Here is a 144,179-nt window from a genome sequence, read left to right as displayed (position 1 = left end):
CGTATTTCTCTCAAATGTTGTGCACAAATGTGTTTACATCCCTGTTAGTGAGCATTTATCCTTTGCCAAGATAATCCACCTGATAGGTGTGGCATATCAAGAAGCTGATTAAACAGAATGATCACTACACAGGTGCACCTTGTGCCTGGGACAACTAAAGGCCACTCTAAAATGTGCCGTTTTGTCATACAACACAATGCTACAAATGTCTCACATTTGAAGACACATGTAATTGGCATGCTGACTGCAGGAATGTCCACAAGAGCTGTTGCCAATGTTCAATGTTCAATTCATCCTTCAAATTGAAAAATGTATCATTCACTTATTTAGAAGGTAACCTATGGTCTAAATAAGTCGGTTTCACATTCCATCACACAGCACTGTTAGGTAGATGAATTACAAAAGGACCAAGACAAGTTCTCCATATTGACAAATTTGTATCAAACAGGAAGTGAAATGGTACTTTTGCAACTTTTGATCCAAAACATGTAGCATGTTTAGAAGAAGTTAGTATTGATAAAGGTTGTTCTTGTGGAAGTCCATCACCCATTTTGTATGATATGTTATGAATTACAATTTGAATTCATGTTACGAATTTGCAAAACGCATAATATGTTACAAATTTGCAAAAGATACCATATGTATTGCATTTGCAAAACGTACAATATGTTACGAACTTGATTATGCCATTCTTAGTGCAAATTTAGACAAAATAAAAAGACCTAGCTAGCTAAGACAAAGTCAAACAGTTCCTTTAAAAATTGTATGATATAGTACAAATTCTAAAGTCAGCTAAAATGCTAAAGTTGTCCGTGATGAGATTCGAACTCAAAAACTTTGAGCTGATAGATGTTAACGTTATACGCACACCCATCCACCCCGACGAACCACCTTACTTAAGTAACCATCTGTATTATGTAACCATTTCAAACATAACATATCATACTAATTTCAGTGTCCCGGATATACATTTACTATGTTATGTCTAGTCTATGAGACCAGGTTGCTGTGTGAGGTCCATTCTTGTCATGTCGAGCTGTAATCACCTCATTAAAACCTGCTGTTAGCACTTGCTAATTAACAACTCTCTTATATGTGAAACAGCCAAACTGTTTCTGGAGGTTCTTTCTTCATGAGCATAAAATGTCTGGAAGGTCTGATGAATTATTGTCCCGCTCACACTTCTGTTTCTGGATACACTTGATCAGCTAACCAGTTAGACTGTTAAACGCTGAGCAGTTGTTTAGGACACGGTTATGGGTCCGGTGAGTTTCTAACAAAAACATTTTTGCCAGAAAATAGAAAGTGGCATATCATTTGAAAGCTACAACCCTTGTCGATTTGGAAATTGAGCTCAAATCTTACTGCTGGCATTGTCATAAAAATTTATATTTGAGATTCTTCAAACAGCCACCCGTTGCCTCGATGACATCTTTACACACTCTTGGCATTCTCTCAACCAGCTTCATGAGGTAGACACCTGGAATGCATTTCAATTAACAGGTGTGACTTGTTAAAAGTTAGTTAGTGGAATTTCTTTCCATCTTAATGCATTTGGGCCAATCAGTTGTGTTGTGACAAGGTAGGGGTGGTATACAGAAGTATACCAAAAGTATAGCCCTATTTGGTAAATACCAAGTCCATATTATGGCAAGAACATCTCCAATAAGCAAAGAGAAACAACTGTCCATTACTTTAAAAAATGAAGGTCAGTCAATACGGAAAATTTCAAGAACTTTGAAAGTTTCTTCAAGTGCAGTCGCAAAACCATCACGCGTTATGATGAAATTGGCTCTCATGAGGACCGCCACAAGAATGGAAGACCCAGAGTTAACTCTGTTCATTAGAGTTACCAGCCTCAGAAATTGCAGCCCAAATAAATGCTTCACAGAGTTCAAGAGACACATCTCAACATCAACTGTTCAGAGGAGACTGTGTGAATCAGGCCTTCATGGTCGAATTGCTGCAAACAAACCACTACTATAGGACACCAATAAGAAGAAGAGACTTGCTTGGGCTAAGAAACATGAGCAATGGACATTAGACCGGTGGAAATTTGACCTTTGGTCTGGAGTCCAAATTTTAGATTTTTGGTTCCAACCGCTGTCTTTGTGAGACGTGGTTCAGGTGAGAGGTGCTGGATGATCGGCACATGTGCATTTCCCACCGTAAAGCATGGAGGAGGATGTGTTATGGTGCACACTTAACCAGCATGGCAACCACAGCATTCTGCAGCGATACGCCATCCCATCTGGTTTGGGTTCAGTGGGACTATCATTTGTTTTTCAACAGGAAAATGACTCACCACACCTCCAGGCTGTGTAAGGGCTATTTTACCAAGAAGAAGAGTGATGGAGTGCTGCATTAAATGGCCTGGCCTCCACAATCCCCCAACCTCAATCAAATTGAGATGGTTTGGGATGAGTCAGAAGGAAAGAAGGAAAAGGAAAAGCAGCCAGCAAGTGCTCAGCATAAGTGGGAACTCCTTCAAGACTGTAGGAAAAGCATTCCTGGTGAAGCTGGTTGAGAAAATGCCAAGAGTGTGCAAAGCTGTCATCAAGGCAAAGAGTGGCTATTTGAAGAATCTCATATGTAAAATGTATTTTGGTTTGTATAACACTTTTTTGTTTGATGTCTTCACTATTATTCTACAATGTAGAAAATAGTAAAAATAAAGAAAAACTCTTGAATGAGTAGGTTTTCTAAAACTTTTGACCGGTAGTGTATAATAAATTCATTTTTTAACAGATGGGTTTATTGGTGTTAAAATTCACCTGGTATTGAACATACAACCTTGCAGTCTCAGGGAAGACACTCTAACCACAAGGCCACTGAGTTGGTTCAGGAGGGAGTAGGATGGAGGCATTTTTAGATTTCCGGAAGGGTTGGAGAGGGAGGGCCTTATAGCCGTCCCAAAAAGGAGAGTAGGAAGGGTCAAGAAAGTTCGCTCCGCGAGTAGCAAAGGAGATGTGTTGATAGAATTTCAGGAGCTTTTTCCTAAGATTTTCTTTATTAAAATCCCCAGCTCCAATATCAGGATATGCGGTTTCCAGTTTTCTACAAAGTCCATGGTATGGTCCTTGAGAAGCGTTGCGAGTGTCAGCTTGTGGGGGAATGTACAACGACACAGGGTGAGACCCAGATGCAGACACAGGAGGCAGATGGTTTGAGTTTCTTATATTTATTGTACAACAAGGGGCAGGCAAGAGGCAGGTCGAGGACAGGCAAAAGTTCATAAACCAGGTCAGAATCCAAATGGTACAGGACGGTAGGCAGGCTCGAGGTCAGGGCAGGCTGAATGGTCAGGCAGGCGGGCTTAGTGTCAGGGCAGGCAAGAGGCCAAAACCGGGAGGACTAGATAAAACAGAGACTAGGAAAAACAGGAACTAGGAAAAACAGGAAATCGGAAAAACAGGAACTCGGAAAAACAGGAACTCGGAAAAACACGCTGGTAAGTTTGACAAGACAAGACGAACTGGCAACAGACAAACAGAGAACACAGGTATAAATACACTGGGGATAATGGGGAAGATAGGGTGACACCTGGAGGGATTGGAGACAAGCACAAAGACAGGTGAAACAGATCAGGGTGTGACAATGACAGTGACTATAACTGAAGAAAATTATCTTGGGAGGTAATGCGGTCGGCATTTGATGGTGAGGTATTTCTGATCGGGAGAACAAAAGGACTTGAGTTCCAGTACGTTACCACAATCACACCATGAGTTGTTAATCATGAGACATACCCATCCACCTCTGTGTTTCCCGGAGAGGTCTTTGATCCTGTCCGAATGATGAATGGAGAAACCCGCTGGTTGGACGGGGACAATAGGTCATCTTTATTTTTTCTTCAATTAAAAAAATAATTTTGGAACAATAATTGGTTACATATTTTATGTCAAACCTAAACTATCAAATATCTTATTCCCCAACACTTGTCAATTGGGGACCTGCTGTATCTCAAGCTGTAATAGATTTTGACACCTTTATCAGAATTCCACAGTTCATGCTTTTTTAACCTGTTGGGGCTAGGGGGCAGTATTTGCACGGCCAGATAAAAACGTACCCGATTTAAACTGGTTACTACTCTTGCCCAGAAACGAGAATATGCATATAATTAGTAGATTTGGATAGAAAACACGCTGAAGTTTCTAGAACTGTTTGAATGGTGTCTGTGAGTATAACAGAACTCATATGGCAGGCCAAAACCTGAGAAGATTCCATACAGGAAGTGCCCTGTCTGACAATTTGTTGTCCTTCTGTTGCATCTCTATCAAAAATACAGCATCTGTGCTGTAACGTGACACTTTCTAAGGCTCCCATTGGCTCTCTAAAGACGCCAGAAAGTGGAATGGGGTGTCTGCTGTCTCTGGGCGAAGAACAGCAGGAGAGTTTGTGAGTGGTCAAAGTTTGTGAGTGGCTCGCGCGTCACCCTTCAGATAGTGACCTGAACGCACAAACAAAACGGAGCTATTTGAATATAACTATGGATTATTTGGAACCAAAACAACATTTGTTGTTGAAGTAGAAGTCCTGGGAGTGCATTCTGACGAAGAACAGCGATCCAGCGAAAGCAAAACATTAGATTATGTCAGGAGAGTACCCTGCCAAAAATAATCACACAGACATTTTCAAAGCAAGCATATATGTCACAAAAACCAAAACCACAGCTAAATGCAGCACTAACCTTTGATGATCTTCATCAGATGACACTCCTAGGACATTATGTTATACAATACATGCATGTTTTGTTCAATCAAGTTCATATTTATATCAAAAACCAGCTTTTTACATTAGCATGTGATGTTCAGAACTAGCATACCCACCGCAAACTTCCGGTGAATTTACTAAATTACTCATGATTAACGTTCACAAAATACATAACAATTATTTTAAGAATTATAGATGCAGAACTCCTTTATGCAATCGCGGTGTCAGATTTTAAAATAGCTTTTCGGCGAAAGCACAATTTGCAATATTCTGAGTACATAGCCCGGCCATCACGGCTAGCTAATTTGACACCCACCAAGTTTGGCCCTCACCAAACTCAGATTTACTATAAGAAAAATTGGATTACCTTTGCTGTTCTTCATCAGAATGCACTCCCAGGACTTCTACTTCAACAACAAATGTTGTTTTGATTCCAAATAATCCATAGTTATATCCAAATAGCTCCGTTTTGTTCGTGCGTTCAAGTCACTATCCGAAGGGTGACGCGTGAGCGCATTTCGTGACAAAAAATTTCAAAATATTCCATTACCGTACTTCGAAGCATTCAAACGCTGTTTAAAATTAATTTTTATGCAATTTTTCTCGTAAAATAGCGATAATATTCCAACCGGGTGACGTTGTATTCATTCAAAGGCTGGAAGAAAACATTTTAGAATTCTCATGAACGCGCATCTCCAGTGTCACTGTTCCCAGCCTGACCACTCACAAAATCTCCTGCTGTTCTTCGCCCAGAGACAGGAGACACGTCATTCCACTTTCTGGCACCTTCTGAGAGCCAATGGAAGCCTTAGAAAATGTCACGTTACAGCAGAGATGCTGTATTTTCGATAGAGATGCAACAGAAGGATAACAAATTGTCAGACAGGGCACTTCCTGTATGGAATCTCCTCAGGTTTTGGCCTGCCATATGAGTTCTGTTATACTCACAGACACCATTCTCGTTTCTGGGCAAGAGTAGTAACCAGTTTAAATCGGGTACTTTTTTTTAATCGGGCCGTCTAAATACTGCCCCCTAGCCCCAATTAAACTCTGAGACTATCGATCCCTACAGAATAAGAGAAAATCTTAGATACTAATTATTAGTCTGCAGCTAGAAATTATGTCAACCTGGGATGCGATGACCGACAACCACCGAAACATCTTTTCTATGAGACCATTTCTGAATGGTACTCTGAAGTACACATTCTAACCACGAAAGATTCTGATCTTCAGGGAAGCAGAGAGAGAAAGACGCTCGGACGAACACCCCAACAGACAGACGGACGATTTCAACAGAGATCATGGCGACACACTGAGCGTTCATGTGCAAAAGATTAGCATTTAAATTAATATAATTATCAACTGTGTAGTGACTCCTTTTGTCTTTTCCGCCTTCTTCAGTCCACACCCACTTCCCTTTGTCCACCACGCCGTCATATCGGCTTAGCCCACTAGGGAACCTCCCCTATAATTTCCTTTTAACCATAACTGTTGTTTGTTTATGCATTTCTGTGATTATTTAGTTAGTAAATAAATGATTAAGACAATTGGTGAATGGATGATTCATAGTAAAGGCTGGGTTCGTGCAGATAACCAACAATTTACGACATTTGGAATGAGACTAACATGAGGTAAAGAATATTCCATTATTTAGAAGACTAATTGATCAGATATTAAAATATCTGAAGAGTTAAATTAGGAAAATTATAACCTTGTAATCTGAAGATTTTCCTTGGTGCCCCGACTTCCTAGTTAACTTCTTGCGGATCATTGGGACGCTAGCGTCCCATCTGACCAACATCCGGTGAAATTGCAGAGCGCGAAATTCAAATTAAATTACTATAAATATTTAACTTCCATGAAATCACAAGTGCAATATACATCACAATAAAGCTTAACTTGTTGTTAATCCAGCCACCATGTCAGATTTCAAAAAGGCTTTACAGCGAAAGCAAACTATGCGATTATCTGAGGACAGCGCCCAACACACAAATGCATAACAAATCATTTTCAACCAGGGAGTTGCGACACGAAAGTCAGAAATAGCGATATAATATATGCCTTACCTTTGAAGATTTTCTTCTGTTGGCACGCCAAAAGGTCCCAGTTACATTACAAATGGTCCTTTTGTTCGATAAAGTCCTTCTTTAAATCCATAAAAACTCAGTTTAGCTGGCACGCTTCAGTCAATATTCCACTCGTTTTCACTCCTTCAAAATGCATACAAAATGAATCCCAAACGTTACCAATAAACTTATGCAAACAAGTCAATCAACGTTTATAATCAATCCTTAGGTACCCTAATACGCAAATAAATGATACAATTTAAGACGGAGAATCGTTATTGTCTTTACCGGAGATAAACAAAAAGAACGCGCTCTCTCGGCCATGCGCTTGGAAACATTACAACCAAAATGGGAGCTACTTAGAAACACTACTTCTCCCTCATTTTTCCAAAAACCAGCCTGAAACTCTTTCTAAAGACTGTTGACATCTAGTGGAAGCCCTAGGAACTGCAATCGGGGATGATTTCGCCCTATTATAAAAGTGCCAGCCATTGAAATCATTTTTGTTTTTTTGATGGTTTGTCCTCGGGGTTTCGTCTGCCATTTCAGATCTGTTATACTCACAGACATTATTTTAACAGTTTTAGAAATTTTAGAGTGTTTTCTATCCAAATCCACCATGCATATCCCAGTTTATATGCATATCCCAGCTTCTGGGCCTGAGTAGCAGGCAGTTTACTTTGGGCATGCTTTTCATCTGGATGTCAAAATACCGCCCCCTATCTCAAAGAAGTTAATTACATTTACATGATTAGTTTAATCATGTTATAATAATTACAGAGAATTGATTTGATAAAATAACATTCTTCATTTTAATTATGCCGAAGACACAACCTATTATGGTGCCCCGTGTGAGGCATCTAAGATAGAATTGGACTTGCTGTTGAATTATAGTATATATATCAATTGTGCAAACAGAATTGTACAAACAGACTGCTTTGTATACAAATTGGTTGTGTGTGTATGTTTCCATTTGAACAAGGTATTTGGGAGCGCCTCCGGTCGTGTGTCGATAGACAGAGCAATGAGTTGTAAATTCCAGATTTAGTCCGTTAGGCCAAACGGTACGATTTCTGTCAGTCAAAATTAATTTCTGGAGCAAGGACATAGATCCAGTAAGGTTAGAAATTAAATAGATCTCGTCGGTGACCGAGCTGAAGTTCTGTCCACCTACCGCACTAAGCCAGTGTGGGTAGGCCACAGGCATATCTGTATTTATGTACCGTGTAGCTCCGGTCAACCTAATGCTAGCAAAGTATGCCGAATGGGTTAATGTGAGATATCACTAGTAAACCCCACTTTCCATGGTGAAGGGGATCCTATTTTGTGCTTGGAAGTGAGATTTCTGTACAAAGTAGGATTAGCTTGCACGAGATGCTAAGCTAACAAAGGGTAACAGTATTTACTTTTTCCTGTGTCATGTTGAAATTCCTCCGCCTTGCGCAACGGAAATCCTGCCCTTTGTACTTCGGTTTGATTTCAGCTTTCTGCGACCAGTGATCCCCCTTGTGGTGAAGAATCACCAGTACATTTCTTGAAAAAAAGAATTAGGTGACACCCAACCGTGGATCACGTTCAACAAGGTTTTCTTTTGATATCCAGCCAATCGCAATCGATTGGATATTGATGTCTCATTCAATTTAACTAACAGGTGAAATTGCCAGATTTACCTTTCAAGTGGATCTTTTAAATAATATCAATATTGATTGGGTTTCTACAATGAGACAATTTAAACTTTTTCCACATTAACCTAGATGAGGCAATGCTCTCAGGTAATTTAAAATTTAATTCCCAGATAGCCTATACAGGTTTGATTTATTGTTAACATAGATCAATCAGTACAATTTGCTTTTGCAAAGCACATTCAGTAAACCCCAGTAAATTAAATTGTCGAACATACCTTTCTAGGTTCTTCCAATTAAATGAGACATTTTAAACTTTGAAGTAGTAACCTGGATGTACCAACTTCCCAGGTTAAGTAAAGTTTAATTCCCAGATAGCCTATCCATGTATGATTAAACATTATCATTGATTAAATAATTAAATTTGCTTTTGAAAATTAATTCACGTCCAACTCTGATGGTTCATTAATGTCTATAAATAGATTAAAATCACCTTTGCAGCTCCCAACGTATTCCAAAACCAAACTTTTGGAAAATTAGGGGGAATTTTTTTTTCTTCAAATGTTCTAATAATGTGCAAGCTATCAGAGGGGGTAGTCCCCTCTCGCCCGCTAATTAGTGAACCTCCACCCATAAATGGATTGATCTCTGACCTCAGCAGTGATACCAACCCTAATTATGCCATTAGCAGAAAAACAGCAGATATTACGAACAAAGCTCTCCAAAATCAACCATTGGGCACAGGCCTCGTAAAGGTTCTCTCCAGTCTAGCCCTGATGTCTTGCCATTCGAGATTGGCATCGGTCCAATACCGCAGTGCACAGCTGAAGCACGAGCAGGTCACGGTAGACATAATGGTACCGGTGGAGAGAACCGGAAAACCAATGACAAATGTAGAAAAGGGAAACATTCTGCTATCTATGGAACTGCGTTTGAAAACTGAACAATTAAATGTAATTGCAAAAACTTATGACGATGAACAAACACAAACTCTTCAACAAAATCGTCTTCTACAGAAACAAAATCGGATGCTGCAGGGACAACTCAATTTATCCAAAACGAAATACGATGATGTCCACGCCAAACTAGATACATCTGACGAGTTATCTACAAACAGGCGTGCTCAACTTGAGCGCATGCAGTATTGTTGAACGTTACTCAAAGTAACAAGGTTCTACTCAAAATGCTGCAGACCAAAGACGATCAGTTAATGAACACAATGTATAAGTTAGATGACAAATCAGCAGAACTCATTGAAGTTGCTGACCAAATGAATGATGAAAGAACTCAGGTGATGAAGATGGAAATATTGATTTCTTAGCAAGAGGAGGAAATCTCATCACTGAATCTCTCGCTCCGTACTCAAGACCTCTATCTGCAAACAATGACAGATCAGTTTGAGACCAAAAGGAGCAAGTGCGACACTCACATGTCCAAAATCAGTACTCTAAGCGCTCAAGTGGACTCTGCAATTGCTTTGAAATTAGAATTCAGTGGTTCTGCGACTCGCAAACACGATAACTCACTGGCTAACACCGTCAAACAAGCTCGGAACGAACACCAACAAGCTTACTAGCATAGGCTTCGTTCAGCTTACTTTGGCCTACTCACTGAAACAGGAATGGAAGAGCTTTTACCATTCAAACAAATGTTTCTGTTGAACATGTATCCCACCTTCATTACCTACTTGGGCCCTGCAGCCCACGTTGGCTTGCTTATCTTACAACTCAGAGAGCTTGCAAGCACAGCTTTTGAGGCATCAACATTTCACAACGCTAGAGCCCTGACCACTCGGTTTTGAAGTTTGACCAGGAGCACTCACACCAGTTAGAGGGTGCATTATCAGGTATTGGAGCGTTGAGAGATGATGCACAACAACGGTTTCTACTACAAAACCACGATTCCAATATCCTCCGCGGTCAAAATAACTGTAAAGTACGTTGCCATCAAGACAACTACCGCTACAATCGACCTGTTCGCTACGTTCCTGCACCCTTCCAAAAAACAGTGTCAGAGCACAAGGGTAACAAAGGTTGAAGGACGATCAAAACGTAGACCAATGTTCTCCAGAAGTTTCACTACGTGAAGAACTAAAGCGAGAAAAGGACTAGACTGGGATTTACCGGACACCAGGTCTGCAGGAATTAACACCCATAGCAAGGATGTTAAAGTTCAAATTTCACCAGCTCTCACTCGAGACCTTATCCAGGGCCCGCTTGATCAAGAAACAAGCCCGTGGGCTTTGTCTGTAGACTCTGATACAAAGGTTGCGAAGAAAAAGGTCAAATGCTTTGTTAAAGCCAAGCCTACTCAAAATCTGAAAAGTCGATCAGCTTCCACCTTGAACAGAAATGGCACATCACGTTGTTGCGAACGACCACTCCACTTTGTGGGGAATATGTCCACTAAACATGAATCTAAATGCCTACACCTGGAAACAGTCCTGGAGGATTGCTTAACTTGTCATGCACTAATTGATTCGGGTGCGACAATATTGCTCATCTCTCAAACATTGTTCGATGATCTCAAAAGGGCTTTGAAACCAATTAAACGTTGGTTAAAAGTGGAACGATGCAATACTACACTTTGAGGGGTCACTCAGACTACCTCACCTCTTACATTGAGATTCATGCTGAAACTACACTTCCAGGACGTATCACTCGTTCACCCTGTGTATGTTACCAGCCTCGAATCGGAAACCCTGCTACTTGGAGCAGACTTGATGGATCGGTTACTCCCACTGATGGATTGGAAAACCAACCATGTATGGTCACAGGCCACAGTATCTTCTCCACTGACCACGCTGTCTTCCCCTAACGCTAGCTGAAACACAGTCATTCACGAGGGGTATCTGTCGAAAACACCCCTTGGGAAAAGACGATCCATGGAGATATTACGATATCTCGACACATTCCATCAGCCAACCTGATTGACCATTCTTTTCATGATTTTGAGCCAACAGTCTCTGTGAATGAGTAACTTCCCTCCTCCTTGCAGTCGTGCAATACAGTACTTGAGATGAACTTCTCTTGCCTTTTGGACACTTCCACAAGCACTGTGGCCGTCGCAGCAAGAAAAACATTGATGCACAGAGTGTACTCTGCTTCCGATGATACACCTTCCGCTTTGGGGGGACTATCGCCCCTTACAATGACACTAATGGCATCAGTCCAGCAACTCACCCAATGACTCCCACTGGTGAAACACTTTGCAATATCACAGACAGATATCCTCATCTCAGTTCACAGGTACTGAAGAGGTTGCCACACGCGGACGTGGTGGCGACTGACAGGCCTCTACAGCCACTGAGCGTTTTGAAGCACAAACACCAGGAGATTTGGTTGAAAGGTTACAACCATTCTCATAACAACGCGGCCCCTGACAACTCACACATTGGGTCTGACCTTTTCGTTTGTGCCTCGGATACCAACACCACCCGCTGGTGGGGAGGTCCCAAGACACAAAGGGGGGGAATAGTAGCCCAGACCCATGATGAGCCTCATCGAGGCCGGTGGGGGGTCGAGACTACGGGCAACACCGTACGAGGCCGCCAGAGCATAAAACAAATCTAGTTGTAAACTCCCCTATGAGATCAGTGAGGAGCAGATGGGCCCCTAGACGGGAATAATCTTAGAACACATCTAAGATATTACTGAGGTATACCACACTGTTCGTAGAAGACGTCCAGTGGACTTCCACCTCAAACAAATGGCAAAAAAATAGTCATGCCTGGCCATGTATAGGTTCAACTACAATAAAACTAGTAAAATGCTCTAATCATGTGTTCCGGTAGGATAATATTTCAGAATAAATCGGTAGGATAGCTGGTCCCCTTGAGTACCAGTACCAATGCCAGCAACAGTCAGTCCAGCTACAAACAGTAAGAAGGTCAGAGACCTAACAAATCAAATTACCCTTGACAACAGCAACAGAGTAGTTAGGAGTCACTCAGAGTGCAACACGGGGAAGGGAATCTCCAGAGCACTCTTTCGATGGTTAACACACATGCCACTAATAAATAGAACCCTCCATTCAGGAGGAAAGTTATTAGAAGTCATGAACCATGATCACACCACGTACCACTGGTCCAATACTAATAGAGTAGTTCCGTCATGAGGTTAACTCTTCCGTGGATAACATAGCTATGAAATAAACTTCTTCATACCTATCACCACTACAATAGTGGAAGACGCAGTGACTTGTAGTAAAACTACTACAGACTCCCTCGACACCAGTTCTGACTGACCTTCAGGCATTGACCTGAAAATTACCTGATTACGTCCAACACATTCTGAACAAGTTGTAATCTGCCAGGATACTTGATTTTCTTCCCTTGACATTTGCGCTTGTTTAAGCATAAACGCACATGCACAACGGAACATCCAATTAGGATTTATGCGAGGATCACTTAAGGGTTCGAGCAAAATACCAGCTTTAGTAAAGTTGAACATTTACTTTGAGGCCTTTGATTCTACAGCTACAGTACTCCCCAGTTACTTCACAGCGGTCCATAGGTCATCCCTGTAGACTGTCAACAACTAGTGCCTTATAGCTGTAGACTTATCATATAGTTATCGACTTAGGATAGTGCCTAAGCAACACACCAAGTAGGAAACCCTAGACATGACATTAGAGACAATGCCATGATAGAGTCATTTTACCAGGACATTGGGCATATAGAATACAGTCCAATTAGATGATTTTGGTGTGAGAACTATATTTTGTATATCTTTTGTTTATGCTTTCATTCCTTTTCGGTTCAGTTCCTTTGACACTTAGGAAGTGATAGAGCCATAAACAAAGTCCCCATACAACCATCACTTAGTGCCACAATGTCGCTCATTGGGGAATTAATGTAATTATATATATTTCATGAGTGTGTGTCCGTTGTTATCATCTGCCGAAGTTACTGCCCAGATGTTCCAGTCTGGACGACCAGACGACGGGTCTGGAACGGCGATCCCAAATCCGGACACCCACTGCCCGTCCTGGTGGCGGCCTGCCCCGCTGTCAGAGAGCATACCAAGGTAAACCACCAGAGGGGGGGGACCGCAACAACGATCACCAACCGGACATCCACTGCCCATTCTTGTTGTGGACTGCTCCGCTTCGAGGAAACCTACCAAGGTAAACCACTAGAGGGGAACCGCAACGGCGATCAACAACCGGACATCCACTGCCCATCCTTGTTCTAGGAACATTCTTTCAACATCAGGAGAATGTTTTATACAAACATTCTATAATCATCAGTAAGACTGGACAGTCTTTGTGTTATGAGAACATTTGCCACGACCTAACAAATGTTCTGGGAACTTTTCTTGAATCAATTTTGGTTTGCTGTGTTTTTCCGAGCAGTGTTGACATAATGTAGCCCAAGCGCTATGATGTAAGTTTCAAAGCACTCTAACCAGCGATGCCATGGGATCAGGGGGTTCACCAGGTAATGCGAGGAGGTGGTGGGAGAGCGAGTTCAGCCATCCTTGTCATTTACATTTGACATTTTAGTAATTTAGCAGACGCTGTTATCCAGAGCGACTTACAGTAGTGAATGCATACATTTCATACATTTTTTTTTCTCCGTACTGGTCCCCTTGGGAATCGAACCCACAATCCTGGCATTGCAAACACCATGCTCAACCAACTGAGCCAACAACATCAATGTTGTGTTTAGAATGATAACTCAGTGAAAGCGATGTCTAATCAACCATGTTGCCATTATCTCAAACTCATGTGACGGTTACAGAACAAAGCAATCAATGACGTATCACAATACATCAGGCATAACCTAACAACTGTGTGCTGGTGTAACTCAATGCAGGACTGTAAATGCAGTGTGCAGACATAACAGTACCACACGAAAGTAAGTAGAATCACAGTTAAACGTTGTAAATGCCCTCGGAATGCCTCAGTTTTATGACTCGTGAGTGGGTTAGTAACGCGACCAGCTTAGTAAGGGTTAAGGTTAGGGTTTAGGATAGGGTAAGGGATAGCTAAAACAACTGCAAAACCAGGAAGTAAAAGTTAAACCGAAACTTAGTCTCCCCAAGGGGCTCACTTTGGCTCTGCAGACCAGTGGTTTACACCAATGCATCTGCCCACCTGTCAACCTACTCTATAACCTTCAATATCACATGTAATCACCATCCGAAAGAAACATTTTATTTCATGTGACTGGTCTGCAAGCTTAATAGGCTGTGAAAAGTGTAGACAACCTTACAGAAGTGTGAGTTCAGCTCAACTCGACTCTGAGACTGGGTAGAAAATAAAGGTTGTACTGAACCTGAGTCTTGCAGGACTCTGCAAGTAAAAGCAATTTTGTTCACCAAATATGACATATCAAAATAATGTACAATTTCTCAGGATACATCAGCATGCTGGTGATGAATTCTGAGAAAGCCACATTTATTCTGCAAGATGATGTGATTAGCATCAATTAAAATAACATATTTAACACTGAGTACTACCACTGCCATTCCACTAATGTATCATTACAGCTACTGTTGAATTACAGTTTTCTGCTAATGGGGAGATAACTACACAGTACATTTGTTCAAGAGGCAGTAACATTAACATACATTTGGTTCTCTGTGGACTACATTCAGTGTGAACTGAAGGTTAACAGCAAAAGACGTAAGGCTAAATTCAATCCGTATCGAGAAAGTGCTGCGATATAACGCAATTTACATTTAAGGGTAATTTCCGATTGAGCCAACATATCAAATCAAATTGTATTGGTCACATACACGTGTTTAGCAGATGTTATTGTGGTTGTAGTCAAATGCTTGTGTTCCTAGCTCCGACAGCGCAGTAATATCTAACAAGTAATATCTAACAATTTCACAACATATAGCCAATACAAACAAATCTAAGTAAAGGAATGGAATTAAGAATTTATAAATATATGGACGAGCAATGTCAGAGCGCCATAGACTAAGATACTGTAGAATAGAATACAGTAGATACACATGATATGAGTAATGCAAAATATGTAAACATTATTAAAGTGACTAGTGTTCCATTAATTAAAGTGGGCAGGGATTTCAAGTCTATGTGTGTGTATATATATATATATATATATATATATATATATATATATATATATATATATATATATATATATATACGCACATAGACTTGAAATATATATATATATATATATATATATATATATATATATACAGTTGAAGTCATAAGTTTACATACACTTAGGTTGGAGTCATTAAAACTCGTCTTTCAATCACTCCACAAATTTCTTGTTAACAAACTATAGTTTTGGCAAGTTGGTTAGGACATCTACTTTGTGCATGACACAAGTCATTTTTCCAACAATTGTTTACAGACAGATTATTTCACTTATAATTCACTCTATCACAATTCCAGTGGGTCAGAAGTTTACATACACTAAGTTGGCTGTGCCTTTAAACAGCTTGGAAAATTCCAGAAAATGATGTTAAGCTTTAGAAGCTTTTGATAGGCTAATTGACATCACTTGAGTCAGTTGGAGGTGTACCTGTGGATTTATTTCAAGGCCTACCTTCAAACTCAGTGCTTATTTGCTTGACATCATGGGAAAATCATAAGAAATCAGCCAAGGCCTCAGAAAAAAATTGTAGACCTCCACAAGTCTGGTTCATCCTTGGGAGCAATTTCCAAACGCCTGAAGCTACCACGTTCATCTGTACAAACAATAGTACGCAAGTATAAACACCATGGGACCACGCAGCCATCATACCGCTCAGGAAGGAGATGCGTTCTGTCTCCTAGAGATGAATGTACTTTGGTGCGAAAACTGCAAATCAATCCCAGAACAACAGCAAAGGACCTTGTGAAGATGCTGGAGGAAACAGGTACAAAAGTATCTATAGTAAAACGAGTCCTATATTGACATAACCTGAAAGGCCGCTCAGCAAGATAGAAGCCACTGCTCCAAAACTGCCATAAAAAAGACAGACTACGGTTTGCAACTGCACATGGGGACAAATATCGTACTTTCTGAAGAAATGTCCTCTGGTCTGATGAAACAAAAATAGAACTGTGTGGCCATAATGACCATCGTTATATTTGGTGGAGAAAGGGGGAGGCTTGCAAGCCGAGAAACACCATCCCAACAGTGAAGTACGGGGGTGGCAGCATCATGTTGTGGGGGTGCTTTGCTGCAGGAGGGACTGGTGCACTTCACAAAATAAATGGGATAATGAGAAAGGAAAATGATGTGGATATATTGAAGCAACATCTCAAGACATCAGTCAGGAAGTTAAAGCTTGGTCACAAATGGGTCTTCCAAATGGACAATGACCCCAAGCATACTTCCAAAGTTGTGGCAAAATGGCTTAAGGACAACAAAGTCAAGGTATTGGAGTGGCCATCACAAAGCCCTGACCTCAATCTTATAGACAATTTGTTGGCAGAACTGAAAAAGCGTGTGCGAGCAAGGATCCTACAAACCTGACTCAGTTACACCAGCTCTGTGAGGAGGAATGGGCCAAAACTCACCCAACTTATTGTGGGAATCTTGTGGAAGGCTACCCGAAACATTTGACCCAAGTTAAACAATTTAAAGCCAGTGCTACCAAATACTAATTGAGTGTATGTAAACTTCTGACCCACTGGGAATGTGATGAAAGAAATAAAAGCTGAAATAAACAATTCTCTCTACTATTATTCTGACATTTCACATTCTTAAAATAAAGTGGTGATCCTAACTGACCTAAAACAGGGAATTCTTACTTGGATTAAATGTCAGGAATTGTGAAAAAGGAGTTTAAATGTATTTGTCGAAGGTGTATGTAAACTTCCGACTTCAACTGTAAATACCTAGGTGTCTGGTTAGACTGTAAACTCTCCTTCCAGACTCACATCAATCATCTCCAATCCAAAGTGAAATCTAGAATTGGCTTCCTATTTCGCAACAAAGCATCCTTCACTCATGCTGCCAAACATACCCTCGTAAAACTGACCATCCTACCAATCCTCGACTTCGGCGATGTCATTTACAAAATAGCCTCCAATACCCTACTCAACAAGCTGGATGCAGTCTATCACAGTGCCATCCGTTTTGTCACCAAAGCCCCATATACTACCCACCACTGCGACCTGTACGCTCTCGTTGGCTGGCCTTCGCTTCATAATCGTCGCCAAACACATTGGCTCCAGGTCATCTACAAGACCCTGCTAGGTAAAGTCCCCCCTTAACTCCGCTCACTGGTCACCATAGCAGCACCCACCTGTAGCACGCGCTCTAGCAGGTATATCTCTCTGGTCACCCCTAAAGCCAACTCCTCCTTTGGTCATCTCTCCTTCCAGTTCTCTGCTGCCAATGACTGGAACGAACTACAAAAATCTCTGAAACTGGAAACACTTATCTCCCTCACTAGCTTCAAGCACCAGCTGTCAGAGCAGCTCACAGATCACTGCACCTGTACATAGCCCATCTATAATTTAGCCCAAACTACTACCTTTTCACCTACTGTATTTATTTATTTTATTTATTTTTGCTCCTTTGCACCATATTATTTATATTTGAACTTTGAACTTTCTTCAAACTACAAATCTACCATTCCAGTGTTTTTCTTGCTATACTTTATTTACTTTGCCACCATGGCATTTTTTTGCCTTTACCTCCCTTATCTCACATCATTTGCTCACATTGTATATAGTCTTATTTTTTTCTACTGCATCATTGATTGTATGTTGTTTTACTCCATGTGTAACTCTGTGTTGTTGTATGTTGTCGAACTGCTTTGCTTTATCTTGGCCAGGTCGCAATTGTAAATGAGAACTTGTTCTCAACTTGCCTACCTGGTTAAATAAAGGTGAAATAAATTTAAAAAAAGATATATATATATGTATATATGTGTATATGTGCAGCATTTACCGTGAATACAGTCTCTGCGAATGTTGGAACATTGCCCTTAAATTAAATTGCACTAAAACACAGAACTTCAGCAATACGGATCGAATCTGGGCCTTAAAAGCCAGTGAAGGAGCTGATCTCCTTAAGGAGCTATCGCTTCAACCAATGTGAGTTGAGATGCAGCTGAAATTCAGTTGATATAGTCAACAATTATGGGACAGAATAAGTAAAGGACAGAGCTGAAATGTGAAGCACTGAGCAAGAATAGTAAAATACTTCCTTTCAATACTAAGGCTAAACACAGCCTTAGAGGGGAGAACATTCTAATCTACGCACTGACAACCAGGTCCACTTTTCATTAGTCTGAGCCACACACCCAGGGGGAGAGGGGTGTTGGGGATGGATAAAGAGATGTGACATTTCCCAGGCTGTGTTCTCCCAGAACAGGGCAGGAAGTCTAGGAGTAGAGAAGACAGGTGCTGTTATGTTCTCCCCCTCTGGCTTTAACTAGCGCTAATAATCAAATCAAATCAAATCAAATCAAATCAAATCAAATTTATTTATATAGCCCTTCGTACATCAGCTGAAATCTCAAAGTGCTGTACAGAAACCCAGCCTAAAACCCCAAACAGCAAGCAATGCATGTGAAAGAAGCACGGTGGCTGGGAAAAACTCCCTAGGAAAAACTCCTGAGAAAGGCCAAAAACCTAGGAAGAAACCTAGAGAGGAACCAGGCTATGAGGGGTGGCCAGTCCTCTTCTGGCTGTGCCGGGTGGATATTATAACAGAACATAGTCAAGATGTTAAAATGTTCGTAAATGACCAGCATGGTCAAATAATAATAATAATCATAGTAATTGTCGAGGGTGCAACAAGCACGTCCGGTGAACAGGTCAGGGTTCCGTAGCCGCAGGCAGAACAGTTGAAACTGGAGCAGCAGCATGGCCAGGTGGACTGGGGACAGCAAGGAGTCATCATGCCAGGTAGTCCTAGGGCTCAGGTCCTCCGAGAGAAAGAAAGAAAGAAAGAAAGAGAATTAGAGAGAGCATATTTACATTCACACAGGACACCGGATAAGACAAGAGAATACTCCAGATGTAACAGACTGACCCTAGCCCCCCGACACATAAACTACTGCAGCATAAATACTGGAGGCTGAGACAGGAGGGATCATAGACTATCACCTATCACCTATTCCTCCTCTGTTCTATACTTCCATCTCGCTATCCTCCTCTGCACCCATAATCTTTATCCTCTGGCCAACCTCTTCCACCTCCTCCTAATCCTATTCTCTCCTCCTCCTTCACCTCCAACCCTTAATCTCTCCTCTTATCCCCTCTTCCTCTTCTTCAGACAGGGGCAATTTCTCTTCAAAGGGCAGGAGAGGTGGTGGTAACATCGAATTCTTTGATGAAATAAAACTGACTGCCATTTAAACTGGCTGATAAGCTACCCAAAGCCCCATCAAAGTGACAAGAACAGCCTTACCTTATAGGATATACTGTAGCTAGCAGATCCTTAATATAAAGGCAGTGGGCTATATGAGAGAGATATGCAGGTACATTTTTTTATATAGACTATGGACCAGTAAAAACTCCAACATAAATCTTACCAGAGAGGAGAACTGAAAAGTGACATTTCAGAAATGACATAGAAATTGTGTGAGAAGCAACAAGCCTCAACATAGATTTGCAAATAAAGTAGAAGCTGCATGAGGCTCTCATAGAAACTCTTAATTAGGGGTATTGAGTCAATTGTGTTAGCTAAAACAGCTCTCCTGAGTTTGATCTCTTTACTTGAGCAATGTTGCGTTCTAAAATACTTTACACATTACCCTTAGGAGAACTTACACAGCTGGTTAGGAGAAGTAACGTAGCAGGTTAGGAGAATTAGGTTAAAGTTAGGAAAAGGGTTAGAGTTAGTTGAAATGCAAAATAATAATTTTTATGTCAATTTGACATCAGACATCAGCTGTATTCCGTCTAGCCCTTTATCCTCCCTCTACAGTCACTGAGCCAGAATTAGACACAAATGAGAGTAAACATCACTCACTCACATTACCTCACAAGAAGAGCTTTCTGTTTGTATCCAAGTGTATTCCTTCCTCTTTCTTTTCCAGTGACACGTCCACATGTCCATTTCCACATAACATACCAGACTATGATGAGATCACTTGTATGGTTGAATAAAGGACTTCTTCACACAAGTACACCATGTACACACGTACACCATGTACACTTTTTAGCTCCCTCTGCCTCTCCATTAAACAGGTTGGTAAATGCTGCACCCTCACACACACACACATACATCAGTCCATTAAAGCAGATGAGGAGATGTGAGCCTCCTCCATACAACTCCATTAGATCTTCACAGCTGAAAAGGTCAGTGAGGATTGGATGAGATGTGTCGTCCTTAAAGGTCACAAGTGTTATGACGGTATCATATAAGGAGGGACTGAAATGTCAGCGCTCCGTAGTTCCCCCAGGGAGACATACTTTGAGTTGAGTTGTCCACTGAATTTAGCCAATGGATGGTTGGTTGGATGGATGGATATACTGGATGGATGGATGAATGAATGGATGGGGGACAGGTACCACAGAAATCAAATCAGTCAGTGGCAGTTGCATATGCTGAGGCCCAACTCTCCCTCCATATTCTACTGTATCTATCTGCCTCAGTTTGGGTGGGTCCAGAGCTCATTCGCTTACACAACACAACACTTAATCTAAAGAGAGGAGAATGAGAAAAACGAGTTAGCTCCCCACAGCTCATCTCAGTATCCAACCCCTCTCTCCGCATTATCTCCTTGTCTGCAGTGGCAGGGCTCTAATGACGTTGTTTGTCACAATTAGCCCCATCTCTAGTCCCAGTCGCTCGGCTCCACTGAGCTCCATACTCAAGGTCTCGCCTGCCTTAGATACACAGCAACACAACGTACACAACTACACTACCTAAGATCACCATAGACTGGCTCTATCAGCTATACTCTGTGAGGCTAACCCTCTCCATCAGCTCTTACTACTTTGACCTGACCCACAAACTAACATCCAGGGATTTGGTCTGAGTGGTACCTTTCTTGTATTACTCTTTTTGATTGTAGTGTCCACCCTGAGATTGAAAGGTCCCCGGCCCGAGTCATACCAAAGACTGTAAAAATGGGACCTGATGCGTCTCTGCTTGGTACTCAGGATTAGGGAGATACTCTGTAGATTTGGAGTAAGGCCCTCTGATAGTGTCCTGCCCAAGGGGTGTACTTGTACATCAAGCTGCCTCACACTACAGAAACAGGACAATGGCTCCCCCTGTTCTGGCTCACACAAGGCAAGGCTAATTAAATGGATAGGTGTTACATTTAAATCCCCAAATCTGATAAAGAGCACATAACCTGCATGGATATCAAGTTCTCTAAAGGACTGTGATCACGTTCTTTGGATTGTGAGGGCTAATATCTGAGATGATATTTAAATCTGTTATCTGATGTGACTGTTTTTTAACAATGGCCAAACGCCATAATTACAACATAAGTAAATGAACTCGCATCATAAACATTTGTTCAGTCTGTATTGTTGATTAAAGCAGGCCAAATATGGAGTAAAACCTCAGCAGAATGCTTCACATCAGTTACAATATAAAGAGCAGATGAAAAATTGTGCTGTGTGTGTGTGTGTGTGTGTGTGTGTGTGTGTGTGTGTGTGTGTGTGTGTGTGTGTGTGTGTGTGTGCACGCACACATGCCTTTGTATCTGCACTGTGTGCAAAGCGGTAGAGCGGTGGCAGTCTTCTGAAGATAGTATGCTGCGCCTGACTGCGTTAATAACATGCCAGAACACAGCCAGCATGTAACAGTGATTACTGTACAGGCAACACACATAGCCAGAGATGGTAGTCTCACTTTATCATATGGCTTATCTCTCAACTGGGCCACAGTCTCATACCAACCATATATTGTATATTATAAGAGCAGCAGATTATGCACAAGTCAATCAAGTGTCATTTTTCCTCCAACTGCCGGCCTATAAGGCCCTGACATACATCTCCCTTCCCATCTGCCCCTCTGCCTGGGGGTGTGACCCTGTGATGGGCATCATGTGTAATTCATGCTGAAGTGGAGAACCAGGGGAGGGTTTAATTAGGACTGTTTTAGCCTTAGTCAGCAGACAATATGTCCCATTACAGTGCATCAGAAAGTATTCATATCCCTTGACTTTTTCCAGATTTTGTTGTGTTAAAGCCTGAATTCCAAATTGATTAAAAAAAAAATTCACCCATCTACACACAATACCAAATAATGTCAGTGAAAACATATTTTTATACATTTTAGCAAATTTATTGAAAATTAAATACAGAAATATCTCATTTGCATATGTATTCACACCCCTGAGTCAATACTTTGTAGAAGCATACATTGGCAGCGATTACAACTGCTTTCCACACCCGGATTGTGCAACATTTTCCCATTTTTCTTTAAACAATTCTTCAAGCTCTGCCAAATTGGTTGACAACCATTTTCAGGTCTTGCCATAGATTTTCAAATAGATTTAAGTCAAACTGTAACTAGGCCACTCAGGAACATTCACTGTCTTCTTGGTACAGTAAGTAACTCCAGTGTAGATTTGACCTTATATTTGAGGTTATTGCCCAACTGATGAATTCATCTCCCAGAGTCTTGTGGAAAGCAGACTGAACAAACCTTTTCTCTAGGATTTTGCCTGTGCTTACCTCCATTCTGTTTCTTTTTCATCCTGAAAAACTCCTCAGTCCTTAACGATTACATGATGCAGACACCACTATGGTTGAAATTATGGTGAGTGGTACTCAGTAATGTGTTGCATTGGAGTTGTCTCAAACAAAACACTTGATATTCAGGACAAATAGTTAATTGCTTAGCCAATTTTTTTGCAGTATTACTTTAGTGCCTTCTTGCAAACAGGATGCATGTTTTGGAATATTTTATTCTGTACAGGCTTCCTTCTTTTCACTCTGTCAATTAGATTAGTATTGTGGAGTAACTACAATGTTGTTGATCCATCCTCAGATTTCTCCCATCACAGCCATTAAACTCTGTAACTGTTTAAAGTCAACGTTGGCCTTATGGTGAAATCTCGGAGCTTTTTGCTTCCTATCCGGCAACTGAGTTAGGAAGGACGTCTGTGTCTAACTTCACCGTGCTCAAAGGGATATTCAACATCTGCTTTTTTCTATCCATCTACCAATAGGTGCCCTTCTTATCAAGGCATGGAAACCTCCCTGGTCTTTGTGGTTGAATCTGTGTTTGAAATTCACTGCTCGACTGAGGGACCTTTCAGATAATTGTATGTGTGGTATTGCTCAGAGTGAGTCCAGCACATTTTTACTCCTGAACTTATTTAGGATTGCCATAACAAAGGTGTTGAAGACATTTCATCTTTTCATTTTTAAATAATTTGTAAAAATGTCGAAAAATATAATTCCACTTTGACATTATGAGGTATTGTGTGTAGACCGGTGACACAACATCTACATTTAATCCATTTTAAATTCAGGCTGTAACACAACAAAATTGTGAATACTTTCTGAAGTCACAGTACATTTATCTTGACTGAGAAGATACTGAGGTATGTCTCCCATGTAACACATTCTAATTGTTATGAGTATTCATATTATGGGATTTTAGTTTTTGGACAAAATTATCCACACCATATTTTCTTGTAAATATCTACTCTATAATAGTTGAACATCTAGAGAACCAATCAAAATGACATAATGGGAAAACGCTTTGTAGATAAGTTATTTCCCTTGATGATTGAAAAGCCTCACCGGGCTTTACTTCTCTTTACTGAAGAGCGAGCTGATAGGATCATTTAGTGGAACTGTTCTACAGGAAGAAATCCATGATACAGTTTAAAGCATCAATCAGCAGTTGAAACAATAACAAAGCACCCTCCCCACCACTGTTTCACTATAAAGCTGAGGGATGGGGCTGGAGAAACCACTCTCAAATTGCCCGTCCTTGATATCAACATAATAGTTTTAACCATGTTTTGAGGATCTACAGTGTTTGTTTACATTTACTTTGTTTACAAACATTGGAGTAAATCAAGCTTATATTTTGGGTTCTGATAGAGAACAACAGATTAACTAAACTCATGACGCATTTCTAAGTTATATTCTTCAAGAATCAAGGGTGCATTATGTAAGGGATTTAATACAGATTACAAGCATACCCATAACATGATGCAGCCACCACTATGGTTGAAATTGTGGAGAGTGGTACTCAGTAATGTGTTGCTGTCACGTCCTGACCAGTAAAAGGGTCATTTGTCATTGTAGTATGGTCAGGGCGTGGCAGGGGGTGTTTGTTTTGTGTGTTTTGGGGTTTTTTGGTTCTAGGGGATTTTGGTTCTAGTTTTCTATTTCTATGTTTCTTTTTCCATGTTTGGCCGAGTATGGTTTCCAATCAGAGGCAGGTGTTTTTCGTTGTCTCTGATTGGAAGCCATACTTAGGCAGCCTGTTTTTTCCTTTGGGTTTGTGGGTGGTTGTTTTCCGTTATAGTCTTGTACCTTACGGAACTGTCGTTTTGTCGTTTGTTAGTATTTTTGTTTAAGTGTTCACTTTAATCAAAATAAATAAAGAAGATGAGCATGATACCCGCTGCGCCTTGGTCTGTCCCTTTCGACGCCTATGACAGTTGCATTGAAGTTGTCCCAAACATAACACTTGATATTCAGGACAAATAGTTAATTGCTTAGCTAATTTTTTTTGCAGAATTACTTTACTGCCTTTTTGCAAACAGGATGTATGTTTTGGAATATTTTTATTCTGTTCAGAATATACAGTGTTTTTCTTACATTTTGTTTACATTTACTTTGTTTACAAACAGTGGAGTAAATCAAGCTTATATCTTGGGTTCTGATAGAGAACAACAGTTGAACTCAGCTCATGAGGCATTTATAAGTTACATTCTTCAAGAATCAATGGTGCCTTATGTAAGGGGCTTAAGACAGTTGAAGCCTATGGAAATGAAGCAGAAAATTTGAATTGGACTTGGGTAGAAGAAGATAAACTAACAAAAAAGGCAGTAAACTGCTGTTACATTGTGCTGACAAGTAAACGGTACCTTTTGCGTTGGAGTTTATATTATAAGCGCGTAGAAAGAGTAAGAAATTGTTGTTCGTTTTTCTTCCTCTACCACAGTCCGCTTAAACTTTTCTTCTTCGTTTCCGATCTGCTTCACCCGAGTACCCCCTAGTGGCTGGAATACAACTGTATTAAGCCCCTTACACATGCAACTAATTTGTAAGTCCAAAAATTGTTGTTGCAAATGCAGATTACCCCTTTAACAAGCCATTCCATTTCATGCTGGGCCAGATGATTAGTTGCAAAAGGCACATACCGATGTATGGTTTCTATAGGTACTGTATTATATTGCTGTATGATGCTATACTGCTTTGGAGTGACTTGGATAGATGGGTCGTTCCACAAAAAGAGTGCCTTTTGCTTTTTATCACTTCCGGTTTGGAGCGAGCAGTCGCACTACGCTTCACTCCACAGGTAATATTACACTTCACTACATTACAACGGTTTGATTTGTTTGATCTGAGCAATTCTTTTCTTTTCTTAGCTAGCTACATAGCCGTCTTTGTATCAAAGATAATCGTGTAGCTTAGAGTAATTATCGAAGTTAGCTATCTTCGTCCTCCTAACGTAGTCACTGCTAGCTAGCTAGTCAACACTGCTAGCTAGCCAACCAGCCAACTTCCACCGACTAGCTGCACTATCTATTACATTACAACGGAACGACTTGACTAGTGTAGTGTTAGTGAGCCAGCTACTTAGTTGTCTTTGCATCTAAGATAATTGTGTAGTTTAGAGTAATTATTAGTAAGTAGCCAGCCGCGACGCCAGACGTAGTCAACACACCTAGTCATCATTAATCCACTGCTAGCTAGCTAGCCAACAGCTAGCCAACCGTTACCGACTAGCAGCGCTGTAGATACCAATACTTTACAACGGTACGATTTGACTAGTGCAGTGTTGGCTAGCTAGCTACATAGTTGTCTTTGTCATAGCTTGATAATTGTGTAGTTTAGTAATTACCGAGGTTAGCTAGCCAGCTATTGCCGTCCCCCGCGACGCCATTTCTCCTAACCCAGCCAACTAGTAACACTGTAGAAACTAAAATACATTACAAAGGAACGACTTGATTAGTGTTATGTTAGCTAGCTACAAAGTTGCTTTTGTATCATGACAAGGTGTAGTACTGAAACTATCGAGGTCACCTAGCCAGCTACACCTAGCCAGCTACACGGTCAAACAAAGTCAACAACGCAGCCACTGCTAGCTAGCCTACTCCACCAGCCAGCAGTACTGTATCATTTTCGTCATTTTAGTCAATAGATTTTCTGCAACGTAAGCTTAACTTTCTGAACATTCGAGACGTGTAGTCCACTTGTCATTCCAATCTCCTTTGCATTAGCGTAGCCTCTTCTGTAGCTTGTCAACTATGTGTCTGTCGATCCCGGTTCTCTCCACTCTGCACAGGCCATACAAACGCTTCACACCGCGTGTCCGCTGCCACTCTAACCTGGTGGTCCCAGCGCGCACGACCCACGTGGAGTTCCAGGTCTCCGGCAGCCTCTGGAACTGCCGGTCTGCGGCCAACAAGGCTGAGTTCATCTCAGCCTATGCTACCCTCCAGTCCCTAGACTTCCTGGCGCTGACGGAAACATGGATCACCACAGATAACACTGCTACTCCTACTGCTCTCTCCTCGTCTGGCCACGTGTTCTCGCATACCCCTAGAGCATCGAGCCAGCGGGGTGGTGGCACTGGAATCCTCATCTCTCCCAAGTGGACATTCTCTCTTTCTCCCCTGACCCATCTGTCTATCTCCTCATTTGAATTCCATGCTGTCACAGTTACCAGCCCTTTCAAGCTTAACATCCTCATCATTTATCGCCCTCCAGGTTCCCTTGGAGAGTTCATCAATGAGCTTGACGCCTTGATAAGTTCCTTCCCTGAGGATGGCTCACCTCTCACAGTTCTGGGTGACTTTAACCTCCCCACGTCTACCTTCGACTCATTCCTCTCTGCCTCCTTCTTTCCACTCCTCTCCTCTTTTGACCTCACCCTCTCACCTTCCCCCCCTACTCACAAGGCAGGCAATACGCTTGACCTCATCTTTACTAGATGCTGTTCTTCCACTAATCTCATTGCAACTCCTCTCCAAGTCTCCGACCACTACCTTGTATCCTTTTCCCTCTCGCTCTCATCAAAAACTTCTCACTCTGCCCCTACTCGGATGGTATTGCGCCGTCCCAACCTTCGCTCTCTCTCTCCTGCTACTCTCTCCTCTTCCATCCTATCATCTCTTCCCTCTGCTCAAACCTTCTCCAACCTATCTCCTGATTTTGCCTCCTCAACCCTCCTCTCCTCCCTCTCTGCATCCTTTGATTTTCTCTGTCCCCTATCCTCCAGGCCGGCTCGGTCCTCCCCTCCTGCTCCGTGGCTCGACGACTCACTGCGAGCTCACAGAACAGGGCTCCGGGCAGCCGAGCGGAAATGGAGGAAAACTCGCCTCCCTGCGGACCTCGCATCCTCTCACTCCCTCCTCTCTACATTTTCCTCTTCTGTCTCTGCTGCTAAAGCCACTTTCTACCACTCTAAATTCCAAGCATCTGCCTCTAACCCTAGGAAGCTTTTTGCTACCTTCTCCTCCCTCCTGAATCCTCCTCCCCCTCCCCCCCCCCCCCTCCTCCCTCACTGCGGATGACTTCGTCAACCATTTTGAAAAGAAGGTTGACGACATCCGATCCTCGTTTGCTAAGTCAAGCGACACCGCTGGTCCTGCTCACACTGCCCTACCCTGTTCTTTGACCTCTTTCTCCCCTCTCTCTCCAGATGAAATCTCGCGTCTTGTGACGGCCGGCCGCCCAACAACCTGCCCACTTGACCCTATCCCCTCCTCTCTTCTCCAGACCATTTCCGGAGACCTTCTCCCCTACCTCACCTCGCTCATCAACTCATCCTTGACCGCTGGCTACGTCCCTTCCGTCTTCAAGAGAGCGAGAGTTGCACCCCTTCTGAAAAAACCTACACTCGATCCCTCCGATGTCAACAACTACAGACCAGTATCCCTTCTTTCTTTTCTCTCCAAAACTCTTGAACGTGCCGTCCTTGGCCAGCTCTCCTGCTATCTCTCTCAGAACGACCTTCTTGATCCTAATCAGTCAGGTTTCAAGACTGGGCATTCAACTGAGACTGCTCTTCTCTGTGTCACGGAGGCTCTCCGCACTGCTAAAGCTAACTCTCTCTCCTCTGCTCTCATCCTTCTAGACCTATCTGCTGCCTTTGATACTGTGAACCATCAGATCCTCCTCTCCACCCTCTCCGAGCTGGGCATCTCCGGCGCGGCCCACGCTTGGATTGCGTCCTACCTGACAGGTCGCTCCTACCAGGTGGCGTGGCGAGAAGCTGTCTCCGCACCACGTGCTCTCACCACTGGTGTCCCCCAGGGCTCTGTTCTAGGCCCTCTCCTATTCTCGCTATACACCAAGTCACTTGGCTCTGTCATATCCTCACACGGTCTCTCCTATCATTGCTATGCAGACGACACACAATTAATCTTCTCCTTTCCCCCTTCTGACAACCAGGTGGCGAATCGCATCTCTGCATGTCTGGCAGACATATCAGTGTGGATGACGGATCACCACCTCAAGCTGAACCTCGGCAAGACGGAGCTGCTCTTCCTCCCGGGGAAGGACTGCCCGTTCCATGATCTCGCCATCACGGTTGACAACTCCCTTGTGTCCTCCTCCCAGAGTGCTAAGAACCTTGGCGTGATCCTGGACAACACCCTGTCGTTCTCCACTAACATCAAGGCGGTGACCCGATCCTGTAGGTTCATGCTCTACAACATTCGCAGAGTACGACCCTGCCTCACACAGGAAGCGGCGCAGGTCCTAATCCAGGCACTTGTCATCTCCCGTCTGGATTACTGCAACTCGCTGTTGGCTGGGCTCCCTGCCTGTGCCATCAAACCCCTACAACTCATCCAGAACGCCGCAGCCCGTCTGGTGTTCAACCTTCCCAAGTTCTCTCACGTCACCCCGCTCCTCCGCTCTCTCCACTGGCTTCCAGTTGAAGCTCGCATCCGCTACAAGACCATGGTGCTTGCCTACGGAGCTGTGAGGGGAACGGCACCTCCGTACCTTCAGGCTCTGATCAGGCCCTACACCCAAACAAGGGCACTGCGTTCATCCACCTCTGGCCTGCTCGCCTCCCTACCTCTGAGGAAGCACAGTTCCCGCTCAGCCCAGTCAAAACTGTTCGCCGCTCTGGCACCCCAATGGTGGAACAATCTCCCTCACGATGCCAGGACAGCGGAGTCAATCACCACCTTCCGGAGACACCTGAAACCCCACCTCTTTAAGGAATACCTGGGATAGGATAAAGTAATCCTTCTAACCCCCCCCCCCCCCCCCCTTTAAAGGATTTAGATGCACTATTGTAAAGTGTTTGTTCTACTGGATATTATAGGTGAATGCACCAATTTGTAAGTCGCTCTGGATAAGAGCGTCTGCTAAATGACTTAAATGTAAATGTAATGTAAATGCTTTGATATTTAAAGTATCAATTGTGCACCAATATCTAATTTAAAAGCCTGTTATATTAAATGAAGTGCCCTTTAATATAGACCAAATGGAGAATTCAGCATTTTGACATGTACCTCCGTGTACCCTCTGTGACTTCCAGGAAGATTTTAGCCCACTTAACCACAAACGTTCTCCATGTTTTCACCATCATTGTAAAACCCCAGTTATTTTGTTGCTTTGACAAAGTCATTTCTGAAGATTATTATTTATTTAATGTGATTTGTGAATCATTTACGTCTGTCCCTCATTTTAAGGTCAACCCTGTAATGTGAACTGAACTCTAATTTTAATATGGGGACTATTCCTTTTTAACTATCTAACATTTAAACATCTAATAGTCAAATCATAATGTGCGCTGTTTCAACATTTTCTGGTGGAACACTGAGCCGGTCGAGCATGACACGTCAACCCTGTCACCCATAGATAGACAGGCTGTGGGTGTGAAGCTTGCATTTCATTGAAATCAAGCTTTGGTGAAGCTTGCATTCAATTGCCACTCCCTGTTGCACACAACAAGCATTCATTCCCCACAAGGAGATTTCTGACTGATTTAAGATGAAATTGTCAACCCTGGTAAGGTCAATCCTGTTCTTTTATTAGGCACTTACTGTAGTCTTTTTTATTTAACCTGTTGAGATGGGAATCTGTGTTTTTATTAAGTTAAACATGTCCTCTTTATGACAGAATGTTAACATTACCAAGTTACACAAAAGGCACAGAAGGAATGGAACAACCCAGCTAGTGAACGCACTCTGCTATCCACACTCTGTTTGGCCCTGCTTCTGACCCGTCCTTCTGTCCAGTTAGTTTAACCCAGCGGGGAGTGTGTGAGAGAGAGAGTGTACGTGTGTGTGTGTGTGTGTGTGTGTGTGTGTGTGTGTGTGTGTGTGTGTGTGTGTAGGGGTAGTTGGTCCATAAGGAGAGGCTAACAGTAGGGAGGTCAGGATGCACCACTAGCCCTTGGATCTAGACCTAAAACTATTGGAGCATTTGGTGAAGCACTGTGACACATATGTCTCCCCAAGACTGTGTGTGGGTCAGTGGAGGCTCCTCAGAAGAGGAAGGGGAGGACCATCCTCCTCAGTTAATTTCATTTTTTAAATTTAAAACATTTATCCTTTTTAGATAAAACTATACTAAATGGAATCACGTCACCAAATAATTGATTAAAACACACTATTTTGCAAAGAAGGTCTACAGTAGCCTCAACAGCACTCTGTAGGGTAGCACCATGGTGTAGCCGGAGGACAGTTAGCTTCCGTCCTCCTCTGAGTACATTAATTCAATACAAAACTTAGGAGGCTCATGGTTCTCACCCCCTTCCATAGACATACACAGTAATTATGACAACTTCCGGAAGACGTCCTCCAACCTATCAGAGCTCTTGCAGCATGAACTGACATATTGTCCACCCAATCAAAGGATCAGAGAATTAATATAGTACTAAAAGCACAAGCTACGGCTAGCTAGCACTGCAGTGGATAGCATGTGGTGAGTAGTTGAAAGAGAGAGAAAGATAATAGTTGAACAGTTTTGAACAAATTAATTTCTTCCTAAATGAATGAGAAGCAAGACTCATTCACTTTCCGTTTCACTTAGCAAATGCAGCTAGCTAGTTTAGCCTACTGAAACATCCTGCTCAAACAGAGGGATGCTAGCTGGCTATGACTATCCAACACAAGACTGGAACTCTTTCAAGTCAAGGTAAGCTTTTGGTTTTACAAATGTATTGCCACCGGGACCCGCCAGTGTACACTGTAACGTTACTGCATGATTGTAGCGGGTTTACTAACGCATTAGTTCTATTAGCTATGCTGACTATGACATTACTTTAGCTAATATGGTGACAATGATGTAGGCTGTGTGTAGCGGTTTGGCTTGGAAAGGTTTTTTCGCCTGGTCACATACAGCTGATGTGTTGTGCATTGAAGTCCACAAGCGAAGGGTAGAGGAGAAAGGAGGAGAGCGCATAACGTAGATGCGAGAAGGAATACAACGTGGCTGCTATGAAACTGAACTATGTTTACATGATCATTATGCCGATTTTGTTGAAAAAGTTTCTTAAACAGAAGCAAACGGAACAAAACGAGGATAAACATACCTGAATTTGTCCAATCAAAACTCTCGTTTGCAACTGTTGGACTAATGATTACACCCACTATCCCGCTAGATGTAGGCAAGAGTGTGCAAGGCGGAATGTCACTGTCTGTCTCTCAACCTGTGTGCACCTGCGTTGTAAATTTTCATTCATAGGCTAGGTTGTAGCAACCTCATGATGGGTATAGGGAAAATTAAAGTATCATGTAGTAGCCTAAACCTATCACATTTAACTGTGTGAATGGAATATGAATGTCAGTCATCCAATATTTATTTTGAACCTTTAACTAACTACGCAAATCAGTTAAGAACAAATTCTTATTTACAATGACGGCCTACCCTGGCCAAACCTGAACGACACTGGGCCAATTGTGCGCTGCCCTATGGGACTCCCAATCACAGCTGGATGTGATTCAGCCTGGATTTGACCCAGGGACTGTAATGACACCTCTTGCACTGAGATGCAGTGCCTTAGACCACTGCGCCACTCGGTAGCCCTATTTTCTGTAATAGAAATAAGGCCATGCTCATCTGAAACGGCACTGACCGCTGCTGGTGTGGGTGTGGCCGGGTGCAGTGTGTAGTGGCCGGGTGAGGCAGGGTAGTTGAGGCCGGGTGAGGCAGGGTAGAGCCCAATGACAGTCTGGCACCAGAATAAGCATGACACACATGACTCACCAATGACAGTTACACAGCCGAATACACACAGTGAATAGGAAGTCACCTTCAATAACACATACTGTACAGTACACACACACACACAAATTGTGCACACACATCCTCAGTGTGATGGAGAGAGTGTATTAAAGTAATGTGTGTGGTTGACACTTGTGGTTGACACTGGGAGCCATTTTAATTTGCCCTCTGACGTTAATTTAGCAGCACAGCTGCTTCCACGTAATCATCAGCCTGGGATGCTGTGGCACTGAGGAGTGAGATGCTGCTCACTGGATGCACAGGGATGAATGAGAATTGTACCTACACCATGGAAGAAGCAAAAATAATCATAGTGTACTCAGTGGTAATCAGTGATTGGGTAAAATGTACCAAAAAAGCGAGTGCTTTCTGTTTCTCTCTCGTTTACTATTCAGTTCTCCATCTCTATCAAACACACACTTTCCTCTGCCTCTGTGTGTAAGCTGTCCTGCTGTGTGTACCCGGGGATACAGTTATGTTTAAGGGAGGCTTTGCTGAGCTCCTGTGGTGAAGATCATACAACCAGACAAACAGGGCTTTACCAGAGAGAAGGAGAGAGAGAGAGACACGCAAGCACTTACACACACACACACAGAGAAATTGAGATCGATGATATAATTGCCCAATGTTGACCATGTTAATATCACTGCATGGATAGCTCTGCGGTTCAACACAGCCCAAATGTCACATTCCAGAAATGAGTTTTTAATGGTCTGCAGTAGGACATTACCATGGCAAACGAGCGCTCTGTTGTGATGAGCAAAGCCCTCTCATCCATTACTCAGTGTGGAATAGGGCACCACGGGCCTGACAGGATGATGTATCAGTAATCTACAGACATAACAGAGCTGTCTAATTACAAAGACGGAGGCTCCTCCTCATTCACACACATCCACACACAAAATAGCCCCATTTATATCTGCTGCTAATATGTGTCCTTCGTTCTGATCTTGCCCATTTACACTTACAAGGTCTGATCAAAATCAGTTCACAGTGCCTCTTTTAAAATTTGGGCACAATCAAAATGTGGACATGTTCCGGACACAGGATGCATGTTAGCACCAGGTATAAACGGGGCTAGAGACTCGACCACTGGCCCTTGAGGGCAACCACACGTCCACTATATCAGTAGTCAGGGGAAGTAACAGAGTGGTTTACTTACAACTGGGGAGTCTTCCCATCTACACACAGTGGATGAGATCTGTCCACTGCCCCTGTTGCTCTCATAGACATCCTTGTAGCGTGCTGGCCCGTGATTGGTCTGTGTCAGCACGTGGTCCATGGATCACTATTAAATAAAATATCTCTATTTGTAGGAAATTTAAAATAATTCACTGTGGAGATTGAACTTGATGATAATAAACACATTTTCGAGGCCAAAACGGCCATCCAATTATTTGGGGGAGGGGCCGTTCTGACGATCTTCATTTACATAGGCTTTCCAGGGCAGACCAGGATTTTTAGCACCACTAGCTAGGTTGCTACGCAGTAGCTGACCAGCAGAGCTCATGCTCCAGACTGGACACTGGGGGCCTGATTGTTCTATGGGAGGCCTTCTGTGGTTCCAGAGTGGGTGTTTCCATGGTGACCTGGTCATAGCCATGATGTGATTGCATTACATAGAGGCATCTACCTTTGGATATGATGCCTTTAGGGAGGGAGAGAGAGAGAGAGAGAGAGAGAGAGAGAGAGAGAGAGAGAGAGAGAGAGAGAGAGATCTGCTATGTTTCAAAGTGTGGTGTTTTACCCTTTACACTGATCTTAGTGTACGCACACACTCTGACGCATTTACAAAAACTGGTGCTGTTTGTGCCAGGCACTGAGAGCAATGACAAACAGCATTGATTTTCCTCTCCCCCAAGATGAGGTTAAGCAATCACAGCTATATACGACCGTAAAGATTACCACTCCATTAAGGCTCAGAGATACTGGGAAGTAAATCCAGGAGACAAGAGGACACTTAGCAAGGCCTTAGAACTGTCATACAAGCATCTTTATACCACATACTGTGCTCTGAATGCAGATTTCACAGGTGACATGGATTCAGGGCTCGATTCAATCAGATTCGCGCTAGCCAACACCGGCAATGCTGGTGTTTTGATGGTGTTGGGGGTGGAACACCATTAGAGCTGTCAAATCCACCAGTGGCTCCTGTCATTATACCTATTGTGGACTTTGCCATTGGCTGCACGGAGTCGCATTAGTAGGAATCCCATGCACCCGTGTTTACAAGTTTGAACACTGGAATGGGTGATGTTTTGATCTGGGCATATGTGTAGGGCTATATATATATTCAAAAAGTATTTATTTTTTTACCTTTAACTAGGAAAGTCAGTTAAGAACAAATTCTTATTTACAATGACGGCTTACCCCGGTCTAACCCTAACCTGGACGACGCTGGGCCAATTGTGTGGCGACCCTATGGGACTCCCAATCAGGCCAGTTGTGATAAAGCCTGAAATCGAACCAGAGGCCTGTTGTGACGCCTCTAGCACTGAGATGCAGTGCATTGGACCGCTGCGCCACTCAGGAGCCCGTATTCAGATCCCTTGACCTCCCCTATTATGTTACAGCCATTCCATCTGGCTTGCTCTTAGTGGGACTATCATTTGTTTTTCAACAGGACAATGACCCAACACACCTCCAGGCTGTGTAAGGGCTATTTTACCAAGAAGGAGAGTGATGGAGTGCTGCATCAGATGACCTGGCCTCCACAATCACCTGACCTCAACCCAATTGAGATGGTTTGGGATGAGATGGACCGCAGAGTGGAGGAAAAGCAGCCAACAAGTGCTCAGCATATGTGGGAACTCCTTCAAGACTGTTGGAAAAGCATTCCAGGTGAAGCTGGTTGAGAGAATGCCAAGTGTGCAAAGCTGTCATAAAGGCAAAGGGTGGCTACTTTGAAGAATCTCAAATATAAAATATATTTGGATTTATTTAACACTTTTTTGGTTACTTCATGATTCCATGTGTGTTATTTCAAAGTGTTGATATCTTCACTATTATTCTACAATGTAGAAAATTGTACAAATAAAGAAAACCCTTGAATGAGTAGGCGTTCTAAAACTTTGGACTGGTACTGTATATGTGTGTACAGTAGGTACACCACTTTCCATTAGAGAGTCCCCTGCCCTACAAACCCCTCTCCCTTCTCTTGCGGAGAATTGTCAGAACAAAGTAATTTCCATCCATCTCCATGTGTCTATCAGAGGGCCTCCTGAGACTGACTCACCCATCAGTGGGTGGACGGACATGCAACATGAGAGAGAGAGAGAGAGAGAGAGAGAGAGAGAGAGAGAGAGAGAGAGAGAGAGAGAGAGAGAGAGAGAGAGAGAGGGTATATGATGCGGAGCTCTAAAACCTTTTCCATTAGGTATTAAGATGACGTCATGGGTTGAAAATCAGGGAGTCACACCGCTGAGATGAGAGAGAGATGTGGAGGAAGGGAGATGAGTTTTTAATAAAGGGTCTTACTGCCATCTTCTGGTCACAGAGTGGTAACACCATTTAGCTTTGCAGTATAATACCAGTGTACACTTTTCTCTTGGTTCAGAACAAAAATCAACAATATTCTTTTCCACAAACCCACAATGTGTTCATATTCCTTGGCCATCATAGTGAAGGAGTTTGGCAAATGTTTATGGCAGAAAAGATTGAACAGTGCCTATACCTAAAGATAGTGAAGACAGGGAAGATGAAAACAGCTCAGATAAGCAGAATATAACAGATACAAAATAAGACAAATCATCAAAAATAGAAGGGATTATTGAAAGAGGATAGAGGGAAAGGAAGCCATATCACATTGAGACTCACCCAGTCACTCTTCACACAGTGCCCTCTGGTGGTGAAAAAGTAGAGTGGCATGCTATACAGGCCTGACTGATCCCTGTCTCACATACGGATTTTCTTAGCTCAGTCAGATACTATGGTATTTAATCACTGTGTCATTGAAAGTGTGCCCACTTTGAACTTGTGGGGGCTTTGTCACAATGGTAAAATGTCTAATGCGAAAGTAAACAAACAAGCTAAAAGCTGCGATTCAGCACCACTCAAGCGGACAGCTCCGGAATCGGAATACCGAAGGTCAGCACGATATGAGCGTGGACAGCGACCATCTAGCTCACTGGAAGAATCCCTGGTTTAAGATACTATACATGGGAAGTTAGAAGCCTAGAGAAGGCTTCCCTAGGAATTGTTTGCTAGTCGGGAAAGTATTTTTTTTTAGGTTGAAGAGAGGTTCTGAGAACGTTTTACTCTGGTTCCTTTTTTCTGGGAGGTTTTATTAACGCTCTGAGAACGAAAATGATAGGTTATTTGGAGATTATTTAAGTACCTTCCTTATAACTTTCACAGTGTTTCAATAAGACTTTTAATCTTTCACACTCGTGGGGATTGGCCTGGATAGGGCTAAATTGAAATGTTTCTTACAGATGAAATATTAAATGCATAAACATGGCAGCAACTGAAAGGGAACAGTTTGGAGATTATGGAAACATTATTAGACCAAAGTTGAGGACACAACAGTTTACCTGACACAAGACTGAATCCAAACATTAAACATTACACATTTTGCATTTACTGTACTTTCTGCCACATTTGTTGATAAAGACATCAGAAAATACTTCTGATACATTCAGTAAGGTAATAATATACAGGAAAATGTTAGGTAGGTGCAACATAAGCCAAAAACATTGAAAGGGTTTGAGTGTGCACAACATAAGACAAAAACATTGAAAGGGTTTGAGTGTGCACAACATAAGACAAAAACATTGAAAGGGTTTGAGTGTGCACAATTCCTAAGACATTTCAATGCACTTTTATGGCTTCTAGTCATCAACTGTAAAGGGATTTTGTAGCTCTCCTAGCTGTGCCGCTGAGGAACTAGAGCAAGCACAGTTGTTTTATTTGGAACACAACCCTGCATCCCCCCATCACACAATTACTGTTGTTGTTTATGCAACCCAACATTTGGAAAGCTTGTTATATTGCCAACATGACAAGCTAAGTTCTAAAATAGGATCTTACAGTGATAGGCTTTTACAGGGAAATTCCGTGAAACAGATTGTCATTTTGGTGCACATAGAAAGGAGTCATGTATGCATTCAGGTGTGTGTTCCACAGCGAATAGACAATAGACCAACATTCTGTTCACAACAACCCAGGGTAAGACGGCATGTCATCAAGCAAAGTGATCATAAACATTGACAATGCCCTATATACAGTACCAGTCAAAAGTTTGGACACATCTACTCATTCAAGGGTTTTTCTTTATTTTTACTATTATCTGTCAAGATGTTTACACACTGCTTTACTAATCTCATATGTATATATTGTATTCTATTCTACTGTATTTTTTGTCAACGACATTGCTCTAATATTTAATATCTAATATTTATATATTTATTAATTCCATTCTTTTACTTTTAGATTTGTGTGTAATGTTGTGAATTGTTTTAAGATACTACTGCACTGTTGGAGCTAGGAACAAAAGTATTTTGCTACAATCGCAATAACATCCGCTAAATATGTGTATGTGACCAATAAAATGTGATTTGATTTGATGTCATACAAGCAAGCCAAACACCAGTGAGTCCAAATGTGCACTTCACGTTTCCATATAATAAAACGCATTGAGTCATCTTAATTTACAGCATTTTCCTCACTCAAACAACAAAACATTTGCTAAAGTTGCCCAATTAGCGGGAGAGAAGGCGGCAACCTTTTGTCACTCAAGGTGCTCAAGTTCAGAACAGCTGTCAGTCAAAACCCATACAGCGCTGTGAAGCGCTGAGCCGAAGCTCTGATGTAATTCATAGCATGTTACTGCCTAAGTGACTCTTATCAACTTATGCAAAGGGTTTGCTGTGTTTGTCTTGCCATCCCCCATTGTCTCACTGCTTTGAAGCAGAGGTGCAGTTGTCTTTACATCCTGTAGGTCTGATATCTGATTGGAGGTTAACTTTACAGTAATACTATTGGTCAACAACTCAGTTTCTGCTGCATCAGTTTGTATGATGGCAATTTGCATATACTCCAGAATGTTATGAAGAGTGATCAAATGAATTGCAATTAATTGCAAAGTCCCTCTTTGCCATGCAAATGAACTGAATCCCCCAAAAACATGTCCACTGCATTTCAGCCCTGCCACAAAAGGACCAGCTGACATCATGTCAGTGATTCTCTCGTTAACACAGGTGTGAGTGTTGACGTGGACAAGGCTGGAGATCACTCTGTCATGCTGATTGAGTTCAAATAACAGACTGGAAGCTTCAAAAGGAGGGTGGTGCTTGGAATCATTGTTCTTCCTCTGTCAACCATGGTTACCTGCAAGGAAACACGTGCCGTCATCATTGCTTTGCACAAAAAGGGCTTAACAGGCAAGGATATTTCTGCCAGTAAGATTGCACCTAAATCAACCATTTATCGGATCATCAAGAACTTCAAGGAGAGCAGTTCAATTGTTGTGAAGAAGGCTTCAGGGCGCCCAAGAAAGTCCAGCAAGCTCCAGGACCGTCTCCTAAAGTTGATTCAGCTGTGGGATCGGGGCACCACCAGTACAGAGCTTGCTCAGGAATGGCAGCAGGCAGGTGTGAGTGCATCTGCACCCACAGTGAGGCGAAGGCTTTTGGAGGATGGCCTGGTGTCAAGAAGGGCAGCAAAGAAGCCACTTCTCTCCAGGAAAAACATCAGGGACAGACTGATATTCTGCAAAAGGTACAGGGATTGGACTGCTGAGGACTGGGGTAAAGTCATTTTCTCTGATGAATCCCCTTTCCGATTGTTTGGGGCATCCTGAAAAAAGCTTGTCCGGAGAAGACAAGGTGAGCGCTACCATCAGTCCTGTGTCATGCCAACAGTAAAGCATCCTGAGACCATTCATGTGTGGGGTTGCTTCTCAGCCAAGGGAGTGGGCTCACTCACAATTTTACCTAAGAACACAGCCATGAATAAAGAATGGTAACAACACATCCTCTGAGAGCAACTTCTCCCAACCATCCTGGAACAGTTTGGTGACGAACAATGCCTTTTCCAGCATGATGGAGCACCTTGCCATAAGGCAAAGTGAACAAAACATCGATATTTTGTGTCCATGGCCAGGAAACTCCCCAGACCTTAATCCCATTGAGAACGTGTGGTCAATCCTCAAGAGGCGGGTGGACAAACAAAAACCCACAAATTCTGACAAACTCCAAGCATTGCTTATACAAAAATGGGCTGCCATCATTCAGGATGTGGCTCAGAAGTTAATTGATAGCATGCCAGGGCGGATTGCAGAGGTCTTGAAAAAGAAGGGTCAACACTGCAAATATAGACTCTTTGCATAAACTTATTGTAATTGTCAATAAAAGCCTTTGACAGTTATGAAATGCTTGTAATTATACTTCAGTATTCCATAGTAACATCTGACAAAAATATCTAACGACGCTGAAGCAGCAAACTTTGTGGAAATTAATATTTGTGTAATTCTCAAAACTTTTGGCCACGACTGTACAGTGCATTCGGAAAGTATTCAGACCCCTTTACTTTTTCTACATTTTGTTACGTAACTGTCACGTCCTGACCATAGAAAGCTTTTATTTTCTATGGTAGAGTAGGTCAGGGCATGACAGAGGGTTTTGTCTAGTTTATTTATGTCTATGTTGGTTCTAGTTTCTTTTTTCTATGTTGGGGGTTTTGTCTAGTTTATGTATTTCTATGTGTGGTTCTAGTTTTTGTATTTCTATGTTGTTTTTTGGGATGATCTCCAATTAGAGGCAGCTCGTCATCATTGTCTCTAATTGGGGATCATATTTAAGTTGTTGTTTTTCCCACCAGATTTTGTGGGAGATTATGTTGAGTAAGTGTATGCTGCACCTCTTCGTCACGGTTTGTTGTTTTGTTTATGAGTTTATTTGTATGTCTTGCATAGTTTCACAGTTAAAATGAAATGTGGAACAATACACACGCTGTGCCTTGGTCCCATTCTTCAGACAACCGTGACAGTAACATATTCTAAAATGGATAAAAACACCCCATAATGACAAAGCATTATAAAAAAAACTGAAATATTACATTTACATAAGTATTCAGACCCCTTACTCAGTACTTTGTTGAAGCACCTTCGGCAGCGATTAAAGCCTTGACTCTTCTTGTGTATGTCGCTACAAGCTTGGCACACCTGTATTTAACCAACAATGCAGTTCAAGAAATACAGTTAATAAAATATTTACTAAATTAACAAAAGCTTTAAAAAAATCTAATCAATCAATCAATAGGTAACACAAGAAATGTACATAACAATAACGAGGGTAAATACAGGTGGTACCGGTACCGAGTCAGTGTGCGGGGTTACAGATTAATCGAGGTAGTTTGTAAAGTGACTATGCATAGATAAACAGTGAGTAGCAGCAGTGTAAAAACAATGTCAATAGTCTGGGTGGCCAATTTATTCGTTTAGCTGTTCAGCAGTCTTATGGCTTGGGGTTAGAAGCTGTTAAGGACTCTTTTGGTCCAAGATTTGGCGCTCTGGTACTGTTTGCCGTGTGGTAGCAGAGAGAACAGGCTATGACTTGGGTGACTGGAGTCTTTGACAATTTTTTGGGGCCTTCCAATGACACCGCCTAGTATATAGGTCCTGGATGTCAGGAAGCTTGGCCCCAGTGATGGACTGGGCCGTACGCACGACCATCTGTAGCCCCTTCCGGTCAGATGCTGAGCAGTTGACACACCAGGCAGTGATGCAACCCGTCAGGATGCTCTTGATTGTGCAGATGTTTAACTTTTTGAGGATCTGGGGACCCATGCCAAGTCTTTTCATTCTCCTGAGGGAGAAAAGGTGTTGCCATGCCCTCTTCACAACTGTCTTGGTGTGTTTGGACCATGATAGTTTGTTGGTGATGTGGACACCAATGAACTTGAAACCTTCGACCCACTCCACTTCAGTTCCGTCGATTTTAATGGGGGCCTGTACGGCCCTCCTTTTCCTATTGTCAACGATCAGCTCCTCTGTCTTGCTCACATTGAGAGAGAGGTTTTTGTCCCCAGAGACCTGGCACTTTACTGACCTCCTTACTATAGCTGTCTCATCGTTGTCGGTGATCAGGCCAACCACTGCAGTGTCGTCAGCAAACTTAATGACGGTGTTGGAGTCGTGCTTGGTCACGCAGTCGTGGGTGAACAGGGAGTACAGGAGGGGATGAAGCATGCACCCCTGAGGGGCCCCAGTGTTGAGGATCAGCGTGACAGATGTATAGTTGCCTACCTTTACCACCTGAGGGCGGCCCGTCAGGAAGTCCAGGATCCAGTTGCAGAGGGAGATGTTAAGTCCTAGGGTCCCTACCTAAGTGATGAGCTTTGTGGGCACTATGGTGTTGAACTTTGAGCTGTAGTCAATGAACAGCATTATCACATAGGTGTTCATTTTATACGTGGGAATATATATGTGGGAAAAGGCAGTGTGGAGTGCGATTGAGATTGCATTCTGTGGATCTGTTGGGGCGGTATGCAAATTGGAGTGGGTCTAGGGTTTCTGGCATGTGGGGTTGATGTGATCCATGACCAGCCTTTCAAAGCACTTCATGGCTACCGACGTGAGCACTACGGGCGGTAATCATTTAGGCAGGTGACCTCCGCTATCTTGGCCACAGAGACTATGGTGGTCTGTTTGAAACATGTACAGTGAGGGAAAAAAGTATTTGATCCCCTGCTGATTTTGTACGTTTGCCCACTGACAAAGAAATGATCAGTCTGTAATTTTAATGGTAGGGTTATTTGAACAGTGAGAGACAGAATAACAACAAAAAAATCCAGAAAAACGCATGTCAAAAATGTTAGAAATTGATTTGCATTTTAATGAGGGAAATAAGTACTTGACCCCTCTGCAAAACATAGTACTTGGTGGCAAAGCCCTTGTTGGCAATCACAGAGGTCAGACGTTTCTTGTAGTTGGCCATCAGGTTTGCACACATCTCAGGAGGGGTTTTGTCCCACTCCTCTTTGCAGATCTTCTCCAAGTCATTAAGGTTTCGAGGCTGATGTTTGACAACTCGAACATTCAGCTCCCTCCACAGATTTTCTATGGGATTAAGGTCTGGAGACTGGCTAGGCCACTCCAGGAACTTAAATGTGCTGAGAATGTTTCAAAGAAAAGCAACTATCCTGCACCATTCCCAGAAAGTTGTGGGGAGGTTGTATGCAAAATAATCACCAGACAACATATGGTTCTCAGAACGTTATGTGCTAGCTAGGTTCCCTCTGCTCCCTTCTCTCTCTCCCCCACCCCTCTCCCCACCCCTGTCTCCTGTTGGGACTTTGATTGCCAGTCCTGTTGTGTGTCACTGACTATGGAAGGTAATTTATGTAGCCAATCTAGCGTTCATTTGTCAACCATCACTCTTAATTTGGGCGCCTGCAGGACACACATATGCAGGTCTCTGGGGCCTTGACATATGTTGTTTTGTTATTTTGATTGCAATTAGCGGATGTGTCTGCGTAATAAGAAATGGTGGAACAGGGCCATGGCAATATGGCCATCTAACCGAGAGACTGGAGGGTGACAGAAAGAAGAGAGAGAGAGAGAAAGACAGAGAGAGAGAGAGAGAGAGAGAGAAAGAAAGAAAGAAAGAAACAGAAAGAGAAACAGAAACAGAGAGACAGACACCCAGCTAACAATTCTAGGGAGAGAGAAAGTTTTTGTAATGTTACCCAAAATGTAGCCCAAATGTTTGTGTTTAGTTTTTCCATTAGTTAGGGGAACATTCTATCCTATGTTAGCAAAAACCTTCTGAGATTATTTTTAGCATGTTTTGGTGTTAGTTTGGAGAACCTTCCCTTAATGTTAAGCAGAACATATCTAGAACGTGGTAACAATGTATTAAATCAACGTCCCACCAAACATACACAGAACATGGTTGCCATGACCTCAGAATATAAGATATTCATGTTCTAGACACGTTTCATGGGAACATTGCAAGAACATTTCTGTGTATCAGTTGTCAGGATGTCGCCTGATGGTCCCAAAGAGAAAACGTTCTCCAAAATGGTTTTGTTTCATTACACATCACGCCTTGTTGCTGTTGCCAAGCCAATCAAGGCCATGATTAGTGAACCACTAATCCATTCACAGCTATTTTAATTTATACAGTAATTATTATTCAACATGTCCTCAACTGGGATTTGAAATCACAACCACTTGGTTCACGGAATTCAGATTTTCCTGCTACGGCACCATGTCTGTCAGTTATCAGTTAATTAGACTATTCTCTCATCATTGAGTTGATATACTTATTTAATCAATTTAAGGGCTTTCTGTAATAGTTGTCTAATGTTGGTGGGGCATATTAACTTGTTTTAAAATACTCCTGAATCACTATGAGCAATTCAATATTTTCTTGAGTGTACTTTTAACAGAGATGAGCTTAACTTCAAAGTACATACACCCTACTGCTAACAACTATCATTCTAGGTTTCTTCTTGAGGGGCCCTAACATACTGGCTCAATAAACACATGCCCTAGAAATATCTCTTATTGGGACAGTGGTTAGGGTGTTTACTGTTGACCTGTGTTTGAGACCCACTAGGTGAGTGTAACGTGTACGCCAAGAATTGGGAAGCAAGTACAGGGAGTGAATTTCATAAATAACGGCACATTGAACAAAATAAGAAACACGAGTAGCGTACAAACATAAAACACAGGAACAGAAACAATAATACTGAAGAAAGAAGCAAGGGGAATGACAGATATAGGGGAGGTAATCAGGAAGGTGATGGAGTCCAGGTGAGTGTCATGAGGCGCAGGTGCGCGTAACGATGGTGGCAGGTGTGCGTATGACGAGACGACATCTGGCAACGTCGAGCGCCGGAGAGGAGGAGCGGGGGTAAACATGACAGTACCCGCTCCCTGACGCGCAGCTCCAGCTGCCGGACGACGCTGACCAGAGGAACGGTCCCAAGGACCAGGAGGGGCCGGTCGCTTCTGCTGAGGTGCGGGAACCTGTAGAGCTGGCTGAGGCACGGGAGCCTGATGAGCCGGCTGAGGCACGGGAGCCTGACGAGCCGGCTGAGGCACGGGAGCCTGACGAGCCGGCTGAGGCACGGGAGCCTGACGAGCCGGCTGAGGCACGGGAGCCTGACGAGCCGGCTGAGGCACGGGAGCCTGACGAGCCGGCGGTGATGGGGGCTCCCACCTAAATGCCTTGGCTTCCTACTTCAGTGCTCCCTCTACTTTACGCATCAGATGGGAGCCCCCACCACCGAGAGGTCCAAGGTTGCCACGGTTATTTATCTGCTGCCTAGACGGTCGATGAGCAGGGATACATTCTACATCAACACCATGACCAGCTGGCACAACTGGGAACGGCTATGGAAGAGGTTCTTTGTAGTCTGCAACATCTCGAACATACCCGGGAGGCTTGGTCGTCAACTAGCGGAGGATACTCTACCACCAGTCAACCCAGCGAGCCAGCACAACAGCCTATCAGCAACCCGCTCAGGTCAGCGATGCCCGTTTGTCCCTCCTGGATACATATCTGGCAGCCCCTTAGGTTCTTTCCCCAGTCAGTATTGTTCCTGTGTTTATATGTAGATGCTACTGTTCTGATGTCTCGTTCCATGTTTGCTGTTTCATTACGTTTCACCTGCACCTGCTTCTCGACTCTCAGCGTCCCCGTGGCAGGGAGTCACCCTGCTCTCACATTCTTAACAATATGTGTTAATGTCATTATTTGGCAACAGTTACAACACACCTATCTGATCTAATTTAAATTAGTGTATCATTGAAAGATGGGATTCGGTAGAATTCTACACTGAACAAAAACGCAACATGCAATGATTTTACTGAGTTACAGTTCATATAAGGAAATCAGTCAATTTAAATTAATTAATTAGGCCCTAATCTATGGGTTTCACAGGACTGGGAATACAGATATACATCTGTTGGTCACATATAACTTTTTTTTTAAAGGTAGGGGTGTGGTACAGAAAACCTGTCAGTATCTGGTGTGCAGTGCTACACATCTCCTTTGCATAGAGTTGATCAGGCTGTTGATGGTGCTCTGTGGAATGTTGTCCCAACCCTCTACAATGGTTGTGCGAAGTTGTTGGATATTGGCGGGAACTGGAATACACTGTCGTACACGTCGATCCATAGCATCCCAAACATGCTTGATGGGTGACATGTATTCTGAGTATGCAGGCCATGGAAAAAATGGGACATTTTCAGCTTCCTGGAATTGTGTACAGATCCTTGCGACATGGGGCCATGTATTATCATGCTGAAACATGAGGTGATGGCGGCAGATGAATGGCACGACAATGGGCCTCAGGATCTTGTCACGGTATCTCTGTGCATTCAAATTACCATTGATAAATTACAATTGTGTTTGATGTCCATTTTTGTCTTCAAATATTGTAGTATTATTACAGTTACTTTTTTAAGTATCCGGTACATTACTTTCAGAAGCATATTTTGGTGTGTAATATATATATTTTAATGCATTAGGCTAACCCCATTTCCAATCGTAAGGCAAAAGAAATCAAAGAAAGATGGCAGCTGTGTTCTTACCCCGGTTAACCTCTTTTTCTTGTGGAAATGCTCTCATTATTTTGAGTTAATCGAGGAGAAAGAGAACAACATTTTAGTCAAATGCAAACTCTGCAAAGGCAGCATTGATTTCCTCATCCAGAAACACCACAAAGGCACAAAGCTGGCAGCCAAAGTTTCAGAAATGCTTGAAAGAGGAGAAGTCTATACACATTATGATAATATACAAAGATGCATAAATAATATTTCAAAGTGTAAAACGAAATGTCCATATAAACAATCAAAATGTCTGATAAATACAATTCAAAACGGCAATAATGACAAACTCTAAACCCTCCTCCCTAGGCACTTATAGACCTGAAACAACTTTATAGGTGTAAGCAATACTTTGAAGAAAATCTCAGGTCTGTTAGAAGTTTACTCAAGAAAATATTTTATTGATCATAGTGATTCAGGAGTTTCACTAAAACAGGTTGACCATTCCCCACCAACATTAGACAACTATACAGAAAGCCCTTCAATTGTCAAAATAAGTCAATCAAATCAATGATGAGAATAATCAGATTAGCTGATAGATGACATGGTGGCGTAGCAGGAAGATCAGAGTTCAAATCCCAGGTGCAGACAGGTTGAATAATAATTACTGTATAAATAAACAAGCACAATGTATTTTTTATATATGTCAAATATGTACGTTGGAAACACTATGTTAAAAGCACTGTGTGAGAGAATATTCCTAGCCTTACAACAGACTAAGAGCTATGATTGGATCACTGGTTCACCAATCAGAGCCTGTATTGGCACAGTAACAAGACATGATTTGTAATGAAAAAAAAAAATTCTCACATAAATGCTCTTGCAACGTTCCCATGAAACGTGTCTAGAACATGAATATCTTATGTTCTGAGAATATGGCAACCATGTTCTGTGTATGTTCGCTGGGACGTTGATGGAATATTCTCCTAATCAACCGAAAGCTGGACACAAATGTTTTTACGATGTTCTCATTTAACGTGTCTAGAACATTATATCTTAAGTTCTGAGAACATGGTAACCACGTTCTGGGTAAGATCTATTTGACATTACAGGAATGGTCTCTTGCAAACATTTCTTGCACATCACAGGAACATTCCTACATTCCTCTTAAGGGAACGTTCTCTAAAGTTGGGGGAATGTTTGTCGTTAGCTGTGTACCTGTTCTATAATAACACACCACCTACTCGCTCACACACACTCTAAACGCCATAACACACAGTCTCTGGACCCCACATATGTCCCTTACAGGAGAAGTTCGCTCTCCCTCCAGGTGTGTCCTCTTCCCATCATCCCCTCTGGTTCACCTGACCAGCTGCTGCCGGGCCGACCTAAAAAAGGAGTCCGGTGGGGAAAACCCCAACCTTCCTGGACAGACACACACACACGCACACACAACCTCCTTATTTCTCGCCCCAGATTGCCCATCCTCGGCCCAGACGCCTGTAACCTCTCTCTGCCCCTAAACACAGAATTATTGTGAATAGAGTGTTATTGACAGCGCTGGTTATTCATTCTAATCTTGGGCACATATGTGGGGTGGTGGGCAGAGGGCAGGCAGCTGTATGTGCCAAGCGGACGCTGCTCAGAGGCTAATTCACTCTGACAAGCTATCAGCGCACGGTCACATCCACTCCCCTGAAACTGGCAGTGCCTATTGGCAACACAAACTCTCTCATAGAGGAGAGGAGGAGAGGAGGAAATTGTTGTTTCAAATGGGCCTCAAATGCACAAATCAGTTATCACAGCACACACTCAGCACCCCTCTCTTAAAAAGGGAATGTGGAGTATGTTTAAAAGTCACTTTTTATCTCAAGATTAGTTTAACGGCCTTCCATTTACCTCCTGAGCATTTGTGAAGAGGTTTGAGTGGTTTTCATGCTGAGTGAAAGGCAAAATATAAGTTATAAAGGAATGAAAATGTAAATGTTTAAAAAGCAACTCACTCCTTCCAACTGAAGTTGCTTTTACTCGCACTTATTGAAGATGTCTGTGGTGTTAAAAGGCCAGAGGGACATTACGGAGGACACAAGTGGTTGTTGAGTTAAGGGGGTTATTTCAGAAAGGATTTGGGTACCGTACATTATTTATAATAAGGGTTACTCTGAGAAAATCTTCCTTCTCTGTAATTATAATGGATGATCCTCCCAAAAGTGACCTACCGTCTAACCAACAGAATGATAAAAACATACTGTAGATAGCAGAGAATATGCCTGCCGTTTACCCTCACTCTGATGAACTAAACTGGACTAAATAACTGGACAAATTTGTTGTTGTGGTTCCATTTTTATTTAGTTTTCACACAATATAAGAAAAACCCATCAACACACAACATAGGCATAACAAACCCAGTCAACCCCACACAGTGCCATGCATGCAGCTCCAGAACGGTTTTCACAAAAGAAAAATACACTTAAATGTACATATTGGTTAAGCCTCCCACCAACAGCCCGTAGCTATCTTCTCAAACAGCAAAGACTGTAAAAAAAAAGATACTCAAAGAGATGTAAGTTACGCCACCAGTTGGTCTCTTATGGCAGAGATGTTCCTGCTTTGACTACTTTTTACTGTGGAGTGTAGACTACTGAGACCCAGGACAGGTGTGGGTTTACAGTTCATTTCCTTTACCAATAGGGGGCACTGAAACACCATATCTTTATGGGCAGGTAAATGCAGATTATGGAGTGGCCTCAGGGTTTGGTATGTACTGTATACCTGTCCTGAATACAAATAGTGTGTGTGTGTGTGTGTCAAATTGTGCCACATCCAATGTTTTGTTGTGTCCATATGCTTTACTGTAAATGTAATTAAAACATCAGAGAGATGAACAACGATGAACTACTTCTCTGTCGTATGAAATCAATCACAAGCGCGCACACAGACATTCACACAGACACACAGACAGAAAGACAAAAGAGACAGACAGACTGACACACAAACACACACACACACAAGGACGGGTAAGGGTGTTAGTATAAAGGATCTGTCAGTGTGAGAGGGGGCTGTGAGCAGGCGATGGCTGCAGAGTGTCTCTGGTAATGGGCTAAAAAGACTAGGAGGCCTGGTGAAGCAACTCAATTCAATTTGTCAGCATGACGATTCATTGGGCCGGAGAGGTGGCGCACTGTAATTTCTCCATCTCGTCCCTTTGAGAGTGTGTGTGTGTGTGTGTGTGTGTGTGTCTTTGTTAGTATGTGTGTAAATGTGTGTGTGTGTGTGCATTTATCAACATCAACGAGAAAGAGAGAGAGAAATGTCACTGTGTGTCTATGGTTATATGCACTATGGCACTGCCTACTTCATTTGTTCATTTAGCGGCTCATGATCCAGTGCCTTTATCCCAGTCAACACACCTATATTTGAGCTTTTCATTAGCTTTATAAAACATTATCTTCTCTCAGCCTTATGGCAAATGGTGTAGAATAGCATGAGATTAGCTAGAAAACTGCACATTTTCATTTCTGCCCCATGGCAAAATGTGTAGAATTGCAGGAAATTAGCTTTAAAACAGGAACATTTTCTCTCAGTCTCATGGAAAAATGTGTAGAATAGCGTGAGATTAGCTATAAAACGAATAGTTTTGCCCACCAAACTTTCTGCAGGCCCACCAACCAGTATCTGGCTACGCTACTGCTGCCGCCTGAGCCTAAATGGAGTTCAAATTGCCTGAAATGAGCGAAGGAGGAAGGAGATGGAGAAAGGAGCGAGGAAAAGGAGAAAATGAAAATTTTTGAATTTCATCCCCAGAGGAAATTACTAATAGCCATTTCTGCTGAAACCCTGTGCAATCTTGTCAGACTATTCAAAAGAAGAGGGTGCCTAATTTGCCAGTGTATTTTTCTCCCCGTTGTGTGCTCCTCTCACGCTCTCTCTTTCTGAACACTGTTTCTTCCACCTCCTCCCCCCATATCTCCTTTTATTCTCCCCCATATCTTCCTCACCCCCTTCTTTCTCCATCTCACATCCTCTCCTTCCAGCTCTCTGTCTATCTCCATCTTTCACCACCTCTGTCTCTCTCTCTCTCATTGCAAAGATGGACACAAGGCAGAGAGGATTGTGGGCATAATCATCGGAAGAGGATCTACATATTCTGATTAAATCTTATATAAGCTGTTCACTGCCGATTCACTCCTCTAACTTCTGACCCCTCACTCTTCTGGAGAGAGGTCTCCCTCTCTGCAGACAAGGGCATCCTAATAGCCCCCCCCCCCGTGCCCCACCTACCCATCTATGCCTGCCCATCGCTTTTTCTCTCCAATATTTTCTCTGTCGCTCTCTCCCTGTAGTTCTCTGACACCTCTCCTTTCATTCTCCTATCATCTCTCCCTCTCGCTCTCTCTCTCTCTCCCACATTCTGCCCTTCCATTAAGTTTATTCTCTTATTTCCTTTTGCTCCCACAAAATCACAAGTACACTGCCTCTACTGGTGAATACATTGCAATGCATATTTAATGGTTCTGCAGGGGCTGTTTGAACTAGTGGTCTCTATTTTTGAAAAAAGGAAGGAGTTAATGATGATAGTCAAATAAGTGAATACTCTAGACTTATTCATACAGTAGGAGGTTATAGAGATAGAGAGAGGTGGGGGCAAGAGAGGGAGAAGAGAGAGAGAGTGTGAGAGCTGAGGTGTTGGAGTGGCTCTTGATCATAATTAATCCCGGAGGTGCATTATAGATCCTGGCCATAAATAGTGTTCTGAGGTGACGCGCTTAACAGCCCTCTCTGCCTTCATGTCAACATTTAACGACACCTGCAACCCAGGGTGACACCACTGCTCCCATCCGTTATTAAACACACAGCCCCGTATGCAAAAGGGAACACAAGCAGAAGCACACACATACACGCACACACACGCACACGCTCGCACTCAAAGCTTCGCCAGTACGGCCAGAGCAGCAGCCGCAACCCTCTACCTAATGATCCCTCGGGGCTTGGAGCGAAGGAGCGTTCCTCTCTTTCTCTCCCTGCCTTTCTCTCTCTCTGGATGTGTCATCCTGTGCTGACAGCAAAGCCCTGTCAGCCCTCACGTCAGAACAGGTGAGAAAGACTCTACAAAGACCCCCCCCCCCTCTCTCTCTCTCTCCTCTCTCTCTCTCTCTCTCTCTCTCTCTCTCTCTCTCTCTCTCTCTCTCTCTCTCTCTCTCTCTCTCTCTCTCTCTCTCTCTCTCTCTCTCTCTCTCTCTCTCTCTCTCTCTCTCTCTCTCTCTCTCTCTCTCTCTCTCTCTCTCTCTCTCTCTCTCTCTCTCTCTCTCTCTCTCTCTCTCTCTCTCTCTCTCTCTCTCTCTCTCTCTCTCTCTCTCTCTCTCTCTCTCCTGTCATTATTGCAATTATGTTTTTATGCAATTTCAGTGTCACAACCTTAAAAAAAACTAAAACATGAAATAAAGAAGAGCCAGGAGAGACAATGTCCAAGTGGCATGGCAGAGAGCAATCTTTCATTTATTCAATTAGTTAACGAGGCGACAAAGCCAGACACGAGCAACGGATTGATGGAGGAGAGCAACTACTGCCAGCAGGCAGTGCTTACTCAGGAGTTTCCATATTTTCTTTCCCTTTATCCAGGAGAAAGTTAGAGAGGTGAGAGAGAGAGAGAGAGAGAGAGCGAGGTGGAGAATGAAAAGTAGGAGTCCTAGGGTAACCTTGAGAGGAGAGTTGGATTGAGCAAGAATTTCATCAGCATTTACATTTCTGTTATTTTACCAGATTATCTGAATAAACTAAGAACGGCTTGTGCTATAGGGTACTATGTCCAAAAGGGTGACAAATGTCACTGCACATGCTAAATGACATAATGTCTGCCATAACACATGACACCATGACACTGACTGCCAGCTCCCCCACCATCAGCTAGCAGGAAATGACCTTTCTTGTTTGTGTATGTGTTTAGTTTCAGTGGTGATTGTGTATTTAATTTGTCTTGTTACCACATGGAAAAGAAAATGACAGTGTGCCTTTAACATTTTACGGGTGGGGGAAAAGCCAGAGTGTTGAGGAGGAGGAGAAAATGGGGGGTCATGTTATCAGGAACAGCAAAAAGTTAAAGTGAAACCAGTTACTGCCTTTTACCTTGGTTTCACTGAGCTTTGGGTTGCAGTATCTACGGTAAACCTTGGTATTATTTATTGTTCTTTGCTGATACAAGACTCAAACTATATGACACTGACAGCCACATACCAATAAATATAATAACACAAAATAAAACTGTCAAGTCAAAGTATTCCAGTGGGTGTACCAAGCAAGAAGGCAGTAACTGCCGTCTAGGGTTAAAGGTCAGAGGTCAGGGTCAATATGAATAAAAAATAACCTCATAGTAAGACAACAGAACCACATCTCCAACGATCGGCCTCCAAAAAAAATACTTTTGAAGTCATTTTTCTCAGTTTCACTCTATGAGCAGTTACTGCTCTTTTGCTTGGTAGGGCAGTATAGTATCCTTAACTAGCATTGAAAAAGTTAATCCATTCTTCTCTAACTAATTCAAAATCTCTCTACCTATCTCATGAATCACGCTTGTAATGTCAGTACAGTAGTAGCCTATGCTTTGGAGGGGGGAGGGGCAGGTAGCCTAAACAGGCACACACACTGACAAAGATTTTCAGCTTCCAGACAGACACTGGAATACGAGTGAGGGCTTTGCATAGGCACTTTGTTGTGTTTTTTTTTGTGGGACTAGCAAAAAATGCCTGGAATGTAGAAGAACGTTATTAACCGGTTCCCATATATTTTAAAATAAAGGTTCTGTTCTGGAACTTCATAGATCACTTTCGTTCCAGGTTTCGTTTCTGTTCCTTGAAAAATGTGGTTCTTTTAAAGTTTTCTGTTCTGTTCCCTGAACCGGTTCCAACCCCTGATCTGTACTTTACTTTACTATTTCTATTTTTTACAACTTTTACTATTACTTCACTACATTCCTAAAGAAAATAATGTACTTTTTACTCCATACCTTTTCCCTGACACCCAAAAGTACTTGTTACATTTTGAATACTTAGCAGGACAGGAAAATGGTACAATTCACACACTTATCAAGAGAACATCCCTGGTCATCCCTACTACCTATGATCTGGTGGACTCACTAAACACAAATGCTTAGTTTGTAAATTATGTCTGAGTGTTGGAGTGTGCCCCTGGCTATCTGTAAATTACACTGAACAAACATGTTTCATGAGCTGAAATAAAAGATCCCTGAAATGTTTCATATGCACAAAAAGCTTATTTCTCTAACATTTTCTCTGTTAGTGAGCATTTCGACTTTACCAAGATAACCCATTCACCTGACAGGTGTGGCATATCAACAAGCTGATTAAACAGCATGATCATTACACCGGCGCACCTTGTGCTGGGGACAATGAAAAGGCCACTCTAAAATGTACAGTTTTGTCACACAACACAACGCCACAGATGTCTCAAGTTTTGAGGGAGTGTGCAATTGGTATGCTGACTGCAGCGATATCCACCAAAGCTGTTGCCAGAAAATGTAATGTTTATTCCTCTACCATAAGCCGCCTCCAACGTCCTTTTAGAGCATTTGGCAGGACGTCCAACCGGTCTCACAACTACAGACCACGTGTAACCACGCCAGCCCAGGACCTCCACATCCGGCTTTTTTACCTCAGGGATCGTCTGAGACCAGCCATCCGGACAGCTGATGAAACTGTTGGTTTGCACAACCAAAGAATTTCTGCACAAACTGTTAGAGGAAGGTAGAGATATTTTATTTCAGCTCATGAAACATGGGACCAACACTTGACATGTTGCATTCATATTTTTGTTGAGTATAAAAAATGTTTGAGCCATCATGTTTACTTAACCTCTACGGGCCACGGGGGCAGTATTGAGAATTTTGAAAAAAACATGTGCCCATTTTTAACTGCCTCCTACACCAACTCAGAAGCTAGGATATGCATATTATTAACACATTCGGATAGAAAACACTCTGAATTTTCTAAAACAGTTTGAATGGTGTCTGTAAGTATAACAAAACTCATATTGCAGGCAAAAACCTGTGAAAAATAGATTTAAAAAAATGAGAATTTTGTGACTGTACTATTTAGTGTCATTGTTTTAAAGATACCACAGTGAGAAAGGATTCAGTTCGCAACTCCTACTGCTTCCACTAGATGTCAACGATCTTTAGAAAGTTGTTTGAAGCATCTGTCATGAATACAGACCGAATTAGAATGCTTACAAGTTGACACGTCATCACTTCATTTTTTGCGCCTGCGCATGAATCTGAGAAGAGTGTCTTTGTCATAATCGTTCATTCTAGACACTTGATAGGTTGTGTGAAAATATTACTGATGTTTCACGTTAAAAATGGACCAAAAGATTAATGCTAAACAACGTTTGACATGTTTGAACAAACATAAATAGATTATTTACTAGGTTTTTTTTAGCTTTTCGGCGTGACTTTACACTGCCCACCTCATTTTGTGGGAGCCTACTGAACGCTAACTATTTGGACATAAATTATGAACTTTATCAAAAGAAACCACATTTGTTCTGGACCTGGGATCGCTGGCAGCGCCTTCTGATGGAGATAATCAAAGGTAAGGGGATATTTAGAATGTTATTATCGATATTAGATGATGCTAATGCTAACGGTATAGCTTAGCTTAGCTTATAGCTTAGCTTATGTTGTTAGCATAGTACCCAGTTTATAGCAAAATGTGATTTCCCAGTAAAGTTATTTTGAGATCTGGCCATTCGGTAGCAATTACGAGATGATAATATATTATTCTTTGAATGACAATATTATAATTTACCAATGTTTTCGAATAGTAATTCCGTGATTTGTAATGCTGGATTCACTGGGAGCATTCGAGCCGAAAAAAATTCTGAATTTCACCGTGACTGTAAATGCTGTTTTTGGATATAAATATGAACTTGATGGAACTAAAAATGCATGTATTGTCTAACATAATGTCCTATGAGTGTCATCTGATGCAGATTGTCAAAGGTAAGTGCATAATTCTAGCTAGTTTTCTGTCTGTTGATGCCCTTCTTTGAATTGGCTAAACATTACACGCAGCTATTGTCAATGTACTCTCCTCACATAACCTAACTTTATGCATTCTCCGTAAAGCCTCTGAAAATCGGACAGCGTGGTTAGATTTAGGAGATATATCTTTCAAATGGAGGAAAATAGTTGATTATTTGATTATTTGAAATGATTACTCTTGCAGTTTTGAATTCCCCGCCATGGTCACATGACAATGAATCCCAATACCGGGATAAGATCCTGCCCCCTGGCCTCAACAGGTTTATAAGGAATTTGAAGTGATTTATACTTCTACTTTTGATACTTAATTAAGTATATTTGAGCAATTACATCTTTTGATACTTATGTATATTTAAAACCAAAGACTTTTACTCAATAAGTATTTTACTGGGTGACTTTCACTTTTACTTGAGTCACCTGAAGCACTCGCTCCAGCAGGTATATCTCTCTGGTCACCCCCAAAGCCAATTCCTCCATTGGCCGCCTCTCCTTCCAGTTCCCTGCTGCCAATGACTGGAACGAACTACAAAAATCTCTGAAACTGGAAACACATCTCCCTCACTAGCTTTAAGCACCAGCTGTCAGAGCAGCTCACAGATCACTGCACCTGTACATAGGCCATCTATAATTTAGCCCAAACAACTACCTCTTCCTCTACTGTATTTATTTATTTTGCTCCTTTGTACCCCATTATTTCTATTTCTACTTTCTTCCACTACAAATCTACCATTCCAGTGTTTTACTTGCTATATTGTATTTACTTTGCCACCATGGCCTTTTTTGTCTTTACCTCCCTTATCTCACCTCATTTGCTCTCATTGTATATAGACTTATTTTTCTACTATATTATTGACTGTATGTTTGCTTTACGCCATGTGTAACTCTGTGTTGTTGTATGTGTCAAACGGCTTGCTTTATCTTGGCCAGGTCGCAATTGTAAATGAGAACTTGTTCTCAACTTGCCTACCTGGTTAAATAAAGGTGAAAGAAAAAAGAAAAATACATTTTCTATTAAGGTATCTTTTATTCAAGTATGACAATTGGGTAATTTTTCCACCACTGTCAATTTAGTACAATAACAAAATGCGGAACTGAACAAATTCTGTTTGGTGTAAATGCATGTCATTTGGTGTCAACGTAGTTAGTACAAGTGTCTAGACAGGCCATATTGACATTTGAAGATTGACATTATCTATCACGCAGGTGTGCATTGATGTCTGTGGTATGTGTGTGGGAGAATGCTGTAGCAGGCATCACTCGCCATGCACTTACATTGGATTTTTTAATGCTGTATAATATACTTGTACACCTTTGACCGGTAGTGTATGTATATTGGTCCTGACAATCGATATTACAACAATTATTATTCATAAGACTTTATTTATGAGATGTGTAAAAAACAGTAACTGACACATGGGGTTGGCCGACTTACAAAATTTCTTCAGATTTGTCCATCAGTAAGCTCAGAGAACAAGTGCTGTAAGGGTCCTGTGTGTAGCTGGTGTAGAGAGTCAGGCGCAGGACAGCAGATATGAGTAATCAACGTTCTTTTACTCAAAAAGACAAATATACAAAGTAACATACCGAGCCCACAAAGACGGACCGAATTACAATAAACAATCACTCACAAACACAACATGGGAAACAGAGGGTTAAATAATAAACAGGTAATTGGTTGAGTGAAGCCAGGTGTGTAAGACAAAGACAGAACAAATGGAAAATGAAAAGTGGATCGGCGGTGGCTAGTAAGCCGGTGACGTCAACCGCTGAACGCTGGCCCGAACAAGGAGAGGGACCGACTTCAGCGGAAGTCGTGACAAGTGCACTAAAGGTCGACCCCTGACATTCATACTGACATTTAGGAGGAACCCTGTCACCGAAGACAGGGTTGTGAGCTTTGACCCTGAAGGCACAAGTGATTTAGAAGGGAAGTGCGGGTGTCTGTCATAGTCAGGTCACCTTGGTGCTCATGTTGAAGTGGGTCAGGATCAGAATACCTCTCTGCCCATCTGTGCCACTGGAATACCATCCAACCTCCTCAACTACAGAGGACACTAGGAGAGGAGAGGAGAGGTCAAAGGATTTTAGGAATTCAAGATTATGGCAAGAAAGAATTGCAGCCCTTGGTCCCTGAGGAGCAGCTGTCTGTGTGTATATGTATCTGGTGAATTTAAACCCATGAGCTCTCTCAACGTAGTTAGAAAAGCTATGTGCTCATAGACAGGTCCTTTCAACTGTAATGGATTACCTGGCCAGGTTCCTCTCCCAAACCATCCCTGTTTGGCTAGGGCCTGTACGCGCACACACACACACACACACACACACACACACACACACACACACACACACACACACACACACACACACACACACACACACACACACACACACACACACGAATAGATAGCAGGAGGCTGCCAAAGGCCTCCAGGACCGCTGGAAGGGCAAATTAATGTCCACACTGACTGATAATAAAACATCAAGAAACAATGTACACAAACATGCATACACACACACCGTCTGAAGCGCCAGTCGGCCAGCGGGGCCAAAGAGGACCTGCTGCCAAGTGACACACACATGTACCTGACCAACTGCCAACACACGCGCACACACACACACACACACACACACACACTGATCTCCAGCCAGAACACACACAAGTTTACTCTCAACAATGCAATCTGACCCTCAAGGCAGTGCACACTGACTGCAGTCATTTCTCCCTGTCACCACACAGCTGGTCACACCATCAGTCACACTGTATGATGTGTAGGCTATGGCTGAATTAATCATGTCTGCTGATACTATCATAATCATATGCCTTCAGAATATTTGAGATTATTCAAACAGACATGCACACTTGCCTGTCTAACATGGAATTATTTTTATAATAAGGTTGAGGAACAAAACAGTTTGACCAAAGGTCTGCATTGCTTGCCGACTAATTATGCGGTACCTTCTATCTCATATAGTCAACCAAAATGGCAGTGCCCCTCAAACGACCTGCCCTGTTCAGTCCAGCGGACTGTGAACTCCACCCCTGGCTCCACACCCTGTCCCTGTATTCACCTCCCACCACCATACCACCCCAACCCCTTCCCCCCTACAGGCCCATCCCACAGAGTTTCTCCTTATTTACCAGAGGAATGCGGCGGAGTGACAGTTTAGGCCTGATGGATGACTGTGCCAGCGGAGGGGAGATAAACAGGCAGATGATGGATCTGCTGCCGGCCCGGTGAAGACATCACGCCACACGCTCCAGCCTGCCGCCAGACAGCTTTGAGCCACGGGTGGCCGGATGGCGGCCATTTTGTGTCCACGTGGGCCAGAGCTGGGGCCTAATCGCTCCCCGCATCTCCAGTTAAAAAGGCCCCGACTAATGAGCCAGTTTCACAAGCCCAGAGTAGCTGATTGTGAGTGGAGAGGTCCTACTGAGCTGGTGCTGTTCCAAGTCCCCCTCTCTTACTCTCTCTCTCTCTACCCTCCCTTCCCGTTTTATGCTCAAATATAAATGTAGTTGCCTGTAATTGTCAGTAGAGGGCACTGTTAGGCTGCTGCCGAGGTCTGTCTGTACTGTATGTGTTCAAAGATCAGTGATTAGTACTGCGAGTGTTAGTAGTGACAAGTGAGTGCGTGAGTGAGTAAGTCAGAGAGAGATACAGAGAGAAGGATATTATCTTAAATTTGTAAAATGGAGGGTTGTTTTCTTTCATCTTGGGCTTGAATTAAGCTCATTAGTTTTGCAAGTCTCTCAGAAGTTTCTCGAATCTTGAGTAATTCTGTCATTTTAGCTTGATTGATCTTTGTTTGGCAGATAAAACATTTCACCATAAGAATGACAAATGAATCATTCAGTCAGCTTGCAAAATAACAGGTAATACATTCATATATTCCTTACCTGCCAAGGTACTAACCGTATGGATCACTTATGAGATTCAACTGTGCTTGTATTGTATGGTCTCAAATGTAGTTGACACATAAAAGAGACCAGACTTGTCTTTTTACTGTCATCATACTGTGTTATCAGATTTCCATAATAAACCCTGTTGTAAATGGAACACATTCACATCATCCCTTCTATATAAACGTGAAGTAAAGACATGACTGGATTTATTCGTTTATAGTTGCTAAGCATCAAACTAAAGACGACTACTCTCAGAATTTGTCACACGTGCACGTTGCATATTGATGGGCAGTACAAAGAACCGCACTGTCTGCATCCTTTATTGACAAAAACACTTCATCCCCATTGTCAAATGTTCACATTGAAAGAGTTAGAGTTAAAGTATCACGCAACATATTATTGACCTGTCTGGATTATTCACCTATATCACGATCAGTTTCACTTATTCACAAGCGTCAAGACTCACACAAGTCTCAGCCAACCAAACCCGTTACTAGACAGTGCCAAATAGCCACTGGATCCATGACTCACTGTAAAATATCATGTTTTTGTTACACTGCCATAGGCTATTTGAACACCTTCAACGTATATCATTTCATATTGAATGTTTTAAGATATCTACTTAACATCTAAACAAGTAGATACACTGGGAATGGCCTGAATCTGTTATCGCCATAAAAAAAACTATCTTCTCTCTCTTACTCTCCCCCTCTCTCACCCTATGTCTCCCTTTTCTCTCGCTCTCGACATCTCTCTCACCATCCCCCTCTCTCTCCCTTTCTCCATAAGGATGTGTGAAACCTGCACACGGTGACGCTGAGGGAACTTTTTCACAGGATGGCCGTGGCGCTAGGCGCTAGCTGTGAAGAGAGTCGCCTAATTAAAAAGTGCATGAATATGCATGAGACACTTGTACTGCTCGCACTAATTACATATTCGGCAAGGTTTGTCGGTGTCAGTGGCGGTGGCAGTGGCGGTGGCGTGAGTGGTCCTCATTGATGTCTAACTCAACCCTGCGTGCTGACAAGGAGACATGGGGAGTCAGGATATCTCAATAAAACCATAACACCGCCGTAGCAGGAAGCAGGTTCTACAAGGCTACAGAGGCTGTACCTTAGGACAATCCCGACATGGTGAAACAATGACAAGCTTTAAAAAAAGGAACATTGTGAACTATATGGCAGGTCAGATGCATGGCGAAAAGTAGCCTTGCTTATGTTTGATCAAGTTATCGAAGACATTACAGAAATGCAAGGGCAAAGTGTAATTACATAAGATATTCTACTCTAGTTAATTTACTGCAGTGATACCATTGTCTAGTATGGGCACTACGGTGTAATGTAAATTGGGACCCATTCTGTGAAATTCTAAAAAGAAGGAGAGAGAAAGAGAGGAAGAGTGGGAGATGGAATGAGAGAAAGATGGAAAGAGAAGAAGGGAAAGGGGAGTTATACGGTGGCAAATATGATGGTTAATCACCACTTTGCCAGGCTAATGTGGAGCCCCTGTGGCAACAGAACATGTTTTATTCAGAGACGTATTACATTCCAGTCCAGACTGATACTTAACACTACTAGAATTAGCTCACCCATAGGTAGTTAACATTATAGCATGCTAACCATCCTACTCTTAACAAAACAGACTACTAAAGGAGCATTTCAGTTAGACTTTAGTAGGCCTTTAGTAGCATCAGACAGACAGATCATTCTACTCCCTATGGCAGCACAAGCACTACAAGGAGAGGAGGAGCAATGTGGAGGGTGGCGAAAGGAAACTGAACAGAGCGCAGGAGGAGAGGTGAGAAGATATGACTGCAAGTAAGGTAGATTTTCTGTGTGCTTATGGTTAATGGTATGTGTGTGTATATGTGCAAGCGTGTGTGTGTCTGTGTGTGACTGTGTGTGTGTGTGTGTGTGCGCACGCGCGCGCATGTGTGTGTTGGGCGTTATGCGGGTACATGTGTGTGTGTGTGTGTGTGTGAGTGTACGCGTGCGCGCATGTATGTGCACGTGTGTGTTGGGCGTTATGCGGGGACATGCTGGCCATATGGAAAAGACAATGAAATAGAGTAATTAAAACAGAACAAAGAGAGAAGCGCAGCACCATAATTAGAACACTGATTAATCAGCTGATAATTTTATCTTGATTAATGTGACTGATTTTCTCTTCATATTGACCCCAGACAGTCGGGCCTGGTCCAATTAAATTTAAATTATGCGGTAGAAATCTGTCCAGTCCCCCCACCACACCATCTCCCCTCTATCCAACCCCCATCTCAAAATCACGTCACATGCTGAAATGTAATTGTTTTAGGATGAAAATAATGTGGGAGAAAGAGGTTTTTGATATACATTTTGCACTAAATTATTTACATACAAACAAATAAATGAAATGATTGGAAATTAATTCTAACACACCATATGCTGCATTCAAGCGTCTCTCATAGACAGTATTTGTCTGTCTCTCATAGATAGTATTTTTATGGAGGAAAGGGAAAGAGGGATACCTAGGTTTAGCCATGTTCATGACAGTATCTTTGTTTGCGCGCACAAGTCTTATTCTGAAAACCGAAAGCATCTATCTGTGAAGCCATTCTGAGATTTGATTTGATGAAGGGACAGGTACCAGTGCTGCACATTCATATCTCTGCAATGGGCTAATTATCTTTCATTTTGAAAAAAATGGCATAGTAGCATTGGCATGTTCTTCTCTCAACTCCTCAAAATGCCATTAAAACAAGTGAGTGACTTTAGCATGCCACCATCCCCTCGGTCCATCCCTCAAACCGTTTCCCCTCTGTCACCTCCTCCTCCACCAGAACTAATCTCTCTGATACTACACAATGGCAGGTGCATTTATTCTGTCAATTAAAATGCGAGGAGGGAAACAGTTGGAGGGCTAAATGAGAGAGCAGCTCTCTTCCCATCCTCCTTTCCCTCGCTCCCATCCCTCGCTCCTCTCTTCTTCTCTCTGGCTGTTTTTTGGCCCGGGCTCAGCTGACTGGGCGAGGGCCAGGTCCTGGAGAGTGACTTTGGGCCTAGCTGCCAACGCATGGTGCCCGTGCCAGCCCCTATTCCAGTCCCCAGCAGCCCTCTCTCTCCCCCTGGCCTTGCTGCCTGGCAGGTTGGATGCTCTGGCTACTGTTGTTGCTCTGTAGTGGAGGGCACCGCTGCTGTCACACAGGGTCCCCAGCGGGAGTGACCAGGGCCAGGGTGTTAATGCCTTCAGATCTGGTTAAGAGCACGGTGACAGCTCTGTTACCGATAGGGGGAGGAGGGGGAGGAGGAGAAGAGGGGAGGGGATAGAGAAGGGGAAGAAGGCAAGGGAAGCTGCTTCTTCTTGTGGGCAGGCTCTCACACATAAGGTACGAGCCCTGTAGACACATACTGTATGTACACAAGCACTCTTTGTGCACAGAAACATATGGCAAATCTCAAAGGATTGCACATGGACAGCCAGTGTTGGGGAGTAGTGAACTACATATAGTTCAATTAGTAATTTAACTACATTTTGCAGTAGCTTGGTGGTAAAGTAGTTGAACTAAATTCAATCCTAGGTAGTGTTTTAACTAGTTAATTACTTTTTTTGCCATGTATCGGTGTAGCTAACTGCTGGCACTACACACTACTTTCTTTGTAAAAAGAAAATGAAATATGGGTGAAGTAAGCAAGAATTTCCTGTCTTCTTCAGCATCAGACCTGCCTAATTCTCACTTCAAATATAGTTGTTATGTTTAATAGGCAAAATTTCACATTTTGTTAACATTTCCCACTGGGCACAAACATCAATTCAGCATCTATTTCATTGAAATGACGTGGAAACAGTGTTGATTCAACCAGTGTGTGCCCAGTGGGCTGACTTCAAAGTGAACTGTTTTTGCAATTTGTAGTCTATGACATTTCAGATTTAGATATGATAATTCATCACAAAGTAGTTTGGATGTAGTGAACTACTTTCTAAGTAACTTTAGTGTAGGGTAGCTTAACTTCTTCCAGTGTGAAGGCATTAGTAGCTTGGTAAAAACCACCTTCCTAATATTGAGTTGCACCCCCTTTTGCCCTCAGAACGTTGGTGCATGGACTCTACAAGGTGTCGAAAGTGTTCCACAGGGATGCTGGCCCATGTTGACTGTAATGCTTCCTATTGTTTTGTCAAGTTGGCTGGATGTCTTTTTGGGTTGTGGACCATTCTTGATACACACGGGAAACTGTTGAGTGTGAAAAACCCAGCAGTGTTGCAGTTCTTGACACAAACCAGTGTGCCTGGTACCTATTATTATACTGCGTTCAAAGACACTTAAATATTTTGTCTGGCCCATTCACCCCCTGAATGGCACACATACACAATCCACGTCTCAGTTGTCTCAAGGCTGACTCCTGTCTCCTCCCCTTCATCTACACTGATTGAAGTGGATTTAACAAGTGACATCAATAAGGGATCATAGCTTTCACCTGGACTTCCCTGGTCTGTATTTGACATGGAAAGAGCAGTTCCTAATGTTCTGTACACTCAGTATATATTTTCAGAGTAGCTTCCCAACATCGTGTACAGCAACAACTGCCTTTACAAGACACACTGACAGTCCGACACACACTGCTATGCAGGGCCGTGCACAGACCTATTGATTCCTATTGATTCACCTGATAGAATTAAGCAGTTTCACGCAACAGTCACAGTCTTCATCAGTGTATAGGTGATGTCGTCACCACAGTCACTATAACAACGTATCCAACCCAAAAACCATGGATTACAGGAAATATCCGCACTGGGCTAAAGGCTAGAGTTACCGTTTACAAGAAACGGGACACAGACATGGATGCAAACAAGACAGACTGCTACAACCTCCGACGAGACATCAAACATGCAAAAGGACAATATAGGAGGAAGGTGGAATCCTATTACACCGGCTCCGACGCTTGTCGTATGTGGCAGGGCTTGCAGACAATAACAGATTACAAAGGGAAACCAAGCCGTGAGATGCCCAGCGATGCAGAACTCCAAAACGAGCTAAATGCCTTTTATGCTCGCTTCGAGGAATAGAACACTGTGGCTTACGTGAAAGCTCCTGTTTTTCCGGATGACTGCGTGATCTGGCTCTCCGTGGCCAATGTGAGCAAAATGTTTAAACAGGTTAACAATCACAAGGCCGGATGGAATACCAGCGCGAGTTCGCAAAGACTTTCAATCTGTCCTTGTCCCAGTCTGTAATCCCAACATGTTTCAAGCGAACCACCATTGTCCCAAGAGCTCCAAGGTAACCTGCCTAAATGACTATCGCCCTGTAGCACTCACATCTGTAATTATGAAGGGCTTTGAAAGGCTGGTCATGACAAACATCGACACCATCATCCCAGACACCCTGGACCCACTCCAATTCACATACCGCCCCAACAGATCCACAGATGACGCAATCTCTATTGCACATCACAATGCCCTCTCCCACCTGGACAAGAGGGGAAATAACGATGTGAGAATGCTGTTCATAGACTACAGCTCAGCATTCAACACCATAGTCCCCTCAGCTGGGGACCCTGGGACTGAACACCTCTCTATGTAACTGGATCCTGGACTTCCTGATGGGCCGGCCCCAGGGGGTGAGGGTAGGCAACAACACCTCTGCCACGCTGACCCTCAACACAGGGCCCCCTCAATGCTGTGTGCTTAGTCCCCTCCTGTACTCCCTCTTCACCCATGACTGCATGGCCACACAAGACTCCAACACCATCAAGTTTGCTGACGACACGACGGTGGTAGGCCTGATCACCGACAGCAATGAGACAGCATACAGGGAGGTCAGAGATGCTGGAATGTTTTGGGGGCCCGCACTACAGACGGCTATATCGGCCAACTAATATAGGACCAGTAAAGGCCCAGTGCACTACTTTTGTGTATTTTTTATTTTTTATTCATATTTATTTTTTATTCTCATTCTTCAGGAGGTGCTGCAGCACCCTCAGCACCCCTAACTTCCGTGGCTATGCTGATGCGTAGTCACTTTACCCTGCCTTCATGTACATATCTCCACAAAATACCTCGTATCTCTGCACAGTGATCTGGTACTCCCTGTATATACCTACATTCTTGTGTATTTTATTTTATTCCTCTTGTGTTAATATTTCATAGTTGGAAAAGCCTCATAAGCAAGCATTTTATGTTAAAGTCTAAACAATTTATTTTTGGCGCATGTGACAAATAACATTTCACTTGATGTTCTGTCCACACCATGCCATCACTTTGGACGGAAGCCTACCTGCAGAGTTCTTCCTCACAAATATCGTAATAAGTTCACCATGCTACATCTTCATCCTTATAATATTGAAGGCAGTGTGATGTTACAGCTGCTTATCTTTAGAGACATAGCCAGTAGGCACCCAAACAAGGCCTATCTGAAATAGGAAAATATCAATCAAATCACCAGGTATTGTTATAGTGAAGATGCATCGGTAGTAGATTGCTAAACTGTATTTTATATGGCTGAAAAACATAGGCCTACTCTATTTTTGCCAGGCAAAACTGGACGAAATGAAATAAATTATTTCTGGTCACTAACCTGGATATGGGCGCTCGCCTTTGCGCCAATGTGGATGACTGTCATTGGTCAGCAATCAAGATGTGAAGAAGTGTACAGTGCTTTCAGAAAGTACTCATATCCCTTGACTTATCCCACATTTTGTTGTTTACAGACTGAATTTAATATGGATTAAATAGCGATGTTTTGGTAACTAGCCCTCACACAATACCCCTTTATTGTCAAAGTGGAATTCTGTTTTTTAAAATGTTTTATTTAACAAATGAATAAAAAATGAAAAGCTGAAATGTATTGAGTCAATTTGTATTTAACCACTCTGTATGCAATAATAGGGTTTAACATGATTATCAGTAAAGGTCCCTCAGTTGAGCAGTGAATTTCAAACACAGATTCAACCACAAATACCATGGAGGTTTTCTAATGTCTTGGAAATAAGGGTACCTATTGGTAGATGGGTATCAATAAAAAAATCTGATATTGAATATCCCTTTGAGCACGGTGAAGTTATTAATTACACTTTGGATGGTGTATCAAAAGATACAGGGGTCCATTCTAACTCAGTTGCCGGAGAGGAAGGAATCCGCTCAGGGATTTCACCATGAGTCCAATGGTGACTTTAAAACTGTTACAACGTTTAATGGCTGTGATAGGAGAAAACTGAGGATGGATCAACAACAGTGTTACTCTATAATAATAACCTAAAAAAAGGAAGCCTGTAGAGAATAAAAATATTCTAAAACATGCATCCTGTTTACAACAAGACACTGAAGTAACACTGCAAAAAAAAGTGCTAAAAAATTTTCACTTTTTGTCCTGAATATAAAGTGTTATGTTGGGGGCAAATCCAATATAACACATTACTGATTACCACTCTCCAAATTTTCAAGCATAGTGGTGGACTGGAGAATTTTTCAGGGGGGAAAATAAATTAAATGGAGCTAAGCACAGGCAAAGTCCTAGAGGAAAACCTGGTTTAGTCTGCTTTACACCAGACACTGCGAGATGAATTCACCTTTCAGCAGTACAATAACCTAAAACACAAGGTTAAAATCTACACTGGAGTTACTTACCAAGAAAACAGTGAATGCTCCTGAGTTGCCAAGTTACAGTTTTGACTTAAATCTACATAAAAATCTACGGCAAGACCTGAAAATCTAGCATTGATCAACAACCAATTTGTCAGAGTTTGAAAAAAAAATAAAAAAAATAATGGGCAAATGTTGTACAATCCAGGTGTGGAAAGCTGTATATAACACAGATGATCTGGTTTCAAACGAGACAGGTTAGGCTTGACTACTACATTTCAGTAAGTAAACCTCACTGGCTAGCAGTTCTTCAAAAGCTAGTAACGTCTGCCCAGCATCCACATACCTATGTCCTGAATGTCTCTTGCTGTGCCAGTCTGGTTAGTCAATAAATAAATGATGAAATGTGAAATGAATAAAAACATGAATGACTGTGGCGATGACACCCAGTGACAGCACTGAGATGGGAATTAGGCCAAAGCAGCTCTAAAGCTGGTTATTGGGCAGGGGCCCCACTAACGAGCCGTGAGATTGAGTTTGACACGTTAGAGAACAGGTGCTCCTTTATTTCATGAATAAAAGGACCCGGCAACGTACTGCCCGCTGCCATGCCAGCGCAAAAACACAACAATATATATATATTTTTTAATTCACGTTTTGTGAGAATTAAAGTGTGCTAATAAAGAAAGCATGCTTGTTTTGGGTTTATCCGTCTCCCTATCCTCACTTTTCATGCCGCCCTGGTTTGCTGTTATCCCGTTCGCGACGCTCTTCAGATATTCTAATATCCGCCGGCTCGTTTTGGGCGCAGGTGTGGTAATGTGGGCAATAACAAGCTCCTAGTAATTACCATAGCTATATCCATAACAGCCCTAAACCCCCAAAGTATCCTCTGTACCCCTTGCACCCCCTCCTCCTCCCTTCCTCCACCCCAGCCCCCCTTCACTCTCTCGCAAAATTACAGAACTGGGCTTCTGTCCAGGCCCGGCACTGCCCGGTTAGAAGGAAATAAAGCTGTGGATCCTCGTGGGGACGCGGTAATTTCTGCGTTAATTGTGAGTTATGGGTAAACATGGCAGGACTGCCGAGGTCAGGCCTGTCAGCAATCAGACTTTTCAGGAGGAATTTATGAGATGCTTCCTGTTTATCCCGCCGTGACAGGAAGGAGCGGGTGGAATTAGTGCCTGGGTCTGTTGTTGTCGTTTTTGTTTTTGCACTTGCTCACTTCTATCAATCGCGTCCTCCCTGGCTGTCCTCCAATGGTTGCAGTTAAAACAGAGTTTAGGCTCCTCCAGCGCCTTCATCCTAAATTTAACGACACCATTCAGTTCTGTAGCTTTGGGAAATACAGACATGCAGTACAATGGAATACAGCAGATGAGGATCATATTCATTCAAGGGCTATATCTCAACCCCTCTCACAGTCTCTGGCTCCAAGGTGAAATGATACCCATAACACCCATTAGAATGGGTGGTTATTCTCTCTGAACCATTGAACACTCAGAAACCAGGGTCCACGTCTCCATTCCCCATTAATATGTCCGGAACATGCCAGGTGCCATACAAGAGAATGTATCAGAGCATGTGCTGTGCCAGACTAGAATAATCTGGTCGAGATAGGAGGTCAAGCAAAGTGGAGAGAGAGAGAGAGAGAGACAGAGAGAGAGAGAGAAGGCAGACCTCAGGAGAGGTCGGGGTATTAACAGTTGTGAGCCACGCAGGTCCAGCAGCAGAAAGCAGGGTATGAGATAGCATTACTTTAACAGCTGTGCAAACAGCGCTGATGCCAGCTTCTGCTGGGCCCTGCGAGTCCACACACAGCTAATGATACCACACTTCTCTCTGTTTCTCCTAAAGCCCTGAGTTAAACAGAGATGCAGCCCCCCAAAAATGATGTCTTCCTCTGTTGTCATCCCAATGAGTCTTGAAATACCAGAATGAGCTGATGAAGATACACAGACGAGGGAGAGATGTTAGGAAAGTTAAACACACACAGGTTGTGATGCATTTTTAACAGCATGCTGAGACAATAATGAGTACGGGTTTATTAGAGCCACTGCTACTTCCCTCTTTATGAGTTACTATCTGAAGACGTCTAGTCCTAACCTGAACCATGTACAGTATTTAGAGAGTTAGGACAACTTTTAGAATTGTGAATATTGTTCTAGTTCTCGTCATTCAGTTACATCGGATAATAAAACTATTCCCCATGTAATGTTAATGGGGTTCTAACATGACTGCCATAATGTCACGTCAATGTATCATGATACAGAACCCTCAATGGCCGGACTCTCTAAATACATGGCTTCGATCCTAACCCCCCCCCCCCCCCCCCCCACGACCTACGTTAGAGTCCTCTCCGGGATCGCCTAGAATGCATCTGCTACAATTACCTGGCCTTTCCCCCTCCCACGACCTCTCAACCTGCCAGCGAACATGAAAGAGACCCTCGGTATTGTAAATACATAGAAATATGTAAACTACGCTAGTGAGTGACAAGGCATAAATCATAAATAATACACACAGGACATCACAGGCTAAGCAGGAGAGCGAGTGGCTTCCCTCCTCCTCCTCCTCCTCTGGAGATAAATAATGCATTCAAAAGAAGGAAAAGCTTGTTCATATGTGGCTTGTGTGATTCTTCACAAGCAAATTATTCCTTGGGATTGACTGATAGGTCAACAGACGGAAAGTGCTGAAGGTACAGTACATTTTTCTTACCGTGCTTGAAGCTGAATTGCTGTACTGGCTGTAGTGTCAGAAGGAGTTTTGAAGGGGTGTGAGTCTAATTAGATTAAACTAACTACGCCACCTCTTGGTAAATTGGAGGAGCCATGATGTTTTCTAGATGCTGCATGGTTGCTAGAGTATGAACATATTAATATCCTACAAGACCATTTGGATGTGTTACTTCTCCTGATGTGAAACCTCACTTTATTGATGGAGAGTTTCTTAACAATTTGAACACAGACTAGTTGACTCTCCTTGAATGTCACATCACGCGTCAGTCTGTGAGCTGTAAGAAAGCTTCCTGTGTTCTGATGAGCTGTCAGATCAATGGAATGCCTGTGTATGTGTGCATGTATCTGTGTGTGTAAGCATGTGTGTATGGCTTTAAAGGCTTGCTGATTCCAAGTGTTAAAAGTGTGAAAATTCACCTCACGAACAGGTCGGGCCATGTAGAGGTGTGATCCTCACCTCAGCAAGAGAAACAGTAGAGAGGTGAGAGGACAGCACAGAATTAGCTACAGCAATTAGAGCCACGGCAACACACAGGGATGCTTCTTGGTAAGGCGGAGGTGTGTTAGCCAGCAGGTTAAAACAGATACTGTGTTTAACAGGAAATCAAGGTCTTAGGTCTCACAGGGTTTAGTGTCAGAACGGAGATATCGCCAACCAAAATAGATTTTTTTTTTAAACAACAGCAACACTTGAAATTGGTGGATTTTATTTGATTCTTTGGTGGTGTGTAAAGCGTGCCAGTTGTGATGACAGGTCATGTGTGTGAGTGTGTTTACAGTATGTCTGTATGTGAAAGAATGAGAGAGAACATGCGTGTGTGAGTGAATGTGTGTGCTTGCATGTGTGTGTGTGTGTGTGTGTGTGTGTGTGTGTGTGTGTGTGTGTGTGTGTGTGTGTGTGTGTGTGTGTGTGTGTGTGTGTGTGTGTGTGTGTGCGTGTGCAAGGCTGGTCACAGGTGAGTGTCATGTGTGATTATTATTATTACTTTACACCTGCTCCGCTCCTGCAATTAACTTTGGATATGCAAATTAGGTGTATTGCATCATGAAGCCCTCTTTCCTCCTCTACAGACAAGAGGATGTTCATCTGCTGGATCTAATTAGGATAATGAGAGAGGGAGGGAGGGATGAGGAAAGAAGAGGAAGAAGGAGGTAAAGAGGGAAGGAGGATGACTTGGTTGAGAGGACGAGTGAGGGGTAGAAATTGAAATATTTTAGTGAATAAACAAAGGGGGTGAAGTTGTGAGGAAATATAAGCTCCTGTGTGTGTGTGTGTGTGTGTGTGTGTGTGTGTGTGTGTGTGTGTGTGTGTGTGTGTGTGTGTGTGTGTGTGATGACCTTTCCTCTGTCCTGTGCTTTCTCTGGTGGTCCCCTGAATGCCAGCTCTGATAAGAGGGGATTGATGAAGTGTCGGAAGGAGGGAGGAGAGGAGGAGGACGAGAGGAGAAGAGGGAAGGAAACAGCAGGTGTTCTGACAAGGACAACAGCTTTCACACCACCAAGCCAGTCCCACACACACACCTAAATGCTATACTGTCTCACTTCCCATCTGCAGAGTTAGTATCATCACCTGGATCTATCACACACTGGGTCAGACAAATATCCCCAAAAAACATGTTTTTCACAAAAGTCACATTTGAAAGTGACCTCACACCAGATTACTGACTCACACCTTAAAGACATGCTCTAGAACTTTACTAATTATTTTTAAAACCTCCCGCTTTGAGCTGTATGTGTCAATGTGTAGTTCATACATGCATAATCTATGAGCAGAATTACGGTTTTACCTCAATTAGCCATGAAATGCCTAGTTTGAAAGTGACTGTTTTTCTGGAAAGCTGTGCTACGCCATTTTCCCTACATTTTCCTCCACTTGGCCCAGCCCCCTAGCAATTTGAGTTTCAACCAATGAGCTATAGCTCCTCGTCATTTGAGTGACAGTTAGCTAAGAGGCACACACGGCAGAGCAAGAGAGAGCAATGACGTGGTGCACATATCTGCACATATTTAACGTAGTATGCAATTTTCGGGTACCACTTTTGTCTCGTGAGCGCTACTTTCAGAACTACTGGATAAAAAGTGTACAAAAGTACCGGAGAATATCTTTAACACTAATGACAAGTTACCCTCAAAAAGGTACAAAACTGCACAACTTGTTCTTATTCATTTGACTGAATAGACTAGTGTTCCAGTGGACATTGAATTGTATGACTTGTTTATTTGTGATCAATAATTTTTTTTGATTTCGAAAAAAACATGTTATATCTTGTTTTTTTGAACACACGTTCCTATTCCTTGACATTTCAGGAGAGCAGTACAGACACACTGGAACCTCTCCCTCTTCTTTTCCCCGTCTATCTCTTTCTCAAATACAATACAATGCAAATCCATCCATCTGTCCCTCTCTCCCCTCTCTCTCTATCAAATCAACCGCAGTTTCTCCCAGCAAACGGCTCCGCTCTCCTCTTTCCATTCTCCCTCCTGCTTTTAATCTCTGTGCTCGAGGTGACTGATTGGGGAGGGTGTGAGCTGCTTATTGGATGCAAGGGAAACAAATTGCAGTTTTAAGTGTGCTGCCATGCTACCAGACGAGAGTCAAGATGAAGCATCTCGCCAGCACTCTCCCCAGTGTGGGCAAAACACAAAACACAGCCTTCATTTGGACTGCTGCCAGCTCAATCGCTCTTATAAACACTGAATGAGCACACAAACACATACGCATACACATACACGAGCATACAAACCAATGTGGGTACACATGCACATACTCATAAAGACATGAACACATAACACATAAACACACACATCAGCACACACATAAAATGCATACTCAAATCCATACAGCGCATATATGTTTTCTTCTGTCTTTTGTGAACCTACAGCGATGACCCTCAAGTTTTGTATGCAAGGCACTTGAGCGTATCTGGTCTCTGACCTGGTAGAGACAGCACACAACAACAGTGCATGAAACCTGTCACTATAGCCATTCGACAGCGCTCACCTATAGAAAAACTGCTGTAAAGATACTATCTTACAATGAAACATATCACAGTGCTAGGATCAATTCCATTTAATTACATCAACGCAGAAGTGAATTTAAAGTCAAAAGTCGTCTTAGGAAACAAACGGCACTTGTACTACCGAGTAGAATTTTCGTTATTTGCCTAACATGACTGAATTGAAATGGAATTGACGCCAACCCTGCTCAATACCGAAGTTGTCTAGCTAGGATTCTATTGCAATATTATTTGCGACACTGACGTAATTAAGTGATCCGCATGTACAGTGCCTTTAGAAAGAATTGACACTCCTTTACATTTTTCCACATTTTGTTGTGTTACAACCTGAATGAAAAAATGTTTTTGTGTCACTGGCCTACACACAATAACCCATAATGTCAAAGTGGAATTTTGTTTTTCAAAAATTGTACAGATGTATTAAAAATGAAAAGCTGAAATGTCTTCAGTCAATAAATATTCAACCGCTTTTTTATGGCAAGCCTAAATAAGTTCAGGAGTAAAAATGTGCTTATTAACACGTCACATAATAAGTTGCATAGTGTTTAACATGAATATTTTATGACTACCTCATGTGTGTCCGTACCCCACCCATACAATTATCTGTAAGGTCCCTCAGTCAAGCAGTGGATTTCAAATACCAATTCAGCAACAAAGACCAGTGAGGTATTCCAATGCCTCGCAAAGGGCACCTATTGGTAAATCGGTTAAAAAAAAGCAGACCTTCAATATCCCTTTGAGCATGGTGAAGTTATTAATTACACTATGGATGGTTTAAGCTAGAGATATCTACCACATCTCCTTATGTCGGCCTTACGCTTCTGGTGGAACGTGGCCTAGCTACAGCAGTGTTTGTCAGACCATGAGACATCCCAAAAATTGATATTCTCATGAAAACGTCTGTAGCGTCTGAACGACCCCCACAAGCTCGACGGGACTCTGAAGTCGATACTGCTGGTGTGCCAACTTCTGTCTGTAGAGTCCGAACCGTTTGGGCTACAAACTAATATGAAGGAATAGATTCTCATGAATATGATGGTGTTTTCCATTTTACTCTACGGCCCCCACAAGTGTCACAGGACTCATCTGACGGTAACCCAGTACCGGTTTAAAAAATGAAGAAAGTATGGAGGTAGTTTTGTGCCGACAAAAAAGAGGGGTTAAATATATGTGTCCAAAAACCAAAAATATTTAATGCGCTTTCTTATATCTTAGAGATAAACGACACACTTCAAAATCTTATTCCTTAGGATACATTTTTTGAATGTCTGTTTTGCCATTTATGACTGTTATTTAATGCATTTCTATGGGTAGTAAAGGCCAAATTCTATATTTTATCAAACTATTTATTCATATATTTTTTGGTACCTACAAGGGTCATACAATTCTAAATCAAATAGCTAAATGATCCTTGGTATGACCATCTTAAAACAATTCCATATGTTAGCTTTCCATGGGAAACAATTCCATGGCTATGCTTGTAATCGTTAAGGACTGGGGAGGTTTTTTGGGGATAAAATATAAACGGAATGGCACAGGCAAAATCCCAGAGGACACTGGGATATGAATTCAGCCTTCAGCAAGACAATAACCTAAAACCCAAGGCCAAATCTACACTTGAGTTGCTTATTAAAAAGACAGTGAATATTCCTGAGTGGCCAAGTTACAGTGTTGACTTAAATGACAAGACCTGAAAATGGTTGTCTAATGTCTAGCATTATATTGTACAACGGGTGGGTCTAATCCCGATTGCTGATTGGTTAAAACCGCATTCCAGCCGGTACCATTCCACAAGTTACCACCGGCTAAATCTATGACGTTAAAATGCCTATTTACTCCGTTACATCTGACTGCGCAATCCACTGTCTCATCAGCCCAGCCAAGCAATTTATAAACTTGATCTCCACTATAAAAAGCATCTACACATTATCTCACATTTCTTTTAGACTAATATTTTGTTTTAAACAGCTGAGATTTGTATAAACCTTGCTGTTTGTCTCTCCGACATTTGCAACATTGTTTCAATATTCAAATCTCCAGCTGTCCCATAGTAATGAACGTGTCAGGAGTCTGGATGAGACAGACAGGCTGGTTTCTCAACCAGTCGAAATCATGAATCCTCTCATCATTTTTATGGATATATACAAAGAAATGTCAATTGAAAAAGGTCAAATGAAACAAAGTTCAGCTAGTTCCCAGTCTTTCCAGCTTCAGTTTGAAGTGATTGTGTTAGCTGTGTTGTTGGCTAGCTGCTCTGAACAACAGTGTCTTGAAGAGTGAGCACAGTTTCTATGCCAGGTGAAATCGCACCTCATTAGGTCATTGTTATGGATGTATCCAAATAAATGTCACTAGAAAACAGCTTAAACAAATGCAAATACAGCTACTTTACTGTTATTCTGGGTGCACTGTTTGACATGACTGAAAGTTAGCCATAGTTGGCTAGCTAGCAAGCAAGGAATAAGAGCGTTGCAAGCTGGTATGGCAATGGAACATTTAGAACGAATGACTAGGTCACATCCATAGATACAGAACAGAAAGACTGAACGACTGGGTCGTGTCTCTGGCAACCGAACCGATAGAACGAATGACCAGCCGGCTTGGGTAGCAAACCTAGATTTGCGTCGGGACTATATCTTGTGGAAGGATGAAATAGTATGAATAAATTCATTAAATTATCATTTTAATAAAAATATGTCAATCATCATTAGAATATGTTGGTAACCCGTTATAAAAGTGATAATGCCTTCGAAGCCGGTGTTTGGAGGATATATTGGCACAGTTTGCCCGGCCCTTGACTTCGTCTCGGGTCTAACAACACCCGTGCCAATATATCCTCCAAACACCAGCTTCTCAGGCATTATCACTTAAATGATCAACAACCAATTTGACAGAGCTTGAAGAAAAGAATAATGGGCAAATGTTGAACAATCCAGGTGTGGAAAGCTCTTAGAGACGTACCCAGAAAGACTCCGCTGTAATCGCTGCCAAAGTTGCTTCTACAAAGTTTTGACTCAGGGGTGTGAATACTTACGTAAATTAGATATTTCTGCATTTCATTTTCAATACATTTGCAAAAATGTATTAAAACATGTTTTAACTTCATTATTATGGGGTAATATGTGTAGATGGGTGAGATTTAAAAAATTATATATTTAATAAATTTTGAATTCAGACTGTAACACAACAAAGGTGGTTTAAGTCAAGGGGTATGAATACTTTCTAAAGGCACTGTACATGCCACATTATTTGTCAGGTGAGATGCCTAAAGCTGGTCCACACAGCTGCCATAAAGTCTTGTTAGAGTCCATTACCAAACAAACAAAACACACAACACTGTCTGCTCTCTGATTTATTAGAGAAACCCTACCTCCTCCTCTCTCTCCCTCTCTCTTTATTATCGCTTCTCTCCCTCCCTCTTTTTTGCGTTGTGAAGAACGTATGTGGCAGTTTTGTTGTGTCTGTGTGTGTGCCTGTGCGTTTGGCAAGTGACTTTCTTAATGACAATCTGTCTGCGCTCTCGCATTTCTTCCTTTAGCTCCACCACTTGATGAAGTGTGATGCCTTTCCTTTTGTTGCCCTTAATCGGGGCTTAACGTCTTTACTGGGAGATCAATATACTTTATTAATTATCTGGCCTGGGTCTATTTTTCCAGCCTCAGCTAGCTCATTAGCATGCTGCCTTTATTAGCTGGAGCAGCCGGTGTCTTTGACCCATCCTTTGTGTGTGTGTCTGTGTGTGTGCGTGTGTGCACGTATGTCTGAACTGGAGAATGTGGGTGCAGTGTGATTGCTAGAGGGCGACCATTGTGTCTGTGTGTGTGTGTGTGTGGTTCTTAGGTATCGTGACTATGACTCCCGCTGTAATTAATAAGCTGCTCCTCAGCTCTGATTAAACTCAGATACTTCATGATCACTCCACCAGTCTTCTTCAGGCATCCCCAGCCTAGTCATACTCACCAGGAACAACAACACAGGAACAGATCTAGGAAACTCAGGAAAACCAGGAAGTAGGAGATACTTTCAAGACCCCCACAAACCTCTGGGAGGTGTAAGCCCACTTAAACATACAGTATTAGCCCATATTGGTGCGTGGATAAGATAGAAATATGCAACTGCATATTCATGAACAAAATGACAGTGATATTTAAAGCCCCTTTATTACAGTGCTTGTGATTGCCCTTTATGAAATCAAGTCAATAAGATCTATTAGAAGCCTTTAATAAAGAGGTTTCTCAACTCAACGCTGAAGAGCTTCTTCTCAGTGTAATCTGTAATAATTGTAGCCGTAATAATCCTGCAAACAGAGGAAAAGGTCAGGGCTGTGAGGAGAAGATGGAGGGAGGTAAGAAGGAAAGAGAGAGAGAGAGAGAGAGAGAGAGAGAGAGAGAGAGAGAGAGAGAGAGAGAGAGAGAGAGAGAGAGAGAGAGAGAGAGAGAGAGAGAGAGAGAGAGAGAGAGAGAGAGAGAGAGAGAGAGAGAGAGAGAGAGAGAGAGAGAGAGAGAGGAGAGAGAGAGAGAGAGAGAGAGAGAGAGAGAGAGGAGAGAGAGAGAGAGAGAGAGAGAGAGAGAGAGAGAGAGAGAGAGAGAGAGAGAGAGAGAGAGAGAGAGAGAGAGAGAGAGAGAGAGAGAGAGAGAGGAGAGAGAGAGAGAGAGAGAGAGAGAGAGAGGAGAGAGAGAGAGAGAGAGAGAGAGAGAGGGGTAGAGAGAGGGGGGAAAACCGAAAGTTCCCCGCACATCTCCCACTCACCACATGTCTCTGCTGTTGCATCACTTTTGCCTCCCCTTCTATATACTGTAGCTTCAATGAAAATAACACTACACACCGAGTAACTATAGTCACTCACTCTACATCTGCTGTATTAGAAGGCTTTGCTCGTCAATGACTAAGCGTTTCACAATTTTGTACGGCACGTGCCACAAGCATCAGCTATTTCTAGCCTGGGTTCCAGACTGTTTGTTACAACACTCAAATCATCCAAATCATCCAAAGCTATAAGTCTAATTGTATTGTAAAAACAATATCATGGAAATGAAGTAAACTGAAGCAAATTAAGATACCTTTAGTCAGAGATATGTATTAAAGTCACACTCTAGCACAAGAAACTACTCGTTCCAGATTCTTGAAGCGAAACTTTGAAGCAGTTTAAAAAAGTCACAAGAGGCAAATATCACACAGTGCTGATTCCCGATGCGACCAAACACGGCATCCAAGTTGAAACTAATGAAGTCTTTCATTTGGTTATAGTATATTAATGTCAGAGACACTCTGCGATTAATCACGTTATAACACCCCTGTGAGTGTGTGTGACTGTGTGTGTCTGTGTGTGTGTGTGTGTGTGTGTGTGTGTGTGTGTGTGTGTGTGTGTGTGTGTGTGTGTGTGTGTGTGTGTGTGTGTGTCTGTGTGTGTGATGGCTGAGCCTCTGCTGGTAATAAGATCATTTTAAAGCGCTGCCATTATCGCCGTGGGTTACCCCGGCCCCCGTCAGAATCCCCCCAAACCATTTTTATTCCAAACTCATTAATATGCAAACTTATTCAAATGAGATTGTAATTAAGGATCTACTGAGTGGGAACCCTTTTCATGATAATTTATGATAAACTCACAGCACCTTTGATTGAGATAGATTTTTGGTGCAGGGAAACCGTCATGAATACAAAAGGCGCACCTGAAAGACCTGAAAAAAAACAAAACAAATTTATACACCTAACTTATTTCATGGATGATTGTGCCACAGTCATCTGAGAAGAAAAATAAACTAATAAAAATAGATGCTTCTGCATAATAAATTCTCATCTGAAAGAGAGTGTGCCTATCTAGCCTAGGCTTGACTCCCAGTAACTGTTTAAACAGGCACACATATTAACCTGCAATATAGCATGCTTATATATGTGTACAAACTTTAAAATAAGCATTTACTGTAAGGAAGAGATCTCTAAACATAAAACAACCCAACTGCTGTTAACTCACAATTTTTATTTTAGTACAAGGCAAAAGTGCATGTGCATGTGAGAGTTTTCTCGATTACAGTGTGCAGTGTGCAGTTCATGTACATTTTTCTCTCTCTGTACATGTACGTTTCATTGCTAGTTATGTGTGTTGGCCAAATAATGCATATGGGCGTGGACAGTACTGCAGGTTCTGAGAGTATGTGTGTGTATGTGTGTTCTGGTGTCTGTGAGTGTGTGTGTGTGTGTGTCCATGTTAGTGTGTGTGTGTGTGGAAGATTTATTTAGATGCTGATGATAATAGCCTTTGTAATTAACAATGCCAGAGTGGGAAACTCGATGATAAGAATATGAATCCATTGTTATTTAGGAACAACATGAAAGGGAAATGGAATCTTGAGCAAATGATAGGCCTGTAATTGCCATACCTGGGGGCATTGTGGAGATATTCTCTGAGCTAGTTAGAAGCCCCAGGTGAGACCAGAGAAGAGAACAGTGGGGTTGGCTCCCCTGCATCCCCCAGTCTCCCCTCACACCACATTAAACAAGCACAAGTACAGACAAACACACACACACACAAATTAAATGTAAACTTTCAAATCAGCATCTGAAGTGCTTCTGTATTTCAAAAGTCTCCGTTGTTTATCAAGGTCAGAGTGATTTGGAGAAGAATTTGGGCCGAAACGAAAAGCACCATGGTTATTGTGTTTGTAGCTTGTTCGTGTTCGACTTCACTTACACAGCCTTGTCAATCAACTCTAATCCAGTAAACTACTACTCAGCATCTGTATCCTCCACCCCTCCTCTCTGTTAAATCACTGTCTCCTCTCTCTTTCTCCCCTTATGTCCTCTACCTCTCTTTTCAACTTTAACTCTTGTTCTCTGAGCACTCTTCCTCCATCTATTTCATACTTACTGTCCGCTCTACCTATCTTATTTGCTGGCCCTCTCCACCCCTCTCTCTCGTCCTCTCCCTTCAGGAAGTGGCCTGTTGGAACAAACAGAGCCTCATGGAGAGCAGTAATCTACCAGGTGTTAGGAATGTTCCGCTGCTCAAATCTGACAACCAGGCCATCAATTCTTCTCTGCCTTTCACCCTCCTCCTCCTCTCGCTACCACCCCCTCTCTCTGCCATCTCTTCTCTGCTGTAGTCTGCACATGATCTCTGCAAGGTGAGACTACAGGTAGTTCCATATTTGCCAGAATAACTTCAAAAAGTACATTTCCCAGCCACTGTGCTGTACAAGCCTTAACACCTTGCAGGCCATAAGGAAAGCAGTCCATCCTTTACAGATACAGGGCGGACCGTTCACTTTCCTCATGTTTTGCTACAAAAGGTCAGGGTCAGACCTCTGAGGGTGTCCTGGCTTGTCTGTGTGTAGAGTTCTCTGATCAGGCCGTCCAGTCTTTTTCATTTTTAATTGACAATTTTTAGGGGGTAGATCGGTGTTAATATCGCAGATAGGTTGTAGGCTTCCATCAGTGTAATTGTGTGCATCATTTCCAATCCCCCATATATATATATATATATATATTTATTTTTTAAATATATTTTCCTTTATTATTTTCCTCTAACCCTACCACCCCTCCCCTAATTTGAGTAAACCTTCGGACAACAACACTTATGCTTCTACTTCCAGCTTATACATACAGTACTATATACATTTCAAGGACAGTGTATTTTACAAAAGTTGTCCTATGGGGCCAGGTGGTGTCAAATCAAATTGTATTTGAAACATGCGCCGAATACATCAGATGTAGACTTTACCATGAAATGCTTACTTTACGACCCCTTTCCTGCCACTATGTGTGTGTGCATATCTCCTCAGTGCATGTGTCTGAACACATGTGCATGTGCATGTTCAACCTGCCCCCCCCCCCCCCACACACACACACTGACCCTGGAATCAACAATGACAACAAGATGACATACATGTTTGTGTGTTTTCATTTAATTTCTAAGTTCAAGACTTCTGCTTTCTCCTTGAACCACAAGAACACATAATGGTGAACATCAAGAAAATTGAATTGAAAAGAAATGTTCAAGATTGAAAAAAAATGTATGGGATACGGTGACCACTGCAAAATACCAACGACATTTGGGGTGTGTTCGTAAATTCACTCTGGCACACTCAGACGAGAGTGCTCTGAAATGGGAGTAGATTGCCAGAGTGAATTTACGAACGTGCCATTGGTATTTTAGGACTTCAACCAAGGTCTCTTTTTCCCCCCCTCTTCTTTTCCATAGGGCTCTAGCCTCTCTCTGTGTGTGTTGTGGATGTGTTGCTTGTGTGTGTGGAGAGTCAGAGATACTCGAGGAAAGAGACAAACTTGATTTTCTCTTTGTCAAACTTCTCGAAAACATGTATTTCTTATGCTCTGTGCAACTTCTCAATCATTCATTTCCTCTTTGCTCATGCTGTTTGATTGAAAATATAATACGTTATTATATTGATCAGTGTTTGACAAAGGAAACTGACATTGAATGGTAGTTACTAAATACATAGAGGTACTTCATTTGATTTTATACACCATGGTCTGACAGTTAGCAACACTTTTTTTGTCCTCTCTTTCATTCTTATGAAAACGTCTATGCAGTCATTAACAGTACAGTAAGGTTGCACAATCATGCCTGTCAAATGATATGACATCACCTGAACATACATTCTCATAGGCCTAACTAACTAATTTCAGTCTCATAGTTCTCCTGGAGATAACCAATGAGCTGAGTGGCTCTTTATAACAAAGTAAATTACAGTCCAACAAATTAGAGTCCAACAACTCCAACAGCGTCGCCAATATCCACATGCAGGGCCACATCAACAGGGCAGACGTATAGGGCTAAATTATGTTTGGTTTGGGGTTTTACATTTCAATTTAGCCCCAGGCCTAAGAGCCATTATGGCCTAATCTGAATCCTGGTCAGTGCCTGCTCCCTGGAACAGAAAGCAGGCTTTATCAGCCTCACATCACACACATAGACCTGCACTCACACAGGGCCACTGTGTATTATGGAGACACTGCTTCACATTACTGGCCATTAGATGTATAATGTATGTTCATTTGAAATGGCAATCTCATATTCAAAAAAATTGAGAGAGCCACAAAGCAGAAAAGTTACATCTGATACATGATGGAATTCAAAAGAAAAATACAAAATACACATGCACACACACACAGTCTCAGAAACACATTCATGTTGATTAAATATTGTGAGACTTCTAGAGAGTTGAAGAGTTATAGGTAGATGACTACAATTCAGACCTCACTGTCACATGGTGGCAGCGATGCTCACTCTACAGTGCAGAATCATATCACGACAGACGAAGAAAAGGAACAGAAAACTCTCCAGCCAGACTGATGGCCGTGGTTCCATATTGAGTATCTCTTCCTGATGGACACAGCACATTAACTGGCTCATTATCTATTTCCCACCATATGGACTTGGGCTGGGGTGGGTCACCACAGCGCCACCCTGCTCTGCTCCACCTAATTATAACAATTATGCCATCTCCATCACGAGGGCCAGTTACACAAAATGGTGTCACGGCCTTCCCGAGATTGGTGTCACTGTGCCCAGACTATGAGAGCTGGGGAGAGGTGCCCGGTGGCACTCGGGAAGGCCTCTTGGAGCTCACAGAGCAATTACCCTGGGTGAAGGGAGAGGAGACGGAGAGAGGGCAGAGGAGGGAGACAGCTACACCAGGCTAGCCAGAGATTAGGGGATCCTCTGCGTTAATGTAGGTGACTTTTAGAGATGAATCGCCTTCTCTACATCTCTACAAAGTCAGAACCAAAGTAATGTTACTGTGAACTCCACCGTTCTGCCTGAATAAGGCGACCTAGATAGAATAACATTAGGGAAATGGCAGGCCATCAGAGATGAGAATGCAGATGCGTAGGCTGTGGATGTTTTCTGTAGTTTCATATTAGCGAATGTAGTAAAAACTTAACTTGCTTTGCAATAACACAACAGAGACTTACTTGGAATTGAAGATGGGTGAATGCAAAATATGTGAGAGATTATGGAACACCAAGGGCTCCATGCCAATTATATAGAACCTAATCATTAGCTGGTCATTCATATACAGAAGGCCTACACGCAATTAGACCAAATTCATTATGTTCTAGTTGGATATAAACCCCCTGTTATCCATTGATCTTTCATATGCAGCAGCACATGCATTGGTTAGACTTCCCTTTTTTCTCTAAATTAACATTCTTCCTATTTTTTCCTTCCCCTCTCCTTGTGCTCAGCCCTTAATGTACTTTAGCAGAGTCCCTGAGTCTTAAATTAGGCCCTACGGGTGCCCACCGATCGATAGCCTCGCTGCAGGTGCGTGCCGATGGGAAAAAACAGCTGTTTTGCTCTGCTCTAAATAAAACAACCTGGGCTGAGAGCAGAGAGCGCATTCGCCATCAGTTTGAACGCTCCGTTTGTTAAACCACTCTGGGTACATTATGGAAGGATAATATTGACCAATACATGCTGTAAAGCAACACTAGGATCAAGCTGTGATACATCTCAGAGACCACCAGACTGCTGTCCAAAAAACAACTGCCAATTGATCTGCGTGTGAACTAAACCAGCAAGAACTGGGAGGTTGTTATTCTGGGAAATAATTGTTGTTAGTGTCTCTCTGTTGTGGTTTCTTCAATCTCTTTATAAATAGACTGAAATGGAAGTTTCACTGTATCAAGAACGGCTATGATGATAATGTGCTGTGTTGGCTGTTACGCAAACCATGCTGGAGCAACATCAATGTCTCTAAGATAAAGCCAAGGGCATTATGGGATCCGACAGGTTTGGAGCAAGGTTAGAGCCAATGTCATGACATAAAGGTTTAAGCTGATAAAAAGTGATTGAGCTTATTTCCTTCCACTGGGTCATCTTGACTAGGACAGAGACAACTGGCAGCTCTACGTTTTACACATCCTTGTGCATCTTTTACGTGTCAAAAGTTTAACTTGTGTTCCCAGTCTCTATAGCCTAGGCCCATGAATAGACAATGCCATCGATCACGTGACACCATTCATTCCTATGTGAAGACTCAATAGCCCATTGAAGCCAAATTAAGTTGGTTAAGATGGCGTCTCATGGATACTTAACATGTGCAGTTTGAGCTACTTCAGGAAGCAACGTTGCAGGCAAGCTCAGTGCTGCCCCCTCTCAATGAGTAACTAAAGTTGATGGAATACCGGGGTACTGTAGGCTGCAATTAGCAACTAAATTATCCTTATAATGTCTTCGGTGTGCGATTTTTCAAACAATCGGTCCAAGGACATACATCTGGAGTATTAGAAGTAATTATTGGTACCATGAGTGTCTTGTAAACATATATATATATATATTTTTTTTTTACACAAAGATGCAACACAAAAATTGCCATTTTCCCATTCACTAAAATGGGGGATCCTGTTTTCTGCAAACAATGCCTGCAGTACCGTTGATTGGCCTCGAACACCGTGGCTTCAATGAGAGGGGGCAGTTGTTCTCCCCTGGCTGATGAGATCTTGGCAATAGTTTCAGTGCCTACTTCTACAATCATCCAAAAAGCTTTGGTTAGACAACTGAGATTACAGTGAGTTATTGTTATATTCTTATTGGCCCCCTCTCAGTCTGTGCCACCAGATGTGTCACTGTTGTGCTCACTCAAAATTCAGGAAGACTTTGTGGTTAGGCCTACTTGATGTAAGCTACATTAGGCTAGGTGTTCTTGCAGGTCTAGAGTGGCCCTTCCCAAAGCTTCCAAATAGCATGTACAGTATTGTAGTCCCAAATGTGACTATGCCTTCCATTGCCTGTATAGCATAGCCACGCATAATTACATATTATGCATAATTACATATTATGCGTGGGTATAATGTTTAATAGATTTATATTTGAACTTACTCTGCTGATTGTCCGTGGGGTTGGTACTTACTCGGGTCTAAATTTTAGACAAAATGTCTTCAGGAAAGTATTATTAAACCCATTTCAAAATGCGGGTCTCTGTGTGTGGCAATCAAGACTTGTTTGCGCATCACATAAGGCACGTACACAAGACGGAAGTACATGCACATGCATGCTAACTGAAGTCTTGCAGGTGTTTTCTTTACATGGTTTTGCGCATGTGCCAGGTGATTGAAGATTCAATGGCAGTACCGACACTAAAAAGTTGGGTAAACAATACATTCCTGTGGATATTTTGTCTCACATTTTGCCCGCGTGCAGAGTAAGTAAAAATGTAATTGTATTCAACATTTTGGCTTGTAAGGAAACTTTCTGGTATCATAGTCTGATTTATCAGCCTACCTGTATAGCTGCTTCATGTAACCTATTATTCAGGCTAAGTATATTAATAGTATTGTGGAGAATAGTGCTAATTCCACTGACTCTACACATTTGATTGTTCCATTAGCACTAGCCATGGCATAGGCCGGTGAACGCAATGCGGCAATGTTTTGTTTTTTGGTCAAAAGTTGAAAACATCATATCAGTAAATGAAATACACAGAGCTTGATCAACTATTGTCTAACATTAGCATTAACTTGAGTCTTGTCTTTGTTATTTTAGTTTCTCTCTCCAGGAGAGAGTGGTGGGGAGTAGCGAGCTGCAGGTAGTGTGCCCAAGAAAGATCGTACAGGCGCTGGGAGCGTTCAAAAGCACTTGAACACAATCATGTCGGACTTCCCAGTTGACCATTTCCCATGAGCATGTGAAGCCACTTTTACAGCCCGTGCTAATACAATGCGGCATCGTGCAGTGAAACATCGGAAGCCATTCAAATTCAAGCGGAGTGGGCAGGGACCGTTGAGCGAAAGGAGCATGGGCGAAGGAGCATTGGGGAAGGAGCATTGGGGAAAGCTGAACTTTATGCAAATCCTCTGCGATATTGCGAGGAAAGTGACCAATCGACCAGAGCTTGTCCAAGGTGGCCTGCATGGGGAAGCGTCAACCTTCTAGCCCGTAGAAAGCTAGGTCACACTTAGCCCAATATTGGACTAAAGGAGCCTACCGTTACTCCTTAGTCCAGGGCGGATTGGCTCTAGAAGCCAAAATAGTCAAATACTCCATCTTAATGTGAAATGTTTCTCAATTGCTGTACAGATCTAGAAACATAAATCCCTCTACTTTCATATCACCTCAAAATATATTTTTTCCGTGACAAACACATTTGTGGTGTCTGTCTCCCATTTACACACGTCACACATGTTCGGTGAGGAAGATAGGTAATTAGCACAGGCAGTCCACTGTCTTCCGTCTGTTTTCTGTAAACAAACGCTGCAACATGGAAATATGGCTGTGTGGGAACCCAAACCCTATAAAGGTGTGTATCAATTTAACCTTTCTCACTGATATGAAAGATACGGTCCTTATGCTTCCAAAACCATACCGCAAGCCATGCGTGTTACTGTTCAGACCGAGCTTCGCGGCTCTTATAAACAAAACTCTCCCTTACAAAAATTGCCTTTTCCAATGACTTATGTGTAATGTAATGGAACTGAGTCATGATCAAGGGCTGGGTCACACCATTTTTGTACAAAGTTTCTGCAAGATTTTTACCTTTTGAGCCCTCCAAGAAAAGCAAAACCCTAGACTTGGATTCCTGGTGCCACGACTCCCTCCTTCCACTCCATCAGTGCCATCAATCAGAAAGACAGACACTAATACTAAGGCAGTCCAATTCTGATAGTTGTTTTAACTAATTGGTATTTTGACCATTCAGATCAACCCTGAAAAAGATCTGGAAAAACATATCAAAATAGTGGAGGTGGATAAAGACGGCAGCCCCTTAGCCTTTGATCGTGATGACTCTTAGTTCCATTACACATAAGTCATTGGATGAAGGATCTTCCTTAGGGACGGAGTTTGGTGCTAGGGAGTTTTAAGATCCCCAATGTTCGGTCTGAACATTACTATGCATCACTTGCAGTATGGTTTTGGAAGCATTAGGACCTAATCTTTCATATCAGTGAGAAATAATTTTTCAAAAAACAATATGTTAAATTGATACTCAACTTCTATAAGGTTATGGTTAGTATTCCCAGATGGCCATATCTCCATGTTACAGCGCGTGCTTATGGAAGACCGAAGCACCACCTGTGCTAATTAGCATGATCCGAACACTTGTGCGTAACGGAAGGATGCCAGACACTTGTCACGGACAAATACTGTTGGCTGCAACTGTGATAAAGCCGGTTAAAATAGTGTATATTTTGATTAGTATAATTATTTTGTTGTGACATGAAAGTAAAGGGCTTTATGTTTTTAGAATCATATTGCAATTGACATTCGATTGGCGTTTAGATGGCGTATTTGGCTGTTTTGGCAGCCAGAGTCAGTCTACCTCTGAAAATAACATAAGATCCTTGGACCTTAAGGAGTGACGGTAGGCTCCTTAAGAGTACATCTTGGGCCAGCGGCCCCCATGCACTTACCACAAATTCCTCCTTTTACTAAATTCCCAATATATTGTACATTGCTCTCCATTACTCATTTTTTTGTCTGGTCATTTCATCTTCAAGATGCTGAGAATTTGAAAAACGGAAAAAGTAGATTGTGCTGATTTATTAGCACATTGAACCATATCGCAACCTGTAGTTTAAGAACTCAGTGGATAGTGCTAAAACATTGACGTCATATCTGCATTCTGCCATCTTTTTGCACGTTCGTCATTTGGCCGCCTGTCTAACGCAGCCTACGTGTCTTTCTTACAAATATATCAATCAAATTGGCCTAATCTAAATGACATAGCGTTTCTGTTCTATACAGTTTTACCAGAACGTTCTGTAACGTTGCACTCCACTGAATGTATCCCAGGTCAGACGTTTTAAAGGTGACAGACAGCACTGTGAACCTGTATGGCACATGCTGTGTCATCGTCCTGCCTCTAGATAGCAGTCATTGGCGGTTGAATATCCAGAGCCATCGCTTCCTAGATCTTTGGTACATTTCACGGAAAGTTATTCAAACTTTAATGGTAATGTATCGCCAGATGTTTCATTTTGATAGTAGCTATCAAGTTAGGTATCTTGCTAAGAACAAATTGACACTGAACTGTGCAGTACCACCGAGCCAAATGAATCGAATATATTGTTTTGCTAGCTAGCTAATTTAGTTCTATGTAGGGACAGCTAACTCGTTTATTCAATATAGTCTGTTAGTTTGCTGTAGCTATCTAGGTAGCTAGCTAATCTGCTGGCCAGTTTCCAGATTTAACTGACTTTCAGTTTTGTTTCTGGATTTATTACGGGTCTATATAGCTGCACGCTACTTTGCAAGCTAGCTGTGTGGCTGTCGTTGCATCTGTTGACCACATGTCAATAGTCTGTACCATAAGTTACTATTGCCAGCCAACTAATTTGACTCTCTTTTACCCCCAAATAGGTTGCTATTGCTGGCTAGCCCTATGGCCCCTCCTAGGAAACGAGCATTGCCTGCACCCCTACCAGACGGGTTTACACTGATCGACACTGAGAAGAAGCAATGGAAACTGGGCAGAATTATTGGCCAAGGAGGCTTTGGATTGATCTACCTAGGTAAGTAACCAGACTAGTATGTCAATCCATCCAGGTATCACTGATTCTCAAATAAACACACACATCCTAATTTATTTTACCAGGAATCACTGATTTGGGTGTAAAGCATTACCAACAGAGCATAAAAACTGGAGTACATCTGATTGATGCCAAATTACTGTCATGTTTATCACGGTTTATTTATCCGTGTCCCTGTTTTTTTTTCTTTTTTTTCTGCCCCCTCTTTTTCTCTCTCACACACCATATCTCCTAACTTTCTCTCGTTCCCTTTTTTTCCCCTTCAGCTTCGCAGGACATGGAAATGCCTGTTGGGGAGGACTCTCATTTTGTGATTAAAGTGGTGAGTACAGGGATGGCTGTGTTGTGAGTCAGGGCATTTCCATCACTGTATACGCTTTGTCATTTGTTCAGCGATAACTCCAGATGTGATTGACAGTTTGACTTAACCACAATAATTTGCTGTGAAACTCTCTTTTTTACTTTGTCTTTCTCTCTCGCTTGCTCTCTGCTTACTGCGTTTTTCGTGGATATGGGAAGGTATAATAAGGAACCTATAATTGTACGGCAGTCACATGCAACAGTTCTCAGCATTTCTATTTCCACATTTCCTCATATTTGACCCTCTTGTTTCATTGTCTGCAGGAGTACCATGAGAATGGGCCTCTGTTTTCTGAGCTCAAGTTCTATCAGAGGGCAGCTAAACCTGAGAACAGTGAGTATCAACAAATTCAACCAGTCAACATCATGATGTAGCAGAAATATGACCAAGAGTTCATAGCCTATGTCCATCATAGGCTACATACTGTATGGTTACAACCAAACCTATTTTAGGCTACATCTTAAATGAGCGGCCAGGCCCAGTGCAGCGGGAGTGTACTTGGCTGATGAAGTGCCCAAGACTGTTGCCTGGTGTAATTAATAAGCCAAAGCAAACATGCACCTCAGTGGCAGTTAGCCCCTTCCCTGCTTGTTTGTCTTAATTCATAGAGAGGGACCCAATCCCACATAATGATGCCTGCTCCTCTGCTGGGCCCCTGACCACCTGCCAGTCTGGTGGAGAGCCAGCCAGCACTCCAAGACAGGCTTCCTGTTCACTTTGTGCGTTTCTGTGTCTGTGATTTAGAAGTGCATGATTATTTCCTCTGTCTTTAAGTGGTCATATGTGTTTTTGTGAACAGTTCAGACAGTCCAACCTGAATCCACAGTCATTAAAACCACATCACGTCCTAATTTGTTGCACCACTTTTAAGACCAAAGGCTTAGGTCCTCTAGGATTGTATCTTGGGCACTTGGCCATATTTGCTCAGCACCAGTTGTGCACCTGCTACCTTTCAGAGGGAATAAAACAAAATGGCATGAAGGTAAATAATGAGAGCAACAAGTAATTCATAAAACAAAAAAATGCAAAAGAGCAAATATCTGTTTTTGCACTCTTGTTGTGTCCATTGTTTTTCTACAGAAATAATAGGTGCAATCGTTGCACTGGTGAAAATATGTTGTAAAAAGGGGCGGCAGGTAGCCAAGTGGTTAGAGCGTTGGGCCAGTAACCGGAAGGTTGCTGGATCGAATCCCCAAGCTGACAACGTAGAAATCGGTTGTTCTGTACCTGAGCGAGGCAGGGTGCTGAAGACGTGGATGTCGATTAAGGCAGCCCCCCGCACCTCTCTGATTCAAAGGGGTTGGGTTAAATGCGGAAGAGACATTTCAGTTGAATACATTCCAGTTGGACAACTGATTAGGTATCTCCCTGTCCCTAAATATAGTATGTAAGAACATTTTTGGCCCTTGTAATTCTGTCCTGCTGTTGATTCAGTGCAGAGGTGGATGAGGAGCAAGACGCTGGATTTTCTGGGGATCCCTGCATACTGGGGATCAGGACTGGCAGAACACAACGGAACCAGGTACTACTGGAACCACTACACTGGTGTAGTGGTCATGATGAAGGCATTAATACTTCATTAATAATCCCTTGCTTTGTGGTTGAGAAGTGTGTCAGAGATGATTTTACCTCTTATCCTTGACCTTTACCCTGTACCATGTACAGTTTTTATCCAGGTGACTCAATTAAGAACACATTCTTATTTACAATTCAGGTACAGGTTCATGGTGATGGACCGCCTGGGCAGTGACCTGCAGAAGGTGTGTGATAGAAACGGTGGCAAGCTGAAGAAGCACACAGTACTACAGCTAGGACGTGTCCTGGTGAGTGTCTCCCTCTGTTCAAATTGTATTCGTCACATGTGCTGAATACAACAGGTGTAGACCTTACAGTGAAATGCTTACTTACAAGCCAACAATGCATGTTTAAAGAAAATAGAGTTATGAAAATATTTCGTAAATAATCGAAACATAAAAAATAAATAAAAATAAACACAATAATAATAAAACATCCTCTTCCAAGATGGAATGTGAAGATTTCACCTTCTCTTTGTCTTCCTACAGCTGGATGTGCTTGAGTATATCCATGACAACGAGTATGTCCATGCAGACATTAAGGCTGCCAACCTGATGCTTGGTCACACAGACCCTGACAAGGTTAGCGCTAGCACTGTCTCAGAACAGTAGGCATGCGTATTCAAGGCATTTCTTGTACTGTGTATAAAACATACGTAGAAGACCGTTACTAGCTATATTAACGTTGAGCAATGTATATGTTAAGCTTTGTACTTGTAGGTGGGCTGACTGTTATCTACACATACTGTCTGTTTATTCCCTGTACTGCAGGTGTACCTGGCTGACTACGGCCTGTCCTACAGGTACAGCCCAGACGGCGTACACAAAGAGTACAAAAATAACCCAAAAAAGGGACACAACGGAACCATAGAGTACACCAGCATAGATGCCCACAATGGAGTCGGTAAAGTGGGATTTCATTGATATGAACACTCATAGTTTCAGGTGGCAACAACTATTGTGTAGTGAAAGGGCAAGGTTTCTGGGTAAACATACAAGAATTGGTGGACAATGGAGCTCACTTTTCTTGACTGTATGGCCAATGATCTCGTATGGATGCATCTTGCTGTGTATACTAACTGCGTTACTGTATCTTTCAGTTGGCAGTGTAGTTGTTTATCAATGCATAAAGTGAACCCCCCCTTCGTTCCTTGCTATAAAACCGCCCTCAGTAGGGAACACATTAGCTGGCAAATTGCGTACATGGTCCTTTTTTATTGGACATTGATTCTCCCGGCCTCGTATTCCCCAACACAGACTCCATTAAAAAAATCCCCTAATTAGCTAAAGTCATAACCTGCATCGTGTATTCATCCCCCATTAATTAAGGCTTTGATGTTTGGTTAGAGCGGGACTGGCCACTGATAACCTCTGTTTGCAAAGAGCGGAGGATGGTGCCGGGTTCGATATGCTGAACGAGTGTGGCGAAGACTCCCTAATCGCCATGCCACTGTTTCTATCAGTGCTGTCCATATGAATGAAAACAGACAAGATGCTTAGTCAGCGTTATTGATAAAGGCAAACTCGTCAATTTTAATCTTTTTATAGAGCGAAGAGGGTGGTGGGGGTAAACATGCTGAGCTTGTGTTTTTATGTTCGGTTCTCTGAATCGAGAGGTGTATGTTGGGCCCATGTATTGTAATTCACAGTTGCATACAAGCTAAAATGTGGCAGGCGGAACATGCTTCAACATGTTCTGAGTCGTTGATCTATGGCTGTGAATTTAATTTAACAAGAGGTTGGATAGGAATGACATTTAAATCACAGGACTGGTTTAAACACAGGTCTGTTCTTTAACAGACCTACATAGAAGTACACACACACTGTCATCTAGTGCAATTTGTTCTCATGTCACATATACTGTATGTCGTCGCATATGGTCCTCATTCCAACTTTTTGGTCTTCGCTTAACAGTAGAAGCTGTTGTATAGGTGAATCATTCCTTTGCTTCTATAGCCCAGGGGTCATGAATCTTCTACAAACTAAAGTAGGTATAAGATGAAAATATACACTCACTGGCCAGTTTATTACATACACTCATCTAGTATCGGGTTGCCCCCTTTTGCTTCTAGAACAGCCTGAATTCTTCAGGGCATTCTACAAGGTGTCGGAAACATTCCACGGGATGTTGGTCCATGCTGACGTGATGGCATCACGCAATTGTTGCAGATTGGATGGTGGTACAGCCAGTTCCATCCCTAAGATGTTCTATTGGGTTGAGGTCTGGTGACTGTGCAGGCCACTCAAGTAAACTGAACTTGCTGTCCTGTTCCAGGCAACGTTTTTCCATTCCTTAATTGTCCAGTGTTGGTGATTGCGGGCCCACTGGAGCTGCTTCTTAGCTGATTGGAGTGGAATCCAGTGTGGTCATTTGCTGCAATAGCCCATCTGTGACAAGGATCGACGAGTTGTGTGGTCCGAGATGCCATTCTGCACACCGCTGTTGTACTGTGCCGTTATTTGTCTGTTTGTGGCCTGCCTGTTAACTTGCACGATTGCCGTTCTCCTTCAACCTCTCATCAACGAGCTGTTTTTGCCCACGGGTCTGTCAATGTAATGACGCCGACAGACATGGCCGCTCTGCTTCTGGCTCCTAAGCAACTTTGCAGTATTTTGTTTTTTGGGTGTTATTTTACATTTATTAGCCCAGAACGTTTTTGTGTTATTACATACAGCTGGAAATAACTTTTGGATATCAGAGCGGCGTTATCTCACCAGCAATACAACCAGGAATATGACTTTCCTGACTTGAATCCTTTGTTTGTACCCCCCTGGGCAATCAAACTTATCCCAGAGGCTGCTCCAAGTCGGCGCCGGTAGAGAAGAGGTATTTGGAGTGGACTTCTAGTCAATCCACCGCTTCCGAGTATTTTACTCGCTAATGTTCAGTCTTTGGACAATAAAGTAGACGAGCTCAGGGCGAGGATCTCCTTCCAGAAAGACATCAGGGACTGTAACATTCTGTGAAAGAGTATCATGGCACTCTCGGGATATACTGTCCCCGTCCATACAACCAGCTGGGTTCTCAGTTCATCGCGCAGACATGAATAAAGAACCCTCCGGGAAGAAGAAAGGTGTGGGTATATGTTTCATGGTGTGATTGTGATAATATACAGAAACTTAAGTCCTTTTGTTCACCCGACCTAGAATACAATCAAATGCTGACCGTATTACCTCCCAAGAGAATTATCTTTGGTTATAGTCACAGCCCTCAAGAAACTACACTGGACTTTATGCAAACTGGAAACAACATATTCTGAGGCAGCATTTATTGTAGCTGGAGATTTTAACAAAGCAAATTTGAGGCAAACGCTACCGAAGTTCTATCAACACATTGACTGTAGTACTCGCTTAGGGAAAACACTAGATCACTGCTATTCACCTTTTGGAAATGCCTATAAGGCCCTCCCTTCGGTGACCTAGTTCATCAGGAAGTGTATAGGGGATATTTTTCCTACCATGACTAAAACCTACCCAAAACAGAAACCGTGGATAGATGGCAGCATTCGCGCAAAACTGAAAGCGCGAACCACCACCATTAACCATGGCAAGGTGACTGGGAATATGGTCAAATACAGTGTAGTTATATGTAAGGCAATCAAACAGGCAAAACGTCAGTACAAAGTGGACAGACAAAGTATGTGGCAGGATCTACAGACAATAACGGATTACTGACGTTTTTCTCCCAGAGAAGCTAAACACCTTCTTCGCTCGCTTTGAGGATAACACAGTGCCAACGATGCGGCCCGCTCCCAAGGACTGTGGGCTCTTGTTCTCTGTGGCTGACGTGAGTAAGACATTTAAGCGTGTTAACCCTTGCAAGGCTGCCGGCCCAGACGGCATCCCTAGCCGCATCCTCAGAGCATGTGCAGACCAGCTGGCTGGAGTGTTTACAGACATATTCAATCTCTCCCTATCCAAGTCTGCTGTCCCCACTTGCTTCAAGATGTCCACTACTGTTCCTGTACCCAACAAAGCAAAGGTATCTGAACTAAATTACTATCACCCCATAGCACTCACTTCTGTCATCATGAAGTGCTTTGAGAGACTAGTCAAGGATGATATCACCTCCACCTTACCTGTCACCATAGATCCACTTCAATTCGCTTACCGCCCCAATAAGTCCACAGACGACGCAATCGCCATCACTCTGCACACTGCCCTATCCCATCTGGACAAGAGGAATACCTATGTAAGAATGCTGTTCATTGACTATAGCTCAGCATTCAACACCATAGTACCCTCCAAGCTCATCATTAAGCTTGAGGCCCTGGGTCTGAACCCCGCCCTGTGCAACTGGGTCCTGGACTTCCTGACGGGCCGCCCCCCCAGGTGGTGAAGGTAGGAAACAACACCTCCACTTCGCTGATCCTCAACACTGGGGCCCCACAAGGATGCGTGCTCAGCCGCCTCCTGTGTACCCCCTGTTCACCCATTACTGCGTGGCCATGCACGCCTCCAACTAAATCATCAAGTTTTCAGACAACACAACAGTCGTAGGCCTGATTACCAGCATCAACGAGACAGACTACAGGGAGGAGGTGAGGGCCCTGGTGGAGTGGTGTCAGGAAAATAACCTCTCCCTCAATGTCAACAAAACAAAGGAGCTGATCGTGGACTTCAGGAAACCGCAGAGGGAGTACGCCCCCTATCCACAGTGACGGGACCGCAGTGGAGAAGGTGGAAAGCTTAAAGTTCCTTGGCGTACACATCACTGACACTGAAATGGTCCACCTACACAGACAGTGTGGGGGAGGCGCAACATCCTGCCGGGCTGTATCACCGCCTGGTACGGCAACTGCAGAGCCCGCAACAGCAGGACTCCCCAGAGGGTGGTATGGTCTGCCCAACACATCACCGGGGGCACACTGCCTGCCCTCCAGGACAACCTACATCACCTAATGTCACAGGAATTCCAGAAAGATCAAGGACCTCAACCACCCGAGCCATGGCCTGTTCACCCCGCTATCGTCCAGAAGGCGAGGCCAGTACAGGTGCATCAAAGCTGGGACTGAGAGACTGAAAAACATCTATCTCTAGGCCGTCAGACTGTTAAATAGCCAGCTACCACCCGGCTACTTAACCCTGCACCTTAAAGTATGCTGCCCTATATACATAGATATGAAATCACTGGCCTCTCTAATAGTGGAACACTAGTCACTTTAATGTTTACATACTGTATTTAGTCAATGCCACTCCGACATTGATCGTCTTAATATTTATATATTTCTTAATTCCATTCTTTTAGATTTGTGTATTGTTGTTAATTGTTATATGCTACTGCACTGTTGGATCAAGGAACACAAGCATTTTGCTACACCCGCAATAACAAATGCTAAATATGTGAATGTGACCAATACATTTGATGACTGGATGTTTGTTTGTCCCACCAGTCTCTGTAAACCCTAGACACTGTCTCGCGTGAAAAGCCCAGGAGGCCGGCCGTTTCTGAGATACTTGATCTGGCACACCTGGCACCGAAGATCGTCACATGCTCAAAGTTGCTTGGGTCACTCGTTTTGCCCACTCTAACGTTCAACCCAACAGTAACTGAATGCATCAATGCCTGTGAGTGCTTTATATAGCAAGCCACGGTCACGTGACTCACTGTAGGAGCGATCAATTTTCTTTTTTGTAAACTGGGTGGTGTACCTAATAAACTGTCTGGTATGTGTTTATGCTTCTAACCACTGATAATCATCTGTCCTTTGATGTAATAACTTCTGTTAGGCCTACAGTACTCTACTATTGGAATGAGTCAATCAGGTAACGTTTCCCTTTTTGTCTACAGTTGATAAACAAACCAGAATTATATTCCAGGTGGCTAAATATGATGGCTGGTCTTACTTGACCTCCACGTTGTAAGGCAGTTTGAGTTTCTTTGGGTCAAATGGCAATCGAGATGCATGCAGATTTTGACGAGCAACAAGACTACTTTTTGCTCAAGATCCCACCCTCCCATCTTACCTATCATCACCCTCGCTGGGTAGATGTTGCCATGACGAGGGTGGAGATAGAACAGAGTGATGCATCACTGAACTCTGAGCTAATTATCACCTATTGGAGCGGGATGCTTTGGAATATGGAGATTCCGAAAGAGCGGGTTAAGAGTGAAAATCTGAACATCAATAGGAGAGAACTACCTACAACATTGTCACCTAACTCTGTGACAAGCCTGGATGGTGTGGGGGCTCTGAGGTTTACCTTCTGAAGTTTGTGTGTGTGTGTGTGTGTGTGTGTGTGTGTGTGTGCGCACGCGCATGAATGCGGGTGTGTGTGCGCACACGCACCCACACATTCATGCATATGCTTGCATGTGAGAGAGCTGTATGTGTGTGTGCTGCCGTCTCATTAGGGAAAGATTCATAAATACACGACCAAACAGCAAAGGAAAAGCTATTGTGAACAGGGACAATATGGTCAAAGCACGCCACTGGTGCTTACCGTAGTTGTTGATCTTTTTAATTGTTAATCTATTTTGTGGCTGTGGGAGTTGGTGTAGTTTTTGAGTGCTGGTGTCACTTGTGTTTTTCATCTTTATTCCCTCTTATCTGCCTCTCAGTATCAATGAGGCTTTATATAATTGTTTACAACAATGGCTTAATTAGAAGTGGCAGCAACAAATATACTGTAATGCTGACCTATACACTTAAGTACTTTACACCTTCCACTCTTGAGATAATTGATTCAGTAAATTACTTAAACAAGCGGCTTAATCACAAAATGTTGAAGGCAACAACGGAGGCAGTGGCAACCAACCAACCAACCAACCAACCAACCAACCAACCCCTGTTGTCTGTCTCAAGGCTAGCCAGTAGTGCTGTCCTGCTGGGTGCCGCTGCCTGGCAGCCACTGTGGCAGCAGCCTATTTAATTGGGAACACTGTCTGGGATCAATGCTAGCCATGGATCTGGCTCGAGATTTCTCCTTCTGACGAAGCCAGTCGATGGGTAATTTCTCCGGAGACGCACGGCCGTTACAGTATTGAGCTGCTAAAACTCCTCGGGCTCGACCCCTCACATGCACTCAATCCAGACGTATTGATGAACTCCCCACAGTTTTTTATAAAGACACTGGCTCAGTGCAGGGTTTGTTCACTTCCTTGTATTAAAACTAGATGGAAGGCATTGTTTACAACGAGGCAAGTCTAGAGGTTAATGTCTAGCCATCATCAGTATTTAGTATTTAGATATCTCCCCAGTGCACAGCACCCTGTCGACTTCTGTAACCTGTGGTATTGATTTGGGCGTAGATATGTGTGTGTTTTACTGCCTAAGAGAGGGGGGTGTTTGAGCAATCGAGTGTGTGTGTGTGTGTGTGTGTGTGTGTGTGTGTTTAGGCTGGGCAGCGGGTGTCTGAATCATGTCAGAGGCCACAAGGATCAAGTTTCCTGGAACAGGCCAAAGAAGGAAAACTGACCTAAAATGTCAGCCCTCCCCTCAAAGCCCTGTCTGTCTGCAGAGCATAGGAAAAGTTGAAAGACTAACACTCCCTCCATAATTGTAATCCTCTTTACCCTCTCTTTGCATACTGTTTTACCTCTGAACACAGCCCCTCAATCAAAGCTGTTTCTATCCTCCCAAACCAGGTTCTGATCATCTTCTTCTCTGTCTCTGTGTAGCTCCATCTAGACGTGGAGACCTGGAGGTGTTGGGCTTCTGTCTGCTCCACTGGCTGTGTGGGGCGCTGCCCTGGGACTCTGTACTCAAGAACCCTATACAGGTCCAAGAGGCCAAGACCAGGTCAAGACCACCCTCTCTCTGGATCCCTCTCCATCTTCCTATTGATCCTTATTAGTGTTAAATCCCCATCAAAATCTGTCAGTTTTAAGCTAGAGAGATGTTTTTTTTGGGGGGTTTGCAAGGCCCGCGTCTCAATTCACCACATCCGCCTACAATATGTCGGTCTTCCGCATCTGCGGAAGAAGGTGGCCGAGCTACAGTGGCGTTTGTCACATGACTTGTCTTTAGGTAACCCAGTACCAGTTAAAAATAAAATATGGAGGTAGTTTTGTCGAAAAAAATAAGGGGTTAAATGTGTCCCAAAATATATATTTCCTGAACTTTCTTATACACGTGTGTGTGTGTGTGTGTATGTATGTATGTATGTATGTATGTATGTATGTATGTATGTATATCTCAAAATCGAGCACACAGCCATGCAATCTCCATAGACAAACAGAATGGCCTTACTAAAGAGCTCAGTGACTTTCAATGTGGCACCGTCATAGGATGCCACCTTTTTATAACAAGTCAGTTCGTAAAATGTCTGCCCTGGTCAACTGTAAGTGTAGTTCTTGTGAAGTAGAAACGTCTAGGAGCAACAACGGCTCAGCCGCAAAGTGGTCGGCCACACAAGCTCACAGAACGGGACCGCCGAGTGCTGAAGCGCATAGCACGTAAAAATCATGTCCTCGGTTGCAACACACTACCGAGTTTCAAACTGCCTCTGGAAGCAACGTCAGCACAAGAACTGTTCGTCGGGAGCTTCGTGAAATGGGTTTTCACGGCCAAACAACCGCACACAAGCCTAAGATCACCATGCGTAATGCTAAGTGTCGGCTGGAGTGGTGTAAAGCTCGCCGCCATTGGACTCTGGAGCAGTGGAAACGCGTTCTCTGGACTGATGAATCACCCTTCACCGTCTGGCGGGCGAATCTGGGTTTGGCAGATGCCAGGAGGATGTTACCTGCCCAAATGCATAGTGCCAACTGGAGGAATAATGATCTGGGGCTGTTTTTCAAGGTTTGGGCTAAGCCCCTTAGTTCCAGTGAAGGGAAATCTTAACGCTACAGCATATAATGACATTCTCAACGATTCTGGTCTTCCAACTTTGTGACAACAGTTTGGGGAAGGACATTTTCTGTTTCAGCATGACAATGCCCCTGTGCACAAAGCGAGGTCCATACAGAAATGGTTTGTCGAGATCGGTGTGGAAGAACTTGACTGGCCTGCACAGAGCCCTGACCTCAACACCATGGAACACCTTTGGGATGAATTGGAACGCCGACAGTAAGCCAGGCCTAATCGCCCAACATCAGTGCCCAACCTCACTAATGCTCGTGTGGCTGAATGGAAGCAAGTCCCTGCAGCAATGTTCCAACATCTAGTGGAAAGTGTTCCCAGAAGAGTGGAGGCTGTTATAGCAGCAAAGGGGGGACCATCTCCATATTAATGCCCATGATTTTAGAATGAGATGTTCGAACCTGTGTCCACACACTAATTGACCAAAAGTATATCTCTTGGATTTAGGACAGACCCTTCAAAACCTTTGTCCTTACAGTATGTGTTGTCTTTAAGTTAAAGCCTTGTTTCTCTCTCCCGCTCTATTTCATGCCCGTTTCTCTTTCCAGACTCATGGGTAATCTACCTGGCTCGGTGCAGGAGCTGTCTGTGGGTGGAGCTTGCACAGGTGAGTGAGAGGGCCTCCGTACTAGTCAGTACTTGTCCAGTAGTCAGACTCCAGAGTCACACCACTTTGTCCCAGATGGGAATGAAACATCTTTTTTGGAGGGGGTTTTAAAATATGTTCCCACAACTCCATTATCCATCCCAGAGAGATGTCTTAGAGACTCCAGTGTTATCTCTGGTACTGTAAACAGAGGTCACGTCTCTGAGGTTAGGGCTATGTGATGTATGGTGGTGATTGACTGGGATGATTCTCTGCACCTCCACAAGAGGCAGGGCCGGGCTGGTCGCCACAGATAAGGCCCAGGACATGCATCAACCCTATTGTATATGAGTGTGATACACTCAACCAGTGTGTGTGGGTACACTAGGTAGCTGGACATGTTAGTTGCAGTAAGGGGTGACTTTCTGAGTACTGAAACACGCAGATCACACGGCACATAACCAGTGTTTATAAAACATCACATATGTCGGAGTGGGACTATTGCACATTCTCTTTTGTCCCTCTTCCTCTCCCAGATGAGTTGGCCAGTTTCCTGCTCAGTGTCAAAGCTCTGGAGTATAAGGATCGTCCGGACTACCAGAGGCTGAGAGAGCTGCTGTCTGAGGGGGGACCGAGAGCGAGCGGAGGCCAGGGAAGGCTGGACCTGTCTGTGCCACGAGGAGCAATGTCAGGGGGTTCCTCCACCAGAGGGTCTGATTGGCCAGACAGGGGCAAGGTGAGAGTACCTGAGAGATTACCTTGCTCAGAAAACTGCCTATTGGGGACCCCTAATGTACACCTATTAATGAATCTGTCAATTAATCATTCGCACACATCCAGATCTACTCACAAATGTTGGCTAAATAGGCTCTTCTGGGAAAGCTTTCCACTAGATGTAGGAACATTTCTGCGGGGACTTGCTTCCATTCAGCCACGAGTATTTGTAAGGTCAGCCACTGATGTTGGGCAATTAGGCCTGGCTCGCAGTCAGCATTCCAATTCATCCTAAAGGTGTTCGATGGGGTTGAGGTCAGGGCTCTGTGGCTAGTCAAGTTCTTCCACACCGATCTCAAAAACCTTTTTCTGTATGGACCTCGCTTTGTGCATGGGGACATTTTCATGCAGAAACAGGTAAGGGCCTTCTCCAAACTGTTGCCACAATGTTGTAAGCACAGACTCGTCTAGAATGTCATTGTATGCTGTAGCATTAAGATTTATCTTCACTGAAACTAAGGGGCCTAGCCCAAACCTTGAAAAACAGCCCCAGACTATTATTGCTCCTCCACCAAACTTTACAGTTGGCACTGCATTCAGGCAGGTGGCGTTCTCCTGGCATCTGCCAAACCCAGATTCGTCCGTCGGACTGCCAGATGGTGAAACGTGATTCATCATTCCAGAGAACACGTTTTCACTACTCCAGAATCCAATTTACACCCCTCCAGCCGACACTTAACATTGTGCATGGTGAGCTCAGTCATTTCACCATTTCATGAAGCTCCCGACAAACAGGTCTTGTGCTGACGTTGCTTCCAGTGGTGGTTTGGAACTCGGTAGTGAGTGTTGCAACCGAGGGCAGACGATTTTTACGCGATACGTGCTTCAGCACTCAGCGGTCCCGTTCTGTTAGCTTGTGTGGCCTCCACTTCACAGCTGAGCCGTTGTTGTTCCTAGACGTTGCCACTTTGCTCGATTTTTATACAACTGTCAGCAATGGGTGTGGCTGAAATAGTTGCATCCACTAATTTGAAGGGATGTCATAATTCTGTGTGTGTCATGCTGTTTTAATGAGCTTCTTGATATGCCACACCTGTCAGGATGGATTGTCTTGGCAATGAGAAATCCTCACTAACCGGAATGTAAACAATTTTGAGAGAAATAAGCCATGTGTGGAACATTTCTGGGATCTTTTATTTCAGCTCATGAAACATGGGACCAACATGTTGTGTTGATATTTTTGTTGAGTATCTAATATAGCTGGATAGGGTAAAGTGCAGGTCAGGGGAGTGTAATGGAGACCAGATGGCTAGACTCACTTCATGTTCATTGTTTATACTCTGATTTATAACCCTCTGGGTGAGGTGAGGTGTCTGTCGGGAGCCCCAATGCAGTGTGGGAGATTTACACGCACTGACAGTCTCAGCCACAGATCCCATACAAATCCAGGTCTTTATTTACAACACACATACACTGCAGAAAGTATTTCTCATCAAATATGTGCATTTCAATTGGACTGTACCAAATATGTCACATCTCTCTGGCTCTTTGCGTAGAGGTGAATCACATTTTCTTCTCTAAATGCCTGGCGGGGATCTTGACCGCAGTAAAGGGGGTCAACTTGCCCCTGACCCCCACGTCGTCCCCCTCAAGAGGCTCTGGAGCGGCGAGGTGGTGATTTTCTGGAATTTACCGGAATCACTTGAGCCTCCAATGGCGACTAACTTGACCCACAGATGGCCAAAACAGCCCAATTTGAGGCGATTGATGACACACACTTTACACACACTTTACAGGGGCAGAGGATCAGCAGCCATAATTGTTCTAATTTTCTCTCTAATTTCCATGCTGAACTGCTGGGCAGTTGGATCTGTAGTCAAATAGAAGTCAATTTTTGGAGGTTTGGAAAGTGAGTAAATGTCAGTCGAATTAATAGGGGTCATGGAAAGGCTGCTTTCAGTGTCTGTCCTACTCCTCTATTGTTATTTATTCCTTTTTTCTCCCCAATTTTGTGATATCCAATTGGTAGTTAGTCGTGTCCCGTACAGACTCACGTATTATTATTTCTCTTCATCATTCAAAGACAAATGAACAATGCTTCATCTTCAACACAGTAGGTGGCCTTCTCCTGGTCTAAAAGCATGTTCAATGGAGAATCGAGCAAGTTTCTACGATCAGAAACAGTTGCATGCTAGCCTCTTACTAAGCCCCTCACCCTCTCTTCCTGTATCCTTTCCCCACAGAAAGCAGGCAGAGGTAGAGGCTCATCCAAACTAAAGCCTGTAGTTGTGGAGGATGAGGAGAGTGATGAAGAGGATGAGAAGATGGAGTTGGATGAAGCGAGGCCCAAACCTGTACCACCCAAGGGCGTAAAGGTGTTGGCTATAAACAGGATTCACTAAACTTTACTACTGAGCTGGTTGCAACTGGTTTTAGTACAATATGACCTAAAAATAAATGTATTGAATGTACAGTAGTTGACACACATGGGGAAATGCACTTTTATTCTAAAGTGTTGACAACAGGAGTAAAAGTATGTTTTCATTCAGTTCGTTTGCGTCACATGAAATAATTATTCCGGTGTCCTTTCCCCACAGAAAGCGGGCAGGGCTAAACCTGCAACTAGAGGGGCCTCCAAACCAAAGCCTGTATATGTGGACGATGACAGTGATGAAGAAAAGATGGAGATTGAAGAGGGGAGACCCAAACCTGTACCATCTCGCTACATTAGAGGACCACCTGTATTCAACCCCCAGTCAGAACATGGGGTAAGGTGTTAGTGAATTCACAAGCAAGAAATGTCCAGGTTGAGGAGTATGTTGTCATAAACTAGTGCATGCTAGCTTCACGTGAAATCTTAATCCGGTCTTCCTGGATCTTTTCCCCACAGAAAGCAGGACGAGCTAGAGGGTCGTCCAAACCAAAGTCTGTATACGTGGAGGATGACGAGAGCGAGGAAGAGATGGAGAGACCCAGACCTGTGCCGTCTCAATACATCAGAGGACCACCCAAATCCAAGCCCCAGCCAGAACAGGCGGTGAGGCCAAGGCACTAAGTCCTGCTTGTAGTGTAATATTGACACGATTCACTGCATTTTACTATAATGTTGTCAAACTGGTTTTACAAGAATGGACAAAATGACCAGCTACTTTGACGCCCAACTGATAATGAAATACGTTTTTATCAAAGCAAGTTCAAACCCAAAATAAATCACTTTTTTTTTTATATATCTTTTTTTCATTCAATTGCCTTTTGTTGTAATTTCACATTAACGGCTGTTACAAAAGTTCAGGTCAATGGAAGAAACCCAAGCAAATGTGTGAATTATCCCCTAACAGAAAACATCAACACAAACCAAACGTCGCGTCAGGAAAATAGTTGCTGTGACCTCAAGACCACAAGTCAACCATAGACTGTCCCACCCCAGAGAAAGTACAACCCCTACAAAAAGTAAATTGGGTCAAACACATGATGACCAGTGGGAGGACCACAGTCAGACACACTGGGAAAAACATCTGTACAAAGAGGATGGTTCAGAGAACTTCAACCATGATCACCAGTGTGGGGGTAAGAGTCAGAAGCACAATCCCCCAGAATCTGACCACTGGGAAAATCCCATCCACATATATGACCGTGGTGAGTGGGAGGAATACAGCCACAAAGACCACAACCAGAGAACAGAGCCTTCTCCCAAACAGAATAGTGGCTGTAATGTCATAATGTACTGTAGTGCTTTAGTGGTCTTCTTATTCCTGTCCCTGGCCTTTCTATTCACTCTGGCTGACGGTCCTGAATGATGACTTGGTGCTGTTTCCCTGCTACTCTTTGATCTTTTTTGTTTCCTATTCATCATGCCTATTTTAGGTTTGCATCATCCCCAACTCTTACTCCAGTTCGCTATAGTGTCATGACATGAGTGAGACGATGTACATTAGATGTGAGTGGATTTGCTGAGGCTCATGTTAAACCATATAGCTCTCTCTATGCCCAGTCAGCTCTCAGGGTTTCTGGGTGGACATCTTCACTGTGATGGGCTGTAAACAACAAAAGTAAAAATGGCATTTAACAGACTATATTGTTATTTACAAATGTCAAAACAGGCTCACTGTATCAATTACTAAAAAAACTAAAACTTGATTGTGACTTGCAACTGCACCTCTGGGGATTTTCTATAGGCTTAGTGTGATTTATGTGTGACTGTTGTATAATACTATACTAACCAAGGACACTAATGTGACCTGCTATATTCAATGTAGTTATTGTGCATGAACAGCGCTCTATATTACTTTATGAATGACATACATTATATAGTATGTTATGAACTTTTATGAAGGACATCTACTGTAAAGTGAGTATTAATAATGCCATATGGCAGCTTGAAATACCTTGCTGCAGTAGGGACACTCTCCAAACACTATGTTGAAGCTCTGGCGACTGGAAGGTAGTCCACGCAACCACTGGAGAGAAACCGAACAAGAACTAGTCAAACTAAACACTACTCTGAAATTGAAGTTGACCAATTCCTTGTGCCTGTAGTGGTAAGATATGATAAATGCAAAGAAGCCAAACACCTGAAATGAATGATGCTTTTTTTTTTTTTTACTTTCACATCCCATTTTTGTATGAATTTATAACAAATGATTTTAAATTCATGCATGTCTCATCCTGGATATTGTGTGTAGTGTTCTTTTGTAAAACAGACATGCCTACTGATTGGGTAGGATAGTTGTGTGCGTGTCCCTTACCTCGTACAGACAGGCCTGGTGGAAGGGTTGGCCGCAGCGAGGGTCGTTGCACACCTGATCAGGAATGGCCGACTCCAGACGGTAGGCGTAACAGATCCCACACTCCGCACTGAAACTCTACAGGAGACATTCATAGTAGCTCTCTTCCTGTCTATCCCCCCTCTAACAGTGTCCCCCCTTCCCTCTCTCTGTTTGCATATTTCTTTTCATGTAACGAGAAGCCCTTTCTCTCCAAGCGATCCATTAAAAAGAGGATGGCAGGTATAATTTCAACATCTGGTAAAGTAAACTTTGCTCTTCGGAATGTTAATGATGCTGAGGCATTAATCACCGTGGCGACAGTGGATAAACACGGCGCCCTTTCAACCCATCCGGCGGCAAAAAAGAGATAAATGGGGGTGTGATTAAAGCGATCTCGATAGTGCCGAGGATTCTGCCATCTTTGTTATTCTAATGATCTTATCTGTAAACAACCCAATTAAAGGGGATGCACACCCACCTCCAGCAAACAAAAAAGAACAGAAATAAAAATATATTTCTACACACGATTGCTCGGCAGAGGTAATTGTGAGGGCTTGGTGTTTGAAACAGGGAAATGCAACGTACAGATTTTTCGTGGGTGGCAGGTGATGGGAATTCTATCTCCAAAACATCCCGGAGGTTCTGCAAGATGCTGCAGTCCGGGTTCCTGAAAGACACAAAACAGCTCCTTCACACACTAATTAAACACATGCAAATGAGGGAGAGACGGAGGGAAGAGGAGTTTGCAATTATGACCAATATGTCTTCTCTCCCAGCTAGGAAATGTTGACCAAGGCTATCATGTTGAAATGGTATAGAAGACTGTTCATTTAGAATCACATTGTATGGAACATATAATACCAATAAGTAGACTGTATCCAAATGACTGACTACCTAACTTACCATAAATGCATGTTGGCATTCAGCTTGTTCCTCAAAGGTGTTACCACTGCAGGGGAAAATAACCCACACAATTAAGTTGTGAATTCCAAATGGACATTGTAAAAAGAGAGGTTTAGAGATAAATCCCCCTGCAAGTGTTGTGTAAGTCGTTTTTGTGCTTTTCAATGCATTTCAGAAAACATCACCCCAAATCTAATTTGGGGTGATGTCAAGTGTTTTCCTGGATGCAGCACACAGGCTCTTACAAACAGCTCTTCATATTTGATGACAGAGAGTCAGGCAAAGAGGAAATATTCCAATAACTTGGACATAAACGCTCTGCTCTAGTCCGTTCCACCCCATGAGCCTCGTCTTTGTGTACAGCCATCATTGCATTCTGTTGTTTGTTATTCTTAAATGCAAAAAGCAATATTTCTGCGTGACCCCATCTATTTGAGGGTCGCTGCCTGCCTCAGTCTTGGCGACAGCAGTGTGTGTTTAATAGCATTGCTAGGCAACCAACAATGAGTTCTGTGTGGCACTGTTGGCCAAGCATGACCTTGGATTTAAAGAAACAATTGGCAACAATTGTTGGGACTTAAATAGAACAAACTCGACCTTGTTTGGTCCGCTCCTACTCGTACCAAATCAAAAGCCTGATTATGTTGTAAACTTTGTTAGGTAGTCCACATTCATCAGGACCCAGAATGCGCCCCCCAAAATAATACATCTTTCCTTTGTCTGTGATCACAGATATGATAGAATAAGGGTAGGTGGAAACCAGGTTTCCTCTCAACTGTATGTGCTTATAAAATTGAGTCAGATCAGTTAATAGACTGGAGGATGCATTTAAAAAAACATTTGAAACATGGCAAGTGTGCCGCCATTTAATATAGGGTACACATTTCATATACATTATTGATAAAAGATTAGAAAAAAGGAACAACCATAAGTATACAGTCTTACCTACCATGCTCTGCTCCAAGCAGGCAGCACTCTGGCAACATCTTTGGGTGTCGCGTGTCAACCTCGACTTTTATGGACACGTTATTTGCTGCAGACATAGTTAATCAGTGTTTGGAGACAAGGAATAGCTGACCACAACACAAAGGAAGCAATGATAAAAGTGAGTGTATATAGGTAGTAGCAGTAGAGGTCTGTTGTTTAGTTCAGTGTGCATGAGGGTTAATTATGGCCTATAGAGGTCTCTAGTTAGCGAGTTTGCATGTCTGTGTGTGCGTTACCGATGGCGATCCTCCTCATGGTGTCGGCTCTGCTGGGTTTCTCTGGCTCTAGAACCCAGGTCTTTTCATCGATCTCATCTAGAACCGCCCAAAACTCAGCCAGAGACTCTAGAAGCAGCAGGAACTGAGTGTGAACATGGCCTAGAGAACTCTGTGGGGAACAGAACACAACAGGTATGACAACCTAAACTAGGGTTCAAATGTGTGGGTGGATACTTTTTAATAAAGAAATGAATTCTTAACTGAGAAATTATAATTAGTTAATACAGTGCCTTCAAAGTATTCACACCACTTTTTCCACATTCTGTTGTTCCAAAGCGAGATTAAAATGTATTTAATTATCTTTTATTAAAAAATATTAAGTCGACACAAAATACTCTTCATGTCAAAGTAGAAGAAAAATTCTCTCATTTGTAAAATATTTATGAAAAATAAACACTAATATATCTTGATTAGATAAGTATTCAACCCCCTGAGTCAATACATGTTCAAAATCACCTTTGGCAGCAATTATAGCTCAGTCTTTAAAATATTTAGTCCTAAAGTTATTTAGGCTTGCCATAACAAAGGGGTTGAATACTTATTGACTCAAGACATTGCATATTTAATTAATTTGTAAAAATGTCTAAATACAAAATTCCACTGATATTGTGTGTAGGCCAGTGACAAATCTCAGTTTAATCAATTTTCAATTCAAGCTGCAACACAATGTGGAAAAAGTAAAGGGATGTGAATACTTTCTGAAGGTACTCTATCATTATGTCCATGTAAATTAAATGGTAATGATTTGCAGAAAAATGGGCATCTATAGAAGGTCTGACCTTGGAGAGAATGAGCCATGTAGCCTAAATTCTCTCTGTATTAAAATGACCACAATTATAACTTACACCAACTAAGCTATCTAACGGTTAGGGAAATCTTTTTGCCTAGATTTGTGAGGTGAAGATGAAACTATAGACTTACATGAGATAATATCACATTATGTACAAACATGATATAGGAAATGATTTGACTCTTTATTTAGCATTTAATGCAGGCACAGGCTCAACAAATCAAATTCCCTTTAACAAACTATTTTATTAGACTAGCTTTGTCCCGGGAAATCCGACATGAGGGAGAATAAAAAAAATAGAGAAACGAACCAAAAATTATGGGTCATTGTGCCAGCACAGTGCACACAATTTAGCATCGCACAGGTGCAGAGACTCCGCAATTACTGGCCAATTAATGCCAGTGGCGTGATTATGGTTATGGCTCCATAGAAATACAGTGGACCCAGTAAAAGGGGGCTTGGTAATTGAATTCCTGCTGGATTTGAGTGGCAGGATGTAAGAGTGTGTGTCTGTGGAAAGCTAAGATCCGCTCAGTACTCCTTGAGTGCCTCAATTAGGCCTCTTCATCTAGCACTGAGTAAAAACAGATCTATCCTCGCTACAGGCTTAACTCCTGAGGAAATGAGAGCCTAACCGTACATACTAAAACACTGCTAATAAAAGCAATCATCTAGCGGGGTTCAAATGGAGTAACGACGTATGAATGGATACACCTAAAGCCTTTATAATGGTGGCTTGTGTAGACATTGAGGGAACTGTGATGCATCTGCCTGGGCCCTCTTCTCCTGGCTGATGACAGATAGGATTATAATCATGTATTACTGTAGGTCCGGTACATACGGTTGTACACGCACGGACTCACAAACACACAGACTGCTGGCAGATGTTGCTCATGCTGTGCCACACCTGCAGTGGTGGGTCTGGTGCCCACCAATGGTCCTGCCCAGCCACAATCTGATACAGACGTCAATCACCACCCACTGCTTTTAAAAGACACAAAACAGGTATGTAATTACTGTATGAACATACACGCATTTGCCAGTTTATTAGGTACACCCATCTAGTGCCGGGTCAGACCCCACCTTTGCCTCCAGAACAGCCTGAATTCTCCAGGTTGGAAAACGTTGCTCAATTTGTATCAAGGGACCTAACGTGTGCCAAGAAAACATTCCCCACAACGTTACACCACCGCCACCAGCCTGTACCGTTGACAATAGGCAGGATGGGGCCAAGGACTCATGTTGCTTACGCCAAATCCTGACTGCCATCAGCATGACGCAACAGGAACCGGGATTTGTCTGACCAGGCAATGTTTTTCCAATTCTCAATTGTCCAGTGTTGGTGATGGCGTGCCCACTGGAGCCACTTCTTGTTTTTACCTGATAGGAGTGGAGCCCGGTGTGGTCGTCTTCTGCAATAGCCCATCGGTGACAAGGACTCCGAGATGCCGTTCTGCACACCACTGTTGTAGTGCACCATTATTTGCCCTTTTGTGACCCGCCCGTTGGCTTGCACGATTCTTGCCATTCTCCTTCGACCTCTCATCAAATAGCTGTTTCAGCCCACAGGACTGCCGCTGACTGGATGTTTTTTAGTGTGTTGCACCATTCTCTGTAAACCTTTGACACTATCATGAGTAAAAAGCCCAGGAGGCCGACCGTTTCTGAGATACTGGAACTGGCGTGCCTGGCACCGACGATCATACCACGCACAGAGTCGCTGAGGTCACTCGTTTTGCCCATTCTAATGTTCAATCGAACAGTAACTAAATGCCTCAATGCCTGTCTGCCTGCTTTATATAGCAAGCCACATGACTCACTGTCTGTAGGAGTGAACCATTTGAATAGGAACCTAATGTACCTAATAAACTGACCACTGAGTGTATATGACGCATTGTCTTGTTTTTCCTCTCTAACGTGCACACAAACTACAGTGTCTCTCTGTCCCTCTCATTCTTTCACACAAACACAGTGTGGCACATCTTGGCCCTACAACAGAGCAGGCAATAATTACTCATTCAAATGAACATGTCAGGACAGCCGACAGACAAGCCCTCCCCCCACAACACACACACTCCTCTCACAGCACAGGAGAGATCCATCAGCTGCCCAGCAGGCAGACAGGCTCCATACGGCAGCGCTGTACTTAGCTCGTCTTCTCTGTACGGCTGCCATGTACCACACACACACACACACACAGAGAGGGACACACCCAGCACATAGAAAGACAACAGCTGTCAGTGTCTAGGGCTCAATATTACTGACTGTAACTGAGAATGAAATAGGAGTTAAAAGGGAATCCTTTAAAGGTTGTACTGAGACAGACAGCAAGTGTGTGAATTGCGACTGAAAAAGTGTGTGTTAGTGTGTGTATAAGTAGTAAAGAAAAATAAAATCAAAAATTAATTTAGTTACATATCACAATACTATTTTTGAAAAAATTTCTGTTAGCTTGCGTTAGTTAGTGCTAGTCGGCTGTACTTGCACTAAAACTCCGGTATTATTCATCCTATAGCTTGTTCTCCATCTTTTTAAATAGTGAGCCAACATGTTTTCACCACTTTCATTCCATGACTGATCAACATTTGTTTTCTCATGGCTCTCTTGTCTCTCTGCAGCAGACATGGTGAGCAATATGTTTGGAATATCAAATCGCAATAAAATCCCAGTGTCGAATCACAATACATATAGAATCGGCACCTAAGTATCGTGATAATATCGTATCGGGAGGTCCCTGGCAATTCCCATCCCCATGTACGAGTGTGAGACAGTTGGACTGAAACAGTGTGATGTGTTTGTGTGTACAGTACCTGTGGTGTCCAAGTCATGGCCAGTGGAACAGGTAGGTCTGCGGAGCACCATGGGGCCTCTACAGGGTGCTGTGAATAGGAGGGAAACTTGCCTTAACACCCTAGAGTTGGCCAACATGCATATCAATGTCCCTGGGTACTTGACTGTTACCAATACTGTATGTACACTAAACAGGCTATAGCCTACAGGTAAAGTCGTTTTTCGGAAGTTAACCCACACCCTTTCCTTATCTCTTTCTTAATTCCTCTCCTTTCCCCATATGACTCTTTCCCTGCCTGCCCCCCCTATCTCTGCATGCCAACCCCTACCTTCCACCCTCTGACTGTGCCTGTGTGGGGTGACCTGGGTAGGGGAGAAGGGCGGGTGAGGCAGCTGGGCCACAGGGGGAATCCAGGCTATTTTTACACAGCGACGGGGGCAGGCAGGTGGGCACACAGGCAGGTGTGCACAGGGTGAAACCAACCACCTCCTCTGGATATCATCTGGGCCAGCTACCACCAACCTGCCATGCGGCCACCCTGCTCACTACTCCCAAACCCAGCACTGCCACCCTGCTATACCCAGTGGGGGGGAAGGCAGGCATGGAAAGAGTGATATGCCGGCTATCGCCAACAAAGATGTAGGCACGGTCTGTGCTAAAACTGATCTAGATGTTCTACCTTTTAAAGACGACCAACAATATGTATTTCTACTAGTTATGCCCACATGGTCTTATCTCCCTCCTCTCCTCTGCTTCTGGAGGGTTGTATCATGCAACTGTGAATCTAAAGTGGATATCTCTACACTCCCATCTCACAGGGTGTTGGACCCTCTCATGCAGACTTCAGCAAACTATGTTTGCCCTACTTCAGAGAAGTACTGTCTTTTAACACAAGATGGATATTTGAACGTACTGTGTAAGAGTATGACTTGGGGTTTTTCATTGACTGTTACAATGTGTGTGTTCTCACTTCAGGCTTTAGTTAGCTTAGCTGTAAGTGTACATGTGTGAGAACATTAGCCTGCATAGTGTGTGTGGGTTCCCTTACCTTGGGCTTCAGTTTGACGGTGACGACGTGCTGTCGTCCTGAGGAGTCCTCAGCCCTCAGTCTCAGTGTGCGGAACTCCGTGTCAATGGACACCAGCCTGGGAATACACAGACATCGGTCAGCCTGGTCAGACACATACTGCATAAAGAGGTGATGCGTCCTCACACACAGACAGACCCAGAGGTGTTTAGCAGAGGGAAAGCAGGTTGCTCCCACCGTAGCCCATAAATCACACCCTCAGAGGCAGTAAGACGTCTAAACAGGTAGAAATCCCCCGTAGGTACAGCTCTAGGACCAGCTTACATTTCCCTAATTCTAACCTTAACCTTTAGCGGAGGAAATGTCAAACTGACCCTAGATCAGTTTCTAGACTCTGGGGGGTAACTTCCTCCTAGATTTCCAGTGCTGTAATGGCACTCTGCTGTGGCTGACATGGCCATATTTCTGCTGGGGATTTATGTGGTGTGGTGATCAGTGTGCCACTTCTGAAGGCATGGAGCAGGGCAGCATTTCTGATGGACCCGACTAGGATGATCGTAAAACTGACAAAAACACAGAAATGAGTGGCAATATGCTCAAACACACACACCGTGATCCAACACAGCACCTCACTCCTTTAATCTAGTAACACACAGAAAATGTTTCACTCACTCAATCTCCCTCTTTTCCCCCCTTCCCTCATTCCATTGCAGTGACAATCTAGCAAAAACATTTCTGCATATCAGTATCACAGCTCCATTCTTGAATCACAGTCCCATATCCTCTACTCTGCATTCGCACGGGGCCTCCCGCCCCACAATAGCAGGGGCTGGCTGGCACTTGGCGAGATGGACACAGCGTGACAGTGTGATGCCCCACTGTGAAGACTGATGATAGCAGTGCAAATGCAACTACAGGAACGGAGCTGCTTAGAAAACAGGAACAGATGACACACGTGTGTTTGAGTGAGCAGTATATGGACGGAGCTAGCTGTACAGTGGTGAAAAAGTAATTTGTTAAAGTAATGATGAGAACTGTGGTACTCCAGATATCAGTATGAAAAATATGAGATCTGTGTAGAAAGCCAGACAGTCATGTAAAATTTCACTCACTATTACAGTGCCTTTGGAAAGTATTCAGACCCCTGGACTTTTTCCAAATTTGGTTATGTTACAGCCTTATTCTAAAATAGTTAAATAGTTTCTCTCCCCTTCATTAATTTACACATAATACACCATAATGACAAAAACAGGTTTTTAGAATACTTATGCAAATGTAATATTCTAGTTCTCAGACCCTTTACTCAGTACTTTGTTGAAGCACCTTCGGCAGCGATTACAGCATCGAGTCTTCTTGGGTATGACGCTACAAGCTTGGCACTCCTCTATCTGGGGAGTTTTTCCCATTCTTCTCTGCAGATCCTCTCAAGGTTTGTCAGGTTCAATTTAAATAAAATTTGTCACATGCGCCGAATACAACAGGTGTGGACCTGTAGCTCAGTTGGTAGAGCATGGTGTTTGCAACGCCAGGGTTGTGGGTTCGATTCCCACGGGGGGCCAGCACAGAAAAAAAAATTATGAAATTGTATGAAATGTATGCATTCACTACTGTAAGTCGCTCTGGATAAGAGCGTCTGCTAAATGACTAAAATGTAATGTAAAATGTAAATGCTTACTTACAAGCCTTTAACCAACAATGCAGATTTAAGAAAATACAAAAAAAGTAAGAAATAAGGATAACAAATAATTAAAGAGCAGCAGAAAAAATAACAATAGCGGGGCTATATACAGGGGGTACCGGTACAGAGTCAATGTGCGAGGGCACCGGTATTGAGGTAATATGTACATGTAGGTAGAGTTATTAAAGTGACTATGCATAGATAATAACAGAGAGTAGCAGCAGTGTAGATGAGGGGGGCAATGCAAATAGTCTGGTTAGCTATTTGATTAGATGTTCAGGAGTCTTATGGCTTGGGGGTAGAAGCTGTTTAGAAGCCTCTTGGACCTAGACTTGGCGCTCCGGTACCGCTTACTGTGAGGTAGCAGAGAGAACGGTCTATGACTAGGGTGGCTGGATTTTGACAATTTTTAGGGCCTTCCTCTGACACCGCTTGGTATAGAGGTCCTGGATAGCAGGAATCGTGGCCCCGGTGATGTACTGGGCCGTACGCACTGCCCTCTGTAGTGCCTTGAAGTTGGAGGCTGAGCAGTTGCCATACCAGGCAGTGATGCAACCTGTCAGGATGCTCTCGATGGTGCAGCTGTAAAACCTTTTGAGGACCTGAGGACTACTGCCAACTCTTCTCATTCTTCTGAGGGGGAATAGGTTTTGTTGTGCCCTCTTCATGACTGTCTTGGTGTGCTTGGACCATGTTAGTTTGTTGGTGATATGGACGCCAAGGAACTTGAAGCTCTCAACCTGCTCCACTACAGCCCCGTCGATGAGAATGGGGGCATGCTCGGTCCTCCTTTTCCTGAAGTCCACAATCATCTCCTTTGTCTTGATCACATTGAGGGAGAGGTTGTTGTCCTTCCACCACACGGTCAGGTCTCTGACTTCCTCCCTATAGGCTGTCTCACCGTTGTCGGTGATCAGGCTTACCACTGTTGTGTCATTAGCAAACTTAATGATGGTGTTAGAGCCGTGCCTGGCTGTGCAGTCATGAGTGAACAGGGACTACAGGAGGGGACTGAGCACGCACCCCTGAGGAGCCCCCGTGTTGAGGATCAGCGTGGTGGATGCGTTGTTACCTACCCTTACCAAGTAGGGGGGGGGGGGGGGGGTCCGTCAGTAAGTCCAGGATCCAGATGCAGAGGGAGGTTGGATGGGGAGCGTTGCTGCACAGCTATTTTCAGGTCTCTCCAGAGATGTTCGATCGAGTTCAAAGTCCAGACTCTGGCTGGGCCACTCAAGGACATTCGGAGACTTGTCCCGAAACCACTCCTACGTTGTCTTGGCTGTGTGCTTATGATCACTGTCCTGTTAGAAGGTGAACCTTCAACCCAGTCTGAGGTCCTGAGCGCGCTGGAGTAGGTTTTCATCAAGGATCTCTCTGTACTTCACTCCATTCATCTTTGCCTTGATCCTGACTAGTGTCCCAGTCCATCCCCACATCATGATGCTGCCACCACCATGCTTCACCGTAGCGATGGTGCCAGGTTTCCTCCAGATGTGACGGTTGGCATTCAGGCCAAAGAGTTCAATCTTGGTTTCATCAAACCAGAGAATCTTGTTTCTCATGGTCTGAGAGTCTTTAGGTGCCTTTTGGAAAACTCCAAGCGGGTGGTCATTTGCCTTTTACTGAGGAGTGGCTTGCGTCTGGCCACACTACCATAAAGGCCTGATTGCTGCAGAGATTGTTGTCGTTCTGGAAGGTTCTCCTCTCTGTCAGAGTGACCATGGGGTTCTTGGTCACCTCCCTGACCAGGGCCCTTCTCCCCCGAGTGCTCAGTTTGGCTGGGTGGCCAGCTCTAGGAAGTCTTGGTGGTTCCAAACTTCTTCCATTTAAGAATGATGGAGGCCAGTGTTCTTGGGGACCTTCAATGCTGCAGACATTTTTATGTACCCTTCCCCAGATCTGTGCTTCGACACAATCCTGTCTCGGAGCTCTACGGACAATTCCTTCGACTTCAATGCTTCATTTTTGCTCTGTCAACTGTGGGACCTTATATAGACATGGGTGTGCCTTTCCAAATCATGTCCAATCAATTGAATTTACCACAGGTGGACTCCAATAAAGTTGTAGAAACATCTCAAGGATGATCAATGGAAACAGGATGCACCTGAGCTCGATTTCAGGTCTCATAGCAAAGGGTTTGAATACTTATGTAAATAAGGTATTTCTGTTTTTTATTTTTAATACATCTGCAAACCCAAAAAATATATATATATATTCAATGATGTCTAGCAGACTCCTCCAAGTTAGGAAGATGTGACACCTATATCGATTACAATAACAGCCAAATGGATGTATGGCCATTTGGGGTAAAGGCAAAGTATACAGCAGGGGTGTCAATGTCAATCCATGGAGGGCCTAGTGTCTGCGTTTTTTCCCCCTTCTTCCTGTCAATTAAGATCTAGACCATCAGGTGAGGGGAGTTGTTTACTAATTAGTGACCTTAATTCATCAATCAAGTACAAGGGAGGAGCGAAAACCTGCAGACACTGCCCTCCGTGGAATGAGATTGACACGTGGTATATGGTCTTAGGGAAACCTAAAGGCAGATTGAAGAGCAATACACAAAAGGTGAATGCAAAAACACATTCACACACCTCTTACTTCAAACAGACACAGAGAAGAAGAAAAAATGTATATGCCCCAAAGAGTGGTACATATGGAATAAAGTTGTGTCTATTTAATGATGCCAAATACTTTAAAGCATGTGTTTTGGGCATAGAGGGGGCCGGAGTGGAGATACTTGACTCCATATTCCCATTCACTAACTCATGACTTCTCAAGGCAGTCTCAAGCTCATTCAAATGACCAGGCTCAACGCAAGCCTCTCTTACCTGCACCTATCAGCAGACAAAATGAGTGAACGAGTGAAAACCCAGGCTATTAATGCCACTGCCAATTAAGACGATAAACGAATCTCGAGTGCATTGAGGCCTGCTGCGTAATGCCTCTAAAGGTAATACAGTATTGAAATGACGTTCACCTCATTTCCACATAACTTCAACATCCCCCCCATTAAACCTAAGAGTAGGGTCTTCAATTAGACCAATTTGCATTTGCTAATATCATAATTGCAGCTGTAGTCATTAATAGGGAAAGTGGAAAATGAGTAGCCGAGCTAAATGGTAGCTGAGATGCATCACCAGTCACAAAGAGAAGACGGTATTGGCCCTGGCTGACACATAGCTAGGCAGTGTTATTAAATGGGATCTGGCTTTAACTATAACTCAATAACAAAAAAATAAGGATGTCATTATGAGTCAGTTATTAATGCAGTATAATATTGTCCTAAGCCTTTATTTTATGGTTCAGGCTGATGGTGTGGCCGCTATAGGGTAATAGTCACTGGCTGGTATAATACAACACAACTGGAAATAATACAACACAACTGGAAATAATGCAGGTTATAGTCTATGACTAGTGACAATAGTTTTTCCTTGTCAGGTCACGTGGTAAAGCTCCTGGCCCTATCCCTACTTGCTCCAGTACATACTTATCCCATCCCAGGTCCTCCATCTCAATGATGAGCTGAGAGTAGTACTGTGGAGGGGGGATGGAGCGACACTCCGGCCTGCACTTGAGGGCCACTTCCTGAAACATAGAACGCTTCCTGTTTACAATCAATCACCAGCATTTCAGTATGGTATTATTTTACTGTATGTATTATGACATCAAGGAATATGTCAATTTCAATCTGAGAGGTAAAAACAGATGCTCTTACCAGGACAGTCTTCAGCTCCAGAACAAAGCTGACTAGATCAGGAGAGTGATGTAATCTCTGCAAAAAGACAAAACAACAAGAGAGATCTTTGATTAGCTGGAAAATTAAGTGTTACTATAGTGTCTTCTTTCAAACCAACTTAGTAGCTGTTCAAATCAAGGCCATTGTTTTGATTAATGGAGCCTGCCACTAGGGTTAATAATTAATGATAGCTTAAAGCCTGTGAAAATAATGAACTTTACAGCCTGGGGTGAAATATAAATCTAATCCCAATAACCCAGAGGTGACCACATAACAAATAGGGACATTTCCAAGGCAATGTTAATTATGCAGTGGAAAATGTTATTTTTTCAACAAGCGAATGAAACACAGCAAGTGATGGAATGCATAAGTGAACATACAGTTCACTAAGCAGTCCAGTCTACCTATCCTTGAAAATATCTTCATCTGAAATAAATTGGCCTCTCAATTGATTAGAGTTATTCAAGTGTGGGTGTGGATTGCTTTGTTTTTTTCTTACCTGTTTTACTATATGCTCATATCCACACAATAGCTGTTTCAACTGCCAGCAGCAGTGAAGCCTGCAATGCAGAATGATATTTAGTAAATCATTGATTCCATTTGATCCAGGGGACTAGAGTGAAATATAATTAATTTGGGGTATGAAAGAGGGCAAGCAACATGTATCATTAAGTTTGAGGCCACCATTCCTCTGCATAAGTCTGTGTGCGTGTAGAGAGAGCAAGAAACAGATGGACAAACAGACAGACGAATTGACAGACAATTCCTTGTGTCTGTCTTTCTCTGACACACACACGCAAATAGAATACAGGGGACTTGTAACGTTACTTAGCCAGTTTAAGTTGATGATCTGGTGGAAGCAGTATTCTTATTCTGAAGTCTCTCTCCTAAAATAAAATAGTAACAACAGTAGATAAAGTAGGCCATCAGATCTTGTTCAAACCATAAATATTATTCTGGCAACTTCTAAATAAACAGCTGACTGTCCAAGAATCGATGCATGCGCGCGACTACTACACAGCCAAGAACGTTCCAAATTATATCAAAGATACAACACCTGAACCGTGATAAATCCATCATAGACCGTTTTCTCCTTGTTGAGTGGTAACAACAGCGGACTCTCTTTGACAAGTAAACTCTCCATTCTTGACAGTTCGAAGTCAGCTGTGTGGTGCTGGGCTAACGTAACAATATGGTTAGCTGACCATGGTAGCATGTAAACACCTTAAGTTGTCAGCTGCATATAGTACTCACGTTCGTGCCACTTGCACATTAACTAAGAGTGCGTTTGAGAAAAAGGTATTTCAGAAATACAAGTATTGCCTTTGTACACAAACCGATACGTTCTTTTTGGTTGAGTAGCTAGCCAGCTAACTGTTTTTCCCGCAAAAAAAATAATTAAAAAAGCGTAACATACGTCACACAGGCTTTGGTTTGAATTACAAAACTTTATTAGCTAGGGCCAACTAAGCAGTGTTTCGGGTAAGCTTCTATTATTTTAAGTATTTATGCAACTTTCACGGAAAAAGTTAATTGATTAAGAAAAAGGGTTATAAGTTATTACACATTATAAATTGCCATTCTCCATGTAAATTATTGCTGTAGCCTGTTTACAAAATATTGAATAGTTCATGAATGTTGCTGACTAGACATAACCCTGTATTAGCTTGGCCTCAAATTAAATACATGATTAAATCATGGAAATAGGCTCAACCTCACTTCTAGGATGTTCAGCTAACTGGTCCTTTTATATGAATAGCCCACAGGTAATGGACACCTTTTGATGTACAGTATAAAGAATGGCATTTCATGGTTGAAGAACGTATCAAAGCAGTAGCTGAAGGGTCTCTGGAAGGCATAGGCCTAGTCAATGTGTTGAAATGTAGGCTAAGCAAAATGTGTGGAGGTATTTACAGTGGGTATTCCGTTTTTATTCATTATAAAGACTATATGTAAGGGACAGGGATATGTTAAGAAATAAAAGTATTGCTGATCATTTTGTGAAAGGATTCTCCGTTTATTCTGTTCTATTCTATTCTACAGGTGACATTGCCAACCTCAGATAATGTGTTCTCCTTTGAGGTAGGTATTGACATTACATCTACATCTATTTTTAGTCTAGATTACCTTGACCATAAGACAACAAAACAATCACACTGTCATGTAATTATTCTGCCAGTATCATTCATATTCCATACATTATGAAATCCAATAAGACATTTGTCTCTGTTTCAATTTACATACGCATTGTCACAACATGTGGCATGAATCCCCTCTCCCGAATGCCAAATATGTCATTACAATTCCTATTCAAATCCAATCAAATCATGATTACTACAAAAGCCACCACATTGCCGTGCTCCTATATGCAGGTTTGAGGCTTAGCTCCCTTTAAGCAAATATTTATCCCTCCAGCCAGGATGACTGTATTACAGTTTGTGATTATATATGGGTTTGTGAGAGGAGCGTGTCAACCGTGCATGCTCCACAATGTGCCTGGAGAGATTGATGTTTTGTCATCCACCTGCTTCAAAGCTGTAAAACCCGGCAGGCAGCAGCAAACGGAGAGACCTACCCAGCCCGGAAAAAAAACAAAACAAAGAAAGACCTTACTGGTGCTGTTTACACATCTGTGTGGAGGACTATCTGGGCTTGTGTGTTTTGACATCGCGCTCAAATGGCTGCACGGCTCCTGTCTCAGTGAAACGGGTGAGTGATATTCTCCTTCTCTCTCTCCCTCTCTGTCTCTCTTCATGTGCAAAGTGCAGCAGTCATGCAACACGGCTGGCTTAATAGCATTCAAAAAGAAAAAAGGCTTAAAGAATTGAGTGTTGGAGAATAGCCCAAGCCGGTGCATAGATTGTGCTCTCTCTCTCTCTCTTTCCCTCTCTCTGTCCTTCCTTCCGCAGCCTCCAGCGCTGGGCTCCAGCTCTGAGAGAAATGATCTATTGTGCTTTGTTTATCGCTAGCCATGGTCACTTCTCTGAAATGCAATTGGCTGGAACTACAGCGTGTGGGTCCTGCACCCAGTGTTTTTTCCTCCTCCTCCTCTCTCTCTTTTCCTCTCTCCCTCGCTCTCTCTCTCTCTCGCTCGTTCGTACAGATCCCTTTGAGACAAGATATGAGCAGGGGTGTCTGGTCCAACGCACTTCTCTCTCTCTGTGTGTTCCGCATTCATCTGAATGACAATATATAGGACATATTGTTATGCAAGAGCTGAAATGGACATAACGACTAAATAGTAAAATAATAATGACATAGCGGTAAATATAGTTTTTGTTGTTAAAGATGTAGGTTGCATTTAGGTTACACTATTTTAGCTATCTTTTGAATGCTGGTGGGATTGCTGATATGACCTATATTTTATGTTACCACTTACCACAGATTTATACTTCATTTACACTTCTATCTCACATATTAAATGTGTGTTGCCATTCTATGTCAGCTGTTTAGAAATAATTGAAGGTATATATTATATTATGGGACCCCCCTGCCCGTTACCCAGGTCTTTATTCTATTATTGGAGCCAAGATCTGTTCTGCTCGAATGGCTCTTCAGACATGCACGCTAGACATTTTTTTAATTTACATCATTATAGTCAGAGTTACAAAATATTTGCAGTGTGCGCCTGTTATTTTCAAGAGTGAATATATGATAGACATAATGAAAGACAAAACAAAGACTATGAGGAGTTACCTATCAAGTGTTTTTGTACCTTACCTTTGAAAAAAAGAGACTGGATGTGAGTGGTCCCACACCAGATTAGTTCCAGATTAGGCAGGGCTGTGCACTATGAAGGTTTGAAGTAATGAAGGGAATCAGACCCAGCCTCACTACTGACCAGGCCAGCCCAGCGGGCCAGAGTCTGGCCCCAGTCCGGATGTCTTATTTAGCCCCATTAAATAGACTCACACAGACAAACAAGACAGACACAAAAACGCAGCGCTTGTTTAAAAAAAAAAATCGAATCAAAATCAAATGTTATTTCCCACATTCTTTGTAAAAAACAGGTGAAGACTAACAGTGAAATGCTTACTTACGGGTCCTTTTTCAACAATGCAGAGTTAAAGGCAAAAAATTAACTTACAAATAGAAATAGTGACACCAGGAATAAATACACAGTGAATAACATAACAATGCAAAGTAAAAAAATAACATGGCTATATACAGGGAGTACCAGTACCGAATCGATGTGCAGGGGTACAAGGTAATTGAGGTGGCTATATACACATATAGGCAGTGCTTGAATTGGGATGAAAGAAGTGCTGGAGCTGTCTTTTTCCAAGTCGGTCCATTAGACTATGTTAACGGAAATTCACAAATTACATTATGCTATAGAGACCTCTGATTATTCACTGTTAAGGGTTCAAAAACAATTCCCATGACTTTTAACCAAATTTCCATGACTATTATAATAGTCTGCCTCCTGTACCTGCCTAACCCTGACCAGATTATGTACCTCTGCCTGCCCTGACCCCGAGCCTGCCTGCTGTCCTGTACCTGCCTGACCAGATGATGTACCTCTGCCTGCCCTGACCCCGAGCCTGCCTGCTGTCCTGTACCTGCCTGACCAGATTATGTACCTCTGCCTGCCCTGACACCGAGCCTGCCTGCTGTCCTGTACCTGCCTGACCAGATTATGTACCTCTGCCTGCCCTGACCCCGAGCCTGCCTGCTGTCCTGTACCTGCCTGACCAGATTATGTACCTCTGCCTGCCCTGACCCCGAGCCTGCCTGCTGTCCTGTACCTGCCTGACCAGATTATGTACCTCTGCCTGCCCTGACCCCGAGCCTGCCTGCTGTCCTGTACCTGCCTGACCAGATGATGTACCTCTGCCTGCCCTGACCCCGAGCCTGCCTGCTGTCCTGTACCTGCCTGACTCTGATCTGATCACGAACCTCTGCCTAACCTCAATCTGCCCTTTGCCTGCCCGGTGTTTCTAATAAATCATCTGAGAACTGTACTATCCGCCTCCCGTGTCTGCATCTGGTTCATATCCTGTGATAGTATAAGGTTCAAATATTCATGTTTCAGGGCACATCTATGCACAGCAAGTTATATTTTTAACGTTGTCACAATTACATTGCTACTGTTTAATAGACGGGAATCCCAGTTTTCCAACGGTGCAGATTTATTTCGGCTAGATTTACAGGCGTTGGAAAGACGACAACGATATTAATGCTTAGTTAGCTATAGTTAACTAGCGAGATAACTTCTAAAAGGTATGTTTTGTATTGGCTATCTAGTTAGTCTGTCATTATTTTATACATGCTGCTGATTTGTCGCGGTCTCTCTCCTCGGGCAACGGCCTACTGGCTGGCAAACATGAAACACACAAAGAAGGGTCATTCCGATAATGGCTGATATGTATATTTTTAAGTGATTGGTCATATTTAAAAGTGTGCCTTAATGAATTACATTACTTTTCATGATCTTACAAACCCTAATTTGACAACTTGGAACGGCGCATCATGCGCATTCAGGTTGGTGTATTTTCAATCTGCACAATCTCGAACAGCCTAATGTCACGCACAGATTTACAGACGAGCGGCAAATAAATTTGAACAAAGCGGAATCAGGAAACGAATCCCCACTCACCATTGCTATACAATGCAAATCCCGCATTGATTCAACTTTTTTAGCCTTATGAGTGAATCTGGGACGGCGATAGGCTACTTTGTTTCATAGAGGAGCTGGTACGCAATTACCCAAACATTTGAAATGCCGGTATGGCGCTCTGGATAGCTCCGGCACAATTCAAGCGCTGTATATACAGTGTATTCGGAAGATATTCAGACCCTTTGACTTTTCCCACATGTTGTTACATTACAGCCTTATTCTAAAATTGATTAAATGGTTGTTTAGCCTCATCACTCTACACACAATACCCCATCATTACAAATATATATTTTTTTATAAAATAAAAACGGAAATATCACAGTTACATACATACTCAGACCCTTTACTCAGTACTTTGCTGAAGCACCTTTGACAGTGATTACAGCCTCAAGTCTTTTTTTGGCTATGACGCTACAAGCTTGCACACCTGTAATTGGGGAGTTTCTCCCATTCTTCTCTGCAGATCCTCTCAAGCTCTGTCAGGTTGGATGGGGAGCATCACTGCACAGCTATTTTCAGGTCTCTAGAGATGTTTGATCGGGTTCAAGTCCGGGCTCTGGCTGCGCCACTCAAAGACATTCAGGGACTTGTCCCAAAGCCACTCTTGCGTTGTCCTGGCTGTGTGCTTAGGGTCATTGTCTGTTTGGAAGGTGAACCTTTTCCCCAGTCTGAGGTCCTGAATGCTCTGGAGCAGGTTTTCATCAAGGATCTCTCTGTACTTTTCTCTGTTTATCTTTCCCTCGATCCTGACAGGTCTCCCAGTCCCCGCCTCTGAAAAACATCCCCACAGCATGATGCTGCCACCACCATGCTTCATCGAAGGGATGGTGCCAGGTTTTCTCCAGATATGACGCTTGGCATTCAGGCCAAAGACTTCAATCTTGGTTTCATCAGACCAGAATCATGTTTCTCATGGTCTGAGAGTCCTTTAAGTGCCTTTTGGCAAATTCCAATCGGGCTGTCATGTGCCTTTTACTAAGGAGTGGCTTCCGTCTGGCCACTCTACCATAAAGGCCTGATTGCTGGAGTGCTGCAGAGATGGTGGTACTTCTGGAAGGTTCTCCCATCTCCACAGAGGAACTCTGGAGCTCTGTCAGTGACCATGGGGTTCTTGGTCACCTCTCAGACCAAGGCCCTTATCCCCGATTGCTCGGTTTGGTCGGGCGGCCAGCTCTAGGAAGAGTCTTGGTGGTTCCAAACTTCTTCCATTTAAGAATGACAGAGGCAACTGTGCTCTTGGGGACCTTTAATACTGCAAACATTTTTATGTACCCTTTCCCAGATCTGTGCCTTGAGACAATCCTGTCTCAGAGCTCTACAGACAATTCCTTCAACCTCAAGGCTTGTTTTTTGCTCTGACATGCACTGTCAACTGTGGGACCTTATATAGACAGGTCTGTGCCTTTCCCTATCATGTCCAATCAATTGAATTTACCACAGGTGGAAACATCTCAAGGATTATCAATGGAAACAGGATGCACCTGAGCTAATATTCGAGTCTCATAGCAAAGATTCTGAAAACTAACATAAATAATGTTATTCTGTTTTTATTTCCCATGGCTTCTGGTTGGGGTGTGTGCGAAACGGTCACTTTGGTGACGATGTCGTTGATGCACTTATTAATGAAGCCGGTGACTGATGTGGTAAACCTCAATGTTATCGGATGAATCCCAGTAATATTTTGAGTCTGTGCTAGCGAAACCATCCTGCAGTTTAGCATCTGCTTAATCAGACTATTTCTGTATTGAGTGTGTCACTGGTACTTCCTGTTTTTAGTTTTTGCTTGTAGGAAGCAGGAGGATAAAGTTATGGTCTGATTTGCCAACGGGAGGGCGAGGGAGGGCCTTGTATGTGTTTCTGTGGGTGGAGTAAAGGTGATCTAAAATGTTGTCGCCTTTAGTTGCACAGGTCACATGCTGGTAAAATAAGGGTAAAACAGATCTCAGTTTTCCTGCATTAAAATCATCAGCCACGAGAAACGCTGCATCTGAATGTGCATTTTCTTGTTTGCTTATATCTTGTTGAGTGCGGTCTTAGAGCCAGCATCGGTTTGTGGTGGTAAATAGACAGTAAACTCTCTTGGTAAATATTATGGTCTGCAGCTTATCATGATTGGTAATCCAACTCAGTCCAGCAAAAACTTGAGACTTCGTTAACAATAGAGATTGCGCACCAGCTGCTGTTAACAAAGAGACACACCCATTCTCCCTTCGTCTTACCCGAGGCTGCTGTCTGGTGTTGACAATGCATAGAAAAACCAGCGAGATGTATATTCATGTCCTCGGATATTACAGTTTTTCAGGTCCGTTGATAGGATGTCTTGAACAGAGCTCATCCGTTTGTTCTCCAGTGACTGCACGTTCGCCAACAGAACAGAATCTGATGGCGGTCTGTTTGTTCGTCGATGTAGTCTCGTCAGGATGCCGCCTCGCCTGCCTCTTTTTCACTGCCTCTTCCTCTTTAGAGTCACAGGGAATAGGGCCTGGTCCGTGTTAAGCAGAATCTCCAGAGGTGCCAACTTGTTGAGGTAGACATGTTCATCCAAATCGAGGTTCATGATCGCTGTTCTGATGTCCAGAAGCTGTTTTCGGGCATAGGAAATGATGGCGGAGGCATTATGCACACATTTATATTAGATAAGCTTTAAAACCCCCCTCAAAAAATAGCAAAATTGTTCAGGAGCTTTTAAGACGGCTGCTATACACTGCAGCTCCATCTTCATCTTCAAACCTCTTGATTCACTGTGAGCACTGACAGGACTGGGCAACAGTCTGAGAAATGTGTTGAGTAGCACTAAACTGCTCTCAGGACCCAACTCTGAGCCAAAGAGTCAGATGTAATGTGCTGCAGGAAGGAGGGCTGCCAAGGACTATAATATGAGCTCTGATTATCTGACATCAAATGACATGGCCATTTTTAAAACTGCTGTTTAATTTCTTATCTGGCAAGCTTCTTGATAAATAATTATAAATACTTTATGTGGTTTCATGCTTTTGTTTGTTCTAGCCTATATCGTGGCATTCACCATGAAGTTTAGGAACTGAGTACTTTTATGGTTTTGTTTGTGTGTTTGTTTGACTATGCACATATATATCTGTTAGTGTGGGTGTGTTTACTCTAATTTGCTGTATCACGGATGTGTGGTGATCTGAGTTGGAGCGGCGCAGAGTGTGAAGTCTTAGCCTGGATTACAGGGCTCAGAGATAGGGCTGAATCCAGCCAGCTGTCTGACATGAATTGATCGGATTAGAAAGTGTGGGTTCCTTTCCCCCACGGGGAGACCAAGCAGGTTGTGTATAATTGACTTTACTCCCTGAATGTCTTGTGGGCTAGGGAGGTCTGCCTGTCTGGGAGGGGGTTATCCCTAGGAGCCTGGCGAAGGCTTAGGAACAGATCGATATCACCAGTGTTGAGTTGCAGCAGGGAACCTACCTAAATAACAGTAGGGGGGTCGTTCCACTTCAGAAAGCACAATAAAAGAGGATTTCGACACCCAGCATCTCAGATTGTTCTGAAATTGTTTCTGTAGTTAGAGACAGGTAAGATTGGAGTTTTTGTTAAAATTGTTTTTTATCTCAGAGAAATTGATTGCGCCCAAATTGGTCATTTTAATTTATAGGATTCAGATAATATTCAATGAATATAGTGCCCAACAAACTTTTTCCTACCAATGAGTAAGAATTGAGGAATCCAAAACGTATTCAAAAGCCACCCACGTACCTCCCATATCCCATACCAATCCCACCACAACAACAAGTGAACAGTATTAGTTCTCTATGTTTGACAAGTAGTATGAAGCTGTGGCTTGGAGTATTTCTTCTTCATTCTTTGTCATGTATTCCCTGTGAATATGGTGATGTTTTTTTCCCCCTGTTCAGATACATTTGTCATTGATGTTGCTTTCATTATTTACCATAAAGTAGTGTGAAAGCACCAGGTTTTGACCACTAGATAACACTGTTGCTGATATACCGCAACACTTTTTTTAATCCATTTTGCTGGTCTCTTGTGTTAATTAAATAGATCAACATTTCCTTTGCAACTTTGTGTAGAAAACCAATAGATCTGTCTTATTATGAAAATAAATTGTGTGGTCATCCTCACAATTCAAGCCTGTCCTTCATGAAAGCATTTCAAAAAGCTTATTTCTGGCCTCCTGAGTGGCGCAGCGGTCTAAGGCACTTGTGGGGGGTTAAACGACTTCCGGGTTAAGCGAGGGGGTGTCAAGATGTTAAGAAGTGAAGCTTGGCGGGTCATGTTTTGGAAGAAGCATGACTCGACCTTTGCCTCTCCCGAGCCCATTGGGGAGTTGCAGCGAAATTGGGGAGAAAAGGCCGTACAATTACAAAAACATTTAATAAAAAATAAGCTTATTTGTCTGTTTATATCCCTGTTAGTGAGCATTTCTCCTTTGCCAAGATAGTCCATCCACCTGACAAGTGTGGAATATCAAGAAAATTAAACAGCATGATCATTACACAGGTGCACCTTGTGCTGGGGATAATAAAAGGCCACTCTTTGCAGTTTTTTGTCACACAAAACAATGCCATAGATGTTTCAGGTTTTGGGGGAGCGTGCAATTGGCATGCTGACTACAGGAATATCCACCAGAGCTGTTTGCAGAGAGTTTAATGTTCATTTCTCTACTATAAGCAGCCTCCAAAGTTGTTTTTGATTATTTGGCAGACTACATGCAACCTCGCTAGCCCAGGACCTAGCGAGGTTGCATGTTTGATTATCTAACCAGCCTCACAACCGCAGACTACATGCAACCTCGCTAGCCCAGGACCTCCACATCTGGCTTCTTCACCTGCGGGATCGTCTGAGACCAGCTACCCAGACAGCTGATGAAACTGTAGGTTTGCACAACCGAATAATTTCTTCTCAAACTGTCAAAAACCATCTCAGGGAAGCTCATCTGCATGCTTGTCGTCCTCACCAGGGTCTTGACCTGACTGCAGTTTGGTGTGGTAACCGAATTCAGTGGGCAAATGCTCACCTTCGATGTCCACTGGTACGCTGGAGAAGTGTGCTCTTCATGGATGAATCCTGGTTTCAACTGTATCGGGCACATGACAGACAGCGTGCATGGAGACATGTGGACAAGCAGTTTGCTGATGTCAAAATTGTGAACGGAGTGCCCCATGATGATGATGGGGTTATGGTATTGGCAGGAATAAGCTACGAACAATGAACATAATTGCATTTTACCAATGGCATTTGAATGCACAGAGATACTGTGGCGAGATCCTGAGGCCCATTGTTGTGCCATTCATCCAGCCGCCATCACCTCATGTTTCAGCACGATAAGACACGGCCCCATCTCGCAAGGATCTGTACACAATTCCTGGAAACTGAAAATGTCCCTCATACTCACCAGACATGCCACCCATTGAGCATGTTTGGGATGCTCTGGATCGACTTGTATGACAGCCTGTTCCAGTTCCCGCCAATATCCAGTAACTTCCACAGCCATTGAAGAGGAGCTGGACAACATTCCACAGGCCACAATCAACAGCCTGATCAACTCTATGCGAAGGAGATGTGTCACACTGCATAATGTAAATGGTGATCACACCAGATACTGACTGGTTTTCTGATCCTTGCCCCAACTTTTTTCTTTTACGTTTCTGTGTCCAACAGATGCGTATCTGTATTCCCAATTGTGTGAAATCTGTAGATTAGGTCCTAATGAATTCATTTCAATTGACTGATTTCCTTATATGAACTGTAACTCAAAATCTTTAAATTGATGCATTTATATTTTTGTTCAGTGTAATATCTAACAATATCAAGACAATTTAATAATCAAGAGGTTCCCATGTGATAAGGTGAGAAAACGCAGGGTGTGGATGTAGAAAGTCCACTTGATTAGTGAAGTGTGCTTGTTTTAGACACTGTGGAGTGTTATTGTGATGTATCCTTCACCCCATACGGTTGATTACAGTCATCTAACCAGTAGGCTACGGTAGGTTTGCCATGCCCAGTGATACAGTAGTGTTATAGTATGTATCCACTTATCTTCAGCAGCACTACTGACTAAGGAAAGAAGCTTGGAAGTGTTATTTTGTCTTTTTAAATAATATATAACAAAATAATCACAAAGCCATTATAGAAATATGAACTATACTTTGTAGGCTAACACATCAATCAAATATTTTATTTCCAACTTCATTTTCCTAATGTCTTGTAAATAGCTGCACTGGTGAGAGATGTCTTTTAGATGTACTTAAAACAGAGCATTCATTTATTTTAAAGTTAGTTCTGCATGCTATCCCTTTGTTTTTCTCTTTCTTAAGCATCAACTTAAAGTTATCCATTGAAAGATACGGACTATAGTATATTTTAGTGAAGTAATGAGTGTTCTTCATATCCAATAAGCTGTCATTAATTCGGTCTCTCGGTAAAATATAGCGATTCTCCACATAGGCTATAGGCACGAGTTAAGAGTGAAGAGTGGACTAACCTCGCCTGTTTTGGTACAGACTAAGGTTCACTTTAATGGATCAATTCTTTTATTATTAAAGGCGGCCTCTGTAGTGCAGACTAATACATTCTGAATTGATCCCCTCCAAACCTTTATTGCCATTTCTCCAGCGAAAGACATGTTCACTAGAATAAAGATTTTACATAGTGACTTGCCATTAAATAAGCCTATAAACTGAAGTATTCACATTTTCACTGAAAGAAAATAAAAGGCGAGAGAGAAAGAGCTGGAATTGCCAGCAGGCTTTTTGAATATCATTACCACATTTTGCTAAAATTCAAATCATAGCATAAGGACGGTACCTGATAATTAAAACTGTCTCGGTGCGCCAGGGCTTTGATACATACTCAAACGTCTGTGTGTGTTTGTTTGACTCTGTGTGTGTGTCTGTGTGTGTGTGCATGTGTGCGCGCGGGTGTGTGTTTGTGTGTGCACACCATCACAGTCTAGGATATATTAAATCGGAGGCCATTCTTTCAGAATAGGGATGTACATTCAGTTTACCTTGTGTCTGTTTTGTGGATTGATTGAGTTTTGTCTCTGTGGTATGCTGAGGTATTGCCATAGGCCTGATAGACTAGTGAAAGGTTGTGGCTCTATGTAGTCACCTATTTAACTCATTTTTGGGGCCTGAGACAAGGGCCCTGTTCAGTCAAAAATGCTAAACAGTGAATCCCGTTAATCCAGTGTAAGAAATGCATTCATAATGCCAGGTATGTTTCATTGTAATCATATTATCATTGAAACCAAATTAAACTCAACAATCAGAACATGCTCTCTTGTTGCATAAAAGCAATGTTATTTCTGTGCTACCTAGGAAGTCATACTCTGGCGCTTTTAAATGAACAGGGCCCTCAGTCAGAGCTGAGAATAGTGTGGAGTCTTTGCGGTAATGGAGCCTGAAGCGTGCCAGACCATTATTGACCAAATTTGTGTGAATGAGCCCAACAGTTGAGGACATAATGATCCAGACTCACTGGGGTCTGTGTACCCGGCCCACGGGCTAGCCACTCGATCGCTGATCAATAGCTTTTTATTAAAATTGTTTGCAAAGAAATACAAATCCATATTGTTTTCTTTGGACAGGGGCACTGTGAAATATGTTGATATATTTCTATATTTTTTCCAGATGAATGCAGAAAATGATTGGTTGATATGCATGAGAAAAACACAGGGCAGTGGTGGGTCGATATCGGAATATCCACTTGGAATTGATTTAAAAAAAAGATGCATTTATGATGATCTTATTTTCCCTCTCTTCAATAGGGGTTGTATTACATATCATATTACCCTCATATTAAGAAAAATGTTATAACATAAGTAATTATAATACTTATGCCAATAATGATATGCTGGGAGAGGCTTATTGATTCAGCCTATGATGCACCTGGACTAAATGAATTGCAAATTTGCCTATTGGCAATCTCTGCCACTCACTTCGATTCAGTGTTAGTATGTTGAATTGCACCAGCCAGAAAATTATCTTAGCATTTCTGAGGCACTGGAATACTGAACAAGGAAACCTTGTCACCAAACAAGATTTGTCTTCTTTCCTCTCTCTCACTATTGTGCTGTGCTTAAATCACATTTATAATCCTTCCACTGCAGCAGACTATCTGACATGTAATGGAATTTGAAGACCATCTTTATTTAGATCTGCAGTTGGAGGAGATTACCAAATAAACTGCCCACCTCTCCACTTTTCCTCTCTGGGGGAAGACAAGAAAGGAAACAGGGACGGCAAACAGACAGGTGTAAAGACAGTGTGAAAGGATACAGAGAGAGTTAAAGTCCGGGTTTATGTTTTCTCTTTGCAGAAGATGTAGAGGAGCTGGATGCTGGAGAGTGAGTGGAGGAGTGAAGCTGAGCCCTGGACGGAGGGATCTGCTGGAGGAAAGGAGAGAGAGAGAGGTGAGTTGGGAAAGTGATGTGGAGAGCGGATGGGAGGGGGTAGGAAAGTGGGGAGAGAGAAAGGGAGAGAGCTGGAGGAAATTGGGAATTTCTACAGTGTTTGTTATCTAAAGTGGTGGGTTTCTTTGAAACGGTTCCTGGTGAGGCTGGCATTGCTGTTGAAAGAGGGCATGCTGTCTCTGTAGTGCCGTAGCTTAGATGACTGAGATTTCTTTGATCACCTTGGTAACTGTCTCCTAATGTGACTGCTGCTGGTGAATTGTTGCTGATCTCAGACCAGAATTAGGCTGGTCTGACTGTGTAGTCTATTGTTTACCGGATGGGGTCATTGCTGCTTGTCAGTCCATTAACACCCAGTCTGTCCTCAAGCACAAGTAGATAAATAGACAAATAGAAATAATGTGGAAATATTAGCAGGTGTTTCCACAGCAAGGTTAATACATTAATTATTTAGTTCCTGTGACTGGTATGAATGCTTCTCATTGTTTGTGTTTATGGTCCCTTTTCAGTTGAACCAAAATTATATCATTTGTTGTTGTATTATCAGTTTCTTGAAGAATTGAAAGTTGTACTTTTTTGTACAATTTACATTTTTTGCAATATTTGTCACTTACTTGCTTTAGTTAATTCTATAATGTTTTTTTCTGGGCATCTAGTAATGTAATCTTGAATGTTGAGATAAGGAGCATGTTGCAGTGAGGAGAGAGTTGCAGTTACACATGCCGACCAAAAGAGGGCAACATGATGTCAGAATTCCTGTTCTGGGTCCTGAATGAGATTGTATGTGTCGGGTTAAACGCGTAAGTAACAATAATTTACATTTACGCTTGGAACGGCTTCCCTCGCGCTGTCAGTCTGCAGTTCAAAGCGCCTTCCACTCTCCTGGCTACAAAGCAGCACCTTGTCACATGGTAAAGATAGCGAGGCTTGGGATGAAGTTCTTCACAGTCAAGGTGCCATTATGAAAGACCTTGCCTTGGCGTGGAAGCCAAATCAAAACAAGGGGAAAATTAAATGTGCCAGTCTCTTCCTCCTGAAACCGTCTCGGCTGCCTGGCTGGGCCTCAGCCAAGGACGTCTGGATGTTAAACAAACCCTCTTCTATTACTTTACTTTTATTACTATTCTAGTCTGAGTTTGAGTTATCTTTTAGTGATATTCATATTTAAGATTTGTGTCATTATCTTTACCATTGTGGTTAATGGAAGCTTTTGTCATCTCCAAAAATTCTGCATTTACAAAACACCCCACATTCAAATTAAAGCTGTCCAGTTGAAGTGATCTTTGATTTGTACAGTTGAGTTTTGATTGCTATAGAACGCTAGGATATAATGGTGAGAATAGTTTTATGGGTGTACATCAACACACCCCCATAGTTGTCCCAGTGAAGTAGTTTCCCCAGTCCATTCTGCTGAAGAGACCACCACCCTCAGCTCCACTGCTACCCTCTGTACCATGAAGCCCCTTATCCTGCACTCTTGTCCTCCCTCAACCCGTGTCCCTGCGTGGAGAGTGATAGCCCTCTTTGGCACAGTGTTCTGCCTTTGTTCCCTGTCAGGGACAGCCTACTGGAAATACAGTGGCAGGGTCAGTGGTTGTTCAATATCTGGCCAGCAGAGGGCAAGGTGCCCTGGCATGGGGACGTAGTTCGAGAGAGAAGGAGCTATTGTACAGTAGTGGTATGGCATTTTAAAAACCACAGGGTTGTCCCGACTAGAGAAAACACCAGGCTACATGTACAGTATTATTTTCTTCTTCTTCTTCCTCATATTATTACTATTAAAGGTATAAGTGGGAAGGAGTAAGTTATAATATGTTATAATATATCTACTCAGTATTATTACTAATACTGTTAATAGGTAGTGCTCCTAATTACAAACTAATAGATAGATAACTACTGTATTAGCCCAGACAAAAAACGAATACTGGTACCACTGGAAATGCATTACAGTACAGTAATTGTAGAACAATTCAATTAAGTTGTACATGCTGTACAATTAGACTTTCCTGTTATGGAATTTAACGGTAAATTACTTGCATATTTGTGAGACATTTGCAAGTATGCAGGGATCATTTCATTTGTCGGTCAAATGCATGGTTTCCAGGATCACCAAGGTGGAACTAAAAACATGAATCTCTCTTGTCAAGCTGTGCTCAAGTGATATGTAACAATTTACCCTACTGTATTGAAACAATAGATTGACCACAACAATAGATTGCACACAGGATTTCCAAGTCTATCCATTTACCGTTTTCGTCTTCAATGTCATAACATTTTTATTTACATTTTTCTGACTGTCAATATATTTCTGCCAAGTTTATGTGGCAAGCTCATTTTCACCAATGTCTGTTTAGAAACAGCAATAGCAGGTGCATTTAGACACCCTGTTTCCATTCTGTAAAACAAACCCCTTGTACTGCCGAACAACCCTCGAAACTAACTCATTACAAATATATCTCCGTTTCCCTCTTTGTCTTTGGTCTTATCTGGGCTAATGTGGAATTCATATTCAGAGACGAGAGAGTTTTGCTGAAGGAGACATTTTGTGTCTTCTCAAACACCAAACGCCCAAAAAGCAGCTTGTTTTTTTTCTTCTAACATTTAGCTAATTGATTATCACATGCCTCAGTCTTATCAGCAAACTGTTATTTTGTAAATGAATATACAGGCACGATCTGCCTTTGTAGTACATTATTTGTGGACAAAATATGCAGACAGAGAAAAACACAAGTAGGTTTTCTGTTGCAGTGTCTAATTACATATGCTCGCACCTATACAGAGACGGGAGTATTTATAACTGAAATGTATTCACACTCCCCCAGTGAAATCGTATGCCAGGCATCTGTTTATGAAGTGGCTCTTTTACTCCCAGCATTCTGGAACGCTCTTCCACGACCCGGGAGAACGAAGGCTTAATCGCTCCTGTCTTTCTGATCCACCGAATGATCTTTATGTGATCACTTTGACTTGTTTATGTGGTTTCTGCAGGATTTCTTGTCGCCGCCGCAATCTTTTCAGGGGAAATAGATTGTGAGAAAGGGATAGAGGGAGATGGATGGCAAAATGGAAGGAAAGAGAATGAAAGGTCATCATAAAATGAAGGATGACGGGACAGAGGGAGATAATTTATCTGCTACACCTCTATTTAGATTCCTTTGTAGTTGCAGTCCCGTTGCTTTCTAACAAAGCATACACACAGACAGACAGGCATAGTCAGTGACTAACACACACAGCAGCAGCAGCAGCACCTCACTGCACCCAGATAGTCTGATGTGTCTGACCGGCCCTGGCAGAACATTCTATGCTTCATTTTAGGCATACAGACGGTGAGGGGGAAATGATACTTTAAAGAGAAGGGGAGAAAGAAGGGAAGGAGAAGAAGAGAAAAAATTTGGAAGGTGATTAGTTGTTCTGGCGGATCTTGGCAGTGGAGAAGGCTGGAACACTAATCTGCGCTTTGGTTGGAGACATTTTCGCACAGTAGGTCCCTCTTTCCGCCCCCTCTCAATTTTAAGCCCCGTGTCAAGCTCAAGCTCCTTTCCAGAGCTCGCTGCTCTCATTTCCTCTGCCTTCTGGCGAGCCCTGCTATTTATAAGAAATCATTTTTCTTCCTCTCTTTTATTTAATTCTTTCCCAGCGTGTTTTATTTTCTGCCCTGCTTAGGAAGGTGCCCAGATGAGTGGCAGGCGGCCAGAGGTTCTCTCCTCTTCCTCTCTCCTCCTCTTCCTCTCATCGCATGTCTTTTTTGCATCCAGAATCCTCAGCTTAGAAGCAGTCCAACTGCTTGACACTACCTGAGGAGATGTGTAAACACACACACTGATACACACAAACACACTAGCACAGCACAGGAGACTTATTTGAACTATTTTGGATAGCAAGTGTAGCAATGTGTGTAGACTGACCAGGTAAATCCAGGTGAAAGCTATGATCTCTTATTGATGTCACAATCCACTTCAATCCGTGTAGATGAAGGGGAGGAGAGGTTAAAGAAGGATTTTTAAGCCTTGAGACAATTGAGACATGGATTGTGTATGTGTGCCATTCATATGGTCAATGGGCAAGACAACATTTTTAAGTGCCTTTGAACGGAGTATGGTGGTAGGTGCCACGCGCACAGGTTTGAGTGTGTCAAGAACTGCAATGCTGCTGGGTTTTTCACACTCAACAGTTTCCCATATGTATCAATAATGTTCCACCACCGAACGGCAGGCCAGTGGTCAAAAAACGGGTAATTGACGAAAGGGGACAAAGGAGGCTGACACAAATTGTGCAGAGCAACAGACGGGCTACAGTTAGTCAACTGACAGTCCAGTACAACATCAGTGCCCAAAGACACATAAAAGAATGCACAACTCGTCGTTCCTTGACACGAATGGGGTATGGCAGCTGATGACCTTACAAGGTTCCAATGCTGTTGCAGTGGGCTAAGGAACGAAAACACTGGACACTGGAGAATGTGAAAAACATTGGCTGGTCTGATGAATCCTGGGTCCTGCTGTTTCACGCTGATGGGAGGACTAGAGTATGGAGAAAACCACATGAGTATATGCATCCATCATGCTGCGTGTCAACATTGCAGGCTGGTGGTGATGGTGCGGGGCGTGTTTTCATGGCACACATTTGGCCCTTTGATTAAAGTGGAGCAACGTTTGAATGCCACAGGATATTTGAACATCATTGCCAATCAGGTGCATCCCTTCATGGCAGCAGTGTATCCATCTGCGAATTGATTTTTTCAGCATAAGGATAGGATTGTCCAGGAATGGTTCCACAAACATGACAGTGAATTCAGCTTTCTGCAGTGTCCTGTCCAGTCACCAGATCTCAATCCAATTGAGCATTTGTGGGATGAGATGGAACGTGCAATTCGGAGTAGAGATCCACTGCCTGCCAACTTGACACAACTGTGGGAAGCATTGGAGTCAACATGTGCCAGCATCCCTGTGGAAGGCTTTTGACACCTTGTAGAGTCCATGCCCCGACGAATTGAGGCTGTTTTGATAGCAAAAGGGATGCAACTCAATTAGAAAGGTGTTCCTAATGTTTTGTACACTCAGTGTATAGATTTAGATCTCAATAATGTATGAACAGCAAATTAAATAAAGTAAATTTAGTGTAGTGATGAATATTTGAGTTATATGAAATACATCAACTGCTGAAATAATATACTCGCAGTCAAAAAAAAAAGGTTCATGTTACATGATTTTGATTGTGTTTGCAATATTTCTCTCTCGATCTCTCTTTCTTTTTATTTTCCTTGGTCTTCCCTCCTCAACAGTCAGTAAAATTAATTTCCCTGACCGTAGCTTCGCCCGAGCAGCAGGGTTCAAATTCCTGCGTTCTTTACACTGCCGTTTTTATTTCACTATAAAATATGTTCAACAGGATAATGAGAGCTTGGGGAATCCGCTTATAGATTTTTATTTTGTGGCCGGAAAAAAATACAAAATAATTAAAGTTGAATAAACAGGCACCTGGTCAGAGGCGGACTGAACCGGGGGGAAAAAAATGAACTTCAAGACAAGTTGGAGTCTTAGTTTTCTCGTCTCTAACATGAAGTAACTCACTCAAGCTGATGACCCAGAGAGTTGAGAGTGGCACAGACATGAACAGAGAGTAAGAGCTGGATGGGGGATAATATTTCCTATAGGGGGATGATAATGGAACATCCACATGGTAACAGCACCAGGTGTTTCTGTCCTATACCTAAACAGACATGTAAGGATGCTAATTGTTCCACTTAGGGCCCCAAGCTGTGTGCATTTACCTGGAAATAACATTTAGAGGCATCAACCCGCCACCCGAACACAACAGCTGCCACTTAGAGGTGTCAGGCTTTTTTAACTTCTCTGTCTGTCTGATGAAAGCTATTAGGGTACAAGCATTCATTCAGATATGGGCAGTAGCTACACTGCCAACATTGTCCAAAGGCCTTAACCATAATGATCCATTAGACTCTGTCAGAATGTCAGTTCTGATACTGTAATGTACTGTGAATTGGTGTCTGATACTATGTGATGTATGCCCAACTTAGTTCATTCTCCAGAACTGCAAACTGTCCCTTTCTTCCGAAACTTTGCAAAAGCTTAGTCTTTCTTAATCCCCTCACCTTTGTCCAGTTGGTAATGGTGCAGAATGAATAATGTGCTCTGCTTCCCCTAAAAGTAGTCATCTGATCCATGTTTCTCAGGACGCGGTCTCTTAAAGCCGCTGCCACCGGTGTCCTTGCCAGCCGCCATCAATCGCCCGGCGATGGGCAGAACAGAGGAAGAGAGAGGCGATAAATGAAGTGAAAACTTTTAGAGGTATGCAGAGTGTCGGCAGCCGGCCGGGGCGATGGGGAAGAGTTTCCCGGCCTTCTGTAATGGGAGCGAGAGAGAGTGCGAGGGGAGAGAGTGCGAGGGGAGAGCGGGCGCTGATAGATATTGATAGAGATTTTAATGAATGTTCAGGAGAGATGGCACCTAAAGCGCTCCTCTGGTAATGCAGTGTGACAGTGTATTTGTACTAATAACCCCTAAAAGTGGTGATAAAATACTGTGGGCTCCTACTGGAGCTGTGATGGATGTGGTGTGAGTAATTAAACTCCATTAGGATGGGACTTCACTTACCCAGGGACGTGTGTGTGTGTGTGTGTGTGTGTGTGTGTGTGTGTGTGTGTGTGTGTGTGTGTGTGTGTGTGTGTGTGTGTGTGTGTGTGTGTGTGTCAGGGCAGTGCCGGACAGTCAGGCGGCCGGGAGGTAGAGGAATGCATGAAAGCAGCATTATCCCCAGCCAGTCCATTCTAGGGAAAAGGTCACGTGTGTGTGTGTGTGTGAAGGACTCATGAGTGCAAGCGTCTCTATGACCTCTAAGATATTTGGCTCTTTTGTACTCCCATGTTTCATTGCTGATCCCAAAAGAGTGTGTTTACGTGTGTGTGCGTGTGTTAGTGTCAGTTTGTACAGTTTACATGACAGGTTGCAGCCGAGGCAACGTCACACATACTGTAAGTGTTTTTGTGTTGACAGGAAAGCATACTTCAGTCTGTTTTCACCGTGCTCAATGTCCCCCTGCAGGACCACTGTGGTGTTTAGATGCCAGGAGAGAAGCCCCAGGCTATACTACCTACCTACCGCACTCACTGGGAATACACTGGCCCCACACTACACCACCGTGTTCTACTACTCTCTCCTCTTCACCCTCTCTCTCACACACACACCTTCTCAGACGCTGGTCCCAGCAGCAGTGCATCCCCCTCCCCTGCAGTTTTAGTGAGTGTAGATTCCAGAAGACAGGCATCATGGTTGGCACCCAGGCCTGGGATCTGCCCTCTCTGAAAATGGCTGCGGTAATGACCCTCCTGGGAGCGCCCTGTTGGGCGGCTGAGCGGATATGTCCAGGTGCTGCAACATAAGCATTTCATTAAATATTGAAGCCACCGTTTACAAGCTACTAGCAGCTCTAGTGGCAGAAAAAATGCCTTTTTGGCATCGGTCCAAAAGCGACTGTATGTGAAATTTTTTCCGTTCTTTTTCCACTCTCTCTCTAATCACACTCTGCTTTTACTTGACCTTTCGTCTTCTAATTAGTTGCCTTGTTGAAAAGCATTGTGGGTAATATATCTTGGGCGATGCAGTTCTCATCTCCCTGTGTGTGCTGCCGATGGTGATGGCTCGCAAATGTGCTGATTATTTATTCAGGGAAGCCATTTTCCTCTGATCCCAAAATACACAAACCATAAAACACTGGCCCGCTATGACCCCACTACTCAAAACAGGGGGAAAGGAGAGAGTTCTGTGTGGTTTGGGACACATTGACATTGCTTATGTGCTTGTACACATCTACAAGGAGAGACTTATGTGATCTCTCTATTCCTGTTATGAAATGCACTGTTCTGGTGCATGCACATGAGTCTACGCATTTAATTGGTGTTGTTGCTTTTATTAATGCAATGTAAGAATAATTGTATTAAAACAATAAATGTTAATCTAAAGTAAATTTATTTTTACTCAACTTAGAGTGAGTCATGAGTGAGTGAATGAGGGAGGCTGGACAAATAAGGGAAAGGTGGATACCTAGTCAGTTGTACAGCTGAATGCCTTCAAAATGTGTCTTCCGCATTTAACCCAACCCCTCTGAATCAGAGAGGTGCGGGGAGTGGCCTTAATCAACATTCATGGCGCCCAGGGAACAGTGGGTTAACTGCCTTGCTCAGGGGATTCGATCCAGCAACCTGTCAGTTACTGGCCCAACGCTCTAACCACTAGGCTACCTGCTAGTCACAGATGTCAGATCTTAATATGACCCATTTCGTCGCAGGAGGAAAATAGTCCTGCAGCAGGAGGATTTGAATGAATATTGAATATTTAAAATGGCTGTCAGGAGGCAGCTGGAAGCGATGTTTGTTTGTAGGCTATACAATGCAGTACCGTACCTAGGGGGCTATAGTTTGGGGAAGGCTCTGCCAACCAACCGACCTCATACCATCAAGTATCATCAAGTATTCTCACAGCTTGCTAGAGCATTGTAAACTGGCATAGTGCAGTGATCTGGGCAGCACACTTTGGCTCTGAGCATCAAGAGTTCGCACCCTGTGCTGGGCAATCGCTTTGACACTTTGTATGAATTGAAACTAACGTTGGTATAGCCTACTGTTATTATTTAACCAATCCAAAGGCTGCTGCCTACCTACCTCCAAAGGCACCTTAGAAGTAGAACTTTTCCAGTTAGGTTACTTCCATTTGGATTCGAAGGCAGCATCACGTGATAACACATTCAAATCAAACTCTATTGATGACATATACATATTTTGCAGGTGTTCACAGGTGCAGTGAAATGCTTATGTTCCTAGCTCCAACAGATCAGTAATGCTTAGCAATACAAAACAATACACACAAATCCCCAAAATAAAAATGAAGAAATTAAGAAATATCAGAACAAGCAATGTCAGAATCCGGAATATAACTATATACAATACCTTTATGATGGCGTGTATAGACGGTATGGACAGGATATGAATAGAAAAGGTGTGTACAGCAGTAGTTCTATAGAAGACATATACATAGGAAATGGGTAAAGCAGTATGTAAACATTATTAAAGTAACCGGTGTTCAATGACTTTTGTACATAGGGCAGCAGTCTTTAAGGTCCAGGGTAGAGTACCGGGTGATGCCAGCTAGTAACAGCAGAACAAAACGTATAAGATCTTCCAAGCCTGTGATTACCACAGACCTTATTTTCAGTATTTATTCCAAAACCCCATTCTCTCCACATTCATTTTTCCAATAAGGATGGCTGCATGAACCAGAGGTAACATATTTCCAGGGTTTTAGGACTACAAGCTGGTGAGCTCTATTTTGGTCGATTACCAACAAAATAATTATTGCATCGCCGTTTATCCAAAAACGCCATTCATTTTCCTCATAGGCTTTGTCCGACGAACCATGGTGGAGTTAGTGCCTACAAAAAGACACCATTACTATTGCTCTATATAGTTAGCTATGCTTGCCTGTTCAGCAGATTGTCTGCCTGTATACAGTGCTGACTCCTACCACCAGAACGACTGAATGAATACCCAGCGTGGTCAGTCAAGTAAACAGTGTCTCATTTGCAGGACATATTGGTGGACTATGGGCCATCAAGTCATAGTGACGTTAGCATGACACGTTACACTGGTTATAGCACAACGCTACAGCCTATGTACAGCCTAGTGCATTCGGAAAGTATTCAGACCCCTTGACTTTTTCCACATTTTGTTATGTTACAGCCTTATTCTTAAATAGACCAAATAAAATAAATTCCTCATCAATCTACACACAATACCCCATAATGACAACAGCGAAAACAGAAATACCTTATTTACATAAGTATTCAGACCCTTTGCTATGAGACCCGAAATCGAGCTCAGGTGCATCCTGTTTCCATTTATCATCATTGAGACGTTTCTTGATTGGAGTCCACCAGTGGTAAATTCAAATGATTGGACATGATTTGGAAAGGCACACACCTGTCTATATAAGGTCCCACAGTTGACAGTGCGTGTCAGAGCAAAAACCAAGCCATGAGCTCGAAGAAATTGTCTGTAGAGCTCCGAGACAGGATTAAGTTGAGGCAGAGATCTGGGGAAGGGTACCAAAAAATGTCTGCAGCATTGAAGGTCCCGAAAAACACAGTGGCCTCCATCATGCATAAATGGAAGACGTTTGGAACCACCAAAACTCTTCCTAGAGCTGGTTGCCCGGCCAAACTGAGCAATCGGGTGAGAAGGGCCTTGGTCAGGGAGGTGACCAAGAACCTGATTGCCACTGACAGAGCTCCAGAATTCCTTTGTGGAGATGGGAGAAACTTCCAGAAGGACAACCATCTCTGCAGCACTCCACCAATTAGGCCTTTATGGTAGATTGGCCAGACGGAAGCCACTCCTCAGTAAAAGGCCAAAAGGCACCTAAAGGACTCTCAGACCATGAGAAAGAAGATTCTCTGGTCTGATGAAACCAATATTGAATTCTTTGACCTGAATGCCAAGCATCACGTCTGGAGGAAACCTGGCACCATCCCTATGCTGAAACATGGTGGTGGCAGCATCATGCTGTGGCGATGTTTTTCAGCGGCAGGGACTGCGAGACTAGTCAGGATCAAGGGAAAGATGAACGGAGCATAATACAGAGAGATCCTTGATGAAAAACTTTTCTAGACCTCAGACTGGGGTGAAGGTTCACCTTCCAACAGGACAATGACACTAAGCACACAGCCAAGGCAATGCAGGAGTGGCTTCGGGACAAGTATCTGGATGTCCTTGAGTGACCCAGCCAGAGCCCGGACTTGAACCCGATCGAACATCTCTGGAGAGACCTAAAAATAGCTGTGCAGCAAGGCTCCCCATCCAACCTGACAGAGCTTAAGAGGATCTGCAGAGAAAAATGGAAGAAACTCCCCAATACAGGTGTGCCAAGCTTGTAGCGTCTTACCTAAGAAGACTGGAGGCTGTAATCGCTGCCAAATGTGGTTCAACAAAGTACTGAGTAAAGGGTCTGAATACTTATGTAAATGTGATGTTTCCGTGTTATGTACATTTCTTTATACTTTAATACATTTTAACCTCTCTAGGGTATGTGGGACGACATCGTCCCACCTACTCAACAGCCAGTGGAATCCCTTTGCGCGATATTCAAATACCTTAGAAATGCTATTACTTCAATTTCTCAAACATATGACTATTTTACACCATTTTAAAGACAAGACTCTCGTTAATCTAACCACACTGTCCGATTTCAAAAAGGCTTTACAACGAAAGCAAAACATTAGATTATGTCAGCAGAGTACCCAGCCAGAAATAATCAGACACCCATTTTTCAAGCTAGCATATAATGTCACATAAACCCAAACCACAGCTAAATGCAGCACTAACCTTTGATGATCTTCATCAGATGACACTCCTAAGACATTATGTTATACAATACATGCATGTTTTGTTCAATCAAGTTCATATTTATATCAAAAACCAGCTTTTTACATTAGCATGTGACGTTCAGAACTAGCATTCCCACCGAACACTTCCGGTGAATTTACTAAATTACTCACGATAAACGTTCACAAAAAACATTACAATTATTTTAAGAATTATAGATACAGAACTCATTTATGCAATCGCTATGTCCGATTTTAAAATAGCTCTTCGGGAAAAAAAAGTACATTTTGCAATATTCTGAGTAGATAGCTCGCCATCACAGGCTAGCTATTTTGACACCCACCAAGTTTGGCACTCACCAAACTCAGATTTACTATAAGAAAAATTGGATTACCTTTGCTGTTCTTCGTCAGAATGCACTCCCAGGACTTCTACTTCAATAACAAATGTTTGTTTGGTTCAAAATAATCCATAGTTATGTTCAAATATCCTCTGTTTTGTTCATGCGTTCAAGACACTATCCGAAGGGTGACGCGCCTGGCGCGTTTCGTGACCAAAAATTTCTAAATCATCCATTACCGTACTTCGAAGCATGTCAACTGCTGTTTAAAATCAATTTTTATGCGATTTTTCTCGTAAAAAAGCGATAATATTCCGACCGGGAAACCCTGTTTTCGTTCAAAGACAGAAAATCTAAAATGGACTCTTCTCGTGCATGCGCGCCCCAGTCTCATTGTTCTCAGATCGACCACTATCCAAATGCGCTACTGTTTTTCAGCAATGGCCTGCAAAGTCATCATTCAACGTTCTGCCGCCTTCTGAGAGCCTATGGGAGCCGTAGGAAGTGTCACGTTACAGCAGAGATCCTCAGTTTTCAATAAAGAGAGTGTAGAAGGCCAAGAAATGGTCAGAGAGGGCACTTCCTGTAAGGAATCTCCTCAGGTTTTTGCCTGCCATATGAGTTCTGTTATACTTACAGACACCATTCAAACAGTTTTAGAAACTTTAGGGTGTTTTCTATCCAAATCAATCAATTATATGCATATTCTAGTTTCTGGGCAGTAGTAATAACCAGATTATACGTAAACAAATCAAATCAAACAATTATATGCATATTCTAGTTTCTGGGCAGTAGTAATAACCAGATTAAATCGGGTACGTTTTTTATCCGGCCGTGCAAATACTGCCCCCTACCCTAGAGAGGTTAATCCAGTGTGCTGGACCGGCAAACAGAGCTAACTATATTGGTCGATTACCAACAAAATAATTATTGAATCACAAAGCATAACAGAAAGTGCATACAGTATTTATTACATTGGTTGATTACTAACAAAATAATTATTTAATCACAAAGCATAACAGAAAATGAATTCAGCATTTTTTACTTATCTTTCTTTGTCGGGGTTTGCACAACCACAACTTGCACAGCGTCAGGTTCCCTCGAAATCAGACTGTCCCTGTAGCGGGTTTCTTATGCACCACAGGAGAACCAAGAAATGAAGAGCGACACCACGGCTGTCTTTTAGGCTTTTATGTTGATCTGCAATAGTATTGTGAAAAGACAGGACAGGAACACATCAGTCTCCAATGCACCACCTGACAAGTTGTTCTTTCTCTCTCAGTGTTTTCTCAGATTCCAACAATCACACTCATACATAAAGCCATAATGTATAGTATAAAATAATAACCAGTCCTTAATACAAAGAATGTATAATCTTAATTCTTAGACAATAGAACCATACCTGCAATAGTATTGTGAAAAGACAGGACAGGAACACATCAGTCTCCAATGCACCACCTGACAAGTTGTTCTACACAGGAGCATAAAGAAAGGTA

General features: G+C 42.8%; 2 protein-coding genes and 1 long non-coding RNA gene across 6 annotated transcripts; 2 read left to right on the top strand and 1 right to left on the bottom strand.

The window, feature by feature from the left end:
- Positions 1-84,513: 84,513 nt before the first annotated feature.
- vrk2 (VRK serine/threonine kinase 2) lies at positions 84,514-104,644 on the top strand. 3 transcript variants are annotated; one of them, XM_029752785.1, is made up of 15 exons: positions 84,514-84,610; positions 87,766-87,917; positions 88,202-88,257; positions 88,560-88,629; positions 89,731-89,818; positions 90,011-90,119; positions 90,360-90,452; positions 90,642-90,774; positions 97,492-97,612; positions 99,223-99,281; positions 99,797-99,996; positions 102,218-102,349; positions 102,572-102,742; positions 102,865-103,011; positions 103,313-104,644. In XM_029752785.1, exons 1-15 carry the CDS (start codon positions 84,531-84,533, stop codon positions 103,769-103,771), a joined length of 2,070 nt encoding a protein of 689 aa, XP_029608645.1. In that variant the 5' UTR covers positions 84,514-84,530; the 3' UTR covers positions 103,772-104,644. The 3 variants fall into 3 exon arrangements, with proteins under 3 accessions (XP_029608645.1, XP_029608644.1, XP_029608646.1); XM_029752784.1 differs by lacking the exon at positions 84,514-84,610 and adding an exon at positions 87,173-87,324; XM_029752786.1 differs by lacking the exon at positions 84,514-84,610 and adding an exon at positions 87,255-87,358.
- Positions 103,826-118,401, bottom strand: fancl (FA complementation group L). Of its 2 annotated transcripts, XM_029752787.1 has the most exons (14): positions 117,991-118,394; positions 117,762-117,820; positions 117,433-117,493; positions 116,913-116,969; positions 116,685-116,782; positions 111,538-111,634; positions 110,509-110,577; positions 106,867-107,017; positions 106,593-106,676; positions 105,644-105,689; positions 105,326-105,407; positions 104,720-104,836; positions 104,360-104,431; positions 103,826-104,008 (listed from the first exon to the last, which is right to left on the bottom strand). In XM_029752787.1, the coding sequence occupies exons 1-14, from the start codon at positions 118,147-118,149 to the stop codon at positions 103,973-103,975; spliced, it is 1,188 nt and encodes a 395-aa protein (XP_029608647.1). In that variant the 5' UTR covers positions 118,150-118,394; the 3' UTR covers positions 103,826-103,972. The 2 variants fall into 2 exon arrangements, with proteins under 2 accessions (XP_029608647.1, XP_029608649.1); XM_029752789.1 differs by lacking the exons at positions 103,826-104,008; positions 104,360-104,431 and having other exon boundaries at positions 106,589-106,676; positions 117,991-118,401.
- LOC115193792 (uncharacterized) lies at positions 118,385-130,946 on the top strand. Its single transcript, XR_003878237.1, has 4 exons — positions 118,385-118,415; positions 118,977-119,015; positions 119,469-119,642; positions 130,858-130,946. It is a non-coding gene; the product is annotated as an uncharacterized LOC115193792 (long non-coding RNA).
- The last annotated feature ends 13,233 nt before the right edge of the window (positions 130,947-144,179 follow it).

Source organism: Salmo trutta, chromosome 5 (genome assembly GCF_901001165.1).
Source record: "Salmo trutta chromosome 5, fSalTru1.1, whole genome shotgun sequence".
Taxonomy (NCBI): domain Eukaryota; kingdom Metazoa; phylum Chordata; class Actinopteri; order Salmoniformes; family Salmonidae; genus Salmo; species Salmo trutta.
The sequence above is the reverse complement of the archived record's forward strand: the minus strand, read 5'-3'. Positions and strand labels throughout refer to the sequence as shown.

Excerpts from the sequence above, each read along its gene's own strand:
- vrk2 (XM_029752784.1), top strand. The coding sequence starts at position 87,188 with ATGTATCCCAGGTCAGACGTTTTAAAGGTGACAGACAGCACTGTGAAC. Across the intron at positions 90,453-90,641 it reads GTCACACAGACCCTGACAAG|GTGTACCTGGCTGACTACGG; the intron begins GTTAGCGCTAGC and ends CCTGTACTGCAG. Across the intron at positions 97,613-99,222 it reads GTCCAAGAGGCCAAGACCAG|ACTCATGGGTAATCTACCTG; the intron begins GTCAAGACCACC and ends TTCTCTTTCCAG.
- fancl (XM_029752787.1), bottom strand. The coding sequence starts at position 118,149 with ATGCTACCATGGTCAGCTAACCATATTGTTACGTTAGCCCAGCACCAC. Across the intron at positions 117,821-117,990 it reads ATGGATTTATCACGGTTCAG|GAGAGAGACTTCAGAATAAG; the intron begins GTGTTGTATCTT and ends ATTTTATTTTAG. Across the intron at positions 107,018-110,508 it reads CCATGACTTGGACACCACAG|AGTTCTCTAGGCCATGTTCA; the intron begins GTACTGTACACA and ends TGTTCCCCACAG.